At 39.9% G+C, this 124,056-nt stretch overlaps 2 protein-coding genes across 7 annotated transcripts; one reads left to right on the top strand and one right to left on the bottom strand.

Moving 5' to 3' along the window:
• Positions 1 to 43,035: 43,035 nt before the first annotated feature.
• On the bottom strand, positions 43,036 to 94,719 carry LOC139746849 (uncharacterized). Of its 6 annotated transcripts, none has more exons than XM_071658463.1 (10): positions 94,494 to 94,719; positions 80,066 to 80,303; positions 76,680 to 78,613; positions 69,058 to 69,219; positions 62,686 to 62,805; positions 56,174 to 56,326; positions 55,726 to 55,874; positions 53,687 to 53,825; positions 48,578 to 48,756; positions 43,036 to 47,215 (listed from the first exon to the last, which is right to left on the bottom strand). In XM_071658463.1, the coding sequence occupies exons 1-10, from the start codon at positions 94,533 to 94,535 to the stop codon at positions 47,158 to 47,160; spliced, it is 3,174 nt and encodes a 1,057-aa protein (XP_071514564.1). In that variant the 5' UTR covers positions 94,536 to 94,719; the 3' UTR covers positions 43,036 to 47,157. The 6 variants fall into 6 exon arrangements, with proteins under 6 accessions (XP_071514564.1, XP_071514565.1, XP_071514568.1 ...); XM_071658464.1 differs by lacking the exon at positions 94,494 to 94,719 and adding an exon at positions 92,878 to 93,036; XM_071658467.1 differs by lacking the exon at positions 94,494 to 94,719 and adding an exon at positions 89,267 to 89,290.
• A 1,749-nt stretch (positions 94,720 to 96,468) lies between these two features.
• On the top strand, positions 96,469 to 113,135 carry wol (Dolichyl-phosphate beta-glucosyltransferase wollknaeuel). Its single transcript, XM_071658203.1, has 8 exons — positions 96,469 to 96,768; positions 101,239 to 101,319; positions 101,672 to 101,846; positions 102,662 to 102,870; positions 103,870 to 103,978; positions 104,274 to 104,502; positions 109,210 to 109,295; positions 111,724 to 113,135. The coding sequence occupies exons 2-8, from the start codon at positions 101,260 to 101,262 to the stop codon at positions 111,837 to 111,839; spliced, it is 984 nt and encodes a 327-aa protein (XP_071514304.1). The 5' UTR covers positions 96,469 to 96,768; positions 101,239 to 101,259; the 3' UTR covers positions 111,840 to 113,135.
• Positions 113,136 to 124,056: the final 10,921 nt, after the last annotated feature.

The following is a 124,056-nucleotide window of genomic DNA, read 5'->3' as shown; positions in this document are numbered from 1 at the left end:
TACATCGCTTAGGCCACACTGCCTTTTGACTTTCTGCAGCCAGTCCTGACTTGCCATAAACCTCTGAGGCTTTAAGGTTGACTCCTCCCTCTACTGCAGTTGTCCTTGAATTTCAACAACATGCATCTTGATCTTTAGACTATTTGGTGGAACTTGCCTAAACTGCATATTTTCCATCTTGATTCTTATGTGCCTCTTCCATTTTCAAAAAAATTTGCGAAATTAGACACTTGACAGGCTTTAGGATTGATGGCATGTCATGTGCTTCCTGGATCTAGGCCATGTTTTCTTTGATGGTGTGTGTTGTTGACACCAAGATGGCATGTGAGCCTCATATTATAAACACAGCCCAGCAAGCCCAATATTATGAATTTTTCATCTCTTTATTCTTTTTGGAAGACTTGTAGGCAGTGGAAACAGGTTGAGGTCACTTCGGCATGTTGAAAACTTTTAATATATAAATAATGAATTAAGTAAAGTTAAACTGTGAGTCGAGTGCTTGTGTTGCCCAACTGATTGCTGGCAGGAAAAGTAGCGAATTACCATGACTTGGGAGGGATGCATCTTGAACTGGGCGTACATCTTATTCACACATTTTATTTCTGTACATATCAAGTTCGTGTACCCATACAGAACTTTTACCCTTATAAAATTTAAGTTAAAGAAATGAAAGTAATTTGGCCTTGTAATACCCACAAAGTGGCTATTGCTATATTTATACCATATCAGACATAACACAGGATACTGTTTGCACCATATATGTTGTAACACATTTTTTCTATCATATATTTGAGTGGAATGATAATCATTTTGCTTTTGATTTGTATTTAGCCTAGAGACAATTTTGCCTTCATGTATGTTGTAACACTTTTTTTCTGCTGTATATGTTTTTGGAATTATTATCACTTTACTGTATTAGAACTAAACAGGACTGTCCTGAGGACTTTGATTTCTAGCGAGTGAAGGCTGAGCATTGTTCTTTCAAAACCATATTTTTTCCAGTTGGAACCATGTTACTGTATTGCTGTCCAAGTCATCTCGTTTTCTTGGGTGTAATTTGGGCACCATATATTAAAAAAATCTTCGATAAAATGCATAAATGCACAACCCTTCAGTACACATACATACACAGTTACACTAGACAGACCTCTTGAGATACTGTTCAAGATATCACTGGAGAAATAAAGTGCCTAGGGAGTTGAAAAGGGCAAGTATCATACCCATCTATAAGAAAGGAGACTTAAGAAGTGCTGAACTACAGACCAGTCTCCTTGGCAAGTGTGGTCTGTAAAGTATTGGAAAAGTTAATCAGAAAACAAATGGATGTCTTTTTACAGAGGAGAAATTACCTAAGTGAGAAGCAATACAGTTTGAGAGAAAAAAGGTCATGTTAGTCAAAACACCTGATTAAAAATACCATGTAACTATATTATATTCTAAAAAGTCATATTGATTTATACCAGACATAAGTACACAAGTGCAGTTATTTACTCACTGCAATCACAAATATGAATCTGTTGCAAGAAAATGAGAATATATACTCTTTTTCTTGGCTTTGCTGAAGTACTTAAGTATATTCAGAGAATGCTTCTAAATAAAGCTGTGAAAGAAAAAGTTTAAGGTAAACTGATAATGGGCCAGTGAGTTTCTATTAAAGAGGAAATTCAAGTATTGGCAAATGAAATAATGTGCAATGAAGCGTTTTTTAAGTACTACAAGGAACATTATGAGTCATGATACTGTGATTGATAATTATATCAGGCAGACACAAGGAAGCAAAAGAAAGTAGAGAAAAAAAAATTGCAGACGAAAAGAAGAGTTCATAAAATGAGAGGATCAGAAGAAGACAAAAATTCATAGAGATTTTAATAAGTCGGCAGAGACTTTGATGAAATTCAGTCAAGAAAAATTTGTATATACTACATAAGGTATGGAGTGCTGAATACAATAATGACACCTTAAGAGAGTCCAACACCAAAAGTGGCTGAAAATGACAAAATTGAAGCTTTATGAGTAAGCTGTAAATTAAAAATTTGAATGTGAAGTTCACATAAATAAAAAAGGTTATGCAATGAGCAGGTGGTTATGAGAACCTCCTCTGAAGGACAAATGCTCAATTTATACATCAGAACAAATATTGAATACTACTTTGTTGTATGGTGTCTCACAAACAAGCTGAAATTAACAACTTGGGGAGAGAGATTCCATGGAAATTTTAGGGTGCTGGACACTTAGATCCCCATGAAAGAAATGGAATTGCACAATCTTGAAAGGTAACAATATAAACAATAGTGCATTGCAGTAAGTTGAAGGAATAAGGAAAATGCACTAGGTTGATAATTATGATACAGAAAACCAGTCATTAACTAATCCTGCATGTTGTAGAAGGTGACTAAAAGGGGAGGGAGCAGGTGGCTGGAAATCCTCCCCTCTCGTCTTTTTTTAATTTTCCAAAAGAAGGAACAGAGAAGGGGGCCAGGTGAGGATATTCCCTCAAAGGCCCAGTCCTCTGTTAATGCTATCTTGCTAACTTGGGAAATGGCAAATAGTATGAAAGAAAAAAAAAAAAAATATATATATATATATATATATATATATATATATATATATATATTTTTTTTTTGCTTTGTCGCTGTCTCCCGCGTTCGCGAGGTAGCGCAAGGAAACAGACGAAAGAAATGGCCCAACCCACCCCCATACACATGTATATACATACGTCCACACACGCAAATATACATACCTACACAGCTTTCCATGGTTTACCCCAGACGCTTCACATGCCTTGATTCAATCCACTGACAGCACGTCAACCCCGGTATACCACATCGCTCCAATTCACTCTATTCCTTGCCCTCCTTTCACCCTCCTGCATGTTTTTTTTTTTTCTTTTTTTCTTTTTTTTGGGGGTGGGGGAACAGCAGCAGTCAATCATTTTTCGCCAAGTTACAATATACAGTATTAGCACCACACCCAAATTTTAAAGATGTAAATAAAAAACCAGTGAAAATGAAAATTTTCTGTCGTTATTCCACAACAATGGTTGGACATTTATACAACATGAGGGGAAACCCATTTACCCAGAGTAATGCTATATTTACAATGCATTAGAAGCAAGAAATAAAGAAAAGTAGGTTGTTCAAGAGGCTCCTGTCTTTTCTTTCTCCTCTGCAGATTCTTCAGGAGAATCAGGGTTAAGACCTTCCAACCCTCATTATGGTGAGACATTCCCCACCATCATGAACTACCCAACCACAGTAATGGCAGATCACTTCCTCTGGTAAATCAGGGACTGCCAAAGAGATATCATTGACCTGCTTACTCTGGACAGAACAGAATTCTCTTGGACTGCATTATACCCAAGCATTTTCTACCAGACTGGCTTTTTTCCATGACATGGGTCAGTATCAGAGGATTTGATTAAAATGAAGCTCATTAGGAGAATCTTCAGGAAAGGCCTTTAAAACAGCTTTCAGTTCCATGAAGATATAATTTGCAGTCTCTGATGTCTAAGCAATGGTATACACAAAATTCTGTGTCTTCCCTTGAGAAAGGAGAGCAGTCAGAGTTGTTGCAGTTCTGTCCCTTTTTTTTCCCCATGATGCCATTCAGAAGTTTCTTAGAATTAAAGCTTCTAGAACTGTTAGAGAAGAGAGCTGTTCTTTATTAATCCTTTTACTTAAAGGGAAAGTACAGCGACTAAACAGAAATGATAAACAAAGACATCATAGAGACTGCAGTAAGACAAGTTTTTATCAGCCATTTTTGGCTCAAAAAAAGGGAGTCAAACAGGAAAAGAGGGTTCATGGATCTGTGTTTTTGAAACACCCTTGAACATGCTCAAGAGGGCCACTTTACAGAATGGGTACCAGACTTTACAATTGAATAACTAGATAATCACTATAGACTTTAAAAAAAATTTTGGCATTCAAAATTAGTACACAGAAGCCATATGGCTCGAGCATATCCCCACAAGTATTTACCCGACTACCCTCTAACCTGCTCCCAAAATTGATGTGAAATAAAAGTTGTGGTTTACTTCAATGACTCTTTGATGATTTCAACTCTAAAGGAGGAATATGCTGGACAAAAGCTTAAAGTTCTGAACGCCTTTCAGATGTTCAGATGTAGGTTTTATTGTCATCCTGGACAAGTTTCTGCCACCAACTTTACACAATTAAGAATATATTGGAACACTCAGATTGGCACTCTTTCTTTTTCTCCCCAAGGACAAATCTCTCAACTGATAAATGCTGCAATTGCTTAATGATTCCAGACTGTAGTCTCTCAACATCACCTAAAGCAACTTTTGAGGAAGTTCAGTTTTGCAGTCCTGTTCAAAACATGGCTAGGCTGCAGGTCAAAAAGATAACCTCTTGGGTTGATAATTCTTACCTGCAGAAAGTGGAGATCTTTCAAGAGCACTTTTTCAGGAATTTCTGAAATTCTTAGTTTACTGGAACAATTTGGAGAACCCTCAAAAATTCATGCCTTAGAGAGTTTCAGCATCACCTCTGGTGGTCTGGACAGATGCATCAAACAAGGATGGGATTTCCATTCTTCCATAGTCTTGTAGGTGCCACTCTTGAACAAAGAAACAAATGTCATTACATACAAAAATAAGTGCTGGTCCCATTGTTTTTCATCTCCCACAGTGTCCTGAATGTAGGGTGCAGAATTTTATACTATGGGCAAAACTGTGGCTGTCTGCTTCTTGGCCAATAAAGGCTCTTGCAAATTCCTGCCTCTCAGAGTTGGTGGAAAAGCTTCTCTCCTTATCAATATCCAAAAGCCTTTCTCTCAGCCTCCTGTCCTACTGAGATCAAACACAATGTCACCAGAAGTGTATATAGGGATGCATGCTTTCATTTAATTTCTTTTCTTAAGATGTGGCACCCCAGATAAATCTTGGTCACCAAAAGCCAATTTTTTGTTGTTGTAGCTGAGATGGCACAGACAACTAAGGCCAACTGTTTTCCTGTGGGGTGGGGTGGCACCGGAAATGGATGAAGGCAAGCAAGTATGAATATGCACATGTGTATATAAGTATGCCTGTGTATGTAAATGTGTATGGAAAGGTCTGTGAGGCCTGGATGTGGGTAGGGATTTGTGGTTTTGGTGTGTGTGTGTATATGAGTGGATGAGCCATTTTTTGTCTGTTTCCTTGCGTTGCCTTGCTAACGCAGGAGACAGCGACTAAGTTTAATAAAATGATTAATAAATGTATCATTATTATTATTATTTTTTTTTTTATTTTTTTTTTTGCTTTGTCGCTGTCTCCCGCGTTTGCGAGGTAGCGCAAGGAAACAGACGAAAGAAATGGCCCAACCCGCCCCCATACACATGTATATACATACGTCCACACACGCAAATATACATACCTACACAGCTTTCCATGGTTCACCCCAGACGCTTCACATGCCTTGATTCAATCCACTGACAGCACGTCAACCCCGGTATACCACATCGCTCCAATTCACTCTATTCCTTGCCCTCCTTTCACCCTCCTGCATGTTCAGGCCCCAATCACACAAAATCTTTTTCACTCCATCTTTCCACCTCCAATTTGGTCTCCCTCTTCTCCTCGTTCCCTCCACCTCCGACACGTATATTCTCTTGGTCAATCTTTCCTCACTCATTCTCTCCATGTGCCCGAACCATTTCAAAACACCCTCTTCTGCTCTCTCAACCACACTCTTTTTATTTCCACACATCTCTCTTACCCTTACGTTACTTACTCGATCAAACCACCTCACACCACATATTGTCCTCAAACATCTCATTTCCAGCACATCCATCCTCCTGCGCACAACTCTATCCATAGCCCACGTCTCGCAACCATACAACATTGTTGGAACCACTATTCCCTCAAACATACCCATTTTTGCTCTCCGAGATAATGTTCTCGACTTCCACACATTCTTCAAGGCTCCAAGAATTTTCGCCCCCTCCCCCACCCTATGATCCACTTCCGCTTCCATGGTTCCATCCGCTGCCAGATCCACTCCCAGATATCTAAAACACTTCACTTCCTCCAGTTTTTCTCCATTCAAACTCACCTCCCAATTGACTTGACCCTCAACCCTACTGTACCTAATAACCTTGCTCTTATTCACATTTACTCTTAACTTTCTTCTTTCACACACTTTACCAAACTCAGTCACCAGCTTCTGCAGTTTCTCACATGAATCAGCCACCAGCGCTGTATCATCAGCGAACAACAACTGACTCACTTCCCAAGCTCTCTCATCCCCAACAGACTTCATACTTGCCCCTCTCTCCAAAACTCTTGCATTCACCTCCCTAACAACCCCATCCATAAACAAATTAAACAACCATGGAGACATCACACACCCCTGCCGCAAACCTACATTCACTGAGAACCAATCACTTTCCTCTCTTCCTACACGTACACATGCCTTACATCCTCAATAAAAACTTTTCACTGCTTCTAACAACTTGCCTCCCACACCATATATTCTTAATACCTTCCACAGAGCATCTCTATCAACTCTATCATATGCCTTCTCCAGATCCATAAATGCTACATACAAATCCATTTGCTTTTCTAAGTATTTCTCACATACATTCTTCAAAGCAAACACTTGATCCACACATCCTCTACCACTTCTGAAACGACACTGCTCTTCCCCAATCTGATGCTCTGTACATGCCTTCACCCTCTCAATCAATATCCTCCCATATAATTTAACAGGAATACTCAACAAACTTATACCTCTGTAATTTGAGCACTCACTCTTATCCCCTTTGCCTTTGTACAATGGCACTATGCACGCATTCCGCCAATCCTCAGGCACCTCACCATGAGTCATACATACATTAAATAACCTTACCAACCAGTCAGTAATACAGTCACCCCCTTTTTTAATAAATTCCACTGCAATACCATCCAAACCTGCTGCCTTGCCGGCTTTCATCTTCCGCAAAGCTTTTACTACCTCTTCTCTGTTTACCAAATCATCTTCCCTAACCCTCTCACTTTGCACACCACCTCGACCAAAACACCCTATATCTGCCACTCTATCATCAAACACATTCAACAAACCTTCAAAATACTCACTCCATCTTCTCACATCACCACTACTTGTTATCACCTCCTCATTTGCGCCCTTCACTGAAGTTCCCATTTGCTCCCTTGTCTTACGCACTTTATTTACCTCCTTCCAGAACATCTTTTTATTCTCCCTAAAATTTAATGATACTCTCTCACCCCAACTCTCATTATTATTATTATTATTATTATTATTATAATACTTAATTGCTGTCTCCTGCGTCAGTGAGGTAGCACAAGGAAACAGATGAGGAATGGCCCAACCCAACCCTAGGGATAGGAGAGAAAGAATACTTCCCAAGTGTTCCTTGCGTGTCATAGAAGGCAACTAAAAGGGGATGGAGCAGGGGGCTGGAAATCCTCCCCTCTCATTTTTAACTTTCCAAAAGAAGGAACAGAGAAGGGGGCCAAATGAGAATATTCCCTCAAAGGCTCGGTCCTCTGTTCTTAAGACTACCTCGCTAATGCGGGAAATGCCGAAAAGTATGGATAATATATATATATATATGTGATAGAATGTAAGAAAGTAAATTCTTGATTAATATGGGTAAAACTGAAAGTTGATGGAGAGAGATGGGTGATTATTGGTGCATATGCACCTGGGCATGAGAAGAAAGATCATGAGAGGCAAGTGTTTTGGGAGCAGCTGAATGAGTGTGTTAGTGGTTTTGATGCACGAGACCAGGTTATAGTGATGGGTGATTTGAATGCAATTGAGGGAATAATTGGTATACATGGGGTGTTCAGTGTTGTAAATGGAAATGGACTGGTGATTGGGAATACCTGGTTTAAAAAGCGAGATATACATAAGTATACGTATGTAAGTAGGAGAGATGGCCAGAGAGCGTTATTGGATTACGTGTTAATTGACAGGCGTGTGAAAGAGAGACTTTTGGATGTTAATGTGCTGAGAGGTGCAACTGGAGGGATGTCTGATCATTATCTTGTGGAGGCTAAGGTGAAGATTTGTATGGGTTTTCAGAAAAGAAGAGTGAATGTTGGGGTGAAGAGGGTGGTGAGAGTAAGTGTGAGCTTGGGAAGGAGACTTGTGTGAGGAAGTACCAGGAGAGACTGAGTACAGAATGGAAAAAGGTGAGAACAATGGAAGTAAGGGGAGTGGGGGAGGAATGGGATGTATTTAGGGAATCAGTGATGGATTGCACAAAAGATGCTTGTGGCATGAGAAGAGTGGGAGGTGGGTTGATTAGAAAGGGTAGTGAGTGGTGGGATGAAGAAGTAAGATTATTAGTGAAAGAGAAGAGAGAGGCATTTGGACGATTTTTGCAGGGAAAAAATGCAATTGAGTGGGAGATGTATAAAAGAAAGAGACAGGAGGTCAAGAGAAAGGTGCAAGAGGTGAAAAAGAGGGCAAATGAGAGTTGGGGTGAGAGAGTATCATTAAATTTTAGGGAGATTAAAAAGATGTTCTGGAAGGAGGTAAATAAAGTGCGTAAGACAAAGGAGCAAATGGGAACTTCAGTGAAGGGCGCAAATGGGGAGATGATAACAAGTAGTGGTGATGTGAGAAAGAGATGGAGTGAGTAATTTGAAGGTTTGTTGAATGTGTTTGATGATAGAGTGGCAGATATAGGGTGTTTTGGTCGAGGTGGTGTGCAAAGTGAGAGGGTTAGGGAAGATGATTTGGTAAACAGAGAAGAGGTAGTAAAAGCTTTGCAGAAGATGAAAGCCGGCAAGGCAGCAGGTTTGGATGGTATTGCAGTGGAATTTATTACAAAAGGGGGTGACTGTATTATTGACTGGTTGGTAAGGTTATTTAATGTATGTATGACTCATGGTGAGGTGCCTGAGGATTGGCGGAATGCGTGCATAGTGCCATTGTACAAAGGCAAAGGGGATAAGAGTGAGTGCTCAAATTACAGAGGTATAAGTTTGTTGAGTATTCCTGGTAAATTATATGGGAGGGTATTGATTGAGAGGGTGAAGGCATGTACAGAGCATCAGATTGGGGAAGAGCAGTGTGGTTTCAGAAGTGGTAGAGGATGTGTGGATCAGGTGTTTGCTTTGAAGAATGTATGTGAGAAATACTTAGAAAAGCAAATGGATTTGTATGTATCATTTATGGATCTGGAGAGGGCATATGATAGAGTTGCTTTGTCGCTGTCTCCCGGGTTTGCGAGATAGCGCAAGGAAACAGACGAAAGAAATGGCCCAACCCACCCCCATACACATGTATATACATACGTCCACACACGCAAATATACATACCTACACAGATTTCCATGGTTTACCCCAGACGCTTCACATGCCCTGATTCAATCCACTGACAGCACGTCAACCCCTGTATACCACATCGCTCCAATTCACTCTATTTCTTGCCCTCCTTTCACCCTCCTGCATGTTCAGGCCCCGATCACACAAAATCTTTTTCACTCCATCTTTCCACCTCCAATTTGGTCTCCCTCTTCTCCTCGTTCCCTCCACCTCCGACACATATATCCTCTTGGTCAATCTTTCCTCACTCATTCTCTCCATGTGCCCAAACCATTTCAAAACACCCTCTTCTGCTCTCTCAACCACGCTCTTTTTATTTCCACACATCTCTCTTACCCTTACGTTACTTACTCGATCAAACCACCTCACACCACACATTGTCCTCAAACATCTCATTTCCAGCACATCCATCCTCCTGCGCACAACTCTATCCATAGCCCACGCCTCGCAACCATACAACATTGTTGGAACCACTATTCCTTCAAACATACCCATTTTTGCTTTCCGAGATAATGTTCTCGACTTCCACACATTCTTCAAGGCTCCAAAATTTTCGCCCCCTCCCCCACCCTATGATCCACTTCCGCTTCCATGGTTCCATCCGCTGCCAGATCCACTCCCAGATATCTAAAACACTTCACTTCCTCCAGTTTTTCTCCATTCAAACTCACCTCCCAATTGACTTGACCCTCAACCCTACTGTACCTAATAACCTTGCTCTTATTCACATTTACTCTTAACTTTCTTCTTTCACACACTTTACCAAACTCAGTCACCAGCTTCTGCAGTTTCTCACATGAATCAGCCACCAGCGCTGTATCATCAGCGAACAACAACTGACTCACTTCCCAAGCTCTCTCATCCCCAACAGACTTCATACTTGCCCCTCTTTCCAAAACTCTTGCATTCACCTCCCTAACAACCCCATCCATAAACAAATTAAACAACCATGGAGACATCACACACCCCTGCCGCAAACCTACATTCACTGAGAACCAATCACTTTCCTCTCTTCCTACACGTACACATGCCTTACATCCTCGATAAAAACTTTTCACTGCTTCTAACAACTTGCCTCCCACACCATATATTCTTAATACCTTCCACAGAGCATCTCTATCAACTCTATCATATGCCTTCTCCAGATCCATAAATGCTACATACAAATCCATTTGCTTTTCTAAGTATTTCTCACATACATTCTTCAAAGCAAACACCTGATCCACACATCCTCTACCACTTCTGAAACCACACTGCTCTTCCCCAATCTGATGCTCTGTACATGCCTTCACCCTCTCAATCAATACCCTCCCATATAATTTACCAGGAATACTCAACAAACTTATACCTCTGTAATTTGAGCACTCACTCTTATCCCCTTTGCCTTTGTACAATGGCACTATGCACGCATTCCGCCAATCCTCAGGCACCTCACCGTGAGTCATACATACATTAAATAACCTTACCAACCAGTCAACAATACAGTCACCCCCTTTTTTAATAAATTCCACTGCAATACCATCCAAACCTGCTGCCTTGCCGGCTTTCATCTTCCGCAAAGCTTTTACTACCTCTTCTCTGTTTACCAAATCATTTTCCCTAACCCTCTCACTTTGCACACCACCTCGACCAAAACACCCTATATCTGCCACTCTATCATCAAACACATTCAACAAACCTTCAAAATACTCACTCCATCTCCTTCTCACATCACCACTACTTGTTATCACCTCCTCATTTGCGCCCTTCACTGAAGTTCCCATTTGCTCCCTTGTCTTACGCACTTTATTTACCTCCTTCCAGAACATCTTTTTATTCTCCCTAAAATTTAATGATACTCTCTCACCCCAACTCTCATTATTATTATTATTATTATTATTATTATTATTATTATTATTATCATTATTATTATAATACTTAATTGCCGTCTCCTGCGTCAGTGAGGTAGCACAAGGAAACAGATGAGGAATGGCCCAACCCAACCCTAGGGATAGGAGAGAAAGAATACTTCCCAAGTGTTCCTTGCGTGTCATAGAAGGCAACTAAAAGGGGATGGAGCAGGGGGCTGGAAATCCTCCCCTCTCATTTTTAACTTTCCAAAAGAAGGAACAGAGAAGGGGGCCAAATGAGAATATTCCCTCAAAGGCTCGGTCCTCTGTTCTTAAGACTACCTCGCTAATGCGGGAAATGCCGAAAAGTATGGATAAGTATAAAAAAAAAAAAAAAAAAAAAATATATATATATATATATATATGTGATAGAATGTAAGAAAGTAAATTCTTGATTAATATGGGTAAAACTGAAAGTTGATGGAGAGAGATGGGTGATTATTGGTGCATATGCACCTGGGCATGAGAAGAAAGATCATGAGAGGCAAGTGTTTTGGGAGCAGCTGAATGAGTGTGTTAGTGGTTTTGATGCACGAGACCAGGTTATAGTGATGGGTGATTTGAATGCAATTGAGGGAATAATTGGTATACATGGGGTGTTCAGTGTTGTAAATGGAAATGGACTGGTGATTGGGAATACCTGGTTTAAAAAGCGAGATATACATAAGTATACGTATGTAAGTAGGACAGATGGCCAGAGAGCGTTATTGGATTACGTGTTAATTGACAGGCGTGTGAAAGAGAGACTTTTGGATGTTAATGTGCTGAGAGGTGCAACTGGAGGGATGTCTGATCATTATCTTGTGGAGGCTAAGGTGAAGATTTGTATGGGTTTTCAGAAAAGAAGAGTGAATGTTGGGGTGAAGAGGGTGGTGAGAGTAAGTGTGAGCTTAGGAAGGAGACTTGTGTGAGGAAGTACCAGGAGAGACTGAGTACAGAATGGAAAAAGGTGAGAACAATGGAAGTAAGGGGAGTGGGGGAGGAATGGGATGTATTTAGGGAATCAGTGATGGATTGCGCAAAAGATGCTTGTGGCATGAGAAGAGTGGGAGGTGGGTTGATTAGAAAGGGTAGTGAGTGGTGGGATGAAGAAGGAAGATTATTAGTGAAAGAGAAGAGAGAGGCATTTGGACGATTTTTGCAGGGAAAAAATGCAATTGAGTGGGAGATGTATAAAAGAAAGAGACAGGAGGTCAAGAGAAAGGTGCAAGAGGTGAAAAAGAGGGCAAATGAGAGTTGGGGTGAGAGAGTATCATTAAATTTTAGGGAGATTAAAAAGATGTTCTGGAAGGAGGTAAATAAAGTGCGTAAGACAAAGGAGCAAATGGGAACTTCAGTGAAGGGCGCAAATGGGGAGATGATAACAAGTAGTGGTGATGTGAGAAAGAGATGGAGTGAGTAATTTGAAGGTTTGTTGAATGTGTTTGATGATAGAGTGGCAGATATAGGGTGTTTTGGTCGAGGTGGTGTGCAAAGTGAGAGGGTTAGGGAAGATGATTTGGTAAACAGAGAAGAGGTAGTAAAAGCTTTGCGAAGATGAAAGCCGGCAAGGCAGCAGGTTTGGATGGTATTGCAGTGGAATTTATTACAAAAGGGGGTGACTGTATTATTGACTGGTTGGTAAGGTTATTTAATGTATGTATGACTCATGGTGAGGTGCCTGAGGATTGGCGGAATGCGTGCATAGTGCCATTGTACAAAGGCAAAGGGGATAAGAGTGAGTGCTCAAATTACAGAGGTATAAGTTTGTTGAGTATTCCTGGTAAATTATATGGGAGGGTATTGATTGAGAGGGTGAAGGCATGTACAGAGCATCAGATTGGGGAAGAGCAGTGTGGTTTCAGAAGTGGTAGAGGATGTGTGGATCAGGTGTTTGCTTTGAAGAATGTATGTGAGAAATACTTAGAAAAGCAAATGGATTTGTATGTATCATTTATGGATCTGGAGAGGGCATATGATAGAGTTGCTTTGTCGCTGTCTCCCGCATTTGCGAGGTAGCGCAAGGAAACAGACGAAAGAAATGGCCCAACCCACCCCCATACACATGTATATACATACGTCCATACACGCAAATATACATACCTACACAGCTTTCCATGGTTTACCCCAGACGCTTCACATGCCCTGATTCAATCCACTGACAGCACGTCAACCCCGGTATACCACATCGCTCCAATTCACTCTATTTTTTGCCCTCCTTTCACCCTCCTGCATGTTCAGGCCCCGATCACACAAAATCTTTTTCACTCCATCTTTCCACCTCCAATTTGGTCTCCCTCTTCTCCTCGTTCCCTCCACCTCCGACACATATATCCTCTTGGTCAATCTTTCCTCACTCATTCTCTCCATGTGCCCAAACCATTTCAAAACACCCTCTTCTGCTCTCTCAACCACGCTCTTTTTATTTCCACACATCTCTCTTACCCTTACGTTACTTACTCGATCAAACCACCTCACACCACACATTGTCCTCAAACATCTCATTTCCAGCACATCCATCCTCCTGCGCACAACTCTATCCATAGCCCACGCCTCGCAACCATACAACATTGTTGGAACCACTATTTATTAAAACATACCCATTTTTGCTTTCCGAGATAATGTTCTCGACTTCCACACATTCTTCAAGGCTCCAAGAATTTTCGCCCCCTCCCCCACCCTATGATCCACTTCCGCTTCCATGGTTCCATCCGCTGCCAGATCCACTCCCAGATATCTAAAACACTTCACTTCCTCCAGTTTTTCTCCATTCAAACTCACCTCCCAATTGACTTGACCCTCAACCCTACTGTACCTAATAACCTTGCTCTTATTCACATTTACTCTTAACTTTCTTCTTTCACACACTTTACCAAACTCAGTCACCAGCTTCTGCAGTTTCTCAAATGAATCAGCCACCAGCGCTGTATCATCAGCGAACAACAACTGACTCACTTCCCAAGCTTCTCATCCCCAACAGACTTCATACTTGCCCCTCTTTCCAGAACTCTTGCATTCACCTCCCTAACAACCCCATCCATAAACAAATTAAACAACCATGGAGACATCACACACCCCTGCCGCAAACCTACATTCACTGAGAACCAATCACTTTCCTCTCTTCCTACACGTACACATGCCTTACATCCTCGATAAAAACTTTTCACTGCTTCTAACAACTTGCCTCCCACACCATATATTCTTAATACCTTCCACAGAGCATCTCTATCAACTCTATCATATGCCTTCTCCAGATCCAGTAAATGCTACATACAAATCCATTTGCTTTTCTAAGTATTTCTCACATACATTCTTCAAAGCAAACACCTGATCCACACATCCTCTACCACTTCTGAAACCACACTGCTCTTCCCCAATCTGATGCTCTGTACATGCCTTCACCCTCTCAATCAATACCCTCCCATATAATTTACCAGGAATACTCAACAAACTTATACCTCTGTAATTTGAGCACTCACTCTTATCCCCTTTGCCTTTGTACAATGGCACTATGCACGCATTCCGCCAATCCTCAGGCACCTCACCGTGAGTCATACATACATTAAATAACCTTACCAACCAGTCAACAATACAGTCACCCCCTTTTTTAATAAATTCCACTGCAATACCATCCAAACCTGCTGCCTTGCCGGCTTTCATCTTCCGCAAAGCTTTTACTACCTCTTCTCTGTTTACCAAATCATTTTCCCTAACCCTCTCACTTTGCACACCACCTCGACCAAAACACCCTATATCTGCCACTCTATCATCAAACACATTCAACAAACCTTCAAAATACTCACTCCATCTCCTTCTCACATCACCACTACTTGTTATCACCTCCCCATTTGCGCCCTTCACTGAAGTTCCCATTTGCTCCCTTGTCTTACGCACTTTATTTACCTCCTTCCAGAACATCTTTTTATTCTCCCTAAAATTTAATGATACTCTCTCACCCCAACTCTCATTTGCCCTTTTTTTCACCTCTTGCACCTTTCTCTTGACCTCCTGTCTCTTTCTTTTATACGTCTCCCACTCAATTGCATTTTTTCCCTGCAAAAATCGTCCAAATGCCTCTCTCTTCTCTTTCACTAATCAACCCACCTCCCACTCTTCTCATGCCACAAGCATCTTTTGCGCAATCCATCACTGATTCCCTAAATACATCCCATTCCTCCCCCACTCCCCTTACTTCCATTGTTCTCACCTTTTTCCATTCTGTACTCAGAATATATATATATATATATATATATATATATATATATATATATATATATATATATATATATGGATAGAGTTGTGCGCAGGAGGGTGGATGTGCTGGAAATGAGATGTTTTAGGACAGTATGTGGTGTGAGGTGGTTTGATCGAGTAAGTAATGTAAGGGTAAGAGAGATGTGTGGAAATAAAAAGAGCATGGTTGAGAGAGCAGAAGAGGGTGTTTTGAAATGGTTTGGGCACATGGAGAGAATGAGTGAGGAAAGATTGACCAAGAGGGTATGTGTGTCGGAGGTGGAGGGAACGAGGAGAAGTGGGAGACCAAATTGGAGGTGGAAAGATGGAGTGAAAAAGATTTTGAGTGATCGGGGCCTGAACATGCAGGAGGGTGAAAGGCGGGCAAGGAATAGAGTGAATTGGATCGATGTGGTATACAGGGGTTGACGTGCTGTCAGTGGATTGAATCAGGGCATGTGAAGCGTCTGGGGTAAACCATGGAAAGTTGTGTAGGTATGTATATTTGCGTGTGTGGACGTGTATGTATATACATGTGTATGGAGGTGGGTAAATCATGGAAAGTTCTGTGGGGCCTGGATGTGGAAAGGGAGCTGTGGTTTCGGTGCATTATACATGACAGCTAGAGACTGAGTGTGAACAAATGTGGCCTTTGTTGTCTTTTCCTAGCGCTACCTAGTGCACATGAGGGGGGAGGGGGTAGTTATTCCATGTGTGGCGAGGTGGCGATGGGAACAAATAAAGGCAGACAGTATGAATTATGTACATGTGTATATATATATATGTCTGTGTGTGTATATATATGTGTACATTGAGATGTATAGGTATGTATATTGTGCATGGGTGGACATGTATGTATATACATGTGTATGTGGGCGGGTTGGGCCATTCTTTCGTCTGTTTCCTTGCACTACCTCGCTAACGCGGGAGACAGCGACAAAGCAAAATAATAATAATAATAATAATGTATAATCATACATATTCGCCATTTCCCGTGTTAGCGAGGTAAAGAACAGAGGGCTGAGCCTTACAGGATATATCCTCATGTGGCCTCCTTCTGATCCAGGTACCCATTTTATTGGTAACCCCTGAGGTTGGGTGAACAGCTCGGTTGACTGTGGACTGACTGCAGCGACCAGGATTCAAATTTATACGCTTGACCTTGGATGGCTCATGAATATGTCATGGTCAGGAAAACTAACTGCCATACAACAGAGATCCATATTTAATGGTAGTGTTAGATACTGGGGCACTTGCAGTCAACAATCTGTCCTTGGAATGAAATTAATATGTCCCAGTAAATCTTATGGGATGGTCTTCAGGGTATAATAATGATGGTAGCTCCAACATAGGACATAAACCTTGGTGCCAAAGACTGCTTCAGTAATGCCATACTCTGCTTTTGTTGCTGTAGGTTCTTTTCAGACCCCCTAAGCTTTTATGGAAGACCTGAATCTTTCTATCCTGGGTTCTGGAGTCTCCACATTTATGGATTTTCTTATCCACTTCTATAGGCAGTGGATTGAAACTGAAAAGATGACCTTTTATATCACATTTGTCCTTTTCAGGACGGTCCATCCTTGAAGAATCTGATGTTAGGGATGTGAAAAACCATGTCTGAATTTCTTCTCAGATTTAACAAGATCATAGCTAGTAAACCCTATTGCCACTTATAAGAGTGCCCTTCAATAACCTGGCTCTGGGTTTTGGTGTCAATCTAATGGGCTTTGCTTGAGATAAACTCCAATTATTCCAAGGAGAAAGGTTGTGTTTCTGTCATAACCCAGGCATGAGCTCCCAAGTCATGAATATTTTATACAGTCTGATAGTTTTTTAGCAGTTTAGCTCATCACTGTATGAAGACTTCCTAATAGCCCTTGGGCTGTGGGAGGTGACTTGGTTATTACACTCTGTGTTCAGGTACAAAAACCCTCTATTTAATGACAGCCTCTTATGGACTTAAAACTGAAACCCATATTGACAGACAGCCCCATTGATATGAACTTTAAAGATTTCATCAGAAGAGCATCATGGATTAAGTCCTATTTAATCTTTTAAAAGATCTTTTCAACTTCACCAGAGATTATCAAGGGGAACACTATTTTGGGCACTGTGGTACCTTAAAGGACCTTTTGGCATTGGACCATGAACCTCATTTTATTAGCTCTAATGTGTATTACATATGAGCCCATGATATGAAGAAAGGTGGCCTTTGGTCCTTCTCAGAAACCTAGCATTGGAGGAAATTAACAAAGACCAGCCACACATATTGAATATTATGATACCACCTCCTGAACCCATACAGTTTAGTTTGAAACTTTTTTCTTCTCCTTTTTCAATAACCTTTAAGAGTTGGGTCCAGAAAATCTAGAGCACTTTTTTTTCATATTTTCTTACCTTACATTCCTTTCACCATAGGTGGGCCCATGCTATAATGGTCATAAAAAAAATAAGTTTTTGACTCATATTTTCTTTACTTTTGTATGATGGTTCTTTACCTTAGAATCTACCATGTATGGCTCTGGGGGTTCCTTCAAGAGAGAGATTGTAATGTGTCTCCAAATAACCAATGGTCTTTATTTCTGCTTCTGGGAATAATCTTTTTATTGAAAAGATTTCTTCTGAACCTCCTTTTTGCAAGTACAGTATGCTCTCATGTTTGTGGGACAGACTGCAATAGAGAAATGTAGATTTTGAATTAAGAACCTTTCCTCCCAAAGTTGGTGTCCTACCTGCATTGTTTTCCTACTGCGTTTTCTTACTTTGCCATGCTCACCACTTTCTCTTTGAAAGATGTTTTTCTGTGACTGCTTTCAGGTTGATGCCTGAAATGAGAGCACTCAGGAGTAAGTAGTTCAATATCAACTCAATGATGATTTTGGCAAAGGTGGCCTGAAACAAACAAGGTGGGTGGCCTTTGTATACCCACCACCAAGACTGAGGAATGGAAGGTCCTAACCCTAATTTCCTTTGAGAATATCGTAAAGAATCTCTCATGCTCATTGTACATTACCTTGGAGAGAAAAGGTTTTTCAGATTTTAAAACTTTTTTTTTTACTATTATTTTGTTTATCTTTTAGACCTCAGGGTAAAGAATATAGTACTGCTGTCAAGTGATATAGTCAAGCTTTCTTCATTGTTACAATGTATAGTGGCTTTGTATATGAGTGTACTGTATTTATGCATTGCATGTATATTTATTCTTGAACTGTAAGAAGAATCAAGGTAGATTTTGCTAACAGCCATAGAGAGCTTGTCTTTGCCTTTTATATTGAATATGACGTAGGGCAGTTTATATTAGATTTTTGTTTGATGTGCCAGTTATGCTGTCATAAGAATGCAACATTAATTCTACCGCATGGTTGTTTTACTAAAAGTTTTATTATCATGAAGTTAATTACTTGAGAGTTTTATATAAACAATGTAACTAGGCAAATTGGTATGTTTTTAAAACTAATTGATACTTTCCAGTAATAATTGAGTTGTTAAAACTGACAAATTTTATTGCGTGCTCTCTGTTATTTAATATGTAAACATTTGTATTATAAACTCAGAACAAGTTTCAGTGGTGTAGAGTGTGATATAAAGTGAACACATTTGTGCAGTTCTTTGGAGTGTAAATGTTTGTGCTTGTAAACGTTATTTGCTATAGGCCTTTGGTGCAAGTGGAAAAGGATTTAAATGCTTTATGAAAGTAAACGTTTCAAACATAGTTAATTTGTCTTCATATTTTTGCTTCTAAAATTTCTTATCCACAAAATACCATGCACTTGATGTGGCTTAAGTTATGGTACTTGATATGTGGGATGTCAAGGAAGAATGGTGAGCATTTTTCTCACTTATTTAGTCAGTCTTTCTTCTTGCTGTGTATTGAGCTTTATTTTTGTTGCTTATATATGAAAAGTTTTAAGGTTATAATCATATGAATCACTAGATTAATTAAACATGAAAACTGTGAAAAGGGGCTCTGAACTTACTCATTACTGCTCTTTGAGTTATAGTGGACTTCTTGACCAAGACCCATCTTATTGCTCATTTGTAATTGATTGACTAAAAGATTTATCAGTTTCCCGATTGTTCCTTTCTGTTTTGTGCAGGTTTTTTCAGGGGCAACTATTCCCTCATCCAAGGAAACCAATTTTTACAAGAAAATATTTTCTGTAGACCAGGTGAAATGGTCATTCCTTGAAGCTCTAACCCTTATTCACCCATTTTGTTTGTATATAAGATAAAGTTAGTGAGAATTGTATTGCTTTATGCTTCTGGAATGATAGGGCAATGACAGAAAACATTGGGGGAGCTTTTATCCACATGCATGGGGTGTCTGGTGATTTGCTCTAATTCTTGAAGCACTGAGAGCTAACTTGGCCCCACAAAATCTTGCAGACATCCCCAGGAATGGCCCATTGTATTACTGAAATAGGCCTTCTCATGTTAAAAGTTTTCCATAAAATTTTTACAATTAAATGTATGAAATGCTGATTTATTGAAGTACATTATGTGAAATTGAATACTTATTACTGGTATAAGAAATTAATTTTGATGAGCTTATCAGCTCATTCATAGAATAATGCTCTCATCTCATGTCGTTGATTTAATGTGCATTCTTATTCATATAAATGTTACAGGGTGTTTGGAAGGTTTTTCACGTGTTGATTTAAATTGGTTTTCTAGGGTTTGACGACACCTGTGGCTGGGATGGTGCCTATTGTAAATTTTTTCTTAAGTGATTAAATGTAGTGAGCATAACCTGTGGATAATTGTAAGAATTAGACTGTATTATACCAATGGGCTCAGCTTACAAAATGAGGTATCCAGATTTTTTTTTTTTAAATGCCTATGTGTATTTTGCTCCCATGTCTTTTATTTATCTAATCATCCATTAATGTATCTGGTTTCTATACATTTTCTCTGGATAAATGCACCCTTTTTGATATTTCACATTTTCCTAAATAGCAATATATAACTTCTCAAGTTTGTTTTTGTACCTTGCATTCCTCTGTATAAAATTCACAATTCTGCAACCTGTTGTATGCATTATAGCCTGAACTATTAATCAGTCACTTGTCAAGAGTAAATTTGAGTAAAAATTTTTAACATTTTTTTCATTGGCTAAACAATAGTAATTTTCTCCAATAATAAATCTTTAGTATTATTATTATATGCTGCGTTCTGTACATTTTTTTTTATTAATCTCCACAAAATTTTCAAGAAGCTGTTTATTTTCTTCCTTCCATTAAGTGCTTCTCTTGTTTAGCTTACAGTGTGTCTATTTCTTAAAAGCAAGTTCACCTCTTTTAGTAGCAGATATCTTTAACCCATTAAAGGTGGACAATGTTTTTCTTATACATCTGTGTAAGGCAGCATATTTTAGGAATAATAAAGTATCAAGGAATAAGCCAATCCATAAAGATAAAATTGAAGAAAAACGAAGGTAACAGGTGCTACTTACGTGCCACTGCATCATAGCTGGCTATGGGAAGAGGGGAGGAGAGCTGGCATCTTCCATTATCTTGGCTAATACTGACATTGTCCCCAGCTGGTTGAGCATGGGTGGCTGTTTACAGGCGTGACCAAACAGATAACATAACAGTACATGTCAGAGATGCCACATCACTCAGTTTCACCATACAATTATGTCACAAAAAGGTGAGGGTAGCTGTTTAAAGGAATGGGTAAACAGAAGACATGATAGTAGATGACAGACGCCACATCGCCAAAATAAAAATAAATTACGTCAAAATAGCTCAGCATTATATAACGTTGCCCGCCTTCTATCATATGAATCTTAGGCAACATTGCCCATCTTTTAAGGGTTAAGCCAGGTGAAAAAAGACATCTCTGAAGCCACTCTGGAATCATTTATCACAAACTTAAATGCTAAATTTTAGTTTGTTCTGTCGTATACAAGAGCATGAGCTAAAGAATCTTATTGGTAACTGACATGATCACTTATGGATGTTCATAACTGGGTCATATTGTGTTCTTTACCCTTTATGTACCACATACATGTGATGTGATTTTATGCTGAACCATTAATATATGTGTTAACTTAGTGCATAACTGTAAATACTCACACTAAACATTAATGGGTATTTTTTTCATTGTTCTCTCTTATGCTTACTGAGATATGTTACAGTTTCCAGAGCTTATTCATTCCACATCTCTATGCACTCAACAGCATTGTTAAAGGTACTGTATGTGGAACTATAAGGGAAAGATACACTAAATGATTATTTCATTGCCGGTAAAATTCACTGTAGGTTCTGGATACTCTAATAGATATAAGAAAAGATTTTTCAAAATGTATTTTTCAGTTCCATGTTCTAAAGCATATTTTAAGTGAAGTTGTGTGCAGCTCTCAGAATCATATATCAATCCATCAACCAAGAGTGTACAAGACATATCTTAAGATATGTAAACTTATTTTGAATTTTGTAATATGTCATTTGCACAGTACTGGCAAGTTGCCTTGATATTTCAACCCATTTGGAGTTTTTATCTAATATGCAGTGCTTATTCATTTTATTTATGTAGTGCTGTATTGGCAATTATTTTTCATGTATTAGAAGTTAAGTTTGTAAATTTGGAGCAGGCAGGATATTCCTAAAGGAGATTATAACATGTTTTACTTTCGTATAATAGCCTAGTCCATGAATCCTTCACAATTAACATTTAAATGGCTTTTATTATTTTTATAGATAATTCTTGATATGAAAGAAACACTGTTTTTTATGCTGACAACCTTTTTAAGCTACTTTACATTCTCAATACAGAGAATAGCAAAAATAATTATAATCTTGATTTAGTATTTTTTATTTGAAATAATAGTTGTTATGATATGAAATATTTCATTCACCATTTTGTCAAAATACATATGGCATATTTGTTGAAAGTTATTGCATAGTAATAAGAAAAGGATTTAGTGTTCCATGTGCATGGCATATGTACTAATTGTTACAAATTTGATGCCCATAAGGAAACCATATTATTTAGATTATGTAAATTAGAAATACTATTTGCAGTATTCATAGCAAAGTATGTTGAATTTCTTGTAAAAAGTTACTTTTTTTCTCAGAAGAAAGATAGTTTAGACATTCATTAGATAGTCTAAGTTCAAATTTCCATGTGGTTATTTCTATATTTGTTTAAGGATTTTCCAGTGCATAGGTTTTGATTCAATATCAGGTTCGATGATACATGCTAACTGTATTCTTCCACATTTCAAAATATTCTTCCCACATTTTGCTAGTCAGTATGAGCAATGAATGGTCTTTATGTGTTACATATGTATTATTGTAACATTATCAGTGTCAAATAAATATGCATGCTTTAAGACTATCTTTCTCTGTAACTTTCTCATGGACTTCTGTGGTGTAGGAGTTACCATTCCTGACTGACATATTCACAGGCTACCCAGAGTTGAGCACATGGGTTCGAACCCTGGTTTCGGAAGTTGGTCCACATTCAAACCAACTGTTTACCCACCCTTCAGGGGTGCTCAGTAAAATGGGTACCTGGCTCAGGCTAATGCGGGAAATGGCAAATATGTATGAAAGTATGAAATACATATATATCTTCAAGCAACTTGCCTCCCACACCATATACTCTTAAGGCCTTCCACAAAGCATCTCTATCAACCCTATCATGTGCCCTCTCCAGATCCATCTGTTTTTCGAAATATTTTCACACATTCTTCAAAGCAAACACCTGATCCACACATCCTCTACCATTTCTGAAAACACACTGCTCCTCCCCAATCTGATGCTCTGTACATGCCTTCACCCTCAGTCAGTACCCTCGCATACAGTTTTCCAGGTATACTTAACTAACTTATACCTCTGTAATTTGAACACTCATCTTTATCCCCTTTCCCTTTGTACAATGGCACTATGCATGCATTCCACCAATCCTCAGGCACTTCACCATGAACCATGCATACACTGAATATCCTTACCAACCAATCAACAACACGGTCACCTCCATTTTTAATAAATACCACTGCAATACCATCTAAACCCGCTGCTTTCCCGGTTTCCATCTTTCGCAAAGCTCTCACAACCTCTTCTCAGTTTACCAAACCATTCTCCCTGACCCTCTCACTTCACACACCACCTCAACCAAAATGCCCTATATCTGCCACTTTATCATGAAACACATTCAACAAACCTTCAAAATACTCACTCCATCTTCTCACTTCATCACTTGTTATTACTTCCCCATTAGCCCCCTTCACTGATGTTCCCGTTTGTTCTCTTATCTTACGCACTTTATTTACCTCCTAACATCTTTTTATTCTCCCTACATATATATTTATTTTTATTACACTTTGTCGCTGTCTCCCACGTTAGCGAGGTAGCTCAAGGAAACAGATGAAAGAATGGCCCAACCCACCCACATACACACGTATATACGTAAACGCCCACACATGCATATACATACCTATACATTTCAAGTATACATACATTTACATACACAGACATATACATATATACAAATGTACATATTCTACTTGCTGCTTTTATTCATTCCTGTTGCCACCCTGCCACACATGAAATAGCATCGCCCCTCCCCCGCACTAGTTAGCGCTAGGAAAAGACAAATGGCTACATTCATTCACACTCAGTCTCCCTTTCCACATCCAGGCCCCACAAAACTTTCCATGGTTTACCCCAGACGCTTCACATGCCCTAGTTCAATCCATTGACAGAATGTCAGTCCCGGTATACCACATTGTTCCAATTCACTCTATTCCTTGCACGCCTTTCACCCTCCTTCATGTTCAGGCTCCAATCGCTCAAAATCTTTTTCACTACATCCCTCCATCTCCAGTTTGGTATTCCACTTCTCATTCCCTCCATCTCTGACACATATATCCTCTTAGTCAATCTTTCCTCACTCATTCTTTCCATGGGACCATACCATTTCAATAAACCCTCTTCTGCTCTCTCATCCAAACTCTTTTCATCACCACACATCTCTCTTACTCTTTCATTATTTAATCAAACCAATGAAGGAATAGTGGTTCAAACAATGTTATATGGTTGCAAGGCATGGGCTATAGATACGGTTGTGCGGAGGAGGGTGGATGTGTTGGAAACGAGATGCTTGAGGATATATATATATATATATATATATATATATATATATATATATATATATATATATATATATATATATATATATATATATATATATGGAACCATGGAAGCGGAAGTGGATCATAGGGTGGGGGAGGGGGCGAAAATTCTGGGAGCCTTGAAGAATGTGTGGAAGTCGAGAACATTATCCCGGAAAGCAAAAATGGGTATGTTTGAAGGAATAGCAGTTCCAACAATGTTGTATGGTTGCGAGGTGTGGGCTATGGATAGAGTTGTGCGCAGGAGGATGGATGTGCTGGAAATGAGATGTTTGAGGACAATGTGTGGTGTGAGGTGGTTTGATCGAGTAAGTAACGTAAGGGTAAGAGAGATGTGTGGAAATAAAAAGAGCGTGGTTGAGAGAGCAGAAGAGGGTGTTTTGAAATGGTTTGGGCACATGGAGAGAATGAGTGAGGAAAGATTGACCAAGAGGATATATGTGTCGGAGGTGGAGGGAACGAGGAGAAGAGGGAGACCAAATTGGAGGTGGAAAGATGGAGTGAAAAGGATTTTGTGTGATCGGGGCCTGAACATGCAGGAGGGTGAAAGGAGGGCAAGGAATAGAGTGAATTGGAGCGATGTGGTATACAGGGGTTGACGTGCTGTCAGTGGATTGAATCAAGGCATGTGAAGCGTCTGGGGTAAACCATGGAAAGCTGTGTAGGTATGTATATTTCGTGTGTGTGGACGTGTGTATGTACATGTGTATGGGGGGGGTTGGGCCATTTCTTTCGTCTGTTTCCTTGCGCTACCTCGCAAACGCGGGAGACAGCGGACAAAGTATAAAAAAAAAAAAAAAGATATATATATACGTATATATATATATATATATATATATATATATATATATATATATATATATATATATATATATATATATGTACATATATATATATATAAGGCAACAAGAGGGGACGTAAGCGGGAGCCAGAAATCCTCCCCTCCTTGTATTTTTTAACTTTCTAAAATGGGAAACAGAAGAAGGAGTCACGCGGGGAGTGCTCATCCTCCTTGAAGGCTCAGACTGGGGTGTCTAAATGTGTGTGGATGTAACCAAGATGTGAAAAAAGGAGAGATAGGTAGTATGTTTGAGGAAAGGAACCTGGATGTTTTGGCTCTGAGTGAAACGAAGCTCAAGGGTAAAGGGGAAGAGTGGTTTGGGAATGTCTTGGGAGTAAAGTCAGGGGTTAGTGAGAGGACAAGAGCAAGGGAAGGAGTAGCAGTACTCCTGAAACAGGAGTTGTGGGAGTATATGATAGAATGTAAGAAAGTAGATTCTCGATTAATATGGGTAAAACTGAAAGTTGATGGAGAGAGATGGGTGATTATTGGTGCATATGCACCTGGGCATGAGAAGAAAGATTATGAGAGGCAAGTGTTTTGGGAGCAGCTGAATGAGTGTGTTAGTGGTTTTGATGCACGAGACCGGGTTATAGTGATGGGTGATTTGAATACAAAGGTGAGTAATGTGGCAGTTGAGGGAATAATTGGTATACATGGGGTGTTCAGTGTTGTAAATGGAAATGGTGAAGAGCTTGTAGATTTATGTGCTGAAAAAGGACTGGTGATTGGGAATACCTGGTTTAAAAAGCGAGATATACATTAGTATACGTATGTAAGTAGGAGAGATGGCCAGAGAGCGTTATTGGATTACGTGTTAATTGACAGGCGCGCGAAAGAGAGACTTTTGGATGTTAATGTGCTGAGAGGTGCAACTGCAGGGATGTCTGATCATTATCTTGTGGAGGCTAAGGTGAAGATTTGTATGGGTTTTCAGAAAAGAAGAGTGAATGTTGGGGTGAAGAGGGTGGTGAGAGTAAGTGAGCTTGGGAAGGAGACTTGTGTGAGGAAGTACCAGGAGAGACTGAGTACAGAATGGAAAAAGGTGAGAACAATGGAAGTAAGGGGAGTGGGGGAGGAATGGGATGTATTTAGGGAATCGGTGATGGATTGCGCAAAAGATGCTTGTGGCATGAGAACAGTGGGAGGTGGGTTGATTAGAAAGGGTAGTGAGTGGTGGGATGAAGAAGTAAGATTATTAGTGAAAGAGAAGAGAGAGGCATTTGGACGATTTTTGCATGGAAAAAATGCAATTGAGTGGGAGATGTATAAAAGAAAGAGACAAGAGGTCAAGAGAAAGGTGCAAGAGGTGAAAAAGAGGGCAAATGAGAGTTGGGGTGAGAGAGTATCATTAAATTTTAGGGAGAATAAAAAGATGTTCTGGAAGGAGGTAAATAAAGTGCGTAAGACAAGGGAGCAAATGGGAACTTCAGTGAAGGGCGCAAATGGGGAGGTGATAAGTAGTGGGGATGTGAGAAGGAGATGGAGTGAGTATTTTGAAGGTTTGTTGAATGTGTTTGATGATAGAGTGGCAGATATAGGGTGTCTTGGTCGAGGTGTTGTGCAAAGTGAGAGGGTTAGGGAAAATGATTTGGTAAACAGAGAAGAGGTAGTAAAACCTTTGTGGAAGATGAAAGCTGGCAAGGCAGCAGGTTTGGATGGTATTGCAGTGGAATTTATTAAAAAAGGGGGTGACTGTATTACTGACTGGTCAGTAAGGTTATTTAATGTATGTATAACTCATGGTGAGGTGCCTGAGGATTGGCGGAATGCGTGCATAGTGCCATTGTACAAAGGCAAAGGGGATAAGAGTGAGTGCTCAAATTACAGAGGTATAAGTTTGTTGAGTATTCCTGGTAAATTATATGGGAGGGTATTGATTGAGAGGGTGAAGGCATGTACAGAGCATCAGATTGGGGAAGAGCAGTGTCGTTTCAGAAGTGGTAGAGGATGTGTGGATCAGGTGTTTGCTTTGAAGAATGTATGTGAAATACTTAGAAAAGCAAATGGATTTGTATGTAGCATTTATGGATCTGGAGAAGGCTTATGATAGAGTTGATAGAGATGCTCTATGGAAGGTATTAAGAATATATGGTGTGGGAGGCAAGTTGTTAGAAGCAGTGAAAAGTTTTTTTCGAGGATGTCACGCATGTGTACGTGTAGGATGAGAGGAAAGTGATTGGTTCTCAGTGAATGTAGGTTTGTGGCAGGGGTGCGTGATGTCTCCATGGTTGTTTAATTTGTTTATGGATGGGGTTGTTAGGGAGGTGAATGCAAGAGTTTTAGAAAGAGGGGCAAGTATGAAGTCTGTTGTGGATGAGAGAGCTTGGGAAGTGAGTCAGTTGTTGTTCGCTGATGATACAGCGCTAGTGGCTGATTCATGTGAAAAACTGCAGAAGTTGGTGACTGAGTTTGGTAAAGTGTGTGAAAGAAGAAAGTTAAGAGTAAATGTGAATAAGAGCAAGGTTATTAGGTACAGTAGGGTTGAGGGTCAAGTCAATTGGGAGGTAAGTTTGAATGGAGAAAAACTGGAGGAAGTAAAGTGTTTTAGATATCTGGGAGTGGATCTGGCAGCGGATGGAACCATGGAAGCAGAAGTGAATCATAGGGTGGGGGAGGGGGCGAAAATCCTGGGAGCCTTGAAGAATGTGTGGAAGTTGAGAACATTATCTCGGAAATCAAAAATGGGTATGTTTGAAGGAATAGTGGTTCCAACAATGTTGTATGGTTGCGAGGCGTGGGCTATGGATAGAGTTGTGCGCAGGAGGGTGGATGTGCTGGAAATGAGATGTTTGAGGACAATGTGTGGTGTGAGGTGGTTTGATCGAGTAAGTAATGTAAGGGTAAGAGAGATGTGTGGAAATAAAAAGTGTGGTTGAGAGAGCAGAAGAGGGTGATTTGAAATGGTTTGGTCACATGGAGAGAATGAGTGAGGAAAGATTGACAAAGACGGTATATGTGTCAGAGGTGGAGGGAACAAGGAGAAGTGGTTGACCAAATTGGAGGTGGAAAGATGCAGTGAAAAAGATTTCGAGTGATCGGGGCCTGAACATGAAGGAGGAAGAAAGGCGTGCAAGGAATAGAATGAATTGGAACAATGTGGTATACCGGGGTCGATGTGCTGTCAATGGATTGAACCAGGGCATGTGAAACATCTGGGGTAAACCATGGAAAGTTGTGTGGGGCCTGGATGTGGAAAGGGAGCTGTGGTTTCGGTGCATTATTACATGACAGCAAGAGACTGAGTGTGAACGAATGGGGCCTTTGTTGTCTTTTCCTAACGCTACCTCGCACACATGAGGGGGAGGGGGTTGTTATTCCATGTGTGGTGGGGGTGGCGATGGGAATAAACAAAGGCAGACAGTATGAATTATGTACATGTGTATATATGTATATGTCTGTGTGTGTATATATATGTGTACATTGAGATGTATAGGTATGTATATGTGCGTGTGTGGACGTGTATGTATATACATGTGTATGTGGGCGGGTTGGGCCATTCTTTCGTCTGTTTCCTTGCGTTACCTCGCTAACGCGGGAGACAGCGACAAAGCAAAATAAATAAAAAAATAAATGTATATATATGTATACGTTGAAATGTATAGGTATGTATATGTGCGTGTGTGGACGTGTATGTATATACATCTGAATGTGGGTGGTTTGGGCCATTCTTTCGCCTGTTTCCTTGTGCTACCTCGCTAACGGGGGAGACAGCGACAAAGTATAATAATAATAAAAAATAAAATTTTATTATTATTATTATTATATTATTTTGCAAATACTTCAAAGCTCCCAGAATTTTCGACCCCTCCCCCACCCTATGATTCACTTATGCTTCCATGGTTCCATCCGCTGCCAGATCCACTCCCAGATATCTAAAACACTTCACTTCCTCCAGTTTTTCTCCATTCAAACTTACCTCCCAATTGACTTGACCCTCAACCCTACTGTACCTAATAACCTTGCTCTTATTCACATTTACTCTCAACTTTCTTCTTTCACACACACTTTACCAAACTCAGTCACCAGCTTCTGCAGTTTCTCACGTGAATCAGCCACCAGCATTGTATCATCAGCGAACAACAACTGACTTACTTCCCAAGCTCTCTCATCCACAACAGACTGTATACTTGCCCCTCTTTCCAAAACTCTTGCATTCACCTCCCTAAAAACCCCATCCATAAACAAATTAAACATTCATGGAGACATCACACACCCCTGCCGCAAACCTACATTCACTGAGAACCAATCACTTTCCTCTCTTCCTATATAAAATATACATATAAACATATATGTGGGGATACAGGAGAAAGAATAGTTCCCACGCATTCCTCACGTGTCCTAGAAGGCGACTAAAGGGGAAAGGAGCGGGGGGCTAGAAACCTTCCCCTCCTTGCATTTTAACTTTTAAACGGTGAAACAGAAGAAGGAGTCACGCGGGGAGTGCTCATCCTCCTCGAAGGCTCAGATTGGGGTGTCTAAATGAGAGTGGATTTAACCAAGATGAGAAAAAAGGAGAGATAGGTAGTATGTTTGAGGAAAGGAACCTGGATGTTTTGGCTCTGAGCGAAACAAATCTCAAGGGTAAAGGGGAAGAGTGGTTTGGGAATGTCTTGGGAGTAAAGTCAGGCGTTAGTGAGAGGACAAGAGCAAGGGAAGGAATAGCACTACTCCTGAAACACGAGTGGTGGGAGTATGTGATAGTGTAAGAAGGTAAACTCTATATTGATAAGGGTAAAACTGAAAGTGAATGGAGAGAGATGGGTGATTATTGAAGAAAGATCATGAGAGGCAAGTGTTTTGGGAGCAGCTGAGTGAATGTGTTAGTAGTTTTGATGCACGAGACCGGGTTATAGTGATGGGTGATTTGAATGCAAAGGTGAGTAATGTGGCAGTTAAGGGAATAATTGGTGTACATGGGTGTTCAGTGATGTAAACGGTAATGGTGAAGAGCTTGTAGATTTATGTGCTGAAAAAGGACTGGTGATTGGGAATACCTGGTTTAAAATGAGAGATATACATAAGTATACATATGTAAGTAAGAGAGATGGCGTTATTGGATTAAGTGTTAATTGATAGGCGCACGAAAGAGAGACTTTTGGATGTTAATGTGCAGAGAGGTGCAACTGGAGGGATGTCTGATCATCATCTTGTGGAGGCAAAGGTGAAGATTTGTAGAGGTTTTCAGAAAACAAGACAGAATGTTGGAGTGAAGAGAGTGGGGAGAGTAAGTGAGCTTCGGAAGGAGACTTATGTGAGGAAGTACCAGGAGACTGAGTACAGAATCAAAAAAGGTGAGAACAGTTCTGGGTGCTTTGAAAAATGTGTGGAAGTCGAGAACATTACCTTGGAAAGCAAAAATGGGTATGTTTGAAGGAATAGTGGTTCCAATAATGTTATATGGTTGCGAGGCAATGGCTATAGATAGAGTTGTGCGGAGGAGGGTGGATGTGCTGGAAATGAGAAGTTTGAGGACAATAAGTGGTGTGAGGTGGTTTGATCGAGTAAGTAATGAAAGGGTGAGTGTGATGTGTGCTAACAAAAAGAGTGTGGTTGAGAGAGCAGAAGAGGGTGTTTTGAAATAGTTTGGTCACATGGAAAGAATGAGTGAGGAAAGATTGACAAAGAGGATATATGTGTCAGAAGTGGAGGGAACAAGGAGAAGTGGGAGACCAAATTGGAGGTGGAAAGATGGAGTGAAAAAGATTTTGAGTGATCAGGGCCTGAACATGCAGGAGGGTGAAAGGCGTGCAATGAATAGAGTGAATTGGAACGATGTGGTATACCGGGGTCGACATGCTGTCAATGGATTGAACAAGGGCATGTGAAGCATCTGGGGTAAACCATGGAAAGTTTTGTGAGGCCTGGATGTGGAAAGGGAGCTGTGGTTTCTGTGCATTATACAGGACAGCTAGAGACAGTGTGAACAAATGAGGCCTTTGTTGTATTTTCCTAGCGCTACCTCGTGCACATGTTGGGGGAGGGGGTTTTCATTTCATGTGTGGTGCAGTGTTGACAGGAATGAATAAGGACAGAAGTATGAATTATGTACATGTGTATATGTCTGTTTATGTATATATATGTATACTTTGAGATGTATAGGTATGTATATGTGTGTGTGTGGATGTGTATGTATATACATGTGTATGTGGGTGGGTTGGGCCATTCTCTCGTCCCTTTCCTTGCGCTACCTCACTAATACGGGAGACAGCAACAAAGTATAATAAATAAATATAAATATATATATTATGTGATACTTTGTCGCTGTCTCCAGCGTCAGCAAGGTAGTGGAAGGAATCAGAAGAAAGAATGGCCCAACAGTGTATATACACATGTATATACATACACGTCCTCACACGCACATATACATACCTATACATCTCAACGTATACATATATATATACACACGCAGACATATACATATATACACATGTACATAATTCATACTGTCTGCCCTTATTCATTCCCGTCGCCACCCCACCACATATGAAATGACAACCCCCTCCCCTCGCATGTGTGCGAGGTAGCACTAGGAAAAGACAAAAAGGCCACATTCGTTCACAATCAGTCTCTAGCTGTCATGAATAAAGCACCGAAGCCACAGCTTCCTTTTCACACCCAGGTCCCACAGAACTTTCAATGGTTTACCCCAGACGCTTCACACGCCCTGGTTCAATCCATTGACAGCACGTCGACCCCAGTATACCACATTGTTCCAATTAATTCTATTCCTTACACGCCTTTCACCCTCCTGCATTTTCAGGCCCCGATCACTCAAAATCTTTTTCACTCCATCTTTCCACCTCCAATTTGGTCTCCCACTTCTCTTCGTTCCCTCCACCTCTGACACATATATCCTCTTTGACAATTTTTCCTCACTCATTCTCTCCATGTGACCAAACCATTTCAAAACACCCTCTTCTGCTCTCTCACCCACACTCTTTTTATTACCACACATCTCTCTTACCCTTTCATTACTTACTCGATCAAACCACCTCACACCACATATTGTCCTCAAACATCTCATTTCCAACACATCCACCCTCCTCCGCACAACTCTATCTATAGCCCATGCCTCGCAACCATATAACACTGTCTGAACCACTATTCCTTCAAACATACCCATTTTTGCTTTCCAAGGTAATGTTCTCGCCATCCAGACATTCTTCAATGCTCACAGAACTTTCACCCCCTCTCCCATGGTTCCATCCGTTACCAAATTCACTCCCAGGTATCTACACCACTTCACTTCCTCCAGTTTTTCTCTATTCCAGTGTACTTCCCAATTGACTTGTCCCTCAACCCTACTGTACCTAATAACCTTGCTCTTTCTCACATTTACTCTCAGCTTTCTTCTTTCACACACTTTACCAAACTCAGTCACCAGTTTCTGCAGTTTCTCACCCGAATCAGCCACCAGTGCTGTATCATCAGCGAACAACTGACTCACTTCCCAAGCTCTCTCATCCTTAACAGACTGCATACTTGCCCCTCTCTCCAAAACTCTTGCACTCACCTCCCTAACAACCCCATCCATAAACAAATTAAACAACCATGGAGACATCACGCACCCCAGCCGCAAACCGATAATCACTGAGAACCAGTCACTTTACTCTCTTCCTACTTGTACACATGCCTTACATCCTCGATAAAAATTTTCACTGCTTTTTACAACTTACCTCCAACACCATATTTTTTTAATACCTTCCATAGAGCATCTCTATCAACTCTATCGTATGCCCTCTCCAGATCCATAAATGCTACATACAAATCCATTTGCTGTTCTAAGTATTTCTCACATACACTCTTCAAAGCAAACACCTGATCCACACATCCTCTACCACTTCTGAACCCACACTACACTTCCCCAATCTGATGCTCTGTACATGCCTTCACCCTCTCAATCAATACCCTCCCATATAATTTCCCAAGAATACTCAACAAACTTTTACCTCAGTAATTTGAGCACTCACCTTTATCCCCTTTGCCTTTCTACAGTGGCACTATGCAAGCATTACACCAATCCTCAGGCACCTCACCATGAGTCATACATACATTAAATAACCTTAGCAACCAGTCAACAACACAGTCACTACAATACCATCCAAACCCGCTGCCTTGCCGGCTTTCATCTACTGGGGGGCTGGAAATCCTCCCCTCTCGTTTTCAATTCTTCAAAAGAAGGAACAGAGAAGCAGGCCAAGTGAGGATTTCCCTCAAAGGCTCAGTCCTCTGTTCTTATTCCTACCTTGCTAATGCAGGAGATGACGAACAGTATGAAAAAAAATACATATTTATATTTATTTTATTTTACTTTGTTGATGTCTCCCGCGTTAGCAAAGTAGCGCAAGGAAACAGACGAAAGAATGGCCCAACCCACCCACATACACATGTATGGACATATACGTCCACACACGCAAATATACATACCTATACATCTCAACGTATACATACATATACACACGGACATATACATATATACACATGCACATAATTCATACTGTCTGCCTTTATTCATTCCCATCGCCACCCCGCCATATATGAAATAACAACCCCCTTCCCCCGCACATGCGCGACATAGCGCAAGGAAAAGTCAACAAAGGCCACATTTGTTCACACTCATTCCCTAGCTGTCATGTAATAATGCACTGAAACCACAGCTCCCTTTCCACATCCAGGCCCCACAGCACTTTCCATGGTTTACCCCAGATGCTTCACATGCCCTGGTTCAATCCATTGACAGCACATTGACCCCGGTATACTCCATCGTTCCAAGTCACTCTATTCCTTGCACGCCTTTCACCCTCCTGTATTTTCAGGCCCCGATCACTCAAAATCTTTTTCACTGCATCTTTCCACCTCCAATTTGGTCTCCCACTTCTCCTCGTTCCCTCCACCTCTTGACACATATATCCTCTTGGTCAATCTTTCCTCATTCATTCTCGCTGTGTGACAAAACCATTTCAAAACACCCTCTTCTGCTCTCTCAACCACACTCTTTTTTATTACCACACATCTCTCTTACCCTCACACCACATATTGTCCTCAAACATCTCATTTCTAGCACATCCACCCTCCTGCGCACAACTGTATCTACAGCCCACACCTCGCAACCATATAAATTGTTGGAACCACTATTCCTTCAAACATACCCATTTTTGCTTTCCGAGATAATGTTCTTGACTTCCAAACATTCTTCAACGCTACCAGAATTTTTGCCCCTTCCCCCACCCTATGATTCACTTCCGCTTCCATGGTTCCATCCGCTGCCCAATCCACTCCCAGATATCTAAAACACTTCACTTCCTCCAGTTTTTCTCCCTTCAAACTTACCTCCCAAATGACTTGACCCTCAACCCTACTGAACCTAATAACCTTGCTCTTATTCTCATTTACTCTCAACTTTCTTCTTTCACATACTTTACCAAACTCAGTCACCAGCTTCTGCAGTTTCTCACATGAATCAGCCACCAGCGCTGTATCATCAGCGAGCAACAACTAACTCACTTCCCAAGCTCTCATCCACAACAGACTGCATTCACCTCCCTAACAACCCCATCTATAAGCATATTAAACAACCATGGAGACATCACACACCCCTGTCGCAAACCTACATTCACTGAGAACCAATCACTTTCCTCTCTTCCTACGCATACACATGCCTTACATCCTCGATAAAAACTTTTCACTGCTTCTAACAACTTGCCTCCCACACCATATACCCTTAATACCTTCCACAGAGAATCTCTATCAACTCTATCATATGCCTTCTCCAGATCTATAAATGCTACATACAAATCCATTTGCTTTTCTAAGTATTTCTCACATACATTCTTCAAAGCAAACACCTGATCCACACATCCTCTACCACTTCTGAAACCACATTGGAACATACCCAATCATATTAATGGAATGTAACCAATCAATATTTCTGGAAATAACTAATGACATTTTTGATGGAAAATAACCAATCATATTATTGCAGGAACATAACCAATCAGAACAGAACTGGAACAACCAATTACAATATAAGTGCAACATTAGCAATTAGAATACAACTGGAATGTATCCAGTCAGAATATAACAGGGACATAACCAATCAGAACATACTTAGAACATAAACAGTCAGAGTATAACTGGACCAATCAATCATATTACTATTGGAACATAATCAAGCAGAATACAACTGAAAAATAATCATTCAGAATATAACTGACACAGAACCACTCAACATATAACAAACACAACCAATCAGATGAGTACTGAAAAATAACCAATCAGAATGTAACTGGAACACAACCAATTGAAATACAATTGAAACATAACTGAACAACAGAATATAACTGAAACCACCAATCAGAATATAACGAAGACAGCCAATCCGAATATAGTAAAACTGAGGGAAGTAAAGGTAAAGAGATGTAGAAAGTAAAAGGCAGATTACCTTTTTTTTCCATGACAAAATTAAGGTAGTGATGTGTAGTAGGTAGGATGGTTTGATTGTAACTATGACTGGGAAGGACCTGGAGGAAGTGCTTGCTTTAGTCAGCAAGGAGTGGACATGACTGGAAGGAACAATGGGGGCTGAAGCAAATCATAGAGTGAGGTGGAAGAAGGGACTAAAGTTTGGGGTACATTGAGGTGTGTGTAAAACTATTGATAGCTTTCTGTCTGTTGGAGCAAAGTTACGTCTGTTTGGAGCTATAATGGTTCTAAGCGTGTTGTACGGGTAAGTTTTGGGCCTTGAATGTTAAAGAATGTAAGAGGGTGGATGAAACTGAAAATGAAACCCTTAAGGACAATACATGGATACATGGTGTGATGTGGACTGACCATGTAAGTGAGAGGTAATTGTAACAATTGTAAGTGTACTCTGATTGAGAGAGCTGACTAGTGAGTGCTGAAATGGTTCAGAGATATGGAGAGGATGAGCAAAGACTTTCCGAGGGGATTTATATGTCAAAATTCAGAGACTTAGGTTATGGGGAGATCTAGGAGATGGAAGGATGGCATAAAGGAAGCTAAAGGATGCTGCACTCTGAACGTTTAAGAGGATGAGTGACATACACAGGACAAAAGAATCTGGATTGATGTAGTTATGGGAAATGAAATGTTGTCAATGACCTGAACAAAGGAATATGAGGCAGTCATGTTAAATCATGGAATAGTCTGAGTGTTAATTGACAGGCGTGCGAAAGAGAGACTTTTGGATGTTAATGTGCTGAGAGGTGCAACTGGAGGGATGTCTGATCATTATCTTGTGGAGGCTAAGGTGAAGATTTGTATGGGTTTTCAGAAAAGACGAGTGAATGTTAGGGTGAAGAGGGTGGTGAGAGTAAGTGAGCTTGAGAAGGAGACCTGTGTGAGGAAGTACCAGGAGAGACTGAGTACAGAATGGAAAAAGGTGAGAACAATGGAAGTAAGGGGAGTGGGGGAGGAATGGGATGTATTTAGGGAATCGGTGATGGATTGCGCAAAAGATGCTTGTGGCATGAGAAGAGTGGGAGGTGGGTTGATTAGAAAGGGTAGTGAGTGGTGGGATGAAGAAGTAAGAGTATTAGTGAAAGAGAAGAGAGAGGCATTTGGACGATTTTTGAAGGGAAAAAATGCAATTGAGTGGGAGATGTATAAAAGAAAGAGACAGGAGGTCAAGAGAAAGGTGCAAGAGGTGAAAAAAAGGGCAAATGAGAGTTGGGGTGAGAGAGTATCATTAAATTTTAGGGAGAATAAAAAGATGTTCTGGAAGGAGGTAAATAAAGTGCGTAAGACAAGAGAGCAAATGGGAACTGCGGTGAAGGGCGCAAGTGGGGAGGTGATAACAAGTAGTGGTGATGTGAGGAGGAGATGGAGTGAGTATTTTGAAGGTTTGTTGAATGTGTTTGATGATAGAGTGGCAGATATAGGGTGTTTTGGTCGAGGTGGTGTGCAAAGTGAGAGGGTTAGGGAAAATGATTTGGTAAACAGAGAAGAGGTAGTGAAAGCTTTGCGGAAGATGAAAGCCGGCAAGGCAGCAGGTTTGGATGGTATTGCAGTGGAATTTATTAAAAAAGGGGGTGACTGTATTATTGACTGGTTGGTAAGGTTATTTAATGTATGTATGACTCATGGTGAGGTGCCTGAGGATTGGCAGAATGCGTGCATAGTGCCATTGTACAAAGGCAAAGGGGATAAGAGTGAGTGCTCAAATTACAGAGGTATAAGTTTGTTGAGTATTCCTGGTAAATTATATGGGAGGGTATTGATTGAGAGGGTGAAGGCATGTACAGAGCATCAGATTGGGGAAGAGCAGTGTGGTTTCAGAAGTGGTAGAGGATGTGTAGATCAGGTGTTTGCTTTGAAGATTTTTTTTTTCTTATACTTTGTCGCTGTCTCCCGCGTTTGCGAGGTAGCGCAAGGAAACAGACGAAAGAAATGGCCCAACCCCCCCATACACATGTACATACACACGTCCACACACGCAAATATACATACCTACAAAGCTTTCCATGGTTTACCCCGGACGCTTCACATGCCTTGATTCAAATCCACTGACAGCACGTCAACCCCTGTATACCACATCGCTCCAATTCACTCTATTCCTTGCCCTCCTTTCACCCTCCTGCATGTTCAGGCCCCGATCACACAAAATCCTTTTCACTCCATCTTTCCACCTCCAATTTGGTCTCCCTCTTCTCCTCGTTCCCTCCACCTCCGACACATATATCCTCTTGGTCAATCTTTCCTCACTCATTCTCTCCATGTGCCCAAACCATTTCAAAACACCCTCTTCTGCTCTCTCAACCACGCTCTTTTTATTTCTACACATCTCTCTTACCCTTACGTTACTTACTCGATCAAACCACCTCACACCACACATTGTCCTCAAACATCTCATTTCCAGCACATCCATCCTCCTGCGCACAACTCTATCCATAGCCCACGCCTCGCAACCATACAACATTGTTAGAACCACTATTCCTTCAAACATACCCATTTTTGCTTTCCGGGATAATGTTCTCGACTTCCACACATTTTTCAAGGCTCCCAAAATTTTCGCCCCCTCCCCCACCCTATGATCCACTTCCGCTTCCATGGTTCCATCCGCTGACAGATCCACTCCCAGATATCTAAAACACTTCACTTCCTCCAGTTTTTCACCATTCAAACTCACCTCCCAATTGACTTGACCCTCAACCCTACTGTACCTAATAACCCTGCTCTTATTCACATTTACTCTTAACTTTCTTCTTCCACACACTTTACCAAACTCCGTCACCAGCTTCTGCAGTTTCTCACATGAATCCGCCACCAGCGCTGTATCATCAGCGAACAACAACTGACTCACTTCCCAAGCTCTCTCATCCCCAACAGACTTCATACTTGCCCCTCTTTCCAAGACTCTTGCATTTACCTCCCTAACAACCCCATCCATAAACAAATTAAACAACCATGGAGACATCACACACCCCTGCCGCAAACCTACATTCACTGAGAACCAATCACTTTCCTCTCTTCCTACACGTACACATGCCTTACATCCTCGATAAAAACTTTTCACTGCTTCTAACAACTTGCCTCCCACACCATATATTCTTAATACCTTCCACAGAGCATCTCTATCAACTCTATCATATGCCTTCTCCAGATCCATAATTGCTACATACAAATCCATTTGCTTTTCTAAGTATTTCTCACATACATTCTTCAAAGCAAACACCTGATCCACACATCCTCTACCACTTCTGAAACCACACTGCTCTTCCCCAATCTGATGCTCTGTACATGCCTTCACCCTCTCAATCAATACCCTCCCATATAATTTACCAGGAATACTCAACAAACTTATACCTCTGTAATTTGAGCACTCACTCTTATCCCCTTTGCCTTTGTACAATGGCACTATGCATGCATTCCGCCAATCCTCAGGCACCTCACCATGAGTCATACATACATTAAATAACCTTACCAACCAGTCAACAATACAGTCACCCCCTTTTTTAATAAATTCCACTGCAATACCATCCAAACCTGCTGCCTTGCCGGCTTTCATCTTCCGCAAAGCTTTTACTACCTCTTCTCTGTTTACCAAATCATTTTCCCCAACCCTCTCACTTTGCACACCACCTCGACCCAAACACCCTATATCTGCCACTCTGTCATCAGACACATTCAACAAACCTTCAAAATACTCATTCCATCTCCTTCTCACATCACCACTACTTGTTATCACCTCCCCATTTACGCCCTTCACTGAAGTTCCCATTTGCTCCCTTGTCTTACGCACCCTATTTACCTCCTTCCAGAACATCTTTTTATGCTCCCTAAACTTTACTGATAGTCTCTCACCCCAACTCTCATTTGCCCTTTTTTTCACCTCTTGCACCTTTCTCTTGACCTCCTGTCTCTTTCTTTTATACTTCTCCCACTCAATTGCATTTTTTCCCTGCAAAAATCGTCCAAATGCCTCTCTCTTCTCTTTCACTAATACTCTTACTTCTTCATCCCACCACTCACTACCCTTTCTAAACAGCCCACCTCCCACTCTTCTCATGCCACAAGCATCTTTTGCGCAATCCATCACTGATTCCCTAAATACATCCCATTCCTCCCCCACTCCCCTTACTTCCATTGTTCTCACCTTTTTCCATTCTGTACACAGTCTCTCCTGATACTTCTTCACAGAGGTCTCCTTCCCAAGCTCACTTACTCTCACCACCTTCTTCACCCCAACATTCACTCTTCTTTTCTGAAAACCCATACTAATCTTCACCTTAGCCTCCACAAGATAATGATCAGACATCCCTCCAGTTGCACCTCTCAGCACATTGACATCCAAAAGTCTCTCTTTCGCACGCCTGTCAATTAACACGTAATCCAATAACGCTCTCTGGCCATCTCTCCTACTTACATAAGTATACTTATGTATATCTTGCTTTTTAAACCAGGTATTCCCAATCATCAGTCCTTTTTCAGCACATAAATCTACAAGCTCTTCACCATTTCCATTTACAACACTGAACACCCCATGCATACCAATTATTCCCTCAACTGCCACATTACTCACCTTTGCATTCAAATCACCCATCACTATAACCCGGTCTCGTGCATCAAAACCGCTAACACACTCATTTAGCTGCTCCCAAAACACTTGCCTCTCATGATCTTTCTTCTCATTCATTCTCATGAAGAATGTATGTGAGAAATACTTAGAAAAGCAAATGGATTTGTATGTAGCATTTATGGATCTGGAGAAGGCATATGATAGAGTTGATAGAGATGCTCTGTGGAAGGTATTAAGAATATATGGTGTGGGAGGAAAGTTGTTAGAAGCAGTGAAAAGTTTTTATCGAGGATGTAAGGCATGTGTACGTGTAGGAAGAGAGGAAAGTGATTGGTTCTCAGTGAATGTAGGTTTGCGGCAGGGGTGTGTGATGTCTCCATGGTTGTTTAATTTGTTTATGGATGGGGTTGTTAGGGAGGTAAATGCAAGAGTTTTGGAAAGAGGGGCAAGTATGAAGTCTGTTGGGGATGAGAGAGCTTGGGAAGTGAGTCAGTTGTTGTTCGCTGATGATACAGCGCTGGTGGCTGATTCATGTGAGAAACTGCAGAAGCTGGTGACTGAGTTTGGAAAAGTGTGTGGAAGAAGAAAGTTAAGAGTAAATGTGAATAAGAGTAAGGTTATTAGGTACAGTAGGGTTGAGGGTCAAGTCAATTGGGAGGTGAGTTTGAATGGAGAAAAACTGGAGGAAGTGAAGTGTTTTAGATATCTGGGAGTGGATCTGGCAGCGGATGGAACCATGGAAGCGGAAGTGAATCATAGGGTGGGGGAGGGGGGCGAAAATCCTGGGGGCCTTGAAGAATGTGTGGAAGTCGAGAACATTATCTCGGAAAGCAAAAATGGGTATGTTTGAAGGAATAGTGGTTCCAACAATGTTGAATGGTTGCGAGGCGTGGGCTATGGATAGAGTTGTGCGCAGGAGGATGGATGTGCTGGAAATGAGATGTTTGAGGACAATGTGTGGTGTGAGGTGGTTTGATCGAGTGAGTAACGTAAGGGTAAGAGAGATGTGTGGAAATAAAAAGAGCGTGGTTGAGAGAGCAGAAGAGGGTGTTTTGAAGTGGTTTGGGCACATGGAGAGGATGAGTGAGGAAAGATTGACCAAGAGGATATATGTGTCGGAGGTGGAGGGAACAAGGAGAAGAGGGAGACCAAATTGGAGGTGGAAAGATGGAGTGAAAAATATTTTGTGTGATCGGGGCCTGAACATGCAGGAGGGTGAAAGGAGGGCAAGGAATAGAGTGAATTGGAGCGATGTGGTATACCGGGGTTGACGTGCTGTCAGTGGATTGAAGCAGGACATGTGAAGCGTCTGGGGTAAACCATGGAAAGCTGTGTAGGTATGTATATTTGCGTGTGTGGATGTATGTATATACATGTGTATGGGGGGGGGGGTGGGCCATTTCTTTCGTCTGTTTCCTTGCGCTACCTCGCAAACGCGGGAGACAGCGACAAAGTATAATAAAAAATAAAAAAAAAAAAAAATAGTCAGAGCATGGATATGGATGCTTTTGTGCATGTGTGTGGCCACTGTTCTTCTGTTCCTGATGCTACCTTGCAAAGGCAAGGAAAACAGTTGTGTATAAAAAAGATTAAAGGAAATGAGTGCCTGTCAGATCAAGTATCATTTCTGAGGAAGAGATTAAGACTTGGTGCTTAAAACCATTGTTTACTTGGTATGGGAATCATCTGGACTAGAATAACACAAAAAATGGCATGCTTAGTGGACTTAATACTGATAACAGCCTGATGCCAGTATTCAATTGTTCTCAAGAATGTAAATTAACCTTGTCATGTTGTCACAGACCACACAAAGCCCTACATGATCCATGACCAACAAAAACACTTCCAAATCCAGCACCTTTAAGATTACTGGTGCTCTGTTAAACCCTCAGCATTTTACCCTTTGTGTATTCATCTATTACTACCTTAGTTTACACTGCACAAAAGGTAATAATAAAACATCATGCCGAAAGCTGCATATCATTAGATTTACCCCGTTGGGAGTTTTCATTTGTAAATGTGCAAATGAAATTGTTTGATGACTTTCATGCACTTAAAGGGCTAAAATTTTACATGCATAATTCATGTCACTGATGGCTAGCATGTGTCCAACTTTGGTCTCAATTCACCCATAACACTGCTACATTATTGATGGCGCCAATGTATTTGTAAATTTTTCTTAATACATTTTTCACATTGTTACCTCAATGCTAAGTTTTGAATACTGTTTAAATACCAGCAAATATATGAACATTGGCTGACAACCCTAAGGCATCCATATTAGCTGTTGACACCTTGAAACAAAGAAGCCTTCATCCCATACTGAAATGAATGAGGGTTAAAAACGACTCTGTTGTCCATTTGGATAAAGATCCTCAAGTTGTACCAAGATTGTCGGATGACTTCAACTTAGTAAGCATTTTTTTGACGGAAACATCAACAGGTTTTGCTGCTAGTGGTGGGCGACTGAATGAGATCTCAAGACGCAAGATGCAAGTAGATGGAGTTGTTTCTGTATTATTTATCCTCACACCCAAATGAGGACCTTTTTTCCTCTGAGACTTAGACTCCTGTTTTGAGCATTACCTTGCTTACGTGGGAAACAGCAAATAATTATGCAAGAAAAAATCTTTATTTGTGCTTTCATATTCCAATGAAATCTTTGGCCAGTCACAAGATGAAACCTGGTTACCCACCTTCAACCTCAACTGGACCAGATGCCAAACCCAGCACTTTAATCAAGTACTGTAATCAAAATACCTGTTTTTACCTTAGGCTACATATACATTCTGACCACATTCATTAAAGGATAAATCTTAGTATATAAAAGAAAAATTCCCTGATAAATCATTTATTGTGCACCAACTTGCATAGATTTTATTCGAAATAATAACATTACCCTACCAGTATTTTAACTTCATCAATCATTCATGAAATAACCACACTCAATACAAATATTCCTTATCTTGTGCTAAAAAATGTGAAAAATACATAAAAATATCTGTTTTAGTATCAAATGATTTATGAAAAGAAAAATAACATGGGAATATCTCCTCCCTTAATATGATGACAATCATGAGATCAAAGCAAATTATGTATAACTGGCTCATAAAAGTAAAACCAGAGGGATCGAAGTACAATGGTTTCCTTTCTTTTTTACAAATGCATATTAGGTTACTTAACCCTCTTAATGATGAAAATCTGAAGACCCCACAACTTCCAAGAAATATTCTTGAATGGGGAACAATAGGAACTTATCACAGAAAATCACGTCACAAAAACTGATAATCCAACTCTGTACTGAACTAAAGAACCCAGGCACTCTAAATGGTTATGAAATTAACCAAAATCTATACATTTTGCAATTTTTAAGAGAGAAGCCAGAGACATCTGGCAAAAGCTGCATAAAAAGTGTCACTTCTTAAGTAATGTAAGAAAATTGTTTTACTTTTTCTTTCCTTTCTTAATGAGAACTGAAGATGAAATAATCTCAAAAATAAATAAAAGATAAATATCTAACTTCTAATCACAGAAAGTAATCTTTGATTGCAACTTTTAATATGATGTGCTCTTAGTAAACCAGTTCCATTTTGCTTTAAATTTATACAGATACCCAGGTCCTTCAGTGGAAAACAATTCATGCTCCCCAGTGCACTAAATAGGTGCATTGGAATATAACAAATTGTGCAAAACAGTTCAAATATATAAATACAGGAAAAGATAAACATACCTCTTCACTTTTTAAACATTAAATCAATTTCCTTAAAGATAAGTTCTTTATGTATGAACAGTGTACATGTACATTCCAACATCATGATTCCCTTCAACTTCTATAAGGGGCTCCTACAGCACTTAGGGAACTGGTCAGGTACACCAGATGGGACCACATGTTGTCATGATGTGTGTCTATGTGGGGAATGTGGGAAAATTAAGAGGTTAGCTTCAGCAAGGGAGTTGCATGGTAGGCATGAAAGGTCTTGAAATATGTTGTATACATGTTTAGAGTGCAGCAGAATGTACACAAGAAAGTGCAACTCAAACATGTTTGGGGAGTGTGGTTTCTGATGGGTCTGTGTCTGGTTGGATGGTGGGGAGGTGGGGGTGGATATTTGGTGCTTGTCAGGTCATTTTCATTTGTACATGCTTTATCAATCTTGTGTTTGTTTGGGGAGGGGGCATTTGAGTATAGGATGCTGAAAAGTGAAGCAGGGGTTCGCTTTTAGTTTCTATCTGAGGGATGGTTGGTTAGCTACAGAGTGGTTTGGATGGGAAGGGTCTGGTGTTGCTGCAAATAAGTGAGAACTCAGCATACCAAGGTGGCGCAATATAGAGAGGATCTTTGCTTCATTCTTTACGTGTTGAGTCCTTGTGGTTGCTACACAGCTAGCGATTGTTTTGAGGGCTCTCTTTTGAGTAGTTTGTAGCTTTGTATAAAAGCTTTGTTATAAAAGCTTTTGACATAACAGTAACTAAGCATGTAAGGTACAGTTTACATTGGAGCAGGTTTGTTTTTCCATATTTGCTCACCATTCCCTATATCAGTGAGGCATTTCTGGGAACAGATGAAGAAAAGTTTTGCTATCATCCATTACTTAACTGTCAAGTGTAATGAACCGAAGCCAAAGCGCTACCTCGCGCACACGTGGGGGAAGGGGGGATGCTGTTTTTTCATGTGTGGCGGGGTGGCAGCAGGAATGGATGAAGGCAGCATGCATGAATATGTACATGTGTATACATGTATATGTATGCATGTATACGTTGAAATATATGGTTATGTATATGTGCATGTGTGGGCGTTTTTTCCCGTTTCCTTGCGCTACCTTGCTAACGCGGGAGACAGCGTCAAAGCATAATAAGTAAATAAATAAATATATGTATATGTCTTTCTTGGTACTACCTTACTAAAGCAGGAAACAGCAACCTAGTATAAATTTTTTTTATATGTTAGCCATTTCCTAAATTAATGAGGTAACACCAGGAACGAAGAAACGACCTCAGTTCCTCGCATCCACTATAGCTGTAACCGAATCATTTAAAAGCAATCTGTAAACTGGCATCCCTTCCTCAACATTAAGAACCACAAGATCCACAACAACAATCTTTGATGCAAGTTAAAAAAAAAGCTCCTTAATAGCCATTTCCCATACTGACAAGTAGCACCAGGAATGAACAAAGAAATGGCCTTATTTGCTCACATCTACTCCTTAGATGTTATCAGTCTCTTAATTACTGACAAGCAAACTGCTAATTGGCACTCCTGCCTTCAGTAAAATGAACCATAAGATCCATTGCAACCAACTCTGACATACATAAAAAATGTCTTACATCAACCCAGCCTCCACTTGTGAAGAACTTCGTACTCAATGTAATGACTTTCCTTCTCCCAAAAGAACTCACAGACATACTCACAAGGCATTAATCAAATATCAGCCACGAATCAACCTTACCATAAACAGGTACGTCATGAAAAACTTAACACAAAATCTATCCAGAAACAAATGCTCACCCACCTTCACTCCCACTGATACAAGCAATGCAATGAAAACTTTAAAGAACTCTACAGGAGCAGGCCCTGACAAAATATCAAACTTTCACATTACACACTTTGACCCAATTGCATTCCAAGCACTTAAAAAATATCTTCAACCACACTCCTAGTCGCACAAAGAAATCCCTAACATCCGGTATTCTGCCAACATAATGCTAATCCTACAAACCACCCAACTCCCCATCCTTCCAACCTATTTTATTTTCAGTTTTCAGTATCCAAACTCTTTCAAAAACTGATTCACAATTGAATCAAGCAAAGTATCTCACTCTCACCAACATAAACTGGATTTAGAACCACCATCACATTGACCACACACCTCACACAACATAAATGAGATGATTTCAACCAAACACACCACCACACACATTATTAGAGGCAATGTCCATCAACAAAGATTAGAACACTGTCCCCTGCCACATCCTCACACAAAAGATACTTGACACCGCCCTCCTCAGCAGTAATAAAAGGTGGTTAGTTATATTCACTTACAACTGGTCAAACACACTACCTAGACAGCAAAACAAAATCCTCCCAATACAGTCCCCCTTCATTATGCTCAGAACTAGATCCACTCATCCTGCCTAACCTAAACAGCACCTAGACCTGCCCCTCCTGCCCAAACTAAAGTATACCTAACCACCAACCCATATGAAGAAATAAAAAGCTTATCCCTACGTTAAATTTCAGCAATCTCTGCTCGCAGATCCCAACATCCTCTAAAAACAATCAAAATACGCACAATTAAATGATGACCCAACAAGCAGTAAACAACTGCTCACCCAAGACAACCAACCTTCTTGACACACAAGCATCTGAAGCCACACTCCCCAGATATACACAAGTCACATTCTCCTATGTATGTTCCGGACATTATCCATCCCTACATCACTCCAAACACCGACAATTCAACATATCTCAAAACACCTTCATGCCAATGATGCAACTACCACAAAGAAGAAATTAAACACTTACCAGTCCAATGCCCTGCACTCTCCCTATCCAGTAGTGCACACAACATTGCTAAACTTTATGGCTTATGGTCCTGCCAAGTGGATGTGGCCAACTTCCTGAATGCTATGGGAGCCTCATAAATACATAAGGGAATCCTGGGGTATGACGTGTGCTTATATTCTACAACTTAATAATATTTAGGAACAAATGACTTGCTATTTGTATAAGGTATTTCATTCACTCATACAATCATAGAACTGGTCTTCACCTTCCTCCTGTTGTGGTTCAGCACTGTGAAAATAAAGAAAATCAGTTAATATACACATAGTCCTAAGGCTAATACCGATTATGTGATGGCAAACAGTTTATAGAATGATATTTAAAGTGAAAAAAATATAAAAACTGGGGTATACAACAAAGCGCAAAAAAAAAGAAAAAAAAAGTTCAAGCCGAGATCCTCTATCTCAGCGATTTCAACATTCACCATATGGAATGGTTGAATTCCTCACACCCTCTTCTGCTCTCTCAACCACACTATTCATTTCCACTCATCTCTCTTACCCTTTCATTACTTACTCGATCAAAACACCTCACACAACATATTGTCCTCAAACATTTCGTTTCCGATGCATACACCTTCCTACACATAACCCTATCTATAGCCCATGCCTCACAATCATATAACATTGTTGGAACTACTATTCCTTCAAACATACCCATTTTTGCACTCTGAGGTAACATTCTCTCCAACACATTCTTCATCACTCCCAGAACCTACGCCTCCTCCCCCATTCTGTGACTCAATTCCACTTCCATGGTTCCATCAGCTGCTAAGTCCACTCCTAGATATCTAAAACACTTCACTTCCAATTTTTCTCCATTCAAACTTACATCCCAATTAACCTGTCCCTCAACCCTACTGGACCTAATAACCTTGCTCTTATTAACATTTACTCAACTTTATCCTTTCACACACTTTTCCAAATTCAGTCATCAACCTATGCAGTTTCTCACCTGAATCAGCCACCAGAGCTGTCATTGGTGAACAACAACTTTACTCCCAAGACTTTACCAAACCACTCTTCCCCTTTACCATTGAGCTTTGTTTCACTCAGAGCCAAAACATCCAAGATTCTTTCCTCAAACATACTACCTATCTCTCCTTTCTTCTCATCTTGGTTACATCCACACACATTCAGACACCCGAATCTGAGCCTTCAAGGAGGATGAGCACTCACCACTTGATTCCTGTTTCCCTTTTTAGAAATTTGAATACAAGGAAGGGGGGGAGGGGTTCCAGCCCCCACTCCCTCCCCCTGTAGCCACCTTCTACAACATGCAGGGTATATGTGGGAAGTATTCTTTGTCCTCTATCCCCAGGGATAATACCAGATAAATACTAAAACTTTTACTTGTCAACCAACCCATCATAACACAGTACTTTTGGGATAAGAGGAGAGGAAGAATAGTAGCTTTCTAAAGAACAAAATATGCACACAAAATAGCTGAAAAAATAAATCATGAGATTGCATGGTTTAGTCAGCATGCTGAAATGTGTCAAAATATCTTCATGTATGGAAACAATGCATAGGAATCTCTCTGCATATAATGGCATGAATGGTAAAGAGCAACAATGTTCTAGCTGACACTCACTTCATTATGTGATCCTTTCTATATTCTAACAACAGGCTCTGCATCTCATTCTTCAAATAATTTAGGCTTGAAGGCTCTGGAGGAAGAGGAATTTTCCTTTTTTTATGTCCAGCAAGCGTTCCTTTAGTTATCTCTTGTGCAACCATTTCTACGCTCTCATTGCTGAACTTGTGAGAAACCTGCACAAAACAATTTGTTACTGAAGAACTCTCAACAGATAAACCAAAGATTGTTATTAATGAAATATCCACAGGATAAACATTAAAACCATTTCAGTAATACAAAACTTTCTGGGCTTTGAAGTGACTAAAAAATCTACAATGAATTGAGACAAATTGGCCAAACCTTCTGAATGCGTAAAGCAGAAACAGTGACCACTTTATTGTTTAAACAAACAGCTTCTTCATTTAAGCATAAACCATTACATATTTTAACTGCTAACAGATGGAACCATCTTCAACAGTCCAGATGAAACAATGTGTTCCCAGAAGTGTTATGTCCACATAAATACCATTTTTTTCTATATGAATGACTACTACAACTCAAGATAAAATCAAAACAGCCAGCCATTCAAGACAATGGATGCAGCCACTCATTTATATAAACCTAAAGGAGCCCTTAAAAATAGTTTGAAAATCTAACAAATTTAACCTAAAATATGATTAATCATTCTCATACCATTATGTCTTATCTTGGAAACAGATTTTCATTAAGAAAAAATAATCACACAACTGGAGAAGGGATAAAAAAAGCACATCAGAGTTCTCAATACTTTACATGTATTGTGCAATAAAAGCACGGGATAAATATCCAGCTTGTTATATGCATGGACTCCTTCTATAATGGTAAATAAAAGAAAACTAATTGGGGATAATCTCACTTGCATAAAAGGATAAATCTCTCATTCAGAGGTTTCAGAGAAGTGAGTGCAGTAATAGTTTCTCATATCACAAATTGCATTTCTTCCAATCTATCATTAATTTTACTCCTGGTTCATGCACGTAAATTCTCTCAACCTACTTATGCACATCCTCAACCTATGCCAAAGGTGTCAAAAGAGAACATGAACTTTCAAACAAGAAAATTCATATCTCTCAATTTTAACCAAGCTGATTAATCCAACAAGACTAATGTTTCCATAAATGTATCCATTCCCTAATCATTCCTTTAGCATCTGCATCTTAAGTATCTTTATCTTATTCTATTCTCCTTACACCTACTCATCTCTCCTCCATTCTAGCCCTACATTTACCTTCAAATGAACTGGTATACACCATATGCCATACATTCTGTGTAACTACATCCTAAAATATTTTCATCATTATGCTGATCATACAGTTCCTTCACACCACATACCCTTCTCAGTCATTCTTTACTCTATCTATCCTACTAATTCTATCTATGCCATATTACTGTGTGGATCAAGTGTTTACTTTAAAGAATACATATGAGAAATACATGGCAAAACTAATGGATATGTATGCAGCATTTATGGATCTGGAGAAAGCATTCGTTGGGTTGACTGAAATGCCTTGTGGGAGGTCTTAATAGAATACAGTATGGGAGGAAAGATGCAAGAAGCAGGGATATGTTTTTATCATGGATGTAAAGCATGTGACCAAGATGGAAGTGAAGAGTGAATGGATTAAAGTGAAGATTGGTCTGTGGCACAGGTGTGTTGTCACCTTAGTTGTTTAATTTGTTTATGGATGGGGGAGTGAGGGAGATGATTGTGATAGTCTTGGAGAGAGGGATGACTATGCTGTCTATAGGAGATATGAGGTCATGGGAAGTGAGCAAGTTGTTGTTTGCTGATGACACAGCACAGGTGGCAGAATCAAGTGAAAAACTCCAGAAATTGGTGACAGTGTAGAAGTGTGTGTAAAAGGAGGAAGTTGAGAGTAAATGTTAATAAAAAGCAGGGTTAATAAGTTTATCGGTTGAGGGACAGGTTAGCTGGGATGCAAGTCAGAATGGAAAAAACTTGGAGGATGTAAAATGTTTTCAATACCTGGGAGTGGTCATGGCAGCAAATGGAACTATGGAAGTCATTGGGGTGGCAAGGGGGAAAAGGTTCTAAGAGTGGTGAAGAATGAGTGGAAAGAAAGAACGATATCTGGGAGGCCTAAAATAGATATGTTTGAAGGTATAGTAGTCCCAACAATGCCATATGGATGCAAGGCATGGCTATTGATAAGCTTGTGTGGATGTGTTGGAAATTATATGTCTGAGGTCATTTTGTGGGGAAAGGTGCTCTGATCAAGTAAATGAAAGGATAAAATAGAGGTGTGGTAATAAGATGAGTGTGGCTGAGACAGCTGAAGAGGGTGTACTGAAATGGTTTGGACAAATGGAGAGAATAAGTGAGGTAAAGTTGACAAACAGGATATATGTCAGAAGTGGAGGGAACAAGGAAAATGAGGAAACCAAATTGGAGAAGGAAGGATGGAGCAAATAAGATCAAGTAATCAAAGTCTGAACATGCAGGAGGGTGAAAGGTGTGCAAAGGAAAAAGTAAATTGGAAATATGTGATATACTGGGGTCGACATGCTTTCAATGGACTGAACTAGGGTATGCGAAGCATCCACGGTAAACCATGGTAAGGTCTGTGGGGCATGGTTGAGAATAGGAAGCAGAGGTTTCAGTGTGTTATAAAGGGCAGTCAGTGAATCGATATGAGCATATGAGGCCTTTCTTCCTCTGTTCCTGGCCCTACCTTGCTAACATAGGAAATGGCAATTAAATGTAAATAATGATAATAAAAAAAACTACTGCTCATTTTTTACCTATCCTAACCTGGTACAGTCTATCTACAGAATATTGCCTCCTGTATACCAACTCTCCAATTTACTCTATCCCTTGCATGCCTTACACCCTTCTGCATGTTCAAACCCTGAGCACTACACACCATTTTCACACAGTTTTTTCATCTCTAATTTAGTCTCCCCTTCTTGTTTCCTCCATTTCTGACACATATACCATCTTTTATCAATCTCTACACACTCATTCTCTCCTTATGCCTAAACAATTTCAGCACGTTCTCTTCAGCCCTCTCAACCCCACTATTCTTTATTACCACATCTCTCAACCTGTTACTTCTTACTATATCAACCTTCCCAAATAATATCCTCAAAGATTTCATTTCCAACATATTCATTCTCTTTTGTACACTCTCATCTACAGCCCATGCCTTGCATCCACAAAGCACCATCAAGACAACTATATCTTTATCCATGCTCATCTTTGCCCTCCCATATGGTGACCTCTCTTTTCGCACATTCCTCAAAACTCTAGGGACTTTTGCTCCCTCGCCCACCTCTGACTCAATCAGGCTCTTATGGCTCTATTCACTGCCAATTACACTTACAAATATCTAAAACAATCCATTTCCTCTAAATGCACACTCCATATAACCTATCTCTCTTCACTGCTAAACCAAATGACTTTGCATTTATTCATATTTTCTCCTTTCACACTCTTCCAAAGTCAGACCAGCTTCTCATGTTTCTCACTCCAATCTTCTCTTCTTTCCCAAGTGAGTGAGGTGGTGCCAGGAACTGATGAACGAACCTTTGTGGAAAAATATCCAGGCTTGGTACCTTCCTCTGATTTTCTTTCAGAAACAGAAAAGAAAGGGAGGATTTCCAGCCCTCTGCTCTCACCTCTCTTAGTTGCCTTCTCTGATAAAATTCACCAAAAAAGAGGAAAGTATCTGACACTTAGAGTGGATGTGAACTAATGAGGCCATTTTCTTCATAGCTTCCTGGTGCTACCTTGCTAATATAGGAATCTGTGAACAACTATGAAAATAAACAAACAAACCACAACTGAAAGCATGAAAAAATGGAATGCAAACAGAATTAATCAAAAAAGCAAGTCTTTTATCAATATCAACTTTAATTCAGTAAACTGTATAATAAAATCTATCTATCTATATCTCTGATGCCTGTTCCCTTTGGGAAATCCCTCAAGGGGATTACCATAGCAAAAAAGGTCTAACTGGTGAACTCTTTGAGCGCCTCACCCTTAACAGGCCCTTGGTAGAGGTCAACTCAAATATGGTGTCTTCAGAAACTCCTATCTAATGTTCCAACCACCTACTTTAACCTAAAGTTCCAACTTACTCCTTATATCTACTGCTCCTAACATTTTCATAAAATGCAGGGTTAGTGCATAATGCTCCAGGAAAATCTAGTTAAGATGAGCTGTGTGAGTTAAGTGCTGTCATGAGTTATGTGTGACAATGAGAGATTGTATGTTTGTGGACAGAATGCTAGCAGTCCACATGTGGGTGAGGGAGAAAGAAAAGACACCTTTCTGGGTCAAAGGAGTGCAACTTGATAACCACTTTAGTGCTGGCTCACTACCCAGCTGTCAATAAAACTTCCCTTACCCAGGCAGGTAGTAATGGTAATATATTTCTCTGATCAGTGGCTGCCTACCAACTACTACCTACGTTAACATACAAATGTATCTATTTATATCTCTGATGCCTGTTCCAAATGGACCACCCTCAAAGGGGTGGCCACAGCAACAGTCTCCATAACTAAAAAACTCCAGTGTCGCTTCTTAGCCTTTAGTGCCTCACCCTTAACAGGCTACAGGCAGAGGGTAAGTCTAGCACAGTGCCTGCAGAGGCTCCTGACTAATGTTCCTAATGACCACTGTTATCTAATGCTCATATCTACTACTTCTACCTAATGCTCCTGCCTAAATGTTCCTACCTAAGACTTCTATCTACTGCTCCTACCATTTTGCCAAGAAGCAGGGATAGTGCATAATGCTCACTACAGGAAATCCTAGAGTTACGAAGAATTAGCCGCATGAATTAAGTGTTGTCAAGTGTTACATATGACAAGGAGAGATTCTATGTTTGTAGACAGAATGCCAGTAATCCACATGTTAATGAGGCAGAAAGAAAAGATACCTACCGAGGTTGGAGGAGGGCAACTTGACTACCACCAAAGTGCTAGTTCACTAAGCAGATGTCACTAATCCTTCTGATACCCATGAGGGTAGTACTGGTAATATACCTCCCTGATTGTTGGCTGCCTACCTACAACTGTATATCATACACATAAGATGACAAACTACATATAATTACATACCACATGAAGGGCATGTGGAAAGTTTGAACTTTCACGCTCAACAGAGAGATGCTGATTGAAGCTTCTCCGTGGAATCAAATAATGTGGGCAGCCCAGGATTTGACAAGCATTCCGCAGGAGTTTCAGATGTACATCATACCTATGCAGAGATACAAAAGGAGCTGGCATAGCATTATATTCTACTACACCAAGTAAAATATAAACTATATTAAATTAGCTAATCATGGCCACCAAACCATGGATGATTACTTATAAAATCATAATACCAACTTCTTATCTAGTTCATTCACAAAGGATATCAAAAAAAAAAAAAATCTAAAAATCAGATAAAACTATTTTACACATTAAAATGGAGTCAAACTGAAAAATCTGAACAAGGTAATATGAACCAAACAATCATTAAACCACACTAACTTTCAATTGTAATATCTAAAAGCAAAGGGACTGAACCAGGGCATGTGAAACGTCCGGGGTAAACCATGGAAAGGTCTGGGAGGCCTTAAACATTTCATTTACAATACATCTACCTTCCTCCGTACAACCCTATCTATATCCCATGCCTTGCAACCATATAACATTGTTGGAACTACCATTCCTTTAAACCATACCCATTTCTGCTCTCCGAGATAATGTTCTCTCCTTCCACACAATATTCACTGCTCCCAAAACCTTCGCCCCCTCCTCCACCCTGTGACTCACTTCTGCCTCAGTGGTTCCCTCCACTGCTAAGTCTACTCCCAGATATCTAAAACACTTCACTTCCTCCAATTTTTCTCCATTCAAACTTACATCCCAATTCACTTGTTCCTCAACCCTACTAAGCCTAATAACCTTGTTCTTAATCACATTTACTCTCAACTTTCTCCTTTCACACACTTTTCCAAACTTAGTCACCAAATTCTGCAGTTTCTCACTCGAATTGGTTACTAGACCTGTATCAATGGCGAACAACAACTGACTCACTTCCCAGGCCCTCTCATCCCCAACAGACTGCATACTCACCTGACTCTCTCCAAAACTCTTGCATTTACCTCCCTAACCACCCAATCCATAAACAAATTAAACAATTATGGGCACACCACGCACCCCTGCTGCAGAACGACATTCACTGGGAACCAATCACTCTCCTCTCTTCCTACTTGTACACATGGCTTACATCCTTGGTAAAAACTTATCCCTACTTCTAGCAACTTACCTCCCACACCATATACTCTTAAAACTTTCCACAAAGCATCTCTATCCACCCTATTATATGCCTTCTCCAGATCTATAAATGCTGCATAAAAATCCATCTGTTTTTCTATGTATTTCTCACACACATTCTTCAAAGCAACCACCTGATCCACTTCTGAAACCACACTGGTCTTCCTCAATCTGATATTCTGTACATGCTTTCACCTTCTCAATCAATACCCTCCTGTATAATTTCCCAGGAATATTCAACAAACTTATGCCTCTGTGGTTTGAACACTCGCCTTTATCCCTTTTGCCTTTGTACAATGGCACAATATGTGCCAATCCTCAGGCATTTCGCCATGATCCACACATACAATTAATATCCTTACCAACCAAGTAACTGCCTCGGCCTAACACTGTCAAATTTCTCCAATTACATCTACTACTTTTCTAAAGGTTTCTGTTGATCATTTCTTCCCATATCTGGGTCTATGCCCATGGTTACTTTCTGTACCTTGCAATTGTTTATGAGAAGTTTAAACAATCATCATAAAACCTGGTTTTAAAGCTTCTATGAATGAAAATATGTAAAGGTTTAAGGCATAAATCACAACCAGTAAAAAATATCTTTATACAGCTTACATATATTTTGTGACTAAAAAAATCTTACTGACTGCATTACTTAGGATATAAAAAGAACATTCATAAAGCATTCTTTTAACGACTGGGTTTTTACTTAATTTTCCTCGATGAGTATTTCACATATTCTCCTCTTTTCACTCATTCATTAGATTCAGTAATTCTATCTTCTTTACTTTTAATAAAAAAAAAGAGATAAACAATAAATCTATCATTACACCTACCTGTATATTTGGCCAAATGTTTCTACAGTGACTTCAATACCTCTAGCCTTAGCAGCTTCAACAACCTGCTCTTGTGTTAAGGGCATAACAAGGGGACTGTGAATGGCCATGTAAGTCTCACGCCACTGTTCAACAACAAGCTTCTCCACCTATTGATAAAAAAACAGTAATTCAGGAAAATTCTTAATAAAAAATCAGTTTTTCCAAATATCACTCTTTACATCTTAAAAACATAGTCACAAACAGAAATTCTCATCAAAAATAAGCCTTTCATGAAACATAAAAAGAACAGAAGGAAAAAAATGAAAAATAATAATATTCAAAGTTACTGGACACAAAACTTCTCTTTCAGGGTTATCAGAATAACAGATTAAGGGTTAAAAGTTGCCTTCTCAAACATTTAAGCTGTCATCCATTACACAGCTTGATTAATAATTTATCTACATACCTCTTTTAATAAGGTTCCCTTGAGATTCCGGGCATTTTCTTGAGTCACTTTCTTCTTAACAAGTTCAAAGACTTGTTCACTACCATCAGGTTCTTTTGACAAACGCTCCCTCGAACTGCGGTGATGCAGAGCCTCACTAACATAGACCATCACCTACAAAAAAATGCAAAAAATATGAAACTTTTAGCTTAGCCCAAACAGCAAACGGAACCACACTACTACAAATGAAAGGGCCAAGGCATTAATAGAATTGGCCCTTCACATGACCTTGATTCTTCTAGGGCATGCTTTTTTTTCTTAAACTTGGTTGCTCCTTCCTATGTTAGAGAGGCAGGGCCAGGAAACAGAAGAGGAAAGACCCTGGCACGATTTTTTCTTATACTTGGTTGCTCCTTTCCATGTTAGTGAGGCAGGGCCAGGAAACAGAAGAGGAAAAAGAAGACTATCACTCACATAAAATTACATATACAAATATGCACACACACATACATTTATTTAATATATCTAACTTAGCTGCTCTCTCCCAGATTTGCGAGGTAGCACAAGGAAACAGATGAAAGAATGGCCCAACCCACCTACATGTATATAAATAAACGCCCACACACGCACATATACATACCTATATATCTCAACATATACATACAAAGACATACATATATACACATGTACATATTCATACTTACTTGCTTTCATCAAATCCCAATGCCACCCTGCCCCACAGAAAACAGCACAAATGCATTAAGGAAAAGAAAAAAGATAACTTATACATTCTCTTATCCTCCTCCACACTTGACTGTCGCCCCGTTTCAGCGAGGTAGTGCAAGAAAACGGATGAAGAAAGGCCACATCCACTCATATTCATTCTTTAACTGTCACATATACTGCATTGAAATTAAAATGCCCTATCCACATCCACGCTCCACAGACTTTATCGGGTTTACCCCAGATGTTTCACATTTTATCCCTGGGGTTAGGGGAGAAAGAATACTTCCCACGTATTCCCTGTGTGTCGTAGAAGGCGACTAAAAGGGGAGGGAGCGGGTGGCTGGAAATCCTCCCCCTCTCGTTTTTTTTTTTTTTTTTTTTTTTAATTTTCCAAAAGAAGGAACAGAAAAGGGGGCCAGGTGAGGATATTCCCTCTAAGGCCCAGTCCTCTGTTCTTAACGCTACCTCACTAATGCGGGAAATGGTGAATAGTATGAAAGAAAGAAAGTTTCACATGCCCTGGTTCAGTCCACTGATGGCATGTTGACCCCCGTATACCATATTGTTCCAAATCACTCTTATCTGTGAATGCCGTTCACACTCCTACATGTTCAGACCATGATCATTCAAAATCCCTTTCACTCCATCCTTCTATCTCCAATCTGGTCTCCTGCTTCTCCTTGTTCCCTCCACCTCTGACACATATAACATCTTGGTCAACCTTTCCTCACTCATTCTCTACACATGTCCAAACTATTTCCACACACCCTCTTCTACTTTCTCAATCACATTCTTTTCATTTCCACACATATCTCCTACAGTTTCATTACTTACCTGACCAAACCACATCACACCACATATTGTCCACATAAATTTCATGTGGTTTCAGAAGTGGTAGAGGATGTGTGGATCAGGTGTTTGCTTTGAAGAATGCATGTGAGAAATACTTAGAAAAGCAAATGGATTTGTACGTAGCATTTATGGATCTGGAGAAGGCATATGATAGAGTTGATAGAGATGCTCTGTGGAAGGTATTAAGAATATATGGTGTGGGTGGCAAGTTGTTAGAATCAGTGAAAAGTTTTTATCGAGGATGTAAGGCATGTGTACGTGTAGGAAGAGAAGAAAGTGATTGGTTCTCAGTGAAAGTAGGTTTGCGGCAGGGGTGTGTGATGTCTCCATGGTTGTTTAATTTGTTTATGGATGGGGTTGTTAGGGAGGTGAATGCAAGAGTTTTGGAAAGAGGCACAAAAATGAAGTCTGTTGTGGATGAGAGAGCTTGGGAAGTGAGCCAGTTGTTGTTCGCTGATGATACAGCGCTGGTGGCTGATTCATGTGAGAAACTGCAGAAGCTGGTGACTGAGTTTGGTAAAGTGTGTGAAAGAAGAAAGTTAAGAGTAAATGTGAATAAGAGCAAGGTTATTAGGTACAGTAGGGTTGAGGGTCAAGTCAATTGGGAGGTAAGTTTGAATGGAGAAAAACTGGAAGAAGTAAAGTGTTTTAGATATCTGGGAGTGGATCTGGCAGCGGATGGAACCATGGAAGCGGAAGTGAATCATAGGGTGGGGGAGGGGGCGAAAATCCTGGGAGCCTTGAAGAATGTGTGGAAGTCGAGAACATTATCTTGGAAAGCAAAAATGGGTATGTTTGAAGGAATAGTGGTTCTAACAATGTTGTATGGTTGCGAGGCGTGGGCTATGGATAGAGTTGTGCGCAGGAGGGTGGATGTGCTGGAAATGAGATGTTTGAAGACAATGTGTGGTGTGAGGTGGTTTGATCGAGTAAGTAATGTAAAGGTAAGAGAGATGTGTGGAAATAAAAAGAGCATGGTTGAGAGAGCAGAAGAGGGTGTTTTGAAATGGTTTGGGCACATGGAGAGAATGAGTGAGGAAAGATTGACCAAGAGGATATATGTGTCGGAGGTGGAGGGAACGAGGAGAAGAGGGAGACCAAATTGGAGGTGGAAAGATGGAGTGAAAAAGATTTTGAGTGATCGGGGCCTGAACATGCAGGAGGGTGAAAGGCGGGCAAGGAATAGAGTGAACTGGATCGATGTGGTATACCGGGGTTGACGTGCTGTCAGTGGATTGAATCAGGGCATGTGAAGCGTCTGGGGTAAACCATGGAAAGCTGTGTGGGGCCTGGATGTGGAAAGGGAGCTGTGGTTTCAGGCATTATTGAATGACACCTAGAGACTGAGTGTGAACGAATGAGGCCTTTGTTGTCTTTACCTAGCGCTACCACACACACATGAGGGGGGAGGGGGATGGTATTCCATGTGTGGCGAGGTGGCGATGGGAATGAATAAAGGCAGACAGTGTGAATTGTGTGCATGGGTATATATGTATGTGTCTGTGTGTGTATATATGTGTGTACATTGAGATGTATAGGTGTGTATATTTGCGTGTGTGGACGTGTGTGTATATACATGTGTATGGGGGTGGGTTGGGCCATTTCTTTCGTCTGTTTCCTTGCGCTACCTCGCAAACACGGGAGACAGCGACAAAGCAAAATAAAAAAAATATAAAATTTCATTTCCAACATATCCACTTTCCTTCACACAACCACATCTACAGCCCAGGCCTTACAACCATATAATGTCGCTGGAACTACTATTCCTTCAAACATACTCATTTCTGCCCTCCAAGATGAAAAATTTCTCTCTTCCATACATTCTTCATTGCTCCCAGAACCTTCGCCCCCTCCCCACCCAATGACTCACTTCCGCATCCATTCACTGCCAAGTCCACTCCCACATATCTAAAACACTTCACTTCCTCCAATTTTTCTCCAATCAAACTTACAATTCACCTAACTTGTTCCTCAACTATGGTGAATCTAATAACCTTAGTTTTATTCACATTTACTCTCAAATGACTGATTTACCATCATTTATTTCTTCCTATCTTTCTTCCTTGGAATGTCAACAAATGAGCACTTCTAATATCATACTTCTCTTAGTGGCAAAACTACTTTATATCATAACTGTTTATAAATCATTAGCTATATCCAATAACCACATTTCTAATTCAGATAGTGAGCTGTATGCCTCGCACTCCTAGAAACTTTCAAATTAAAGTTATGTGGCTCGTAGATGGTCACTCTTAGTAACCTCCATTTTTTTTGTTTGATCTCTGTTCTCCCAACTCCCCTGAAAAATTTCATAACACTCCAATTGCTTCAATTCCTACCATAATCCTTGTATCATAGTACAGGTACACCACAGATTTTCTGGCACTCTTGGTTCCAAAGCCTTGCCAGATTAACCATTTTGCCGGACCAACTGTAGTCACATAATAATAGTTCATCAACACACCTCTAACCCACTAATTATACACCTCCCATGTGTCTGAAGTATACCATGGGCTGCTAGAATGAAAATTAAACAAATATCAAATGTAAATCAAATAAATGAATGAATTACAGGTACACCTACTCAGGACTGAGGTGCTCGTCACCTACGAGTTTCGCAGATTCGTCCACATACTCGGCAGCTCCTTTGTGGTTTGCAGACTGCTTTTCTCAGCACGCTTTATTCATGGAAATTCCATGACGCTTCTTGAATCTTTGAATCCATCCTTCACTATGGTCATGCTCATGTTGTAATTTAAGTTCTTTATGGAACAACTTAGCCTGATCCATTATCATGCTACCTGACAAGTCCTCTCCATCACTCCAACACTGTCGAAACCATTCCATTATCACATAACCATGCTGAGTACTCTTACTATCTTTCATAGTTTTTCTAATCATCACTTGCTTCTTGGATTCGTTGTCTGCATAGAATTTCAATATTTTCTCCCTTTGCTTCTTTATATCATAAACAGTTGATGAACCAATACTGCAGATGTCACAAAGCTTACACACCGAAACATCACGATTTATTTTTTCCAAGAGTTCTACTTTATCTTGGATCGATAAGGACTGGTGTTTACATTTGACACCACGCCTGACACTCTCATATGTCTTAGAAGCCATAGCTAGGGCTAAAGTTAAGCAAAATAAGCTAAGAATCTTACAGAATTGCGGTATCACCACCAAGTGCAGTGTAAAGAATGTAAATAAGCGCGCCCTACACACAATGCCATCTGTGGCCACCCAGTAAACTAGTCTGGTGGCCGCAGTAATTTCAAGTTCCCTCATGTAATTTTGTCCGGACTAAAGGAGATGCTGAACCATCAGTTGCCGGAAATTCGGTGGTGTACCTGTACTAAAAAACTGCCAAGTCCAATCGAGTTCATACATCCATACATCCCATACAATGTGAACCTCATCAATAGCCAACTCAGAGTTTGAATCATGACTGTCTGTTTAACCTCCCTCTCATTTTCAACAGATGCACTGTATGTATTTGCATAATATTCTGTATCTTTTCTGTCCTTGGCTAATAATAAACTATTGCTTGTTATAATTAGTATTATCAACTCTGCCCTCTGACTGTACCTGCATATTTCTTGGTTTATCACTTCTGATCATTACCCCACTGATTTCTTCCGTAATAGCAAGTTTCTCTGCTACTTAAGTATTTTCTAGGTACATTTCTCCACATCAAAAGTAATCCTATGTCTTGCCTGTCTATCAATTCTCTTGGTTTCTTTTATCTCAAGATTTGCATATGGCAAGTACATAGCCTTAAACAGCTTTCTTAGACTCTCCTCCTTACTTACTGCTTTCTCTTCAAGTGGATGATGATCTAATCTGAAAGTCATCACTAACTTACATGTATCAACCTCACTTTCCAAACATTCTTTAGCATAATCTCCATCTACAGCCTTCTCTTAGATCAATTAATTTCTGTAGTTGTTACTATGCCAGAAGCAAGACAGGTTTGGCAATGGTACAGGAACTATTAAAGAAAGAAAGAAAAAAAAAAGTCTGTGCGTAGTCTATTTATCTATGTTTGACTATAACACGCCATCTCTTACTATCCAGATATCTAGGTGGCATAGGAAAAGCCTTAAAGCAAGCCTGTACTTTACCAATACATACACTTTTCAATGCCTACTCTTTCCCTCCCCCTCTCTACTCCATTCAACTGCTATTTCTACTGTGTAGCTACATGAGAAACATCATCAAGCAAGAGTGGCAAAACAATTTTTTCTTTTATAACTACAGCCTACTTTTAAAACATACAATCTCTATTCTTTTTGCTCTTTGTTCTGATCATGCATGGAAACAAAATGATCGGTTTTGATCCATGCTTTCAATTACTTCTCATTCATTGTTTGTGACTTATTTTCTGTTAACACTTTTCATTTTTCTACTGTTCTACCATATCTCTGTACTGCATACCTTAACTTTTTTCCATTCTCCTTTTCTATTCATCCATTCTTGTCTCTTGGTATCTGTTTCTATACCATTATATTTCTTTTTCTACATTACTAAGTCTAGTCATTTGATTTATGCATATTCTCTGCTATACAGTTAACACAGTTTGGCATTAAAGCCATCATAGAAGTATCCATCCCAAGATATATCAGTTAGGAAGCTGCAAAAGAATGACCAATGAGCTCTACCAGAATGTCAAAGGTGGCATTCAAGAGTGAATTGAGAGCGAGCATGCCCAAATATAAGTAATACAGATAAAATTATGGGCACAGGAACCAAATGGAGTAGAAATAGAATAGTGTACATACATTTAAAGTATTCAAAGGTAAATAGGATGTCATGTGTGTAGGAAGGGTACCTAAACCTTGATCATATCTAAACACGTTATAAATCGTGATTCATATTCCACTATTTTAACCAATGTTTAACTGATACTTGACAGTAAAAAAAAAATTCAGTAAGACTCATAAACTCTTTACCTGTGCTGGATCAAATGCTTCTTCAATACTAGAATTAGTAATGTCCATTTCTTCAGCCCAAGATCTGAAGACCGCCCAACTAACATCACCACAACTCCCCAAATTCTTGAGCTTCTTTATCTGAAAATTAACAGCAATGCAATATATTTCAATAAATCAACCAGTGTCCCTCACTCCAATCACACTTACAACCTTGTCTTCCCATACTAAAAAATAAATACTTACATATCTATATGCCCATTCCCTTTGGGAATTCCCTCATGGGGATGGCCATGGCAAAAGTCTCTCCATAAATGATGAACTCCAATGCTGCTTCTTAGCCCTTAATGCCTCACCCTTAACAAGCAACTAGCAGGGAGAAACTCTAGCACAGTGCTTTCAGAAGCTCCTACCTTATGTTTCAATCGACTATCTCTGCTTAAAGCTCCAACCTACTACTTCAACCTAATGCTCCCAACTACTGCTCCTCCTTACAACTTCTACTTAGTCTTTATATTCCACAGCATGACGGGCTTTGCCCAGCTTATCAGTATTACATAATGTAAATACACAAAAATCATTCTGAACATTCACTATGGTTTATCATACATAAAAAAACAATAACTAAATCTATATCTCTACTTCCAAATTTCATAACCCAATAAAACTGTCTAATGATGAAAAGGACTCAAAAATACAAAAGGTAAGAAAAGTAATACCAACCTCAGATACCTAAAACACTTCACTTCCTCCAATTTTTCTCCATTTAAACTTACATCCCAACTAACCTGTCCCTCAATTCTGCTGAACCTAATAACATTCTATGATATGCAGGTAACATGTGGAAGGTATTATGCCTTCCCTAACCCCAAGGAAAACATACATAATTTTTTCATGCTCGATAGCCATTTTCCACGTTAGCGAGGGAGCACCAGGAAACAACCAAAAAAGACACTTTACGTACACATACAGTATATAAGTATACACACCTAAACTTAAATGTACATATACATAATTACATACAAATACATAAAGATGTTGCAAAAGGTCACAGAGGGGTGCATGATCTAGTATTTGCTGATAACCACGAGGAAAATGAAACATGATAAGTTCCAAAGCGCACTTTTGTGTAATGATCACCTCATCTAGATGAGATACAAGAATGAGATAGTGACAAAGTATAATAACATTTATGTATATAACAAAGCTTATGAGTAAATGGGAAGAGTGGTTTAGGAATGTCTTGGGAGTGAAGTCAGGGGTTGGCGAGAGGACAAGAGCAAAGGAAGGAGTAGCACTACTCCTGAAGCAGTTGTGGTAGTATGCGACAGACCTTGCCGATTCAGGGGGTGATGATCAGTTGTGGAGGAAGAGAAGAGAATGTTTCCATTTCCTTCAAGCATTTGTGCCGTTTCCTGTTGGGCAGGGTGGCATCAGGAATGGATGGAGGTAGCAAGTATGCATATGTATATGTGTTTACATGTATTTATTTATCTTATTCTTATTTTGCTTTGTCGCTGTCTCCCGCATTAGCGAGGTAGCACAAGGAAACAGACGAAAGAATGGCCCAACCCACCCATATAAACATGTATATACATACACGTCCACACACGCAAATATACATACCTATACATCATATATATATATGCCCGAACAGACATATACATATATACACATGTACATAATTCATACTGTCTGCCTTTATTCATTCCCATCGCTACCCCTGCCACACACCAAATAACAACCCCCTCCCCCCTCATGTGCGCAAGGTAGCGCTAGGAAAAGACAACAAAGGCCACCTTCATTCACACTCAGTCTCTAGCTGTCATGTAATAATGCACCGAAACCACAGCTCCCTTTCCACATCCAGACCCCACAAAACTTTCCATGGTTTACCCCAGACACTTCACATGCCATTGTCAAATCCACTGACAGCACGTCAACCCCGGTATACCACATCGTTCCAATTCACTCTATTCCTTGCACACCTTTCACCCTCTTACATGTTCAGGCCCCGATCACTCAAAATCTTTTTCACTCCATCTTTCCACCTCCAATTTGGTCTCCCACTTCTCCTCATTCCCTCCACCTCTGACACATATATCCTCTTTGTCAATCTTTCCTCACTCATTCTCTCCATGTGACCAAACCATTTCAAAACACCCTCTTTTGCTCTCTCAACCACACTCTCTTTATTACCACACATCTCTCTTACCCTATTATTACTTACTTGATCAAACCACCTCACACTACATATTGTCCTCAAACATCTCATTTCCATCACATCCATCCTCCTCCGCTCAACTCTATCCATAGCCCACGCCTTGAAACCATATAACATTGTTGGATCCACTATTCCTTCAAACATACCCATTTTTGCTTTACGAGATAATGTTCTTGACTTCTACACATTCTTCAAGGCTCCCAGAACTTTCGCCCCCTACCCCACCCTATGATTCACTTCCGCTTCCATGGTTCCATCCGCTGCTAAATCCACTCCTAGATATCTAAAACACTTCACTTCCTCCAGTTTTTCTTCATTCAAACTTACCTCCCAATTGACTTGTCCCTCAACCCTACTGTACCTAATAACCTTGCTCTTATTCACATTTACTCTCAGCTTTCTTCTTTCACACACTTTACCAAACTCAGTCACCAGCTTCTGCAGTTTCTCACACGAATCAGCCACCAGCACTGTATTATCAGGGAACAACTGACTCACTTCCCAAGCTCTCTCATCCACAACAGACTGCATACTTGCCCCTCTTTCCAAAACTCTTGCATTCACCTCCCTAACAACCCCATCCATAAACAAATTAAACAACCATGGAGACATCACACACCCCTGTCACAAACCTACATTCACTGAGAACCAATCACTTTCCTCCCTTCCTACACATACACATGCCTTACATCCTCGATAAAAGCTTTTCACTGCTTCTAACAACTTGCCTCCCACACCATATATTCTTAATACCTTCCACAGAGCATCTCTATCAACTCTATCATATGCCTTCTCCATATCCATAAATGCTACATACAAATCCATTTGCTTTTCTAAGTATTTCTCACATACATTCTTCAAAGGAAACACCTGATCCACACAACCTCAACCACTTCTGAAACCACACTGCTCTTCCCCAATCTGATGCTCTGTACGTGCCTTCACCCTCTCAATCAATACCCTCCCATATAATTTACCAGGAATACTCAACAAACTTATACCTCTGTAATATGAGCACTCACTTTTATCCCCTTTGCCTTTGTACAATGGCACTATGCACGCATTCCGCCAATCCTCAGGCACCTCACCATGAGTCATACATACATTATATAACCTTATCAACCAGTCAACAATACAGTCACCCCCTTTTTTGATAAATTCCACTGCAATACCATCCAAACCTGCTGCCTTGCTGGCTTTCATCTTCCGCAAAGCTTTTACTACCTCTTCTCTGTTTACCAAATCATTTTCCCTAACCCTCTCACTTTGCACACCACCTCGACCAAAACACCCTATATCTGCCACTCTATCATCAAACACATTCAACAAACCTTCAAAATACTCACTCCATCTCCTTCTCACATCACCACTACTTGTTACCACCTCCCCATTAGCCCCCTTCACTGAAGTTCCCATTTGTTCCCTTGTCTTGCGCACTTTATTTACCTCCTTCCAAAACATCTTTTTATTCTACCTAAAATTTAATGATACTGTCTCACCCCAACTCTCATTTGCCCTCTTTTTACCTCTTGCACCTTTCTCTTGACCTCCTGCCTCTTTCTTTTATACATCTCCCACTCATTTGCATTATTTCCCTGCAAAAACTGTCCAAATGCCTCTCTCTTCTCTTTCACTAATAATCTTACTTCTTCATCCCACCACTCACTACACTTTCTAATCTGCCCACCTCCCACGCTTCTCATGCCACTAGCATCCCTTGCGTAAGCCATCACTGCTTCCCTAAATACATCCTATTCCTCCCCCACTCCCCTTACGTCCTTTGTTCTCACCTTTTTCCATCCTGTACTCAGTCTCTCCTGGTAATTCCTCACACAAGTCTCATTCCCAAGCTCACTTACTCTCAACACTCTTTTCACCCCAATATTTTCTCTTTTTTCTGAAAACCTCTACAAATCTTCACCTTGCCTCCACAAGATAATGATCAGACATCCTCCAGTCGCACCTCTCAGCACATTAACTTCCAAAAGTCTCTCAATTAACATGTAATCCAATGACGCTCTCTGGCCATCTCTCCTACTTACATAGGTATACTTATGTATATCTCTCTTTTTCAAACCAGGTATTCCCAATCACCAGTCCTTTTTCAGCACATAAATCTACAAGCTCTTCACCTTTTCCATTTACAACACTGAACACCCCATGTATACCAATTATTCCCTCAACTGCCACATTACTCACCTTTGCATTCAAATCACCAGTCACTATAACCCAGTCTCGTGCATCAAAACTACTAACACACTCACTCAGCTGCTCCCAAAACACTTGCCTCTCATGATCTTTCTTCTCATGCTCAGGTGCATAGGCACCAATAATCATCCATCTCTCTCCATCAACTTTTAGTTTTACCCATATCAATCTAGAGTTTACTTTCTTACACTCTATCACATACTCCAACCACTCCTGTTTCAGTAGTAGTGCTACTCCTTCCCTCGCTCTTGTCCTCTCACTAACCCCTGACTTTACTCCCAAGACATTCCCAAACCACTCTTCCCCTTTACCCTTGAGCTTCGTTTCACTCAGAGCCAAAACATCCAGGATCCTTTCCTCAAACATACTACCTATCTCTCCTTTTTTCTCATCTTGGTTACATCCACACACATTCAGACACCCCAATCTGAGCCTTTAAGGAGGATGAGCACTCCCCGAATGACTCCTTCTTCTGTTTCCCTTTTTAAAAAGTTAAAATACAAGGAGGGGAGGGTTTCCAGCCCCCCGCTCCCATCCCCTTTAGTCGCCTTCTACGACACGTGAGGAATGCGTGGGAAGTATTCTTTCTCCCCTATCCCCAGGGGATAAATATGTGTATAAATATTTGTGGATCAGGTGTTTGCTTTGAAGAATGTATGTGAGAAATACTTGGAAAAGCAAATGGATTTGTATGTAGCATTTATGGTCTGGAGAAGGTATATGATAAGAGTTGATAGAGATGCTCTGTGGAAGGTATTAAGAACATAAAAGCAGTGAAAAGTTTTTATCGAGGATGTATGGAATGTGTGCGAGTGGGAAGAGAGGAAAGTGATTGGTTCTCAGTTAATATCAGTTTGTGGCAGGGGTGCATGATGTCTCCATGGTAGTTTAATTTGTTTATGGATGGGGTTGTTTGGGAGGTGAATGCAGGAGTTTTGGAGAGAGGGGCTAGTATGCAGTCTGTTGTGGATAAGAGAGCTTGGGAAGTGAACCAGTTGTTCCTCTCCACTTCAGACACATTTGTGAACACTGTCAACCTCATCTCATCCATCCTCTCCATATGTTAAAACCATTTAAGCACACCTTCTTTTGCTCTCCCTAACCCTGTCATTTCTTACTTGATCGACTCTCCTACAACTGCATGATATCCTGAAACATCTAATTTCTAACACATTCACCCTCTTCCATACATTCTCATCTAAAGCCCATAACTCCATCAGGACTACTGTACTATCAAAACATGCCTAACTTTGACCACATAGATAGTGACATCTCTTTCCACACATTTCTCATTGTGTCCAAGACCTTCACCCCCTCATCCAACCTGTGAATCCAAGTTTTTTCCATTCATACTTGCACCCTAACTAACCTCTCTTTCTACAATGCTAAACTATAATAAAACCTTACTTATATTAACATTTACTCTCAACTTTCTCCTTTAAACCATACTCCCAAACTAAAAAACCAACTTTTGCACTTTATCACTTGAATTTGTTACCATTGTCATATCATCAGAAAACAGTAACCGACCCAATTCCTGGGCTTCCCCCTTGTCCTTGACAGACTACAGATCTGCATCTTTCCCAAAACCCTTGCACTCACTTCACTCACCAACCTATGCACAAACAGGTAAATCATAACTGTCTGCAGTTTCCCTCTTTAGTTGGTTGCACCAGGAACAATTGAAGAAATGTCCTCCTTTGCTCTCATCCACTCTCCTGTCGTGTCTAATGCGCAGGACCAGAACTCATCATTCACAGACAAGCCCTAATGACCACATGCTTGTTTCTCATGACCACTTAATAGACTATAGGTTCAGCTTCTAACCATATGTTATACCCAATATACCACATCACTCAAAATGTATTCAATTTATTCAAGCCTCTTACCCATTCGAATTTTCAGGTCCTGGCATTTCAAAGCATCTTTCACTTACCTTTATAAAGCCTCAATACTCTTACCTTCTCTATGTTGATATTTATTGTTATTTCTTCAGCTATCTTGTCAGATAAAGTAGCAACATGGGTCAAAACATGTTGCTTGACATCAGCTCGCAGTTCATCAAGAGTGAAAAACTTCTCCACAAGATTACCATGAGCCATCTGGAATTCCCTTGCAATTTTCTGGAAAGAAATTTTTTATAATTAAAACTGCATCTACGATTCTTTTCTAAGAGATAATGCTACCATATCTACCTATTGACGTTTCATAACTCCATTTCCTTTTTTATAAATCTAAATTCAAATTCACAGAGGGGGGGGTTTCCAGCCCCATTTTCCACCCCTTTTAGTTGCCTTCTCTCTCCTCTGAATGTGGATAGGGAGCTGTTTCTGTACCTTCCACATGACAGCTAGAGACTAAGTGTGAACATATGTGGCCTTTTTTGTCTGTTTTCCTGGCACTCCTTTGTTGCAGCAGGGGGTGGCAATGCTGTTTCCTGTGGGGCTGGGTAGCGACAAGAATGGATGAAGGCAAGTATGAATATGTACATGTGTATATATGTAAATGCCTGTGTGTGTGTATGTATATGGTGATATGTATATGTATGTATATGTGCGGGTATGGGTGTTTATGTATATATGAGTGGATGGGCCATTCTTTGTGTTTCCTGATGCCACCTCAGTGATGCAGGAAACAGCGATTAAGTATAATAGTAAATAATAATAACTCCATTTCCATTTCAATGGAAAGGAAAAGGTAAATACAACCTTTGCAACATCACTCAACCTTCATCCACTTTTACTAAATCAACCATTGAACATCCCTCAACCTTCATCCGCTTTTACTAAATCAACCAAAGTCCAGTGTGTTAAAATGAAACATGAACTTCCTCACATATAAAAGTGCTCCTCATCTTTTCTCCAAGTTAATACATCAATCGAGACAAGGTCCTCATTCATACAAATTCCATACGGAAAATGCTTAACTTGTCTTTAATCCTCAACCATTTACCTAATATCTTTATCTGAAATATCCTTATATGCTAGTTAAATTTCACACTATATCCATCTACTTCTTTCATGGTCTACCTCTCATCCCTGTCCATTCTGTTGTTCTAAAATCACTTTCTTGAGCAGCCTATCACATGCCACACATAACATAACCATATGACCATAAAAAAAGTTTTTCATCCATGCACAGTTCTAATGGCTTCTGACTACATAACCTTTTCACCCTTTTGTTCGTCCTCCCTATCCTTCATATTTCAACATGGACCACTGTCTTCACTGTTGCTCCAGTTAAAGTGCTCTGTCACTGGAAAAGGTGTCCCATAATGCAAAATCATCTGCAGAAGCTGTAAGAAAACTTCATTTGATATGAAAAAAAAAGTTAAAACTCTCCAGATCCCACCTCACTTAGCAAATCTGAGGAAAATGTGATTCAGCTACTCTGGTAGCTGATGAGATTCAAGACCTATTGGGCACTCTCATTCATTAACAATACTCTAAAAATACCTATGGCAAGGCCAGTTCTTCTTGACATGTTCTTGACTATGTCAGGATTAACCTAAAAATGTTCCAAGGGAAAAAGGTTGTAATGATGAAAATCTCCGAAATTTTTTTCTAAAAATACCAACACCTCAAATTACAGAGGCATAAGTCTGTTGAGTATTCCTGGGAAATTATATGGGAGGGTACGGAATGAGAGGGTAGAGGCATGTACAGAGCATCAGATTGAGAAAAGCAGTGTCGTTTCAGAAGTGGCAGAGGATGTGTGGATCAGGTGTTTTCTTTGAAGAATGTATGTGAGATATACTTAGAAAAACAGATGGATTCGTACGTAGAAAGGTATTAAGAGTTTATTGTGTGGGAGGCACGTTGCTAGAAGCAGTGAAAAGTTTTTATCAAGGAAGTAAGGCATGTATAAGAGTAGGAAGAGAGGAAAGCGATTGGTTCTCAGTGAATGTAGGTTTGTGGCTGGGGTGCCTGATGTCTCCATGATTGTTTAAACTGTTTACGGATGGAGTTGTTAGGGAGGTGAAAGCAAGAGTTTTGGAGAGAGGAGCAAGTATGCAGTCTGTTGTGGATGAGAGGGCTTGGGAAGTGAGTCAGTTTTTGTGAGCAGATGATACAGAGCTGGTGGCTGATTCAGGAGAGACACTACAGAGGTTGGTGACTGAGTTTGGTAAAGTGTGTGAAAGACGAAAGCTGAGAGCAAATGTGAATAAGAGCAAGGTCATTAGGTTCAGTAGGGTTGAGGGACAAGTTAATTGGGAGGCAAGTTTGAGTGGAGAAAAACTGGAGGAAGTGAATTGTTTTAGATACCTGAGAGTGGATTTAGCAGCAGATGGAACCATAGAAGTGGAAATGAGTCACAGTGGGGGATGGGGCAAAGGTTCTGGGAGCACTGAAGAATGGGTGGAAGGCAAGAATGTTATCTCAGAGAGCAAAAATGGGTTGTTTCAATGAATAGTGGTTCCAACAATGATATATGGTTGTGAGGTATGGGTTATAGATAGGGTTGTGTGGAGGAGGGTGATGTGTTGGAAATAAAATGTTTGAGGGTTATATGTGGTGTGAGGTGGTTTGATCAAGTAAGTAATGAAAGGGTAAGAGAGATGTGTGGTAATAAAAAGAGTGTGGTTGAGAGAGCAGAAGAGGGTGTACTGAAATGGTTTGGTCACATGGATAGAATGAGAGAAGAAAAATTGACAAAGAGGATATAAGAGCCAAAGGTGGAGGGCATGAGAAGTGGGAGACCAAATTGGAGGTGGAAGGATGAAGTGAAAAAGATTTTGAGCGATTGGGGCCTGAACATGCAGGAGGGTGAAAGGCATGCAAGGAATAGAGTGAATTGGAACAATGTGGTGTACCGGGGTGGACGTGCCGTCAATGGATTGAACAAGGGAATGTGAAGCACATGGGGTAAACCATGGAAAGTTTTGTGAGGCCTGGATGTGGAAAGGGAGCTGTAGCTTCGGTGCATTACACATGACAGCTAGAGACTGAGTGTGAATGAATGTGGCCTTTGTTGTCTATTCCTAGCACTACCTCCTGCATGCACACAGGGTGTGTGTGTGTGTGTGTGTGTGTGCTGTTTCATGTGTGGTGGGGTGGTGACAGGAATGGATGAAGGCAGCAAGTATGAATATGTACATGTGTATGTATGTATGTCTGTGTATGTACATGTATGCATACGTTGAAATGTTTATTTGCGTGTGTAGGCGTTTATGTATATACATGTGTATGTGGGTGGGTTGGGCCATTCTTTCTTTTGTTTCCTTGTGCTACCTTGCTAACGCAGGAGACAGTGACTAAGTACAATAATAATGAAAAAAAAAACATCAACTGTCTTATCTCTAAATGAGGTTTCTTTCCCTCAAGAAGTTTCGGGAAACGAGAAACCTGGCACAGTAACCAAGCTAGAAAGACAAAAACTTAGCACACACAAGCAGGAAAGTAGTAAAGATGTAAAAAAAAAGCCAAATGCAAAAGTGCAAGAAAGCATGTAAAAAACATTTGACACAATAAGTTATTAATTATTTTCAGAATCAAGTACCATATATTCTGCCATAATAGATGCAACCCTAATATAGCAGGGAATATCTCAGAAAATACTGAACTTGTTAAATATTGTGACATTGCTGTCAGTGATAAGTCCAGCTTCCCTTACATCTAAGGGTACATTAGAATTACAGTCTCCTTGTGGGATCTTCTTCCCAGAGGAACAATTATCACTGAAATGCAAACAAAGGCCACATTTGTTCACACTGTCTCAAGCTGTCATGTAATAATGCGCCGAAACCACAGCTCCCTTTCCACATCCACGCCCCACACAGCTTTCCATGGTTTACCTCAGACGCTTCACATGCCCTGGTTCAATCCATTGACAGCACATCGACCCCGGTACACCACATCGTTCCAATTCACTCTATTCCTTGCACGCCTTTCACCCTCCTGCATGTTCAGGCCCCGATCACTCAAAATCTTTTTCATTCCATCTTTCCACCTCCAATTTGGTCTCCCATTCTCCTCGTTCCCTCCACCTTGACACATATATCCTCTTGGTCAATCTTTCCTCACTCATTCTCTCCATGTGATCAAACCATTTCAAAACACTCTCTTCTGCTCTCTCAACCACACTCTTTTTATTACCACACATCTCTCTTACCCTATTATTACTTACTCGATCAAAGCACCTCACATCACATATTGTCCTCAAACATCTCATTTCCAGCACATCCACCCTCCTGCGCACAACTCTATCCATAGCCCATGCCTCGCAACCATACAACATTGTTGGAACCACTATTCCTTCAAACATAACAATTTTTACTTTCCGAGATAATGTTCTCGACTTCCACACATTCTTCAAGGCTCCCAGAATTTTTGCCCCCTACGCCACCATATGATTCACTTCCACTTCCATGGTTCCACCTGCTGCCAAATCCACTTCCAGATATCTAAAACACTTCACTTCCTCCAGTGTTTCTCCATTCAAACTTACCTCCCAGCTGACTTGACCCTCAACCTACTGTACCTAATAACCTTGCTCTTATTCACATTTACTCTCAACTTTCTTCTTTCACACACTTTACCAAACTCAGTCACCAGCTTCTGCAGTTTCTCACACGAATCAGCCACCAGCTCTGTATAATCAGCGAACAACAACTGACTCACTTCCCAAGCTCTCTCATCCACAACAGACTGCATACTTGCCCCTCTTTCCAAAACTCTTGCATTCACCTCCCTAACAACCCCATCCATAGACAAATTAAACAACCATGGAGACATCACACACCCTGTTGCAAACCCACATCCACTGAGAACCAATCACTTTCCTCTCTTCCTACACATACACATGCCTTACATCCTCGATAAAAGCTTTTCTCTGCTTCTAACAACTTGCCTCCCACACCATATATTCTTAATACCTTCCACAGAGCATCTCTATCAACTCTATCATATGCCTTCTCCAGATCCATAAATGCTACATACAAATCCATTTGTTTTTCTAAGTATTTCTCACATACATTCTTCAAAGCAAACACCTGATCCACACATCCTCTACCACTTCTGAAACCACACTGTTCTTCCCCAATCTGATGCTCTGTACATGCCTTCACCCTCTCAATCAATACCCTCCCATATAATTTACCAGGAACACTCAACAAACTTATACCTCTGTAATTTGAGCACTCACCTTTGTCCCCTTTGCCTTTGTACAATGGCACTATGCAAGCATTCCGCCAATCCTCAGGCACCTCACCATAAGTCATACATACATTATATAACCTTACCAACCAGTCAACAATACAGTCACCCCCTTTTTTAATAAATTCCACTGCAATACCATCCAAACCCCCTGCCTTGCCGGCTTACATCTTCCGCAAAGCTTTTACTACCTCTATATCTGCCACTCTATCATCAAACACATTCAACAAACCTTCAAAATACTCACTCCATCTCCTTCTCACATCACCACTACTTGTTATCACCTCCCCATTAGCCCCCTTCACTGAAGTTCCCATTTGTTCCCTTGTCTTACGCACTCTGTTTACCTCCTTCCAAAACATCTTTTTATTCTCCCTAAAATTTAATGATACTCTCTCACCCCAACTCTCATTTGCCCTCTTTTTCACCTCCTGCACCATTCTCTTGACCTCCTGCCTCTTTCTTTTATACATCTCCCACTCATTTGCATTATTTCCCTGCAAAAAATCTTCCAAATGCCTCTCTCTTCTCTCTCACTAATAATCTTACTTCTTCATCCCACCACTTGCTACCCTTTCTAATCTGCCCACCTCCCATGCTTCTCATGCCACAAGCATCTTTTGCGTAAGCCATCACTGCTTCCCTAAATACATACCAATCCTCCCCCACTCCCCTTACCTCCTTTGTTCTCACCTTTTTCCATTCTGCACTCAGTCTCTCCTGGTACTTCCTTACACGTCTCCTTCCCAAGCTCACTTACCCTCACCACTCTCTCCACCCCAACATTCTCTCTTCTTTTCTGAAAACCTCTATAAATCTTCACCTTCGCTTCCACAAGATAATGATCAGACATCCCTCCAGTTGCACCTCTCAGCACATTAACATCCAAAAGTCTCTCTTTCGAGTGCCTATCAATTAACACGTAATCCAATAACGCTCTCTAGCCATCTCTCCTACTCACATACGTATACTTATGTATATCTCTCTTTTTAAACCAGGTATTCCCAATCACCAGTCCTTTTTCAGCACATGAATCTACAAGCTCTTCACCATTTCCATTTACAACACTGAACACCCCATGTATACCAATTATTCCCTCAACTGCCACATTACTCATCTTTGCATTCAAATGTCCCATCACTATAACCAGGTCTTGTGCATCAAAACTACTAACACACTCATTCAGCTGCTCCCAAAACACTTGCCTCTCATGATATTTCTTCTCATGCCCAGGTGCATATGCACCAATAATCACCCATCTCTCTCCATCAACTTTCAGTTTTACCCATATCAATCTAGAGTTTACTTTCTTACACTCTTTCACATACTCCCACTACTTCTGTTTCAGGAGTAGTGCTACTCCTTCCCTCGCTCTTGTCCTCTCACTAACCCCTGACTTTACTCCCAAGACATTCCCAAACCACTCTTCCCCTTTACCCTTGAGCTTCGTTTCACTCAGAGCCAAAACATCCAGGTTTCCTTCCTCAAACATGCTACCTATCTCTCCTTTTTTCTCATCTTGGTTACATCCACACACATTTAGACAACCCAATCAGAGCCTTCGAGGAGGATGAGCACTCCCCGCGTGACTCCTTCTTCCGTTTCCCCTTTTAGAAAGTTAAAATACAAGGAGGGGAGGGTTTCTAGCCCCCCGCTCCCATCCCCTTTAGTCGCCTTCTATGGCACGTGAGGAATGTGTGGGAAGTATTCTTTCTCCCCTATCTCCTATTCTAGGTTATATGAGGACCTGCGTGACTTATAGGGGAGTTTTGGTTTTGGTCTACTACAATGTAATGTCTACTGCATACCCTTTGCCTGAACCACTGGCATACAAGATGCTGGGTGATATTTGGAGACATTTTTCTGGAAAAGTTAAGTCTTATATGGCTGGATGTATGATATTCTTGATAATAAACACTTTATTCCCAATCTAATGGAGTGGATCAAGTACAAATAGTTACTGCAACTTTACTGACACATGTCCTCAACCAGTGCCCAGTTTATTATAGTGAAACATGGACAAACCACACCTATAGAAGTGCTTCTTCTTCACTTCAAGGTCATAATACAGATAACAATACCACAATAATAAACATATAATTAACAATATATTTTCATCCAAATAAAAAAAAAACTAAAAAATTCATGAAGTAAGTACTAAAGATATTCCAACTCAGAAGCATAGTGAATTCAGTTGGAAAATATCTTGGAAAGTGCAGATCTTTTCTTCTTTCTTTCAAACTATTCGCCATTTCCCGCATTAGCGAGGTAGCGTTAAGAACAGAGGACTGGGCCTTTGAGGGAATACACTCACCTGGCCCAATTCTCTGTTCCTTCTTTTGAAAAAAAAAAAAAAAAAAAAAAAAAAAAAAAAAAATGCAATAATTTCTAAGCATATATTGTGGCCTTAACTTAAAAATATGTCTCACCTGATAATGCTTCTCCAACCAATTCTTCTTCCTCTCAGGATTGTTGAGCTCTTCAGCAAAGAAGTCTGTAAAAGGTGTAGCATCTGCATCATCAATTCCGTATCTGGAGAGGCAACGTCCAATGAACTCTCCTAGCATCAGCTTCAGAAGATTTTCAGTTTGAGTGGCTACTAACTTTTTCTTTATCAGATGAGTAAAGAATAAGGGCTTTATAAGTGATTCGCACTTGAGAGTATTACCATCAAACATATCTACACTTTCTGTCATAAGGGCTTGCTTTGGATGATTAATAAGAGCATTCAGATAACGAACAATTCCATCTCGATCCATGTATACATCAGCCGTAGCAACAATGGCTTCAAGTCGATCACAAATAAATTGTGGACGTGATTTTAGGGGAAATTCTGATACAGATCTTACCCATGCACAGCCTAGAGCAGCAATGTGCGCATTGTGGTCAATAACGTGGGGATTTTTCAAAATACAAAATGTAGCCAACATAGCATACAGGTTGGAACGAACAAATGGCTTCAAGACACTGGTAGCACTCACAGGTATAATGGGAATGATGGCATTGAAACGTGTTTTCTCATTATCTTTTTGAAGTAAAACATCTTTATCAACAGCACCTAAAGCATCTTCACCAAAGTCTGCATAAGCCTCAATAGCTCTCTGACTAAGTATTGTGAAAGGTGTTACGAGAATATGTTTAATGCACATTGTCCATGGGTTGATCTGTGATGCATCGCGCACTGGTGCATACACTGGAATTCCTGTCATCGTGAAACATTTCATGAGATCAAATTTATTCTCATTTAACATCAAGAGAAAGTCTGGATCTTGCATATCTTGTAATGTAGAGGATGCAGTGATTCTACAGCACTCTTCAGGTGTGGGCTGGGGAAGTTCTAAGATCCTATGTTTTGTCTTTTCGTACAAATTACAGAAAGCTTTAACATCTGCATCATAATCATCCTGTCCATGACCTCTCATTTTCAAGAGTCTTGTATCAAACTTTTTATTAGTGACAGTGCTCATCAGAATAGTCTCAGCAAGCTCAATCTCATTTTGGTATTTACCTTCAATACCAATGACCGTCTTACTCTGATTCATTAACGTTGCATAATCTACTTCAAAGCCCTTCAATTTCTTCTTTTGAAGCCTTACTTTCACATTGTTACCATCACCTAATTCTGAGTTCAACTTATTCCTTATATTTCTAAATAATGTATCCATAAGATCAAAAATGTCTTTAGGAAAATCTTCTTTTTTACGGTGCCGCTGAATTACAACAGAGTTCCACTGACGAAACACCTGATGCAGCAAAAGTTCCATGGTTATTTCTTGAACCTCAAGAGACAGCATCTTTGGAGACTGATCATCTACCTGAACAGTAAACATTGGGATTTCTTCCGGTGGTTCGCAAAAGTACTGCCACTCACCGAGGTGAATGAATTCAGTTTTATCTATTCCTGGAAGAATAGAGCCGTGGTGGTTCAGACTGAGTTTCACTAGTCCAGAGCTTAACTCTGTTCCAATATACATCATCTGGTCTTCGATTTCTGTTAATTCTTTAGCCCAAAATAACGAAGGCAAATTTGCACTTCCATTGTGCATACGTGATCTAATGTCAATACTGTAATTGACAGGAAAATAATAACCAAGGCCTAGAAGAAAAACATCTACTGTTTTGCCTAGCGGTGCACTCATCTTTTCAATTTCAGTGTCTGGTAAAGGCTCGCCAAAACCATGGGCACCATCTGTTATAATGAAGACTCGTACATAATGTTCTGAACAGTCATCTACTTCATGACGAACAGTTTGTAAGGCTGAGGTTAGATCTGTTCCTCCCCCACAGTAATCATCTTCAGTCAGTTCTGTTCCAACTCGCACAAAACTCACTATACTTCCAAAAACAAAAATCTTGGTTCGTCCTGTAAAAAAAAAAAGAGAAAAACATCAATATATCAATCAAAGTAAAGAAAATCAATAAAATCCACAAACTCAATTCTTAATGCATTTGTTGGTACATGAACAATGACCAAGAAAAACTGCATAAACAGACAACACGAAAGAATTCTTTTGTGTAACTGTTGGTCAGTTTGCTTTCCACTATCATCCCCTTTTTGTTCTCATTAACCACACACTCAATCATTACAGAAGCACTTTTTCCAACTGGGGTATCATAAATGATACTGTTTCAGAATTACAATGTACAAAGATGTGACCTAGTACTTATGGTATATCTGCCTCTGCATTTCTATTGTGCTGACGTGATGATACAGGAATTTTTTCTGCAAACCATAAATATCTAAATTTTCCCAGTCTGTTTCTTTACAGGTGAAACAACCATTATTACAATTTTAACACCGCTGCCTGCACCATCCTGACTGTCCTTTATTGTTACACAAAATTATATGCAATTTATTGCATTTCTCTGGATTACGAATATCAGTATCACTATACAAGACTGTCCTACACCTACTCTTTCCATTTCTTTGAATGGACCATTCAACAATATATCCTAAAAGTTATTGTTTTCCATTATCAAGAGGATCAATCCCTCTTTCCCTTTATCCTCCCTCACTATCATGTACCCTACTGGACAGATTAGGCCAAATCACATTTCTTTAATAAGTTTTGAGGGCACATAATGTAATCAAGATTGAGCACAAAGATGGCTTTTGGGCATTGGTTGTGAATGGTAGGCTCTAGTTTTGATACTTTATGCGTGACAGCTATAGAGTAATGTGTGCAAACCAGTTCATTGTTTGTTCTCATGCTACCTTGGTAAAGCAGCAAAGGCACTTGGGTATAAAATAAGTTACATCTCTGCTACTCCAACAACGCACAATTCTGTAGTTTTCCCAAATTCATTTTTTCAACTTAAGCTCTTTTCCATTTACTAACCATCTATTTGAAAGTGGTACTGCTCACCCTGTTGCATGTAAATAAACAAAGCTTATAACAAGCATGCCTTAACTAGTGTACACAGATTATACAGATTTCTTAATGTATGAGTTCACACCATTTACAGGAATAAGACAATCAGGAGACACTATACGATTAAGGGAATACTTTTGGAAGCATACGATGAAGTATAAGACTGAAAACATGTTGGGAGGATGAATACAGTGAGAATGAGAACATGTATTTGAATAAAGCTGGAGAAAATCTAAACGGAAAAGAAATTTAAAGGAGCATTTGCAAGAGGAATATCTCATTAGAGGTACATACAGAACTATGGCATGCAGAGGTTTTGATAAGCTACCATGATATAGGATCAAACACAAAAGTTAAGGTGACAGCTACAGGCAACTTTTCATTCTTGACACAAAAAGAAATAACTTCAAAAAATCTATATTCAGAAGTTTCATGAAATGTACCTGTAAGTTTGCCCTGGATGCTCATCTGCCAGCCATTAACAACATATGGCCAGAAAGATGACATAGAACCCGAGACATCAGCCATAAGGATGTTGAAGGCATCGTGGGTGGGAGGTGCATTGACAAGACTGAGATGTGTGGGTAAAGACCGAGGTGCTTGCAGCAGAGTGTGATGCTTGCCATCTGCTTCTGTCACCCTAAATAACTTGAAATCTTCCACTTGAGCTGCATCCATTGTCTGTTGATGAGAAAATGGGATAAAGAAAAAAATTAACCCATATATATATTCTACCTTAACAGTTACTCTCAAATGCAACAAAATTTAACCCATTAACCCATTTAACCCCTCTAATATACACGCCTTCCTTCTAACAACACTAACTTCTGAAGCCTTTGGCATCCAATCTGGCATGCAATTTTTTCTTATCTTTTCTTATTATCTTTTCTTATGTTTCATCTTGATATCTACCTATACAAATGTTCATGGACTCTACTTGCTCGAGTTTACAATGCCAATCAAAAGTCACATTTGGTAAAGCTGTATTATTTGAAGTACAGTCTTGTCAAAGAACTTCTCATGCTAAAGGAATCTACATTAACCTGCCAATGGAAGTAGCTACTAGAACCTGCAGAAAGGTCCTTGGCAACACCAGGACTCTGTCACAAAAACGGGTAATTCTAAATATTTTTCTTATGATTAATTTCTCTCTGTATATATCTGGTTTGATCGAGTAAGTAATGAAAGGGTTAGAGAGATGTGTGGTAATAAAAAGAGTGGGGTTGAGAGAGCAGAAGAAGGTGTATTGAAATGGTTTGGTCACATGGAGAGAATGAGTGAGGAAAGATTGACAAAGAGGATATATGTATTAGATGTGGAGGGAACGAGAAGTGGGAGACCAAACTGGAGGTGGAAAGATGGAGTGAAAAAGATTTTGAGCGATCGGGGCCTGAACATGCAGGAGGGTGAAAGGCGTGCAAGGAATAGAGTGAACTGGAACGATGTGGTATACCGGGGTCGATGTGCTGTCAATGGATTGAACCAGGGCATGTGAAGCGCCTGGGGTAAACCATGGAAAGTTTTGTGGGGCCTGGATGTGGAAAGGGAACTGCGGTTTAGGTGCATTATACATGACAGCTAGAGATTGAGTGAACGAATGTGGCCTTGGTTGTCTTTTCCTAGCACTACCTCGCGTGGATGCGGGGGAAGGGGTTGTCATTTCATGTGTGGAGGGGTGGCGACGGGAATGAATAAAGGCTGCAAGTATGAATTATGTACATGCGTATATATGTATATGTCTGTGTGTGTATATATATGTATACATTGAAATGTATAGGCATATGTGGATGTGTGGAAGTGTATGTATATACATGTGTATGTGGGTGGGTTGGGCCATTCTTTTGTCTGTTTCCTTGCGCTACCTCGCTAACGCAGGAGACAGCGACAAAGTATAATAAAGAAAATAAAAATATCTCTGATCAAATTTATTACATATTCTCAGTGATGTTTTGCTTCATTATTGATTTATGAACATCTATACCCCCCAATTTCCATGCTGGTACCATATATTTCCTTTGCAAGCAAATAGACACATCATCAGTACACAAATCAGGCAGGGAAGTGTATTCTTCAAAGGAAGGGAAAGGTAGCTTGGCAACTCAGCCCTTGCAATATGTGACTTGGCAATGCCTTTGCACTGCCGAAGTGACTGCCTATGGTAATGGTTTTCTAAATGACTTTATAGAGCCCCAGGGGTTGATGGAACTGTGCAGGGGGTCAATGTCTATGGGTTGACAGGGGATTAATAAAATTCTAAGGATAAAAAATATTTGTTTACTTTTTCTTTTATGTTGAAGGCTTAAGTCATGGACAAAAGCCACATCAAGCCTGGTCCTTAATTGACATAGAGAGGAAGTTATGAAAAGGAAAAAGAAGACAAGGGAAAATATTTATAAACTCTGTAGGAAATTGGAAATCTGTCTTTTAAAATGCGCCAGATCAAAGTTATTGGGATAGACATGAGAAGGTAGAGAGTTCCAAAGGTTCGACATGAAAAGGGAAAAAAGTTACCAAAATGGCCCATCCTCGAGTTGCTAACACTCACACAGTAATTATATGATGCAGCAACTTGCCGAGTATTGTGTGATCTAGTTAGTTGTGGAGGCACACTAACAGCCAGCTCTTGGGAGAAGAAAAGAAAGTAATACCTATAGAAGATGGAAAGTGAACCATTACAGCAGTATAAGACAAGTGGGTCAAGTCTGGAAGTTTGCCTGGGACAGTTTATAAGTCAGACCGCTATCGAATCAACTCTTTCAAGTAAGGATGCAATGGTAGAACCACCCTAGATGAGAGTGCAGTACTCTACACAAAGACAAGTTAATTCTTTGTATAAACAGAGTAACTATTCAGAAAAGAAGCTTCGACATCTAAACAGGACATCCAGTTTCTTAGTGGCAGATTTAGCTATTCCCATATCGTGGGATTTCCAGGAAAGAATGGAAATAAAGTCAGATAAAGTTTGTTTTTCATATAATAAGATGTAAAACTATTACCTGCTGATTACCATTAGGCCCATCCATCTCATTAAGGATGTACACTTTTTCAATTAAAAGGCACTTTTCATAAGCTAGTTTTGATCTACATACAGGAGAGCGAGAGGTGTGCAAGGAAAAGAGTGGTATACCACGGTTGACGTGCTGTCAATGGACTGAACCAGGGCATATGAAGCATCTGGGATAAACCATGGAAAGGTCTGTGGGGCCTGGATGTGGATAGGGAGCTGTGGTTTCAGTGCATAACAAACGGCAACTAGAGACCAAGTGTGAACGAATGTTGCCTTTCTTGTCCGTTTTCCTTGTGCTACCTTGCTGAAGTAGCAGGTAATGATGATGTTTCCTGAGGGGCGTGGTAGCAACAGAATGGATGAAGGGAAGCAAGTATGAATATGTACATGTGTATATATGTATATGTGTATGTATATGTTGATATGTATATGAATGTATAGGCAAGTTGCTAAAAGCAGTGAAAAGTTTTTATCGAGGATGTAAGGCATGTGTATATTAGGAAGAGAGGAAAGTGATGGGTTCCCAGTGAATGTCAGTTTGTGGCAGGGGTGCGTGATGTCTCCATGGTTGTTTAATTTCTTTATGGATGGGGTTGTTAGGGAGGTGAATGCAAGAGTTTTGAGAGAGGGGCAAGTATGCAGTCTGCTGTCAATGAAAGGGCTTGGGAAGCGAGTCAGTTGTTGTTCGCTGATGATACAGAGCTGGTGGCTGATTCGGGTGAGAAAACTGCAGAGGTTGGTGACCGTGTTTAGTAAAATGTGTGAAAGAAGAAAGCTGAGAGTACATGTGAATAAGAGCAAGGTTATTAGGTTCAGTAGGGTTGAAGGACGAGTAAATTAGGAGGTAATTTTGAATGGAGAAAAACTGAAGTGAAGTGTTTTAGATATCTGGGAGTGGAATTGGCAGTTGATGGAACCATGGAAGTGGAAGCAAGTCACAGAGTGGGGGAGGGGGCAAAGGTTCTGGGAGCACTGAAGAACATGTTTAAGGCAAGAACGTTATCTCGGGGAGCAAAAATGGGTATGTTTGAAGGAATAGTGGTTCCAACAATGTTATATGGTTGCGAGGCATGGGCTATAGATAGGGTTGTGTGGAGGAGGGTGGATGTGTTAAAAATGAGATGTTTGAGGACAATATGTGGTGTGAGGTGGTTTGATCGAGTAAGTAATGAAAGGGTAAGAGAGATGTGTGGTAATAAAAAGAGTGTGGTTGAGAGAGCAGAAGAGGGTGTATTGAAATGGTTTGGTCACATGGAGAGAATGAGTGAGGAAAGATTGACAAAAAGGATATATGTGTCAAAGGTGGAGGGAACAAGGAGAAGTGGGAAGATACAGGAGGGTGAAAGGAGTGCAAGGATCAGAGTGAATTAGAATGATGTGGTATACTGGGGTGGATGTGTTGTCAGTGGATTGAACCAGGGAATGTGAAGCATCTGGGGTAAACCATGGAAAGTTTTGTGGGGCCTGGATGTGGAAAGGGAGCTGCGGTTTTGGTGCATTACACATGAAAGTTAGAGACTGAGTGTGAACGAATGTAGCCTTTTGTCTTTTTCTGGTGGTACCTCGCGCGCGAGCGCAGGTGTGTGTGTGTGTGTGTGTGTGTATTTCATGTGTGGTGGGGTGGCGTTGGAAATGAATAAAAGCAGCAAGTATGAATGCGTTCAAGTGTATATAGGTATATGTCTGCATACATTGAAATGTATAGGAATGCACATGTGCATGTGTGGGCATGTATGTATATACATGTGTATGTGGGTGGGTTGGGCCATTCTTTTGTCTGTTTCCTTGTGTTGCCTCGCTAACGCGGGAGACAGCAACAAAGTGTAATTGATAGATATTCTTTTTTACTAGCATATTATACTTGGTCGTTATCTCCTGCATTAGCGAGGTAGCACGTGGAAACAGATGAGAGAATGTCCCAACCCATGTACATACTTACATGCCCACACATGCACATATACAAACCCATTCATTTCAACATATACAATACATACACAGACATTTACATATATACACATGTACATATTCATACTTGCTGCCTTCATCCCTTCCCATCGCCACCCCATCACACATGAAATGGCACCCCACTCCCCCACAAGAGTGCGAGGTAGCACTAGGAAAGACAACATAGGCCACATTTGTTCACACTCAGTCTCAAGCTGTCATGTGTAATGCACCGAAACCACAGCCCCCTTTCCACATCCAGGCCCCACAAAACTTTACATGGTTTACCCCAGATGCTTCACATGCCCTAGTTCAATCCATTGACAGCACGCCCACCCCAGTATACCACGTTGTTCCAATTCACTCCATTCCTTACATGCCTTTTACCCTCCTGCACCAACCATGTGGACAATTTTTGCAGGGAAATAGTGCAAATGAGTAGATGTATAAAAGAAAGAGGCAAAAGGTCAAGAGAAAGGGGCAAGAGTTGAAAAAGAGGGCAAATGAGAGTTGGGATGAGAGAGTATCATTAAATTTTAGGGAGAATAAAAAGATGTTTTGGAAGAAGGTAAAACAGCGTAAGACAAGAAAACAAATAGGAACATCGGTGAAGGGGGGTAATGGGGAGGTAAAAACAAGTAGTGGTGAAGTAAGGAGATGGAGTGAGTATTTTGAAGGTTTGCTGAATGTGTTTGATGACAGAGTGGCAGATATAGGGTGTTTTATTCGAGGTGGTGTGCAAGTGACAGGGTCAGGGAGAATGGTTTGGTAAACAGAGAAGAGGTAGCGAAAGCTTTGCGGAAGATGAAAGCCGGCAGGTTTGGATGGAATTGCAGTGGAATTTATTAAAAAAGGGGGTGACTGTTGTTCACTGGTTGGTGAAGATATTTATTGTATGTATGGCTTACAGTGAAGTGCCTGAGGATTTGCGGAATGCATGCATAGTGCCACTGTACAAAGGAAAAGGCGATAAAGGTGAGTGTTCAAATTACAGAGGTATAAGTTTGTTGAGTATTCCTGGGAAATTATAAGGGAGGGTATTGATTGATAAGGTAAAGGCATGTATGGAGCATCAGATTGGGGAAGAGCAAAGTGGTTTCATAAGTGGTAGAGGATGTATGGATCAGGTGTTTGCTTTGAAGAATGTATGTGAGAAATTATTAGAAAAACAAACTGATTTGTATATAGCATTTATGGATCTGGAGAAGGAATATGATAGAGTTGACAGAGATGGTCTGTGGAGGGTATTAAGAATATATGGTGTGAGAGGCAAGTTGCTAGAAGCAGTGAAAAGTTTTTATTGAGGATGTAAGGTATGTGTACGAGTAGGAAGGGAGGAAAGTGACTGGTTCTCAGTAAATGTCGGTTTGCGCCAGGGGTGTATGATGTCTCCATGGTTAATATATTTATGGATGGGGTTGTTAGGGAGGTGAATGCAAAAGTTTTGGAAAGAGGAGCAAGTATGCAGTCTGTTGTGGATGAGAAAGCTTGGGAAGTGAGTCAGTTGTTGTTCGCTGATGATACAGCGCTGGTGGCTGATTCAGATGAGAAGCTGCAGAGGTTGGTGACTGAGCTTGGTAAAGTGTGTGAAAGAAGAAAGCTGAGAGTAAGTGTGAATAAGAGCAAGGTTATTAGGTACAGTTGGGTTAAGGGACAAGACAATTGGGAGGTAAGTTTGAATGGAGAAAAACTGGAGGAAGCGAAGTGTTTTAGATATCTGTGAGTGGATTTGGCAGTGGATTGAACCATGGAAGCAGAAGTGAGTCACAGGGTGTGGGAGGGGGTTAAGGTTCTGAGAGCATTGAAGAATGTGTGGAAGGTGAGAACATCATCTCGGAGAGCAAAAATGGGTATGTTTGAAGGAATAGTGGTTCTAACAATGTTATATGGTTGTGAGGCGTGGGCTATAGAAAGGGTTGTGCAAAGGAGGGTGGATGTGTTGGAAATGAGATGTTTGAGGACAATATGTAGTGTGAGGTGGTTTGATTAAGTAATGAAAAGGTAAGAGAGATGAGCGGTAATAAAATGAGTGTGGTTGAGAGAGCAGAAGAGGGTGTTTTGAAATGACCTGGTCACATGGAGAGAATGAGTGAGGAAAGATTGACAAAGAGGGTATAAGTGTCAGAGGTGGAGGGAACGAGGAGAAGTGGGAGATTAAATTGGAGGAGGAAGGATGGTGTGAAAAAGATTTTGAGTGATCGGGGCCTGAACATGCAAGAGAGTGAAAGGCGTGCAAGGAATAGAGTGAATTGGAACGATGTGGTATACCAGGGTTGACGTGCTGTCAATGGATTGAACCAGGCCGTGTGAAGCACCTGGGTTACACCATGGAAAGTTCTGTGGGGCCTGGATGTGGAAAGGGAACAGTGGTTTCAGTGCATCATAAATGACAGCTAGAGACTAAGTGTGATCGAATGTGGACTTTGTTGTCTTTTCCTAGTGCTACCTCACGCACATGCAGGGGGAGGGATTGTCATTTCACGTGTGGCGTGGTTGCGATGGGACTGAATACGGGCAGACAGTATGAATCATGTACATGTGTATACATGTATATGTTTGTGTGTGTATATTTATGTATACGTTGAGATGTATAGGTATGTTTATGTGCGTGTGTGGGCCTGTATGTATATACATGAGCATGTGGGTGGGTTGGGCCATTCTTTCGTCAGTTTCCTTGCACTACCTCGCTAACGTGGGAGACAGCAACAAAGTATAATAAATATATATCATATTTATTTATTTATTATACTTTGTTGCTGTCTCCCACGTTAGCGAGGTAGCGCAAGGAAACAGGCGAAAGAATGTGTGTATGTGTGTGTGTGTGACTGGATGGGCCATTCTTTGTCTATTTCCTGGTGCTATCTCATTGAGGCGGGAAACAGGAAAATGCTACTCCTTCCTTAGTTCTTGCCCCATTATCAACCACTGCCTTTACTGCTGAGACATTTCCAAGCCACTTTTCTCCTTTAACCTTGAGCTTTGTTTAATTCTGAGCCAAAACATCTAGGTTTCATTCCTCACACGTCACCTATCCTCTCGTCTTGGACACATCCACACACATTTAGACACCCCAGTCTTAGCCCTTAAGGAGGATAAGCACCCCGTCTGACTCCTGTTCTGTCTCTTAGGATTTAGTTGCCTTCTACGACAATCACAGAATATGGAGTAGAATCCATATACTGATTTGCAGACAGTGTGTAGATAGAATTCAGTTACTGAGTATGCAACTGGGGTTGAGGGGGTGTCAATGAAAGTTCATCAAGTCTGTGATGGGGTTGACAGACTTAAAAGTTCGAGAACACCAGGACGAGGAAATGGAGCTGGTATAGCAAAAAGCTAAGTGTTAGATTCAAATCAACATATCCATACACACAATATTTACCAGGACTTTCACTATGATGAAAGAAATAGCTAAGAAGGAGCACCATCTATCATTTTCTTTTACAGATAGTGAGGAGGGTTATGAATATGGTAATTGTGATGTCAAAAGAAAAGGTCTTATTCTACAATAATCATGTAAATATATACATGGAAATTTGTACTTGCTACTGATCTGTAATCCGAGTATAAATCCATTCCGACAGTGTATCTAATTCCTTACAGCAAGATAAAAACTGACTTTAGAACTGTATTATCCACATCATGACTTTTACCTCGACCACATATAAACATTCCTTTTTCTAAACTTCATTAAGAGATTTAGAAAAACCTCAATGACTACAGCAACCTTATATTCTATATGTATGTAAATCCACAAAATATTCATGCAAAGTATGGTTTATATATATACATATATCACTGAAACAAGTGATGATGCATATATTCCGCTACTGCAATTAAACCCATGATGCACTAGTTTACTGCTAATGAAATATGTACCCTTTAATACCATAACATTTATAGAAGACAGCCACTATGGTGGCTGATGTATCTACGTAGATGAAAATATCTATAAATTACTTTTTTCCTCTGGTCTGTGGCAGCTTATGGTCTGACCTTTCCCTAACCAAATCGTCCTTTGTAGTTTCTTGCCTCGACAATAAACAAGGGTCAACAACTTCAGCTCCAGGATGACAGCTACCTCTAGTCATCGACTGAATTGTTCATAAAAAGCGCCTCACCTGGATTCCTTTAACAAATGAATACAAAGACGCCTTCCTCGTTTCACACAATGTTTCGAAGCCTCGTCTTTGAATCACAATAATGAACACTGTTTAGGACACTTTTTAAAATAAGCTCCGCGCCTTATCTCAAAGGCCAAATGACCAAAACTATCAAATGATATTACTTCACATATACAAGCCTGATAGATTACAGCGTACCACACACTTATTTGGAATTCCCCATGGACAACCTGGAAGTTTACTAGTACTTAATCTAACGCCAGGAGGCGGAACTGATAAGACATGGCCTCCTCAAAGCTTAAAACAACGTATCACACGCACACACATTATATATATATATATATATATATATATATATATATATATATATATATATATATATATATATATTAAAAATTACACTAGTTGTATGCATAGTAGTCAAAATGTGCTCCTAATTCTCACAGAATATCAAAAACGTATCAATCAATATCATAATGCATCTAATCGTACCAGGCCATAATGACAGTCGATATAGGGGATGTAATTGGAATGTCAGTGTATGCAAGATGTTGGATGTACGTACATACCTACACGAATCCAAGGAAGGTGATAAAGTTCTCAGCTACTCAAGTAGTACTACCGTGGTCGATCAGACCCACAGCCGATGTTACCAACCAACCAAATACAAATAACAGTTTGTACGATAAGCTAATACCATGCTATGTACATACGCATATTTACAATGAGTGAAGGAGTTTATCAAAGTAAGTACATATCGTTACTTCATTCACAAAATGTTTCAAGGAGCGTAAATAAATATCCAGTGATAACTCCACGTTCCAGACCCGTTAATTACTATCGAAACTACCACTTGAAATCTATGGCCAATACTAGACTGCAGCTATATATATGATTTGACCTTTTTTTCTGGAAAAGTATTCAAGGTACTTCATGGATGTTTCACTGCATTTTGGTTCTGTCGGTGACGGCTGGCTGGTTGTTAGGGGTTTAGACCTACCAACTGCCAGGGGTCATTAAGGCCGTCAAGCTAAGTACCGTCCACCATCCGAAAAATTAGAATTCCTTCTTCATGTGTCAAATATAATTCTAAGACCACATACACTCTCAGAATGTATATGGCCCATGTGTTGGTGACTTGTGGTAAAGGTAACTTGGATCTCACGTAAACAACAATAGGCGACATGTGACACACACGAATCAGTCTTTTGGCTGCATTTTGCATATTTATATACGCTGGTGGCAGATTCATGTGAGAAACTGCAAAAGCTGGTGACTGTGACTGGTTAAGTATGTGAAAGAGGAGAGCTGAGAATAAATGTGAATAAGAGCAAGGTTATTAGGTACAGTAAGGTTGAGGGACAAGGCAATTGGGAGGTAAGTTTGAATGGAGAAAAACTGGAGGAAGTAAAGTGTTTTAGATATCTGGGAGTGGATTTGGCAGCGGATGGAACCATGGAAGAAGTGAGTCATAGGGTGGGGAAGGGGGCGAAAGTTCTGGGAGCCTTGAAGAATGTGTGGAAGTCAAGAACATTATCTCGGAAAGCAAAAATGCATATGTTTGAAGGAATAGTGGTTCCAACAACGTTATATGGTAGCGAGGCGTGGGCTATAGATAGAGTTGTGCGGAGGAGGGTGGATGTGCTGGAAATGAAATGTTTGAGGACAATATGTGGTGTGAGGCGGTTTGATAAAGTAATAATAGGGTAAGGGAGATGTGTGGTAATAAGAAGAGTGTGGTTGAGAGAGCAGAAGAGGGTGTTTTGAAATAGTTTGGTCACATGGAGAGAATGACTGAGGAAAGATTGACCAAGAGGATCTATGTGTTAGAGGTGCGGGGAACAAGAAGTGGGAGACCAAATTGGAGGTGGAAAGATGGAGTGAAAGAGATTTTGGGTGATCGGGGCCTGAACATGCAGGAGGGTGAAAGGCGTGCAAGGAAAAGTGAACTGGAACGATGTGTTATACCGGGGTCGACGTGCTGTCAATGGATTGAACCAGGGCATGTGAAGCGTCTGGGGTAAACCATGGAAAGTTCTGTGGGGCCTGGATGTGGAAAGGGAGCTGCGGTTTCAGTGCATTATTACATGACAGCTAGAGACTGAGTGTGAATGAATGTGGCCTTTGTTGTCTATTCCAGTGCTACCTCGCGCACATGCGGGGGAGGGGGTTGTTATTTCATGTGTGGCGGGGTGGCGATGGGAAGGAATAAAGGTAGACAGAATGAATTATGTACATGTGTATATATGTATATGTCTGTGTGTATATATATGTATACGCTGAGATGTATAGGTATGTATATTTGCGTGTGTGGACGTGTACGTATATACTTGTGTATGTGGGTGGGTTGGGCCATTCTTTCGTCTGTTTCCTTGCGCTACATCGCTAACGCGGTAGACAGCGACAAAGTATAATATACAAAAATAAATATATATATTTCAATTTCGGTATCTCTAAGTTATACCATCCATATCTCCTTACCGTTCTTTCATCAAGATTATAAATATGCCTGTTTACCGGCTCGTTGCCCTGAAACAAAACAATAATTGCTGCGGTATGTTACGATGGCAGATCATATCTTTCGTCTTTCCAGATTTTGTTGTTTTCCAATGATTAAATCTAGGTGAGGATTTACTACCCTCATGGCAAAGGAGTGCTTACACCTAAACTGCAATGCAAATTGTTTTTGTTCAACTAATGGGGGGGGGGGGAAGGGTCAAAGCGTTGTTATAAACACCAGAAGTATTGGACAAAAGTTAATTGGTGTGTCATATCAACACCATTATAACTTCCTTTCTGAGATGTCATACGGCAATACTATATGTTTTTTAAAGGTAGAATCTCTGGCGTTAGGTGATGGTGATGGGGTATAGGTGTACAATATCTAGTATGGAAATGTAGAAACATCATCATCATCAGGGGTTCTAACACAAAAGGTTAATTAAGAGTATCTAAAAAGAATACTTTCGAGGTTCGAAATGACAGACAGGCTGAAATGAACTTTATGACATAAAATAGGAGTGCAGTAACTAACTGATGTCATTCAACAAGCTATTTACATATGGCACAGTATTTAAATTTAGCCATGACTCATGTAGACTTAAGGTATATGAAAGCAGGATTTTCTCATGGGCGACTTCTCAGTACAATGCAGAACAATCACGTCAATAAATCGCATGGAACATTAGAGTCTTCAGCGTTATCTAAAACTTTTACGATAGGAAAAGGAAAGCCAGGCTTAGTAATGGTAGCCACGGAGCGTGCTGTACCTGGTTGCACCCGCTGCCTCTGTAGTACATTAATTTCATATTATAGCAAAATTAAATACAAGACTACGGATAATTTCTACCTCTATTATTTCTATTTTTCGTCGGTCTAATCTTGGCCAACATTTAGCGATAACGATACTACCCCCTCAGGCATTTGCATACTGTACAAGGAAAATATTAGCAGTTATCCAGCACGTAGCTCTAATTGAACAGTTTTCCTCAGTTTGAATTTGCAGAAACATCACAAAATAAATACTAGAAAAATATGTAACAACTTTTCTGAAGGGTGGGTTTTCCGAAAAGTCAATCATAGTAAAACCCATCATACGAAATGGAAGTTCGACGTAGCTATAATATTTTGAAGGTTTCCTATTTCAAATCTCGGTTTTTATATACCTAACTGTAAATAAATGTGATCACCACTGCAATTTATTACGTCTCTGTCACCTATCACTTTAATTGAAGGTCACGAATAAAATTTGTATATGCAATTCAACTCTCGCCAGCTTAAAAGGGACGCACTATGTAGTGTACTCAAACTCTCAGATAATAATAATAATAATAATGATAATAATAATAATAATAATGATAATTATAATGATAGATACTTAGGCAGCTGTACAGGAAATCGTGTTGAGATCCTCCCCCAAACAAGTTTTCAATGCCATCGGTAAGGTACCCATTTCAACATGTCCCATACGGTAAAAAGACTTTCACGGTTTAAAATTACCATCAGAATGAGAACATACTTCTCGAACTTCCCCCGAGAAAAATACTGAATCTTTCTGAAACTTAGGACTACACATGAAATTCAAAAGTTAAACAATCATGTCTTATACATACATTTGTGGCGGCAACTGTATGAAGAAAGTTTATAATGAACTAATACAAGTGCAATCCACTCCTCTTACCAGATTTGCTGTGGCTAAGTTGAATGTTTCGTTCCTTTCAGAGTACCATGTGAAAGGGGGTTACTCCCCTGACCTACTGTGTTCTTCGGCCACCCGAGTCTCTTGAACGACTGAACAGCTTCACCGAGGTGACATTGATCGTCCTGCCGGCAAGCGTACAGGCAACGTGGCGTAATATTACGAAGGACGTAACACAATATCATGAAACTCAAAGAGGCACTAACGTGGTGAAAGAAAGGATTAAACGTAATTCACCAGTTACGTAAATCGGGCGTGATTACTATGTTATCAGGAGCGCATTACAGTAACTTTTACACACAAAGTTGACCCGTCTCTCTCTCTCTCTCTCTCTCTCTCTCTCTCTCTCTCTCTCTCTCTCTCTCTTCTCTAAGGGCCAACACAAATGTAAAACAGTCTCCTTGAAATTCAACTAAAAATAACGCACAAGCGCAAGCGGTGAAAGATATGGGTATATTTGTTGCTTTAACAATCCCAACGGTGCAGTAGCATCAATGGATGTGCCCTAGTTTCAATTACTTTTACATTCTTTAATTCCCTTATTATTATCTTTTTAATATACGTAATCTGTATACAGATGGATTCCATTGCCGAACGCACTTCCCTATGCTGCTACAAGCTATTTTTTCTTTTTTTTTAGGCTCTGCAAGCAAAGTTCCGGTGTAGAGGTACAATTGTATTATAAAAAAAAACCACACAAATAAAATTGTATTAGAAGTGATTTTGTTCTGGGCATCGTGATTTGGATCATTTATCATATAGTAAGTTACTGACTGCAAGGAGGGATAGGATGATCCAGGGAAAAGAAATGGGAACACTTCAGTGGCCGAAATGAGTTTATGAAAACCGTATCTAATTATTACCCCCCCTGCAACATAAATTTACCTATTTTTTCGATGTTATTTGAAAAGATATTATGATGCCGTTTGCATTCAGTTACCGGCAAGTTTGGGCGCTCGAAAAAAAAAAAAAACTCTGCTTCAAGGATAAGTTCAAGTTTAAGGGGCACCAAAGATAATATACAACAAAGAGAAAGCATATCAGTAACCTTATCGAAAATTATAAGAGTGATTTGAGGCACTACTTTCAATCAACTGATAATAGATAATCTCATAATTGAGGTGTAAGGTCTGGGGAAAATGTGCACTGAAAGTGTTAGTGATAGAAACATACAAGCCTATGAATCATGATCATCTCACAAGTAACCTATATGTATTTTGTTTTTCGATGGTGATATAAGTAGATGTTATGGTTTGCATTTAATTGATGGGTAGTTTCTTTACTACTCTTGCTGTATGGCAATGTGTACTTCCTTCCTCCAACCACATGTAACCAATACAGGACACTTCTATGGTACTCCTGCTCCACACATGCATTAGCATACTGGGACATCTGCCTCCCTTATGCACCATGGAGCATTTGCTTTTTCCACTTATGCCCCAAGGAAGACCTACTCATTATTATATGGTCCCTTGTTACTCCTTGAGACCAACCAGGAATAAGTGGATCCTGGTGCCCTTATGATCAGCTACCTTACCGAAGTAACATCTTTTATGATGTTACAGTGCTTATGATAAAACCACTAGCAATGCACATACCAACATTCCTTGGTGACGGCACTCCTGAATGTTTACTTTCATCACATGGTGCAATAAGCATGCGCTTGGAGACCGGTCAAAATTCTGACCGGATTTGCCTGATGAATACAAATGTTTCGAAGCCTCGTCTTTGGATCACAATACTGAACACAATGTTTGGGACACTTAAAAGTTCCGCGCCTTATCTCAAAGGCCAAATGAACACGCAAAATGCACATATCATTATTCCTTGGTGACGGCAATCGTGATTGTTTATCTTCATCACATGGTGCAATGAGACCGGTCAAAATTCCGACCGGATTTTCCTGATGAGACTCCCTCCTACAGAAGTCCACATGGGAGGAGGAATGTATTTACTACTGCACCAGCAGCAGCTCAGCCTTTAGTTGAATATCACTGTACTTAGACAAAAATAAGTAGTGTATGTAAATATGTTTGTATACATCACCCTAACAAAAGAGCTTAGGCGCTTTATCCTCTAAAACTGCTTTTGGGTTCCCACTTTGAAAGCCAGACGCCAGATAGGGAAGGGTGGAAGAAATGGGACACTTTTTAGTATCTTCAAAGGTAATTACGAAAAGTTTACTGCTGGCATCACTATTAAGTAAGGATGAAGATTATTGAAAAACTCTCTGCGGAAAACTGGAGCATTAAGAGATGAATTGGACCAACAAATCTAGAAGATATCTATGACTTTATCCAGGAACATTTTAACTATCTAAAGAAATCCCACAAAACAAATCTAAAGGGTTTACAAAGAATGGCCAACATGGAAAGACCTGTGGCTCTTACATGCATGTTGCAGTTAAAAATTCTTATGGAAAAAGGTATCACTTAATGATTCCGAGTCTAGTAACTTGTAACTGGACCATGATCTTCTACCTGTAACATATACCTCCTCAGGATTTTCTCTGTAAAGGAAGACCCTCCTTGATGTTATTTGAACATATCTTTTCATTACTGTTACTATGATTACCATATTATTTGTGGTAATTTCATAATGCCCGTTTACACGCACACACACATTATCTATCTATCTATCTATCTATCTATACATATATATAGTAATGTGGCAGTTGAGGGAATAATTGGTATACATGGGGTGTTCAGTGTTGTAAATGGAAATGGTGAAGAGCTTGTAGATTTATGTGCTGAAAAAGGACTGGTGATTGGGAATACCTGGTTTAAAAAGCGAGATATACATAAGTATACGTATGTAAGTAAGTAGGAGAGATGGCCAGAGAGCGTTATTGGATTACGTGTTAATTGACAGGCGCGCGAAAGAGAGACTTTTGGATGTTAATGTGCTGAGAGGTGCAACTGGAGGGATGTCTGATCATTATCTTGTGGAGGCTAAGGTGAAGATTTGTATGGGTTTTCAGAGAAGAAGAGTGAATGTTGGGGTGAAGAGGGTGGTGAGAGTAAGTGAGCTTGGGAAGGAGACTTGTGTGAGGAAGTACCAGGAGAGACTGATTACAGATGGAAAAAGGTGAGAACAATGGAAGTAAGGGGAGTGGGGGAGGAATGGGATGTATTTAGGGAATCAGTGATGGATTGCGCAAAAGATGCTTGTGGCATGAGAAGAGTGGGAGGTGGGTTGATTAGAAAGGGTAGTGAGTGGTGGGATGAAGTAAGATTACTAGTGAAAGAGAAGAGAGAGGCATTTGGACGATTTTTGCAGGGAAAAAATGCAATTGAGTGGGATATATATATATATATCAGCATACTCTCAATATTCATGAGACACTGTACTTTCTTTGAATTACCCATGTAAAATTGCTATTCCTCATTGCAATTATAACATCACAATTGCCTTCTGTTTTCATTTACAACAAGGCAAGAACTGTTATCATGAGAGACTAGACATCTCATGAAACTCAATTCATCTCATGGATTGGGATTTAACTTTATTAGCCAATTGGACTGGGCGCATAGAGTTATCTAAATGAGTGAGGTAGAGTTGTCATCTGAAGTCAGTCAACCTGAAGGGTTTGCAGGGATTGGGACGAGTGAGGGTGGCGTCGGGACGCGAGTTGTGCATCAGCTGAGAGGAGAGGTGGAGGCCGCTGAGTGGAGGAGGAGGAGGAGGAGGAGTGAGATCAGCTGTTGAGCGGACGCCGCCGTGGAAGCGAAAGCGTCACGACTTCAGTAACCCCCCCCCAACCCCCAGCTTTTTTTCCCAGATTGGTCACGATATTACCCTGTGCTGGAGATGTATAGTGGCGTTGGAGCGACTTAATTGTATTGTGTCTAGTCCAACTTTTGTTATAATGAGGTGAGAGAGGATGAGGAGATCAAACATATGTCGTGTTCAATGTAATTGTTGAAATATGTGTGTGTCTGTGTGTAATTATACCAGAAGGTAATATGTTCAAGGTTGTGATAAGGCCATGGGGCCAACAGTTTTTCATCCGACATGCCTTATGAGGTAAACTATATAAGTTAAAAAGGTAAAACATGACATACCTTATTCAGCATATATATATATATATATATATATATATATATATATATATATATATATATATATATACAGTGCATATGAAACGCGCTTTTCTATCAACTCCTACCACTTCGTAGAATTGATTTAGAAGGGTAATGAAGAGCTATCTAATACCTATAGGTAATATGACGATAGTAGGGAGGGCTATGAAGGTCGGGGGGGGGGGGACAATTAACAGAAAAGATTTTAAAACTTCAGGAAATCAGTAGAATTAATGAAACCCTAACAGCTGGCATTTACCTTAATTTTGATGTTTAGTAAAAAAAAAAATATGTGATTTTTGGTCTCATGTACATTGTTGGTGAATTACTGCTTTACCAAAGGTTTGAAACCGTTAACTGCATTTATATCTTCCGCAATACTAATGTTGCCTTAAAAAAATGAGTGTTGTGGAGAATGATTTGAAGCATTATAAGACATGGTAATGAGGGTTATGTGAAAATGTGGGGTTTATCATTGTAAAATAGGTTAAACACTCGTTGAAAATCAATAAGACTATCAGTTGGCCGCCACTTCAGCATTTATTTACAGTTTATCCTCCTAATATTTACCAACACTGGCCCATACTGACAGCTTGTACACTATTAGCAGCTCTTTAACTCTCATATTTCTATTTTGAGTCATATTTATTCCTTATCAAAGAACATTTTCAGTTCCATTATGACTTCTGTTACAGTATTTATACAGATGGTGAGGGCCAGGAGGGGGCTGTCCTATCTTAGAATCCTCTCAGGAAATATTTTGTTGGGATCTGAGGATTTCCTTTGTTTTAATTTGTGTAAGAATATTTGCCTTATTTATGGACATTTCCTAAATCAATCATTAATACCTCTTCTTCAGTTTCCTTAAATATCAAGTTCAGAATACCTTCAATAATTTATTCTGTAACGATCGATGAGAAATGTTTAAATGTTTAAAATCTCTCCCTTACTTTTCTCGTTTGAGTCACTCAGCAGTCTGTATTAGAAAAGTTTTCTTCTCACTTTAGTTTGGTAAATATGAAACAATCCTTTTGAGTATGACTATGATTCTAGCCACCCTGATTTCTTAATCCCCCTTTGGTATTGTAATGAGGCAGTGGTGACATCCAGGGACACTGCACTGGATATTCTTAAATGTTCTAAAAAAATATTTCCATGAGGTTATGATGAATAACTTTTTTTTTTTTTTTTTTTGCTTTGTCGCTGTCTCCCGCGTTTGCGAGGTAGCGCAAGGAAACAGACGAAAGAAATGGCCCAACCCACCCCCATACACATGTATATACATACGTCCACACACACAAATATACATACCTACACAGCTTTCCATGGTTTACCCCAGACGCTTCACGTGCCTTGATTCAATCCACTGACAGCACGTCAACCCCGGTATACCACCTCGCTCCAATTCACTCTATTCCTTGCCCTCCTTTCACCCTCCTGCATGTTCAGGCCCCGATCACACAAAATCTTTTTCACTCCATCTTTCCACCTCCAATTTGGTCTCCCTCTTCTCCTCGTTCCCTCCACCTCCGACACATATATCCTCTTGGTCAATCTTTCCTCACTCATTCTCTCCATGTGCCCAAACCATTTCAAAACACCCTCTTCTGCTCTCTCAACCACGCTCTTTTTATTTCCACACATCTCTCTTACCCTTACGTTACTTACTCGATCAAACCACCTCACACCACACATTGTCCTCAAACATCTCATTTCCAGCACATCCATCCTCCTGCGCACAACTCTATCCATAGCCCACGCCTCGCAACCATACAACATTGTTGGAACCACTATTCCTTCAAACATACCCATTTTTGCTTTCCGAGATAATGTTCTCGACTTCCACACATTCTTCAAGGCTCCCAGAATTATCGCCCCCTCCCCCACCCTATGATCCACTTCCGCTTCCATGGTTCCATCCGCTGCCAGATCCACTCCCAGATATCTAAAACACTTCACTTCCTCCAGTTTTTCTCCATTCAAACTCACCTCCCAATTGACTTGACCCTCAACCCTACTGTACCTAATAACCTTGCTCTTATTCACATTTACTCTTAACTTTCTTCTTCCACACACTTTACCAAACTCAGTCACGAGCTTCTGCAGTTTCTCACATGAATCAGCCACCAGTACAACTCAACCCAGTGAGACATATTTTTACATCTGATCTTGGTGCTTCCTTGATAATATGGGACATGGTGAACATGAATGAAATTATACATTATTTATTTATTTTTTATTATACTTTGTCGCTGTCTCCCGCGTTAGCGAGGTAGCGCAAGGAAACAGATGAAAGAATGGCCCAACCCACCCACATACACATGTATATACATACATGTCCACACACAGACATACACACGTACATAATTCATACTTGCTGTCTTCACTCATTCCCGTCGCCACCCCGCCACACGTTGGGGCTGGAAATCCTCCTCTCCCATTTTTTTTTAATTTTCCAAAAGAAGGATTGGAGATGGGGGCCAGGTGAGGATACTTCTAAGGCTCAGTTGTTAACGCTACCTCGCTAACACAGGAAATGGCGAATATGTATGAAAAGAAATATATATATATATATATATATATATATATATATATATATATATATATATATATATATATAGTAAATGTGAATAAGAGCAAGGTTATTAGGTACAGTAGGGTTGAGGGTCAAGTCAATTGGGAGGTAAGTTTGAATGGAGAAAAACTGGAGGAAGTAAAGTGTTTTAGATATCTGGGAGTGGATCTGGCAGCGAATGGAACCATGGAAGCAGAAATGAATCATAGGGTGGGGGAGGAGGCGAAAATCCTGGGAGCCTTGAAGAATGTGTGGAAGTCGAGAACATTATCTCGGAAAGCAAAAATGGGTATGTTTGAAGGAATAGTGGTTCCATCAATGTTGTATGGTTGCGAGGCGTGGGCTATGGATAGAGTTGTGCGCAGGAGGGTGGATGTGCTGGAAATGAGATGTCTGAGGACAATGTGTGGTGTGAGGTGGTTTGATCGAGTAAGTAATGTAAGGGTAAGAGAGATGTGTGGAAATAAAAAGAGCGTGGTTGAGAGAGCAGAAGAGGGTGTTTTGAAATGGTTTGGGCACATGGAGAGAATGAGTGAGGAAAGATTGACCAAGAGGATATATGTGTCGGAGGTGGAGGGAACGAGGAGAAGTGAGAGACCAAATTGGAGGTGGAAAGATGGAGTGAAAAAGATTTTGTGTGATCGGGGCCTGAACATGCAGGAGGGTGAAAGGAGGGCAAGGAATAGAGTGAATTGGATCGATGTGGTATACCGGGGTTGACGTGCTGTCAGTGGATTGAATCAGGGCATGTGAAGCGTCTGGGGTAAACCATGGAAAGTTGTGTGGGGCCTGGATGTGGAAAGGGAGCTGTGGTTTCGGGCATTATTGCATGACAGCTAGAGACTGAGTGTGAACGAATGGGGCCTTTGTTGTCTTTTCCTAGTGCTACCTCGCACACATGAGGGGGGAAGGGGGATGGTATTCCATGTGTGGCAAGGTGGCGATGGGAATGAATAAAGGCAGACAGTGTGAATTGTGTGCATGGGTATATATGTATGTGTCCGTGTGTGTATATATATGTGTACATTGAGATGTATAGGTATGTATGTTTGCATGTGTGGATGTGTATGTATATACATTGTGTATGGGGGTGGGTTGGGCTATTTCTTTCATCTGTTTCCTTGCGCTACCTCGCAAACGCGGGAGACAGTGACAAAGCAAAATAAAAAGATAAAAAATATATATATATATATATTTTTTTTTTTCCCCAAAAGAAGGAATGGAGAAGGGGGCCAGGTGAGGATATTCCCTCAAAGGCCCAGTCCTCTGTTCTTAATGCTACCTCGCTAACGCGGGAAATGGCGAATAGTTTGAAAGAAAGAAAATATATATATATATATATATATATATATATAGGCCTCTGTAATTTTCTTTATAAAGATCAGAAAGGAAAAAACTCTCTAGAATTGTAAAACAAAGAGAAGTATCAAAATTTTTAAGAATTTATCAAACAGCTCCACTAACGGGAGCAAATTTAATATCAAGAGGGGGTTAAGGTAATTTCTTGTGTATCACAGCTAAATCCAACTTTGTCTTTTCTGACTGCTTTTGAATCCATGCTTATGGTAGGTTAAACTGATTTGGGTTAGGGTGTCTTATCTTAATTTTAATTTGTACCTGTAATATTAAAATCTTGTGTGAACACTTTGGTCGTTTGTTACATTGTGAAGTATTTTTTCTTTTCAGATACTATCCTAGTAGGCAAAAATGGATTTCATAACTATCCTTGGGTACTTATTTGGCCTTGCTGTTGCTGCATTAGTGGTTGTAAGTATACATATGATACTTTTTCAGTACCAATGAATTTGGTTTATGTCATTACTTCAAGAATAGAAATTAAGTTGCATACTAATATATTGTGCATTAGAACAAAGTAATCATGCTTCGTAGCTGAAACTTAAATAGATGAGTGATTATAAAGTGAGATAAGATTGTGTTGTTTCAAAAATAGTACAAAGAGGAGTTTGAGAAATAGTAAAGCTAATTACTTCAAACTTGACTTTGATAAGTGACTTTAGTCATGAAGTTTTGCATATGAACCAGTTGAAAAGAATTTGCTCAGATTCTCCAACTTTGTGTAGAAGGTATACTCCTTTCAATTCAATCATTTCATTTTCAGCTCTGTGTGGTTATATATATTAGTAGTGAGACGTATCCAGTAATTAGAGTTTATGAGTCGGAGAAATTCTTCAGAGATGTATCAGGTGGCAAGCAACTGGAGTTCCCTTCCATAAAAGATTCACCAACGAAATCATTGTCTGTTATCATACCAGCATACAATGAGGAGAAGAGATGTAAGTAAATATCTCAGCATAATGGAAGAGAAAGTTTTGTATTGTAGTGGTTAATGTTTTGTTCACAATGAATTTGAATAATCAGTATCACGAAAAGGCTTCAGTATAAAATTTTCCTACTTCTGTTTTGCAGCTTGGCAGCTAACACAGTATCTCGTCCATGCACTGAACTACAATCTGTTCATGTTTTTGTTAAATCATCCAAGGAAATGCCTATCCTTTGTTCTTCCTTACTCTTATGTTTTTACACTTCAAAGTATTTGTTTATATTAACCTAGTTTTCTTTTTTACAATTGTTCACCATTTCCCACAGCGAGATAGTCAGGAATAGCCAAAGAAATTGTTTCATTTGCTCACCTCCTTTCACTAGCTCTCATTTATATTGCTTCAAAACCTTAGAGCCCCTATCCACAATCAGGCCCCACAGACCTTTCTTTGATTTCCCTGGATGTGGATAGGGAGCTGTGGTTTCGATGCATTACACATGACAGCTAGAGACTGAGTATGAATGAATATGGCCTTTTTGTCTGTATTCCTGCTGCTACCTCGCTGAAGCAGGGGATAGTGATGTTTTCCTGTGGGGAAGGGTAGCAACAGGAATGGATGAAGGGAAGCATGAGTATGTACATGTGTATGTATGTAATGTCTGCATATGTGTATATATATGTTGATATGTATATGTATGTATGTGCATATGTGGGCATTTATGTATATATATGTCATAGTTAATCCTTTCATACAGTGTACAAGGTACTCAACAAACGTGTACCTCTGTAATTCCAATACCATTGTTATCATTAATGTTTTATTTTCAGTACCTGTGATGTTAGATGAAAGCTTGAATTACTTGGGAGAGAGAGCAGAAAATGATAACACATTTACATATGAAGTAATCATTGTGGATGATGGGAGTAAAGATAAGACAACAGAAGTTGGAATGGGCTACAGCAAGAAGTATGGTAGTGATAAAGTGCGCATTCTCACGCTATCAAAGAACAGAGGCAAGGGTGGAGCTGTCAGAATGGTAATATTTTGTGCAATTTCAATAAACTTGGAGCTGTACTTTGTATATTATTGTTAGTTTTCCGTTGACCTATGTTTTTCTTACCGATGTAACTTCTTTGTAACCCCATGAATGCACAGTTTAACCCTTTCCAGTATGAAAAAATCTACAGAATATGTCCATATTATACATTTATGCAGAGAATTCCCCAAATAGTTGTATCCTTTTCTCTTTATTGGTTTGTTAGGCATTAAGTAGATGGGGTATCAGGTATATACAATTTTTTTCAGGCATGATTTCACATTATATTTACATGTGAAAAGTACATGCTTTATGCTTTCTTACCAGGTGTGATTTCACATCACACACTGAACCTACTATTGTTTTTCTCTAAGTCATCTTTGGATGTTTCTGTGTTTCATCCTTCTCCTCACTATCCTCCTGCTGAATCTACACCATCTTTTGTATTTTCTACATGAATGATATTGAGTAATTTCTCAGCTCCAAGAGGGCAAGTTAAAACCTAAGGGTGTATGCTTCTAAGTTCTGATCCTTTCATGTCGATATTGTCTCTCTCTAAAAACCCAGACTTTACTGTCTTCTTTGAAGTATGCCTTTATCTACAATTAAAATGAGATAATGCATATTAAAGCTTTTTCTAATATTCAGTTTCTGATTATTTCTGTACCTTCTTTGTATGAACCTAATGCCAGTTACTGAAAAAAAAATTTAAAGATTTGAGTATCACTTTAGTGAAGAACTGCCATTTTGATGCAGAAAGAAATAAAAATATGTGAAAACTTTTATTTCCTCAGCAAGTATATAAAGGTAGTATTTAAGTAGGAAAGTCTGAAATGATGCCAAAATGGAGGAGGAAAATCTGAGATGAAATTGCAAACTAATGTTCATTATATTAATATGTAGCATGATGTCATATGGTAGAGATGTATGAAAGTGGCTTGGAGATTAATTTCCCACTATGTATACAATGGATTTATAGTTGATTAAATTTCAATCTAGGGCATGCTGCATTCTCGTGGGGAACTACTACTTTTTGCTGATGCTGATGGTGCTACTACATTTTCTGAATTCAGTAAAGTGGAAGCCAGCATTAAGGGTCTTTGCAGAGGTATCCTTTCATTTTCAGTTTTATACAACATTTTAGTGTGAAAAGAGTCATTACATGGTAGAGTACACAAGAAGGTTTTTATTACAAAACAAGACAAGAGTACATCATAAATTTAATGTACCAAAAAGTCTTGTAATGCATTACATCATATAAGAAGGCCCAGTGATATATTTTGTTATATAAGAATGTATTTCCTCTATGATTAGTCTTGCAAGGTTCGGCTTTTTTTATGTCACAGTTCAGCATCTCACTGTTTATATTTTAATCTTTCTTATTTTCAATTTCTATCAATTAGAGGAGAGTGATCTAAGTGAAGCCCTAGCTGTATCATGTGGATCTCGTGCCCATCTTGAGGAAGAATCAGTTGCCACACGCTCAATTTTTCGTACTGTATTGATGTACGGTTTTCATCTGTTGGTGTGGCTGTTTGCTGTGCGTGGCATTCGTGACACTCAGTGTGGATTCAAACTTTTGACACGAAGAACTTCACGCATTCTGTTTAACAGTTTGCATGTAGAAAGATGGTAAGATATTTTCTTAGCATTTAGGTATGATATCAAAATGAGTATCTAGAGTGCTGCACAGTGTACTGATGGATCATTAATGGACATGCAGTCACGATAAAGATTGCAAAATATAACAAAGGAACCTACAGTACCATATAGAGAGGAAACTTGAGTATGAAAATGTCTTATCTTGAAGAAAACTAGAGTCTGAGTTCAATTTGGCAAGAAAATCTCGTATATATTTGTATTTGTCACTTTCCTATCCCTGGCCCAATTTGCTGTTTTTTCTCTTTGCCTGATCTCCATCTCTTACATAACACATGACAACACATGTCACACTACTCTTTACTCTTTTCTATAGGTTTTCCTCTCTTCACATTTAAAACCATGGCAGTATAACAATTGCACTGTTCTTCATTTCCAAATTGGAACAGCAGCACTTGTTGAGGAGGGTTGGATGACTTCCAGGATCACCTTGACTGTCATCAAGTGACTGGGACCCACCTCATGTTCTCTGACTGCTCCTAAACCTGGCTCTTTTTCTTTTCATTTCTGCAACATTTATGGTTTCAAATTCAGTTTTCCTTAGGCTTCTGTCTGAAGCCCAACTGAACAAGGCTGCTTCCTCTCTATGCTCTCAAATCAATTACAGTCTCATTCCTGTTCCATGGGTGGTGGTGTTTATGCATACTGAAGTACAAAAACAGCTTTTGCTTGCTCTTTGGAACTTGTGGCTTCCAACTTTGAAACCATGTGACCCAAGAACTCTCTGCACTTTAAAATTTGCTCTTATATTTCATATAATTTCCTTTTGACTCCTTCAGCTACACTCAACTCTTAACTATTTAACGTGCCACAAAGCATTGCTTATCATGTCCATATGCTGAAATCTTTTATGCAAGGAATCACAAGGATTGTTTAGGTTCTACTCGGGATGATCCCAGAGGCTTTGATGCCTGTTTTTTTCCTTCCTGTTCTAATGCACTTAATTTCTTTTTCTTTGTTACCTTGAATCAAGTATTACTTCTACCCTTAGAGGATCCTTAAACCAAAATCTTTTTGCCCCCCTGTCCCTCTGAAATGTAAACCTAGCACTTTAGGAGAGCTCATCAGTCATCACTTCACAGCTTCAATACTAACCTTTATTAGAAAGGGAACTGCCTTGATGACCGAGATGCCCCTCAGCTGTACTGGCCACATATTGAAGGTCATCTTTTTAGAAAAGTGTACTGAGTTTTCTTTTTCTACTGATAAATTGTGGCATGAGAAGAGTGGGAGGTGGGTTGATTAGAAAGGGTAGCGAGTGGTGGGATGAAGAAGTAAGATTATTAGTGAAAGAGAAGAGAGAGGCATTTGGACGATTTTTGCAGGGAAAAAATGCAATTGAGTGGGAGATGTATAAAAGAAAGAGACTAGAGGTCAAGAGAAAGGTGCAAGAGGTGAAAAAGAGGGCAAATGAGAGTTGGGGTGAGAGAGTATCATTAAATTTTAGGGAGAATAAAAAGATGTTCTGGAAAGAGGTAAATAAAGTGCATAAGGCAAGGGAGCAAATGGGAACTTCAGTGAAGGGCGCAAATGGGGAGGTGATAACAAGTAGTGGGGATGTGAGAAGGAGATGGAGTGAGTATTTTGAAGGTTTGTTGAATGTGTTTGATGATAGAGCGGCAGATATAGGGTGTCTTTGTCGAGGTGGTGTGCAAAGTGAGAGGGTTAGGGAAAATGATTTGGTAAACAGAGAAGAGGTAGTAAAAGCTTTGCGGAAGATGAAAGCCAGCTAGGCAGCAGGTTTGGATGGTATTGCAGTGGAATTTATTAAAAAAGGGGGTGACTGTATTATTGACTGGTTGGTAAGGTTATTTAATGTATGTATAACTCATGGTGAGGTGCCTGAGGATTGGCGGAATGCGTGCATAGTGCCATTGTACAAAGGCAAAGGGGATAAGAGTGAGTGCTCAAATTACAGAGGTATAAGTTTGTTGAGTATTCCTGGTAAATTATATGGGAGGGTATTGATTGAGAGGGTGAAGGCATGTACAGAGCATCAGATTGGGGAAGAGCAGTGTGGTTTCAGAACTGGTAGAGGATGTGTGGATCAGGTGTTTGCTTTGAAGAATGGATGTGAGAAATACTTAGAAAAGCAAATGGATTTGTATGTAGCATTTATGGATCTGGAGAAGGCATATGATAGAGTTGATAGAGATGCTCTGTGGAAGGTATTAAGAATATATGGTGTGGGAGGCAAGTTGTTAGAAGCAGTGAAAAGTTTTTATCGAGGATGTATGGCATGTGTACGTGTAGGAAGAGAGGAAAGTGATTGGTTCTCAGTGAATGTAGGTTTGCGGCAGGGGTGTGTGATGTCTCCATGGTTGTTTGATTTGTTTATGGATGGGGTTGTTAGGGAGGTAAATGCAAGAGTTTTGGAAAGAGGGGCAAGTATGAAGTCTGTTGGGGATGAGAGAGCTTGGGAAGTGAGTCAGTTGTTGTTCGCTGATGATACAGCGCTGGTGGCTGATTCATGTGAGAAACTGCAGAAGCTGGTGACTGAGTTTGGTAAAGTGTGTGAAAGAAGAAAGTTAAGAGTAAATGTGAATAAGAGCAAGGTTATTAGGTACAGTAGGGTTAAGGGTCAAGTCAATTGGGAGGTAAGTTTGAATGGAGAAAAACTGGAGGAAGTAAAGTGTTTTAGATATCTGGGAGTGGATCTGGCAGCGGATGGAACCATGGAAGCGGAAGTGGATCATAGGGTGGGGGAGGGGGCGAAAATCCTGGGAGCCTTGAAGAATGTGTGGAAGTCGAGAACATTATCTCGGAAAGCAAAAATGGGTATGTTTGAAGGAATAGTGGTTCCAACAATGTTGTATGGTTGCGAGGCGTGGGCTATGGATAGAGTTGTGCGCAGGAGGATGGATGTGCTGGAAATGAGATGTTTGAGGACAATGTGTGGTGTGAGGTGGTTTGATCGAGTAAGTAACGTAAGGGTAAGAGAGATGTGTGGAAATAAAAAGAGCGTGGTTGAGAGAGCAGAAGAGGGTGTTTTGAAATGGTTTGGGCACATGGAGAGAATAAGTGAGGAAAGATTGACCAAGAGGATATATGTGTCGGAGGTGGAGGGAACGAGGAGAAGTGGGAGACCAAATTGGAGGTGGAAAGATGGAGTGAAAAAGATTTTGTGTGATCGGGGCCTGAACATGCAGGAGGGTGAAAGGAGGGCAAGGAATAGAGTGAATTGGATCGATGTGGTATACCGGGATTGACGTGCTGTCAGTGGATTGAATCAGGGCATGTGAAGCGTCTGGGGTAAACCATGGAAAGCTGTATAGGTATGTATATTTGCGTGTGTGGACGTATGTATATACATGTGTATGGGGGTGGGTTGGGCCATTTCTTTCGTCTGTTTCCTTGCGCTACCTCGCAAACGCGGGAGACAGCGGTAAAAAAAAAAAAAAAAAAATTCTCGTCCTTAACCAAAAGCATCTCCAGTAAATTGTTATTCAGCCTTTCCTGCGATCCTCCAACCTGATCAATTAATAGCTAACTTCTCCATCTGATAAATCCTCTCTCTTCAGAACCTCATTCTTCTTTAATTCTGTTTTTCATGATTCCACATTATTCACTGTCTAATACCTCTTCCACTGAATTTATGCCCTCATGTGCATTTTCCATGTAGAAGGTCTTTTGAGTACTTTTCCGACTAGGCTTGTGGCTCAGATGGAATACCTCCTTTAATCTTAAGGGAGTGTGCCTTTGAGCTAGCTTTTGGCCTTGAATACCTATTTCTTATGCTTCAAAACCAAAACTTTTCCTCTTTAGAAGCATGCCATGATGCAGCTCATCCCTAAGAAAGGAGACTGTTCTAACCCTTCTGACTTTTGCTCCTTGCTCCTACTTCTGTTCTCTCCAAGGTCTTTGAAATCTTTGAAACCTTCCTAGCTCTCACTTTCCCAGACACTTAGAATCCTGTTTCCTTTTTTCTTATCACCAATATGGTTTTTGTTGTGAAAAAGTCTACTGGTGATCTTATGTCCTGTGAGATTCATCTCCAGTCCTCTTCTGTCAGAGACTGGTGAATCTTTCATTGTGGCTCTCAACATCTCCAAAGCACTTGGTTGGGATTTTGAGGGTATCTTCTTAAATAAGGCAGCCAGTATGTGTAAGAGGTAAAGTAGAAGCAAGGATGTAAGACATTAAAGAGATAGGAAAAATAAAAGCAGTGTTGAGAGATAAATATGAACTTAACCCATCCCATGTGAATGGGAACAGGAACAGAGTAAGTGGTAGTAAAAGGTAGCTAGAAAAGTACAATAATGTAAACAGAATATTAGATTATTTTGAAAAATTAATGGTTTTATTGCAATTTTTTGCTTATTTAATTTGATGTCCTAAAATGGGATAAACTGCAGTGCCAGCATACTTTCAGAGACCCAACAACATCTTTAACCGATTGTTTATTCCTTTATTTTTGATATATTTTCATTCTTCTGCATAACTACTTGCAGTTTGAAAATGACTCTCTTAGTTCAGGGCCAAAGTGGAAGTTGTTAGTTTAGTCTAGAGTTCTGGCATGACCAAAATAACCAACTTTGTTTATGCCATTACAAAAACACCTTTTCCACATTGCCTGGACCCAGCATTGGGCTTAAGTCTTATGGGCTGTGAATACAAAATGCAAAGATTCTACTTTTGATATTTTCTATATGCATTTTTTTTTTTTTTTTTGCATTCTAGGGCTTTTGATGTGGAAATGCTTTTCTTGGCTCAGTCTCTAGGCATACCCATAGATGAAGTTGCTGTTGAGTGGAATGAAATTGAAGGTATGTAGATGTAATGTCTTTCTTTCGACATTTTTAAGTAATGAGTCAGAATTGTAGGAATTGTTGCAATAAATAATTTACCTAATCATAATAATCTGTTCTGACTTTACCAGCCTATTGTTACCCACCCTAACCTGGTTAAACAGAATTTAATATGTCTGTATTTTACTACTCTTCCTCAAGGTGTTTTTTGCAACTGAAGTAGGGCAGGCCTTGATTCCACAAATATCTTGGTCTCCACATAATTCATTCATCCACACATGGAATTCTCTTAAGGGTTGTTGGTATTATGATGATACCATAGGCATAATCCTGTACTGTTGAGCCATTTTATTTGAAGGAAGAATTGTAAATGGAGATGTTAGGCTCATAGCATGAATTTTTTTTATCATATAATTGTTTGCTGTTTCCTGAGTTAGCGATATGGCACCAGGAATATATGAAGACTGCATTTGTTCATATCCATTCTCTAGCTGTCATGTGTAATGCACTGAAACGACTGCCCTCTGTCTACAACCACGGGAACCTTCCCGTGGTTTTCCCTGGATGCTTATTATACCCTGGTTCAGTCCATTGACAGCACGTCACCTCGTGTACCATATTGTTCCATTTCTTTCTATCCTGTGCATGCCCTTCACACTCCTGCATGATCTGGGCCTCAAATACCAATAATATTTTTCACTCTATCCTTCTCCAATTTGGTCTTCCTCTTCTCTCGTCTTCCTCTTCCTTCTCTCCTCCACTTCTGACTCGTAAATCCTCTCTGTTAACACCTCGCTCATTCTCTCCACATGTCCAAACCATTTCAGCCCATCCTTTTCTGCTCTCTCAACTACACTTTAATGTGCAGGGTGATTAGTTAAAATGTGCTGTGTGTGTAGGAGATTATTCTGTTTACCTTAATTCATATGAATTATAAATATGTTTGAAGTTGTTAAGTATGCTATGAGGATTTAATTGTCTGTATATCTGTCATCACTTCAATCCTTATATTATGGAGTGAAAAAGGACTCATATATCCAATGTGTTAAACAAGAAATTCCACTCTATATACATTTTACTTTTTCTTTTTACACAAGCTGATTTATCGAATGTGACCCATGTCTCCATTCATACCACCTCCAAATACTAAGTGCTTCCAGTCCCCAGTCATTCCTTTGGCTCCTTCTCTTAAAATTTCTAGCCTTGATCATCTCCTCTAAGGTCTTTTTCTCCTTGTACCTTCTTTTGTACTAGTGTACTTGATATCTTCTTTACCACCATTTCATCTGCAGTACTATCCTTAAATTTTTTTTCATCCATATGCCTTTCAAGTGACTTGCTTACATCACGTAACCTTCTCACTTCATTAATCTATCCACCAAATTATATTATCTATCTCCTTTGATGTATCATGATATGTCCACTTGGGTTACTCATCCAATATATTAGTCCTAGTACAAGTATTCCTGCTTAAAAGCTTCTTGCTCACTTTGCTTAAATTTTTCCATTCACCAGAGCTTTCTGTGCACTCCCTATTTCTTTTCTTTACATGACTCTACTAAACATTGGTTTTCCCATTGTCATCCAAACCAAGTTTTTGGACTTGTCCACAACTTCATCACCATGTAAACTTATTTTACACTGTGATCTCCAATGTCCACAACTTCATCACCATGTAAACTTATCTTACACTGTGATCTGCCTATGTATTCAGAACTATCATCTTACTTTTATTCATACTCAGTATCAGCATCCTCCTCCTACATGCATTGTTGAAACAGTTTACCATTCAATCTAACTCTTTCTCCAAGTAAGTTAACAGCACAGCTATATCTCCATAAAGCAACTGTTACGGTAATGTTAAGTTCTGTTTCTCCCTGGTTAATTATTATACCTCAGTTGCCCCATCTGCTATTTTGTGTCATGTCCTATCCACAAAATAACTTTGGTTACATCATACAGCTTTGATGCCCTTCCTCATTTATTTCAGTCCTTTTACTAATGCTTACCATTTAATTTCTGCCATTATAAAACATTTGAGCAATCTTGAACATCTACTCTGCAGACATAGTTTACTTACCAAAGTGCTTTTGTGATCACTTTAACATATGCCATTCTCAAACTCATATATGGTGCATGCGCCATTTTCTTTTTCTCAGAATTTTCTCTGGCATTAGTCTAATTGCAAAAATCTAGTTAACACTCTCTTCCATTCTAAACCCACCTTGTTCTTTACCAGTATGATGTTCACTTATCATTCATTACCCTACCATACAACATGCTAACTCTGATAAGGAAACAATCTTCATTAATTCTTACTCACTTTTGTTCCCTTTAATTACCTTCATTCATTTGCCTCAAATTATGCACAGGCCAAAACTGTCTCTAATCGTACCATTATTGAAAACATTTGTTATACCTGTCTAATAACTTAACTCCCTACCAGGAACCAAGATGACTCCAGTACTGAGTTGGATAGAGATGGGCCTCGATTTACTTATCATTTGGCTGCGTTATACATTGGGAGCATGGCGAATAAGAGGAGATATGACATCTAAGTGAAGCAGTTCTGCAATATGATAGTGCATAAACTGATAAGTTTGCATTACTGAAAGTCAAATTAATTTGACTGGTCATCCACAGAAATGCATCCTTGGGGAGAAATGTATATCATTTCTGTTATCAGTAATTTTTGCTTTAGCTGTATTACACTGCATCTCTCTTATTGATGTTACAAATAGAAACATAACCTTCAAAATTGTTCTCTTTCAGTTTATTATTGCTTACTTCAGATTTTTGTTTCCTCTTATTTTATTTGCAAACTTCTTACTTCCCTTCACTTTTTACTCAGTTCTTGGTATAAGATGGTGGTAACCATATCAGTTGTTATATAGCTGAATGAACTAGACGTATGCCTCAGGGATTTTTTTTGGATGCCATTGTTTTGAACATGTGAGAATTGCAGAAATGATCATTAGCTGAATATCTTAGGTAAGATTCTTCCTGTGCCTTCCTGCTTGGAAAATGAGATGACATACATGTTGTAGATACAGATACTAAATAGATAATCGTATACTTTCATGAGATTTTTTTTATTTAGTTTAATATCTTGATTGCATTGTATTGTGTCAACATTTGTGGACATCATTTCTTAATGGAACTATAATATTTCAGTCCATGGGTTAACCTCTCTGTCTGTAATTGTATTAAAAGTATTGAAGTGCATTTTATTGCTTTGTTATATGAAAATACTAATTTTCATATTTAATGGTGACTGTTCCACAAGAAAGCTTAATGAGCTGGGACTGTGATTGTCATGTTTAAGTCTGACAAAATAGCATGCTTTAACCTTTTCAGCAGCGTAGGTGTATAAGCACATCTTTGACTATCCATCATCCTTTTGTGGATTTGATATCAACATTCTTTAAATTCACTTGCATTTTCTTTAAGGAACCCCACTGCAGAAAGGGTTAAGGAAGTATATATTTTAAATATTTGCCACCAAAGATTTTAGGAATTGTTTTTAATGCAGAAATTTATCTCCCAAATTTGATCTATGTAAAAATTAAAGAATTAGATGCAAAGCATTTACAAAATTATCAATAATATATTATCCCTTAAAATTGTCCCTGTTTTTCCTCTGCCATTACTTTCAGAAACCAGTCTCCTTTAGCTTACTGTTTTGTAATTTGAATTGATGACAATGATGCTGAAGCCATATTTTTTATGCTTGTAAAATCAATAACAACTTAAAATGTTACTAGAATGCTTTACTGATTATTATATATCATGACTGTAATTTCATGAAACTGGTTTGATACAAAATAAACAAAGGTGATTTATGCGATTTCTAAAAAATCAAATGTATAATACTTTCCTTTTCAGATTTGATTACCATTTTCTGCATTATTTAGGTAGCACTCTTTAACCATTATGCATAATGCACTGAAACAGAGGTGCCCTATTCATGACCATGACTCAAAGATCATTTTGTGGTTTCACCTGACCACTACATATGGCCTAGTTCAGCCCCAGTGTACCACATTGCTTCAGTTTCTTTATCCCAAGGATGCCTCTCACCCTCGTTAATGTTCAGGCCCTGATAACACTGGCTCTTTCACTCCATCCTTCCATTCTTGCTCCCTCCATGTCTGATTTTTTCATACATATCTGCCATTGTGTGTAGAAGCAAGGTAGTGCCAGAATCATGAAAAAATGGCCTCATTAGCTCACGTCCACATTCCAGTTGTCATGTATAATGCACTAAAAGCCAGAGACCCCCTGATACGTACATCTCTTAATCTCTCTCCATATGTCCAAACCATTTCAGCACCCCCTCTTTGTTTCTCTCATTTTTGTATAAGAAGCTTATATATTACATCTTTTAATTAAAAACTAAGAAACTTCAAATTTGTTGTGTTGTCAGGAACAATTTTGGAAAAGTGCGGTATTTGAATATTTCCCTAATATTTTACAGAAAACTAGAGAGACAAGATGAGGCTCTGATCATTAAATCTGGATGGATATTCACTCCTAGGAGTACTACAGAGGTCCTTCTGTGGCTTGCTAGGACCACAGTTTCTACTAAAAGTGAGAAAAATAGCAGCTTTTACTAGGTGATATTAATGCACCTCCATATCCCAACCTTATACCGCTATTTCCTATTTTCCATAACATTTTGGCAGTATGGCTATCACTTTATGCGCAGTGTTCTATACTAAATGATGATGATAGGAAAGGCCCTTCCAAGGGGGGAGAAAGTTCAAAAGTGAGATTTAGTAGAAGAGATTCTGCCTGAATTAAAGAAATTTTTCTTGTGATGGGAGGAAAGATCTTCCTTAAGATTGCCATCACAACAGTTTGGCCTGTTACCGAGTCATACAAAATTGAATTCTTTGTTAACAATACCCCTGGATTTTACTAAAGAGATCGGTAGTCGTACCACAGAGTTCTTGCACATCAAAAGTTTCATCGGGAGAAAGAAGGAATGCTAAAGAGAACATAGCAAGGTCTCCTATTCCTAAAATGATACACTTTTGTTTTCTAACATTCTTAATGGGACTACTGTGTTTAAAGCCTCAGCCGAAGTATGGGATATATTTTCTTAAGATTAAAAAAGGCTACCCTGAAAGATCGTATCTAGCCACTTTAATTTCTTCTTTCTCTCATACTTGTTCACTGTTTCCCATGTTAACATGGTAGTGCCAGGAACAGACAAAGAGAATGCCTTATTTTTCCCATGCATTTCTGCAGCTTCCAGTTGTAATGCAACAAAACCATATTCCCAATTCTCAACTAGGCTCCATAAACCTATCTGTTGTTTTCTGTGCCTGCTTCATTGCTCTAGTTCAGTCCAAGGACAGCACATTGCCTCTTGTATATCACATTGCTCCAGTTCACCCTAAAATGTGTAGAACTTTCACTCCTACATGTTCAGCCTCAGACCACTCAGATATTTTTCACTTCATTCTTTTTTGTTTCTTTGTTAAAGGCACCTGTCACAGACAAAAGTCCACATCATAGCTGGACCTTAATTGAAATAGAGAGAATTATCAAAAGGGAAAAAGAAAAGACAATGGAAAGTGTTCATGAACATTGGAGGAAGTGAAGAACCTGTCTTTTAAAATGTGCCACGTCATAGTTTTTGGGAAAGATATGAGAAGGTAGAGAGTTCCAAAGCTTCAATGAGTAAGGAAAGAAGCAGTTATCAAAATGGCCCACCCTTGAGTTGCCGACGTCCACACAGTAATCATGTGATGCAACACGTTGCCAGGTATTGCGTGGTCTAGTTAGTGGTGGGGGCAAACAAGCAGCCAGCTCTTGGGAGCAAAAAACCAAAGTAATGACTATAGAAAAGAGAAAGTGAACCTACATTGCAACATAGGGCAAGAGCCTGGGACAGTTTATAAGTTGGACTGCTTTTGGCTCAACTGTCAAGTAGGGATGTTGAGCTAGAAACACACTAACTGTGAGAGCGGTACTCCATACAGGTATGAATCATTCCTTTGTATGAACGGAGCAACTGTTCAGAAGAAATGAAGTTTTGATATCTAAATAGTACAGCCAGTTTCTTAAAGACACACTTAATTATTCAATTAATGTGGGGTTTCCAAGAAAGAGTGGAGGCTACAGTAATAACAAGTATTTTCATTGAGTCAAGAGGTGGAATTACAAAACAATCAAAGGAGAGAGAATAGGTGTGAGGAGTTTTCAATAGAGAGATGGGTAGAAACTGGGTTTTGGAGGCATTTAACTTCAACTAGATTTCATCTACCCCACTGAGATATCCTGCCCAAGTGTGAGTGTACTGAGGAAGTTGTGTCAAGACAAGATGCAGATTGAGTGCAAGAAGGAGCACCATTGAAGGATGTGGATGAAAGCAGTGTTAGTTGTTCGGTATGAGAACATGAATAATTGTGGAGGAGAGGAAATCATTGAGAAAAATGTTTAGGGGACAGGACAGAACCTTGAGGGACAACCACAGAGATAGATTGGCTGGAGAGGAAGAGAAGCCAAAAGGAGGGAGCTTAGAGATGAAACCCTGATGCCACACCCTGTTAAAAGCCTTGAATATGTTAGGGGCAACTACACTTGACTCCCCAAAATCTTTCAGGGATGATGACCAGACATAAGTAAGACAGGACATAACATTACCAATGTATCTTGCCTTATGGAAGCTTGCTAATGATCTGAGAGAAGACTGTGATTTTCCTGGTGTTTAAGGATATGAGTTGAGGAGGGATTCAAAGACTTTAGAAATGGTAGAATTCAGAGCAACAGGATGATAGATGGGTCAGAACAGTCACCCTTCTTAAGGATGGGATGTATCAGTGCATGCTTCCAATGAGATGGAAAGTTTTGGTTTTTAAACAGAAACAGATGAACATGTTCAGAGACACACTTTTAGTACATGGGAATGGATGCTATTAGGACCATAAGCCTTGCTTGTGTCCAGTGAGAGAGAGAAGTGCTTTTTGCACAGCCTGAAAAGAGATGACAGGGAGGGGTATAGGATTAGTAAGAGATGCATCAGGGGGTGAAGGAATATTAGGGTCATCCAAAATGGAGTTAGAGGAGAAACAGGTACCAAAGAGAGTTGCAGAAACAGGTTTAGTACCATCAGAATGGAAAAATGTGGGAATGGTAGTGCAACAGAAGTTGTTAGAGATGCCATTAGCTAAAGACCTATCAGTGGATGACAGGGAAACGTTGTTGCACTTGCTTTGAATAAAAGAATGCTTTGCCTCATGGATAATGTGCCTGCAGTGATAAAAGCTGAATGGCAGCTAAAGGATGGAGTTTTACCAAGCTCGATATGTCTGATCCCTTCTCTGAATGGCCTCAGAACAGGAATGGTTGAACCATGGATTGGATGAAGAGATCATCTTGGTGGAAGAGGGGATAAATACCTCCATTCCCAAAAGAATAATCTCTGCTATGCATTTGGCAGAGACAGAAGCACCAATACATAAGAGACAGTAATTTACTCAAGGAATGTCAGAAAAGAGGTTACATACATTATTCTGGTCAGCTTTGTTCAGGTGTCCATGTTTATGCTTCGAAGGGCTGCTGGAGGGGGAGTTACTATTATAATAGATACATTTATGAGAATGTGATCAGATGAACCAATTGGAGGTGAGATTGTGTACTTACAGCGAGATGGACTAAAGGTGATAAACAGATCCAGATTATTATGAGAGTGGTCGCAGTAGGGTGGGAGATAATTTGTTCTTAATCATTGAGAATGGAGAAAGTGAGGGCTTCAATCCCTCCACCATCCATATGGGAGGAATTCAACCATTTCCTATGGTGAACATTGAAGTCCCTGAGGCAGAGGAACTCAGCTTGTGGGTGAGAGGATGTCACAGTCTTTTGGCAGAAGTTTTGATAGCCAAAGAAAGATATAAAATTTGTAGAATTAGGAGAGCAATAGGCAAAACAGAGGAAAAGTGTGGTAGTTGAGCCACATAACATCACAGTTTGGGGACTCAAGATCCTTGAGGCATGCAACAAGTGAACATGTTGATGTTGGAATAAGCACAAACACCAACTCTGAATCGGATGGAGATTACAGTTGGATGTGAAAAAGGGACCTATGAGAACATCATTAGACAATTGTGTTTCAGAGAGAAGTAAGATATTAGGAGAGGTACTAGACAGATGATGTTCAACAAAGGGGAGGTTAGTAGAGCCACCATGGATGTTAGTATAGTGAATAGAAAAAGAGGAAGATCTAACAGAGAGGGGCTGGTACTACTACTGCCAGAGCCATCCCTCTCATTGGCAGTAGTGTCAGGCAGAAACCCGGAGATTCTTTAACATGCTGGGGACTAGGGGCCACAGATTTATTTGACTTTGTCATGATGATGCTTCACAATGTTTGAGTACTTATGTGGAATAAAAAATAAACAAGGTTTGGGCAGGTGAATGGTGCTTGTAAGGAGAAGATGGCAGGACTATCCCGGAAGTTCCATTTTGATGAGACAGAAAGTAAGACCAGCAATCTTAAGGGCATTATTTCATATGGTTTGCAATTTTGTTATGTTTACTGTAAACAGAGTTGATAATGAGACTAAGTTAAGGCACAGTTTAGGGCAGAGTGGATGAATTGACTTTGGGTTATGACAAGAAATTCTTTTTCTTGTATAAAAGTGGTATTAAGAGAGAAATATGGTGGTACGCTAAGAATGAACAAGAAAGCTGAACAGGGTATGCTGAAGTGGTTTGGGCACATGGAGGGGATATGTTTAGGGAAACAGAGAGGATATGTGTTAGTGGTGGAGGGAGCAAGGAGGGATAGGGTGCTGATTGTTAGAAAAGAAAATGAGAAACAAAAAGTAAAAACAGTAAGCTTCCCTCCTACAGAGGTACATGAAATAACCATAAACAGAAGAATTAAAAGGATGGGATATACCTCTATAAAAACAAAAAGGAAAGCAATTGAGGATCTTTGAAGAAACATGAATCAAAAGAGAACAAGCTCCTCTGGAAGGAGATGAAAAAGAGTAAAAAGAGATATTTGTAAGAAGTGAAAGTGTATCAGACAAGAATGGGATGATGCTAGTAGCATGGAATGAAGTTTGTATTGGTTGGAGAGAATATTTAAAAGAACCAAGGGGATGATTGTGAAAGAGATATGTGCATTAGTAGAGTAGGAAGTTACAGAAAAAGGGATGTGCGGGAGAGGAAAGAAGGCATTATAAAGGAGGAAATAAGAAGAGCAATAAAGTTTTGAAAGTGGAAATTATGTGGTATAGATGGAGCTATTAGTGAAATGTTGAAGAGTGGAGGTTGAAACTGCTGTGGAAAGGATCTAAGAGTTTGTATGGAAGCATGGAAAATTGGGTAGGTGCTTAATGACTAGTAAAAGGCAGTAATTATTACACTGTATAAAGAAAAAGGGACTAAAAGTGTAAGACTACAGAAATGTCTATCTAACACAGATGGCAACGTTTATTGTAGGATGGAGAGTGCGTTTAAAAGTATTACTGTACCCAAGGATGGAGAGTGAATGTTAAAAAAAGTATTAGTGAATCCAATGTTGACAAAGAAAGAGGTGGGTTAGAAAGGAAAGAGGCTTTTAAGATAAGAAGAAAGTCTGAAATGGATTTAGAAATGGTATGTAATAAAGTGAAAAAGAAAGAAAAACTTTTTATGAAGTTCTGACTATATGGTGTGCAAGAAAGCCTTTTGAATGTTGTTAAGAGCTTTTATCATGGAAATAGTGTATGTGTAAGTGGTGGTATAAATAACTGAAAATTAATAATGGAGTGTGTCAAAGTTGTGTGCTATCACCATGGCTACCTTGCAAATAAAAAAAATATTCATCTGCTTGAAAAATTATTCATTTGCACCACTATATGTGTATGGAGATGGGAAGCTTCTCTGCTGTGTTGAAAATTTAGAAGGGAGGATAGCAATACTTCATATTTTCAGCATACTATAAAAATCTTAGCTCCTTACTTCATGCTGTTTGATATCCAGATTGAAATACAAAAAGCATGGCCTTATTGGAATTTCTAGCGGTCCAGAAAACTGAAATATCAAGTCGAAGATCAAACGCTTTGGGATTTATAACACCGCATTATGGACATCTCTTTGTTCAAAAACCAATATAAATTCCAACGAACAGTTTCACTGGGAGACACCAAACTGCTTTATAGTTGGACAGGACAGTCATACTCTGTCTTTTGAGAAGAAATAAAAAAGAGTATCCATTGCAGTTATATTTATTATACTTTGTCGCTGTCTCCCGCGTTAGTGAGGTAGCGCAAGGAAACAGACAAAAGAATGGCCCAACCCACCCACATACACATGTATATATATACACGTCCACACACGCACATATACATACCTATACATCTCAACATATACATATACATACACACACAGACATATACATATATGTATATACACATGTACATGCTTCACACTGTCTGCCCTTATTCATTCCCATTGCCACCCCGAAACAAATGAAATGAAAACCCCCCTTCCTCCGCATGTGCGCAAGGTAGCTCTAGGATAAGACAACAAAGGCCACATTCGTTCATACTCAGTCTCTAGCTGTCATGTATAATGCACCGAAACCACAGCTCCCTTTCCACATCCAGGCCCCACAAAACTTTCCATGGTTTACCCCAGAAGCATCACATGCCCTGGTTCAATCCATTGACAGCACGTCGACCCCGGTATACCACATCATTCCAATTCACTCTGTTCCTTGCATGCCTTTCACCCTCCAGCATGTTCAGGTCCTGATCACTCAAAATCTTTTTCACTCCATCGTTCCACCTCCAATATGGTCTCCCACTTCTCCTCGTTCCCTCCACCTCTGACACATATATCCTCTTTGTTAATCTTTCCTCACTCATTCTCTCTATATGACCAAACCATTTCAAAACACCCTCTTCTGCTCTCTCAACCACACTCTTTTTATTACCACACATCTCTTACCCTGTCATTACTTACTCGACCAAACCACCTCAAACCACATATTGTCCTCAAACATCTCATTTCCAGCACATCCACCCTCCGCACAACTCTATTTATAGCCCACGCCTCACAACCATATAACATTGTTGGAACCACTATTCCTTCAAACATACCCATTTTTGCTTTCCAAGATAACGTTCTTGACTTCCACACATTTTTCAATGCTCCCAGAACTTTTGCCCCCTCCCCCACCCAATGATTCACTTCCGCTTCCATGGTTCCAACCGCTGCCAAATCCACTCCCAGATATCTAAAACACTTCACTTCCTCCAGTTTTTCTCCATTCAAACTTACCTCCCAATTGACTTGTCCCTCAACCCTACTGTATCTAATAACCTTGCTCTTATTCACATTAACTCTCAGCTTTCTTCTTTCACACACTTTACCAAACTCAGTCACCAGCTTCTGCAGTTTCTCACCCGAATCAGCCACTAGCGCTGCATCATCAGCGAACAACAACTGACTCACTTCCCAAACTCTCTCATCCACAACAGACTGCATACTTGCCCCTCTTTCCAAAACTCTTATATTTACCTCCCTAACAACCCCATCCATAAACAAATCAAACAACCATGGAGTCATCACGCACCCCTGCCGCAAACCAACATTCACTGAGAACCAATCACTTTCCTTTCTTCCTACATGTGCACATGCCTTACATCCTCAATAAAAACTTTTCACTGCTTCTAACAACTTACCTCCCACACCATGTATTCTTAATACCTTCCACAGGTCATTCCTATCAACTCTATCATATGTCTTCTCCAGATCCATAAATGCTATGCTACATACAAATCCATTTGCTTTTCTAAGTATTTCTCACATACATTTTTCAAAGCAAACACCTGATCCACACATCCTCTACCACTTCTGAAACCACACTGCTCTTCCCCAATCTGATGCTCCGTACATGCCTTCATCCTCTCAATCAATACCCTCCCACGTAATTTGCCAGGAATACTCAACAAACTTATACCTCTGTAATTTGAGCACTCACTTTTACCCCTTTGCCTTTGTACAATGGCACTATGCAAGCATTCTGCCAGTCCTCAGGCACCTCACCATGAGTCATACATACATTAAATAACCTTACCAACCAGTCAACAATACAGTCACCCCCTTTTTTAATAAATTCCACTGCAATACCATCCAAACCCGCTGCCTTGCTGGCTTACATCTTCCGCAAAGCTTTTACTACCTCTTCTCTGTTTACCAAATCATTCTCCCTAACCCTCTCACTTTGCACACCAACTCAACCAAAACACCCTATATCTGCCACTCTATCATCAAACACATTCAACAAACCTTCAAAATACTCACTCCATCTCCTCACATCACCACTACTTGTTATCACCTCCCCATTAGCCCCCTTCACTGGTGTTCCCATTTGTTCCCTTGTCTTATGCACTTTATTTACCTCCTTCCAAATCAGCTTTTTATCCTCCTTAAAATTTAATGATACTCTCTCACCCCAATTCTCGTTTGCCTTTTTTTTTTTTTTCACCTCTTGTACCTTTCTCTTGACCTCCTGCCTCTTTCTTTTATACATCTCCCAGTCATTTGCATTATTTCCCTGCAGAAATCATCCAAATGCCTCCCTCTTCTCTTTCACTAATAATCTTACTTCTTTATCCCACCACTCACTACCCTCTCTAATCTGCCCACCTCCCACACTTCTCATGCAACAAGCATCTTTTGCACATGCCATCATTGCTTGCCTAAATACATCCCATTCCTCCCCAACTCCTCTTGCATCCTTACTTCTCACCTTTTTCCATTCTGTACTCAGTCTCTCCTGGAACTTCCTCACACAAGTCTCCTTCCCAAGCTCACTTACTCTCACCACTCTCTTCACCCCAACATTCTCTCTTCTTTTCTGAAAACCTTTACAAATCTTCACCTTTGCCTCCACAAGATAATGATCAGACATCCCTCCAGTTGCACCTCTCAGCACATTAACATCCAAAAGTCTCTCTTTCATGCGCCTATCAATTAACACGTAATCCAATAATGCTCTCTGGCCATCTCTCCTACTTACATACGTATACTTATGTATATCTCTCTTTTTAAACCATGTATTCCCAATCACCAGTCCTTTTTCAGCACATAAATCTACCAGCTCTTCACCATTACCATTTACAACACTGAACACCCCATGTACATCAATTATTCCCTCACTGCCACATTACTCACCTTAGCATTCAAATCACCATCACTATAACCTGGTCTCGTGCATCAAAACTACTAACACAGTCACTCAGCTGCTCCCAAAACACTTGCCTCTCATGATCTTTCTTCTCATGCCCTGGTGCATATGCACCAATAATCACCCATCTCTCTCCATCCACTTTCAGTTTTACCCATATCAATCTAGAGTTTACTTTCTTACACTCTATCACATACTCCCACCACTCCTGTTTCAGGAGTAGTGCTACTCCTTCCCTTGCTCTTGTCCTCTCACTAACCCCTGACTTTACTCCCAAGACATTCCCAAACCACTCTTCCACTTTACCCTTGAGCTTTGTTTCACTCAGAGCCAAAACATCCAGGTTTCTTTCCTCAAACATACTACCTATCTCTCCTTTTTTCTCATCTTGGTTACATCCACACACATTTAGAGACCCCAATCTGAGCCTTCGAGGAGGATGAGCACTCCCTGCATGACTCCTTCTTCTGTTTGCCCATTTAGAAAGTTAAAATACAAGGAGGGGAGGGTTTCTAGCCCCCCACTCCCATTCCCTTTAGTCACCTTCTACGACACATGAGGAATGCGTGGGAAGTATTCTTTCTCCCCTACCTCCAGGGATAATAATAATAATCTATCTCCTTTAATTCTCAATACTCATAGGATGAAACAGCCACTAAAATCACTTACACACATCCTTATCTCATGCCGATAAGTGAAATACTGACATCCAAATGTACACATGTACTTGTAACCCTTTTACTTTACACATGAACTTTGTTCATTTAGCCAGACCACCATTTCCATCCATGACATACTTCTTTCTAACCAATCATTTCTCAGACATCATCTTAAAGATCTGTTTATATCTCTGATTGCCTTTTCCCACTGGAACTCCCTTAGAGGGGTGGCCACAGCAACAGTCTCCATAACTAAAGAACTCCAGTGCTGCTTCTTAGCCTTCAGTGCCTCATCCTTAACAGGCCATTGGCATCTATCCTTTCCTGTGATCTACCTCTCCTCTTTGTGCCTTTGAGTTTACTAATATATATATTCTTGACAAACCTATCACCTGCCATGTGTTTTACATGTTCTTACCAACCTATGACCTTCTCTCATGTGCTTTTTTCATGATTTCTTTCCATATACTTCTCACACCTTCATTATTATATCTGTTCATCTAAATTCTAACTTTATTTTGCAAGTCATCCAACTCTACTGATTTTATCTTTTACTTGGGTTTACATCTATACATACAAGCTTGGACTAATACCATCATATGCAAGCATCTTGTATACTCTCTTCTTAAAGTTTTCCCATTCACTTAAGCTTTCAGTGCACTTCCAAATTTTCTTCCTTGTATGACTCAACTTTCAACTTCAGCTTTCCCACTACCATCCAACTGAACTTTACTCCTAAATACCTAAAGTCATCCACGACTTTTTCTCCATTAAGCAAACTGATATTAATATACAGTGTAATCTCCCATCCCTGTCACACTAGTGTCTTACTTGCACATATATTCACCAGCTTCCTCCTACATGAATAATTTAAATGGCCCACCATTTTGTCTGGTTACCAATACTGCCTCATATGCTTACA

The sequence above is a fragment of the Panulirus ornatus genome, chromosome 66 (genome assembly GCF_036320965.1).
Source record: "Panulirus ornatus isolate Po-2019 chromosome 66, ASM3632096v1, whole genome shotgun sequence".
NCBI classification, from domain to species: Eukaryota; Metazoa; Arthropoda; class Malacostraca; order Decapoda; family Palinuridae; genus Panulirus; species Panulirus ornatus.
This window is presented reverse-complemented; position numbering and strand designations above follow the sequence as displayed.

Excerpts from the sequence above, each read along its gene's own strand:
- LOC139746849 (XM_071658463.1), bottom strand. The coding sequence starts at position 94,535 with ATGAAAGTAAACATTCAGGAGTGCCGTCACCAAGGAATGTTG. Across the intron at positions 56,327-62,685 it reads AAGCATTTGATCCAGCACAG|GTGATGGTCTATGTTAGTGA; the intron begins GTAAAGAGTTTA and ends ATTTTTTTGTAG. Across the intron at positions 48,757-53,686 it reads TTCCACATGCCCTTCATGTG|GTTTCTCACAAGTTCAGCAA; the intron begins GTATGTAATTAT and ends TGTTTTGTGCAG.
- wol (XM_071658203.1), top strand. The coding sequence starts at position 101,260 with ATGGATTTCATAACTATCCTTGGGTACTTATTTGGCCTTGCTGTTGCT. Across the intron at positions 101,320-101,671 it reads CTGTTGCTGCATTAGTGGTT|CTCTGTGTGGTTATATATAT; the intron begins GTAAGTATACAT and ends TTTCATTTTCAG. Across the intron at positions 103,979-104,273 it reads CATTAAGGGTCTTTGCAGAG|AGGAGAGTGATCTAAGTGAA; the intron begins GTATCCTTTCAT and ends TCTATCAATTAG.